This window comes from Malania oleifera, chromosome 4, assembly GCF_029873635.1.
Source record: "Malania oleifera isolate guangnan ecotype guangnan chromosome 4, ASM2987363v1, whole genome shotgun sequence".
Taxonomy (NCBI): Eukaryota; Viridiplantae; Streptophyta; class Magnoliopsida; order Santalales; family Ximeniaceae; genus Malania; species Malania oleifera.
The window spans coordinates 26100050-26244228 of NC_080420.1; the positions used below are offsets into that span (position 1 = coordinate 26100050).

The window sequence follows — 144179 nt, forward strand, 5'->3', positions numbered from 1 at the left end:
AGTAGTACTATGGTATGTATGGTTGTATAAGAATATTTTGCTTCCATTGGCTGTGTGTTATATTAATTGTGGAAGTTGATATTGTGGTATCAGAGTTTTACTGGAATATTTCTAGAATATTAGCACTCTGGGCCCCATTGGATTCGGGGTGCTACACTAGGTTTTGCTATATAAGGCCTTGGACAAAATGAGGTCACTACATATATAAAATAAAAAATAAAAACATAAATTAAGGATACTGGGTATTTTTGCTAAAATTATTAGGATAAGATCAAAACCTTTCATCATTATTTTTACATGCATGTACATAAAAGCCCTTTCCCCTTGTTGTCTTCATCTAGGGGAATATGATATTTTTACTAAGGGCAAATATGGAAGTTATTTAGAACCACGCCCCCCCCCCCCCCCTTTTTAGAAATTGTGGCGAGGCTACTTTTACCCACAACCTTGGCCTACTATTGACTGTCACCCATATTCATTAACTACCCATTTCTCTCCCAAAACCCCCTCAATGACAACTATCAACAATCCCTTGAATTACCACACCTTCACAAGAAGCCTAGATGAGAAAACTCAAAATACTCGACAAAAATTACAAAATGAAATAATTCCAATGACAGAAAAAATGCAACAAGAATAAAATCAACCCTAATCTATTGAACACTTGCCATGGTCGCAAGCATTCATTCGTCGACCATATGGAGAAAACTCCTAATTTCTAGTACCTCCCCTGAAAAAAGAATGAAATTTCTGTATTTCTCGAATTATTTTGTACGGACCAATATACAATATTTATAATACAATCAAAAGATCTAAATATGGAACTAATCTCCTAAACAAATCTCTCTCAATAATATACAATATATGTCCCGCCCCGAACCCGCAAATTGGCCCCAGGTGTGAATTTAAAAACCTAACATGTCTCTGTATCAATTAAAACATACATGATACTATACTGAATGAGGGTCCGACCCCGTGGGGTACACGTATGCCCTATACACATTCACATACATATCCATACACATCAAATATATAGCGGAAATGTTATTTCTAATACATATAACGTACTATACCAAAGTCTATACATGACTAGAGTCTACGCTCCAAAATACAGTACATACCCCGGGTGTCTACAAAACCCAACAATGACAACTTGGTTACAAAAATCAGTACTTACTCAAGTACTCTATGTAGTTAACCAACACCCACGCTCCCAAACACTAGGATGCTAGTTTCGGCTACTCAAAAGACCTGAAAAATATTTGTATATTTGGGGTGAGACACCCTCAATAAGGAAGAAAACATGTTATATCAGTGTGTGGCATACAAGTATTATTTCGACGTAAAACATAACACAATACAGTTCCAATATTTTCACAATCCAGTTCCCGTACATACGATACCAAAAATATGGTTAGTGTCGTCACACTCAAGCACCTGATACCCTGTAATAACCGAAACCTCACAGAAATATCATACTAATACAGTGTCCACTCACACCCATCGGTGACCAGCCGGAACAAACAAGCGATATTTCACACCCTCGGATATATAGCCAGACACTCTCGCCCACAGTATTTAGTCGAGACATGGCGTTTGCCCACGGTAATTAGTTGAGATGTGACAAATTTCACAAAACCTAGAACAATTTTGGAATTCATGTTCCTATACCCATCAGCATACGATAATTAATCGTCACTAGCTATTTCACAAAACTTGGAACATTTTATATACAACAGTTCATTCCACACTTATTTGACTATACAACAATCATATCGTTTTCAATTTGATAAATACAATTTAATACAAATACAAGTATGGTCATCTCATTACTACAGTTTTATACAACATGCGATTTTCCAACAGAAATAGAGATGATACCCAAAACCCCCAATTTTCCTAACAATTGGAACTCGAAAATCTCGCATTTTCACCTAATAGATTTTCTCAAATAAGTAGCCAAAACATACGTACGATTGTAAACTATATGTTTACCGGTCCCGATTTCAAAAATAACTTATATAAATAGAATCCCTTTACCTTTTCCTGAATACCAAAATACGAACTCTACAGCTTCAAAACTACAAATCGAGTTCCCAAATCTAAACATCCAAGAACTATACTTCACTATAATTCTTACTAGTACATATATACCAAAACAAAAATGGAATTGGACCCTTATTTCGATTTTGGGTCAAAACTCGAAAATCCTCAAAATGAATTTTCGATCCACTAAAAACGTAGAGATTCCTCCCCTGATCCACACAGTAACATCAAATCGTTGAATCAAGCGACGAACAACAAAGAATCAAAGAGAGATGGAGAGATTCTGCTGGTTCTAGAGAGAGAGAGAGAGAGAGAGAGAGAGAAGAATTTAGCTTTCTTAGCAACTAAGCAATGAAGGAGGATATTTATAGCTCCTTTGACTTGGCCAACTTTGTCGACGAAATGGCACCTTCGTTGACGAGCTAAAGAAAGGAGTTCATCGACGTCGTAGTGGCTTCGTTGACAAACCTAAGATTCATAATTTTCTAGAATCTCTCGGTATCTCTTTGTCGACAAACCTCTGAATTTTGACGTCGAACAGTACGAGGGCCTTCGTCAACGAGAACAATGGCTTCGTCAACAAAGCCTGCTAAATTTACCTTTTACCCTTTTGTTATTTATTAAATCTGAAAATCTCGGGTCGGGTTCTTACAATATATACTTCCCTAAATTACTCCAAGATATTCGAAGATACTTGGGATTTCTACACTCCTCCTCAAGTTGGATCATAGATATTGATCATATCCAACATGCAAATGAAATCATCAAAGCTCTGGCAGGCTAGCCCTTTAGTAAAGATGTCTGCAGTTTGTTCCTTGGTAGGTACATACGTCATACAGATGGTTCCTTCTTTAACCTTCTCTTTGATAAAATGTCAGTCACTTCTACATGCTTACTCCTGTCATATTGAACTGGATTAAGAGAGATACTAATGGCTGCTTTGTTATCACAATAGAGTTTGATAGGGAATTTCACCAGGATTTGTAATTCTTCTAAGAGTTTTTGTAACCATAGTCCTTCACATATCCCTTGTGCAATTGCCCTGAATTCAACTTCAGCTCTGCTTCGAACCACTACATTCTATTTTTTGCTTCTCGAAGTTACCAAATTTCCCTATACAAAGGTGCAATATCCAGTGGTAGACCTTTTATCTTCCGCTGATCCTAACCAATCTGCATCTATGAAAATTTCTACTTCCTTGCTTTCGCATTTCTTGAAGAAGAGTCCTTTGCCCAGAGAACCCTTGAGGTACCTGAGGATCTTATACACAAAATCTAGTTGAGTCTTTTTCAATGAATGCATGTGTTGACTTACCACACTTACCGCAAATGCAATGTCGGGTCTGGTATGTGATAGGTAAATTAGTTTACCAACCAATCTCTAATACCTCTCCTTTTCAACTGGTATTTCGCAGTCTTCAACCCTCTCTACTACTTCAATCAAGGTTTCACTAGGTTTACATCTAAGCATGCCAGTTTCTGTTAGGAGATCAAGGATATACTTTCACTAAGAGACAATGATACCTTTTTTGATCTAGCAACGTCCATTCCCAAGATATATCGCATTTGTCTCAGGTCTTTAACTTCAAACACAGTAGTTAGAACTTTCTTTAATCTTTCCATCTCCACTGTATCATCACCAGTTAGGATTATATCATCAACATACGCTATCAGAATTATTTTCTTACCACTTTCATTGTAATGACCTACTTAACTTATCAAATAATAAACATATTTAAATATATGATCAACCCAACCCGTGGATAGTGGGGATAGACCAGTCATAAACAGCGGTAACCTAAGCAATAGTAAGTATAAAATTACAACCATCCAACCATAAAACATAATACCAGAGTCTACTTATACCAAAATAACAAACATGTATTTTCAATCTCCCATAACATTCCAAATACAACTAGAATCTCACAACAAAATAATCCTAATCCTAATACAAAATCTTACGCTCCTAGTGGGGTAACTCAACAACTCAACGGCGACCACGACAAGCCGGTTTCTCAGGGTCTCTTGAAAAATTAATTAAATTCAGAGGTGAGACACTTCTCAGTAAGGGAAAATAAACTAAATACAATTGTGTGGCAACATAAACATTTATTGCAATTATATATATATATATATATATATATATATATATATATATACAGTACATTTCATATTTCTGTAAACGTTCATTAAATCATACTGAATAATCATATACTTCCATATTTGCTAATAAATCAGATCATTCACAAAATGTCTGTTATAACTGATAATACTAAAAACATACCCAGGATGAATAGCTAGTTGATATCATGTATTACGCCCCATAATGGGTTGTGCAACCCGAAGGCAGGACTCGATAATAGCTGGCTGACCATTACCAAGTCAAAAAGGTCTGTAAGTACGATGGGCCCACTACACCCTGGTCTGAACCGCCGGATGGACGTCTACAACTCTACACTGAAAGCCACATCGACTATCCATCTCCCACCCCCTCGTGGGGTGGTTAGCATAAGTCTGAACATAGATATATGATCTATATATATATAGCTATGGTACCGAGCTCCTGAAACTGAACTAAACTAACGTCCGGGTTCTGATAACATATAATACATGATATTATGGCATTTTTCATAATTTCATAAATACAGCCTCGCGCCGAGCATTTCGAAAATACGGTCTTGCGCCAAAATCATTTCATATATATGTTCTCGCGCCGAACATTTCATAAATACGGCCTCACGCCAAAATCATTTTTTATATATACGACTTTGCGCCGAACATTTCATACATATCATGCTAAAAATAAATCAATTATCATGTACTTGTCAAAATCATTATAATATACTGTATCTTTTCATAATTCCCGAAAACATGTTTTACTTGTAAAAATTTGTCATATCATTAACGTTCATGCCACACAAAGTTTAGTAAAATCACATTTTCCATACAATAACAGTATTTTCCCAATAACATACCTTTTCTTAATAATATTCAAATATCATGCATATTCCTTGAAAATTACTTTGCTGATAATAATAATAATAATATGTGTTGAAAAATAACTATTTTAGTTTATTCCATTACCTGGAAACTAAAAAGCCCCTATGTATTCCTAGACTCACACCCATAGGATTTCCTAATTAATACCCTGAAAATGAAAACTCTCAGTACTAAACTTCAATATTTTCATGTGAATATCATTTCCTATAATTGCAGTAAGACCAAATTTGGCATAAAAAGTTTTACCTCAACTCAAGGATGAATTTCGACTAGTTTCCACCAACGATCCGCTCCGACAGATTTGGAGAGAACTTCCCCAAGAGCGTCGTGTTGGCCTCAGATCGTCAATCCGGTGAACGACGGAGCCAAAATCAAAGAAAGAGGAGAGAGAAACCGAAGCGAGAGGGAGAGAGAGAGTGTGACTTTTTCCTAAAATTTTGCATTTAAATCCGGGTTTTTGCAATTTATAGGGTCGGATTTGTCGACGAGTCCTGTAGAAAGTTCATTGACAAACCTGCACCTTCATCGACAAATTTCAAACTTTCCCAAAACCCTCTCTCGGTATCTTCTCGTCGACAAAAACCCTCATCAACGAATCCCCTATGTTCGTCGACAAGGACCTGATAAATTTCCTCGGTTATTACTCCCAAAGTGCAATGTTCATTCGTCGATGAAGTTTGCTGCCTCCTTCTATTTCTATTTCTATTTCCCTCCCTCTTTATTATTTAAATACCATTATTATTCGGGTCATTACATTCTCCCCTCCTTATAAAATTTCGTCCTCGAAATTTACTATTTATATAATTCATCATCCCTAATTAGGCAAAATGGTCTACTTATTTTATTACTTACCCTCACTTATGGCGAAAGAATACTGTGGTTACATTTTAAGTCCTGGGAGATTACATATACCAAAAGAAACTTTCCCCCAAAACTAAAATACCACTTACTAAGTAAAATATTACATGTACCAGCAAAAGAAATATTACATATTTACTCACATTTCTTAATCACATATGGACTTCTTGGAACAATTGTGGGTACTTCCATCTGATCTGTTCCTCAAGCTCTCAAGAAGCCTTTTCTATTGCTTGATTCCTCTATAGAACCTTTACCAGAGGAATCTTCTTATTATGTAGTTCGTGTTCCTTTCTATTTAGAATCTGCACTAGTACCTCCTCATAGACTAGCGAATCATTGAGCTCTAACTCACCATAACTGATAATATGAGAAGAATATGGGACATATTTCCTCAACATAGATACGTGGAATACGTCGTGCATCTTGGATAGTGTAGGTGGCAAAGCTAGCCTGTAGGCCACCAACCCCACTTTCTCTAAATCTCAAACGGACCGATAAACCTAGGGCTAAGTTTACCCTTCCTACCAAACCTCATAACTCCTTTTAACGGAGCTATCTTCAAAAATACGTGATCATCCACATCGAACTCCAAATTCCTGCAGCGATTGTCGACATAACTCTTTTGTCAGCTCTGAGCTGCACTGATTTTATCCCTGATAAGCCAAACTTTATCGTACGTCTGTTGTACCAGCTCTGGCCCCACAACTCACCGCTCACCCATCTCATCCCAATACAAAGGATATTGACATATCCTACTGTACAATGCCTCAAACGGTGCCATGCCAATACTAGATTGGTAACTGTTATTATATGCGAACTCTAACAGCGGCATAAACTGAGCCAAACTACCCCCAAAATCTAAAACACATGCTTGGAGCATATCTTCTAGTATCTATATCGTCCTCTTAGTCTGCCCATCTGGCTGAGGATGGAATGTCATGCTAAACAATAGCTGAGATCCTAAAGCTTCCTGCAAGCTTCTCTAGAACTGTGATGTGAAACGCGGGTCTCGATCTGACATTATGGATACTGGCACCCCATGAGAACGAACTATCTCCTGGATGTAAATCTCTACCAATCAGATGAGAGGATAGTTGATCTTGATAGGGAGGAAATGGGTGGTCTTAGTCAATCGGTCTACTATCACCCAAATCGCATTCTGACCATGCGATGTCGACTGCATCCCTGAAACGAAGTCCATAAATATATCATCCCACTTCCACTCTGGGATAAATAACGGCTACAACTAACCCGCTGGCCTCTGGTGCTCAGCTTTTACCTGCTAGCACATCAAACATTGGGCTATATATTCGGCAATCTCTCTTTTCATACCACTCCACCAGTAAAACTCTCATAGATCCCTGTACATTTTCATATTGCCGGGATGAACTATATACAAAGATTTATGAGCCTCCTCCAAAATAGTCCTCCTAATGTCAGCATCAATAAGAACACATAATCTAGAACAGAACCACAAAGCTCCGTCATCTGAAATGCAGAATTCCTCACCCTGACCAGTCTGCACTCTGTTCATCACCTCTACAAATTCTAGGTCTTCTTTCTGGGCGGCTTTAATTCTTTCCTGCAGACTAGGTTGTACCACTAGGCTGGTGATACATACTGGAGGATTATTCTTGACTAATTCAATGTCGAGTCTCTCCAGATCCATCATGATCGGATGCTGGATCTCCATAGCCGTCAACACTGATTCCCCATACTTTCTGCTCAGTGCATCAGCTACCACATTTGCTTTCCCTGGTAGGTAACTGATGGTACAATCAAAATCTTTAATTAACTCTAACCACCTTCTCTGTTTCATATTTAATTCCTTTTGGGTAAAGAAATACTTTAAACTCTTATGGTCGGAGAAAATATCACACTGCTCGCCGTATAGGTAATGCCTCCAAATTTTCAATGTGTGTACCACTGTAGCCAATTCAAGATCATGGGTAGGGTAGTTCTATTCATATTCTTTCAATTATCTGGACGCATATGCCACCACCCTATCATGCTGCATCAATACACAACCAAGTCCCTTCAAGGACGCATCACTATAGATAGTATACCCCTCACCCCCAGACGAGATGATCAGTACTAGCGTTGTGACAAGCCTTTGCTTCAATTTCTGAAAACTCTGCTCACAGCTGTCATTCCATTCAAATCTAGCACTCTTCTTAGTTAGTCGTGTCAGAGGCCTTGATAAAACTGAGGATCCTTCAACGAAACGATGGTAATAATCAGCTAAACCCAAGAAACTCCTAATCTTCTGGACATTCCTCGGTCTAGCCCAATTCACTATCACATCAATCTTACTGGGATCCACAGAAATTCCATCTCCTGAGATAACATGTCCCAAAAACAAAACTTTCTCGAGCCAGAAGTCACATTTACTGAATTTAGCATACAGCTTCTTCTCCCTGAGCATCTGCAAAACCTGTCTCAAATGTATCTCATGCTCCTCATAGCTCCTTGAATAGACCAATACATCATCAATAAAAACAACAACAAACTTGTCTAAAAATGGATGAAAAATCATATTCATCAAATCCATAAATATCGCAGGAGTATTCGTCAGACCAAATGGCATAACAAGGAACTCGTAATGCCCATACCTGGTCCTAAAAGTCATCTTCGATACATCTTCTGCTCTCACCTTTACTTGATGGTAGTCTGATCTAAGGTCAATTTTAGAATATACCTATGTACCCTGGAGCCGATCGAACAAATCATCAATACGGGGTAGAGGATACTTGTTCTTGATGGTCACTTTATTAATCTCTCTATAGTTTATGTACATCCTCATAGACCCGTCCTTCTTCTTCACAAACAGCACTGGAGCTCCCCACAAAGATACACTAGGTTGCATGAAGCCCTTATCAAGCAAATCTTGCAACTGATATTTCAGCTCTGCCAACTCTGCTAGCGCCATTTGATACGGTGCTTTAAAGATCAGCACTGTAGCTGGAAGTAGATCAATAAAAAAATCTACCTTTCGATCAGGTGTCAAACCTGGTAATTCATCTGGGAACACATCTGTAAATTCTTTCACCACAGGCGTATTGAAAAGTTTCAATTCATTTTTTGACATTTCCTTCACAAAAGCCACGAATCCCTGACAGCCACTCTAGAGTAGCCTCCTCGCCTGAACAACTAAGACCATCTGAGGTAAAGATTGCACTCATGACCCTGTAAATTTGAATTCTAGTCTTCCTGGCGGTCTAAAAATTTTTTCTCTTGCATGGCAGTTTATACTAGTAAAATTAGCTGCTAATCAATCCATGCCGAAAATAATATCAAACTCATGCATATCTAATACCACCAAATCAGCAGATAGAATCTTTCCCTGAACATCAACTGAACAACCAAGGAGTACCCTACTACGTCTCACTGCTGACCCGCTTAGTGTAGCTACTAATAATTCAACATTTAATGTCTGTGTTTCTGCCCCACATAATTTAACACATGCCACATATGCAAATGAATGTGTGGCTTCTGAGTCAAAAAATGCAATAACTTTAAATGAAAGCATATTAATCGTACCTGTCACCATGTCACCGACCGCCTCATCATCACCCACCGTCAGAGCAAATACCCTGGCTGGGACCATATTCCTCTACTGACCTCCACGTGGCACCTGATAGCCTCCTCGAGAAGGTCTAGGAGCAGGAGCAACACCAATATGTGTCTGACAATCCCTTATCATATGCCCCAGCTCCCCATTACAATAGCAAACACCTCGCCCAACATAGCACTCACCTGGGTGCCTCTTCTCACAAGTTGGGCAAGCTGGAGATGGCTGTGAGCTCTGGAAACCGCGATTCTCAGTCTCTTGTCTCTGGTCTTTATAATAGCCATCTCTCTTCCATGAACCACGACTGACTCCTTGCTGGGAACTAGAAGGTGCGGATCTCTTCTTCTGTCTCTGCTCCTCAGCCTCTAATCGCTCCCCAATCTCCGCTATAGTGGCCTTATCAACCAACTTGGCAAAATCCTACAATTTCAGAATCGACACCTGCTTATATATTTCCCTCCTTAAACCTCTCTCAAACTGCCGTACCTTCTTTACTTCATCTAGTATAATGTACGAGACGAAGCGAGATAATTCGATGAACCTCGCCACATACTGCTGCACTAACGACTGTCTCAGCTTCAAGTTCAGGAACTCCTCAATCTTCGCTTCCCTGAACGAGGCCGAAAAATACCTGTCGAAAAATGTCTTCTTAAACCGCTTCTATGTCATCTCCACAGGTATAGTCCTCTGCTGCTCTAAAAGTTTCACCACCGACCACCATCTCTCGGCTTCTCCAGTCAGTCTATAGGTAGCAAACAGCACCCTCTACTTCTCATAACACTGTAGCACTGCAAATATTTTCTCTATCTCCTGCACCCAGTTTTCAGCGACTGCAGGATCTGTTCCTCCTGAGAAAGCCGAAGGATTCATCTTTATGAATTTCTTGATCGAACTACCGTGGTCTGCCGACGGACCACCCTGTTCCCTCGAACTCTTGGCAATTTCTGCCATAACATACTATGCCACGCTGCGTAAAATGGTATCCGAATCACTACCCATAGCGCCTGAGGGCCCAGCTCCCTCATTCCCACTAGCGTGGGCACTACAGCCACCAGGGTCCATCTAGAAAAACAAGTAACTTAACTCAAAACCCCTTCACTATACATATTTTCCAACTCCTATAATATATTCTTCTAATTAATTCACCTTTTCTTATCTTAATTCAAGGTTCAATTCTGCAACCTAGATACCCAACCCGGCGATAATTTACGATGACTTTCCTGAAATTGTAACCCCCGAAAAACCACACAAACCACCACGGAAGTCTTGCATCTAGACTACAAAACCAGACCTTAAATCCCCTTATCCTATACTCTGGTATTATTACTGTTGCACTCTAGAGTCTACAGAACCTAGTATCCTAGGCTCTGATACCAAAATGTAATGACCTGCTTAACTTATCAAATAATAAACATATTTAAATATATGATCAACCCAACCTGTGGATAGTGGGGATAGACCAGTCATAAACAGCGGTAACCTAAGCAGTAGTAAGTATAAAATTACAACCATCCAACCATAAAACATAATACCAGAGTCTACTTACACCAAAATAAGATACTTGTATTTTCAATCTCCCATAACATTTCAAATACAACTAGGATCTCACAACAAAATAATCCTGATCCTAGTACAAAATCTTACCCTCCTAGTGGGGTAACTCAACAACTCAACGGCGGCCACGGCCCACCGGTTTCTCAAAGTCTCTTGAAAAATTCATTAAATTCGGGGGTGAGACACTTCTCAGTAAGGAAAAATAAACTAAATATAGCTATGTGACAACATGAACATTTAATGCAATTATATATATATATATATATATATTTACAGTACATTTCATATTTCTATAAACGTTCATCATATCGTACTAAATAATCATATACTTCCATATTTGCTAATAAATCATATCGTTCATAAAACGTCTGTTATAGTTGATAATACTGAAAACATACCCAAGATGAGTAGCTAGCCGATGTCATGTATTACCCCCCATGACGGGTTGTGCAGCCCGAAGGCGGGACCCGACAATGGCTGGCCGACCACTACCGAGTCAAAAATGTCTGTAAGTACGATGGACCCACCACACCCTCGTACGGACTGCCAGGTGGACGTCTACAACTCTACACTGAAAGTCATATTGACTATCCATCTCCCACTCCCTCGTGGGGTGGTTAGCACAAGTATGAACATAGATATCTGATCTATATATATAAGGTTACGGTACCGAGCTCCTGAAAAATGAACTAAACTAACATCCGGGTTCTGATAACATATAATACATGATATTATAGCATTTTTCATAATTTCATAAAAACGGCCTCGTGCCGAAATTATTTCATAAATACGGCCTCGCGCCGAACATTTCGTAAATACGGCCTCGCGTCGAAATCATTTCGTATATATGGCCTCGCGTCAAACATTTCATAAATACAACCTTACGCCGAAATCATTTTACATATATACGGCCTTGCGCCGAACATTTCATACATATCATGCTAAAAATAAATCAATTATCATGTACTTGTCAAAATCATCATAGCTGTATCTTTTCATAATTCTTGAAAACATGCTTTACTCGTAAAAATTTGTCATATCATTACCTTCCATGAAATATAACGTTCATGCCACACAAAGTTAAGTAGTAAAATCACATTTTCCGTACAATAGCAGTATTTTCCCAATAACATACATTTTCTCAATAATATTCAAATATCATGCATATTCCCTGAAAATTACTTTGCTGATAATAATAATAATACGTGTGGAAAAACAACTACTTTAGTTTATTACCTTACCTGGTGACTAAAAAGTCCCTATGTATTCCTGGACTCAAACCTGTAGGATTTCTTGATCAATACCCTAAAAATGAAAACTCCCAGTACTAAACTTCAGTATTTTCATGTGAATATCATTTCGTATAACTACAGTAAGACCAAATTTGAAAAAAAAAAAAACCTTACCTCAACTCAGGGATGAATTTCAACTAACTTCCACCAACGATCCGCTCTTGCAGATTTAGAGAGAACTTCCCCAGGAGCATCGTGGTGGCCTCAAATCGTCAATCCGGCGAACGATGGAGCCGAAATCGAAGAGAGAGGAGAGAGAAATCGAAGGGAGAGAGAGAGAGAGTGTGTGACTTTTTCCTAAAATTTTGCATTTAAATCTGGGTTTTTGCAATTTATAGGGTCGGATTTGTCAACGAGACATGTCACCTCGTCGACGAGTCCTGTAGAAAGTTCGTTGACGAACCTGCACCTTCGTCGACGAATTTCCGACTTCCCTAAAACTCTCTCTTAGTATCTTCTCATCAATGAAACTTGTCTTCATCGACGAGGCCCTCTTGTACCCTCGTCGACGAATCCGCTATGTTCGTCGACGAGGACCTAATAAATTTCCTCGGTTATTACTCCCAAAGTGCAATGTCGCGTTCGTTGACAAAGTCCGCTGCCTCCTTCTGTTTCTATTTCCATTTCTCTCCCTCTTTATTATTTAAATACCATTATTATTCGGGTCATTACATTCATACTGCTGGAACTGATCTGATTGCCCTTGTTGATATCCTTGATTCTTTATTATTTTCGTAAATCTGTCGAACCATGCTCTGGGAGATTGCTTGAGTCGATACAAGGACTTCCTGAGTTTACGTACTTTGTTGTCTTCACCTTTCTTACTGAAACCTTGTGGTATCATCATGTAGACTTCTTCCTCTAACTCGCCATTTAGAAATGCATTCTTAATGTCGAGTTGTTGTAGTGGCCAATCTAAGTTGGCTGCCAAGGACAAGAGGACCCGATCTATATTCAATTTTTCCACTAGTGCAAATGTTTCTGTGTAGTTAATGTCATATGTCTGTGTAAACCCTTTTGCAATGATTCTGGCTTTATATCATTCAAATGTCCCATCAGCTCTAGATTTCACTATAAAAACCCATTTACAACCAATTGGCTTCTTCCCTCTCGACAAATTCATAACATCCCAAGTTCCATTTTTTTCCAGAGCCTACATTTTCCTCCATGAAAGCTTCCCTCCATTTAGGAATCTCTAAGGCTTCCTAGATATTCGTTGGAATTTTTATCCTATCAAGGTTAGAAGAAAAAGAACGATATTCTATAGACAAGCTTTTATAAGACATGTATTTTGACCAGAGATATTGAGTATATGACCTAGTTTGTTTTCTGACTGCAATGGGTAAATTGACGTAATTAGGTACAGGCTTATCAGAAAGGAGCCCATAACCATCTATTACCTGATCGAGATTGGGCGTGGACTCATAATTTCTCGGAGCTATTACCGGTTCCAACTCTCTTGGCGCCTCAGGTACGAGATTCTCCCTATTCTTTGTGTTTGACTTTCTTGAGTAAACAAGTATTTTTGTGTTGTTTTGATTTTCTGTCTCTCCCCTGAGGTTAAGTGATCTTTTAAACAAAATAGACCAGGAAATGATACAATGGTGGACTCAGGAAATGATGTAATGGTAGACTCTGTATGGCACAGATTCATCAACAAAGAAATCAAAGAACTGATCTACACTCCATTTCTCCTCTTGAAGAGAGGGCTTTGGTAAGTAAAGAGTGGTTTCAAAGAATGTAACATCATGGCTAACAAACAATTCTTTTATGACAGGATCATAACATTTGTAGCCTTTCTGAGTAGGAGAGTAACCAATAAAAACTCACTTAATGGCACGAGGTTCCAATTTATCCCGATTGTGAGCATGAACAATGTAGAGACCTAAACTAGGAAAATAAGGAAATTAAATAAGAAAAGGAAAAGGGGGATTTTAGTAAGCTTCGTTGACGAATTTCATGTTCTCGTCGACAAAGGCCCTTATGTGTTTCATCGCTGAAATTCAAAGCATCATCAACGAAGAGATCTAGAATGACCAAAAATATCAGGCTTAGGGTTTGTCGACGAAACCCTTCTTTCGTCGACGAACGGCCTTCTGTAGTTCGTCAACGAAGGCTCCATTTCATCGACGAAGCTGACCGGGTCAAGGGTCTATAAATAGATTTTCAATTTCTTCTTCATTAAGAAATGGAAATATCTCTCTCTTTCTCTCTCCCTATCCAGCACCCAAACTCTCTCTCTCTTCAATCTTTCGCTGATCGTTGCCCATTTCAACAATCGGAAGTTACCACGAGGATCAGGGAGCGCATATCTACAAGTCTAGGGGAGTGGATTCTTGATCTCGGGGAAAAGCTAGGGTTTGGTTTTTGAGTGTCTCGGGTTGTTTTTAAGGAAATAGGTAAGGGGATTATATTATGTCAGCTATATTTATTAGTTCTAACGGAATGAAATGTTAAAATGGTTTTTAAATAAATAGTTATGACTTTTCTTGGGTTTTCAGGCCTAGGGTTTGGTTAACCGACTTAATTTTCGAAACCAACCATTAAAATTTAAGTATGATATTTTAAAAGTATAGTATTGGACTTTATGAACGTTTTCACCAGTTGGAAACTTGTTATTTCAAACCATAGCCCATTTTTGAATCCAACCAAAGACGGTAGGGTTGTTTATCTCCATTTTTTCCATATCTCTATATTTTTAGTAAAGTAACAACTTGGAGATATTCAAACCCCAGTCTTAGCGGCAATATTTACTTTCTCAAGAAGATGAGTTATTTATGATTTACTAAATGGAAAATTGTGTGGCATGAGTATTGTTTTAATTGGCATTAAATGAACAAATTTTGTGTAATACTGAATTGTAATGGCTAGACATCGAGATATGATAAGACGACTATATGTTGATATGAGTTATAAGGCTAAAAGCTAAGTTATGCCGGTTTTTACTGAGTCAGTTTCTTACGGATAATTTATAGAGATACGTACAGATTATGTTGTATACAATTTTATGAAATGAATTATGATTATGGTTTTATACGATGTAAATTGTCATATATAATAGTAGAGCCCTGTTATTATGATCTCATGTTTCGAGCATGGTACCATAGCTATATGTATATAGGGGTGCAACCACACGTCTTGTATAAAGTGTGGATATGGAAAGGCAACTGGTGACCTATGTAAAGTACTCCCTGATGCATAAATTTCGAGGCTCCATCCGATGTAGTAATTCCAGGTGACTCTATTCGGGTAGCATCTCTGGGTATGGTAGGCACCATCGTTCTACTATAGAGATTGACTTAGCTATAGTCGGTCAACTATTTGCTAGGTCTAGCCTCTAGACCGTACAACCCGTCATGGGAGGAGGCATGTCGCACATGTAATATAAAAACTTTTAAAAAGAACATAAATCTTTTAAAACCCAATTCATCCCCCCCCCCCCCCCTCTTGGGAACTATATCCTATTTTCAACCCAAGATCTCGGAGTCGCCCAATTGTGCCTAAAAGGAAACCAGTTAAGAAAATCATTTTAAGCCTTAACCAAAATCCTTGATTTTAATATTAATAGACTTACTAGGGCAACTTCAAAACTCAAGTTAAGACTTTGACTTTAAAATTTTGGAGGACTTACTCCAAACTTAGGACTCAATCTTAAAAAATAAAAAGACTCTATTTAAGATCCAAGACTCAAGTTTAAGAAACTCGGTTCTCATTTTTGAAACTTGACCAAAGGTTTATAAAAATTGAATTTTAGATTAAAAAGGACTCTAACTGAAAATTTTAGAAGAAACTAGTTTTTAAATTAAAAGGAGGAAAATTTTCCTAGAACACCAAGACCCAACTCAAAATATTGGGGACTTTAAAAGGGTAACAAGGACAAATTTTGAAATCTGGAGTTCTAACTGAAAGTAAGTGGACTCAAACTTAAAATTCACGATTCGAGGACTTGATTTTTGAAAAAGGACTCTTATTTAAAACAACCGGGACTCCAATTAGACTTAAAGTCAGTTTTACTACACCTAGTCTTTTCAAGGTTTCCTGGTTAAAATTAGGGTGTTGATAATAGGATTTTGGCATATAACAACATTTTATAGCTGTTTGAAAATTTTGGCAATTATGCACACAAAAATAGTATAACTAGTCATTTAAAAAAAAAAATGACATGATGAACAAGGCTAGACCAGAAATATACACAAACCATTGCAATTCAAGCATTTCATAAGACTCAAAAAAAAATTGAAATTTAAAGCATGCGGCATATGAAAAAAAATAGGTTTGAGCATAAAATCGATCTAAATAGTTCACATGCATTTTATGTATACTCAATGAACCAATTATGCAACAGCCTTAAAAAATTTGATATATATAAACTTCATGACACAAAATTTGTATAACAGCTTTAATAGCACATGTCATAAGTTCATTTGAGCACACAGGCAAGAAATAAGATATATTCTATATACGTTCATTTCTTGCAGTTGAAATATATATATATATATATATATATATTCTCTTATGATTTTCGATAAATACTGGGGGCTATGCCTGGTAAAAAAGAGACTTTAATTCAAAGATCAAGCAAGCAATATTTTTATGGTTTAGCTTTTAAGAGAAGAGCAGGAAATGACCAAAAAAGTACAACCATATGGATCTCAAAGATATCAAAAGCTTTCGAAAAGACAGGGATCATATGGCAAAACCTAAGATACTGTGGCTAATCAAAATATTTTCAATCAAGATATTCAATAAAAACATTATATTTAAATGCACACAAGCGACCGAATGTTTAATGCAGATCTAAGCTAAAAGTTTGGGTGAGCATACAAGATAGAGATTTAAATTTAAAGGCTCCCCCTTTCAATTTGAATGCGTGCTTAGATTCACTTAGCTGCTTATACTAGTACTAATTGTGAAAAATTCATTACAGCAGTATAAGCAAGCATAAAAAAAAGTTATACTAGTTATAGATCAAGCATTTAATCAACCAGTAGGGTATTTTCTATAAAACACGCATGCTTTAGAAAGTTAACACTAAGTCATGCAAAGTGTTCATCCATACCATAAACAATCCATATCAAAGATCGATTTAGTAGGTGTAGGATATTATGTTCATGGTACACCAAAATATCTTAGGACTCTAAAAGTAATAAACAATAATAATATGAGTCCATGTGATGGGTGACTTTTATTCATTTTTCTTAAGAATGGGGCTTAAACTCCCATGTATATTTGCATGCATACATACTTGCATTAAATTCAAGGATGGCGTTCATTTAAAAGCAGAAATTCAAGGATGGTGTTCATTTAAGAGCAGTCATCATCTATTTATCCTTTCAAAGAATTTCAGCATGCAGCAAATAGTCATTCAGCACATAGCATGACATATTGCATGTCAATTTAAAATCACGATAGCCAGTCAAGGCTATATTCAAACATTATGCAATAGGGGTTCAATATAAGGATAACACAACTCAAAATACACAATGAGTGTGTCTAATACGAAAACTCCCCCCAAGTCATGCAACTGTCCTTAGTTTATGTACCATCATCAAGACATAGGACGTTTAATTAAATGGATGATGTTTTACCATTTGGGTCCGTAATGAAAGTACATAATCCAAAGATTTGGACCAAATGGTGTCCATGAACTGGATTTTCCTAGAGTTAGAGAATGTGTATTCGATGAAGGGATCCTAGGAAAATTCAAATAATTTTGATTGTACATGTTTTTCAATTTAGCTCAAAGCATATAGGAATCAACATGTATAGACCTATTAAATTACTTTGCATGCATTTTCTACTAAGGATAAGAATTAATATTCTTTTATTATTCACTCATCCTTTCAAAAATATTTTAGCATGTAGCAAATCATAATTATCTTAGTACATGTTTTTATGATCTTTGATTATGTTTGGAAAATCTAATGAAATTTTGGTAGCACGCCGTTTGTAAATAGGACATTTTCCAAAAATTCATGCACTAAAAACCTAGTTGTTTACAACAAATAATTTAATTTAAGCATGCAACAACCTAAATCAACTACTAGCATGCAATTCACATCACTGCATCAGTCATGCAGGTGGCGTTCCAGTTCAAACATGCAATTTAGTAGTGCAATCAGTGAAAATACATTATTTGTCCATTAAATGAAACTACCATTTAAGCGAAGAATGGACAGTAAGCTTTCAGTACAAAATATTATACAATTCATTTTAATTAAATTATAAAACCATCCTTCAAATAATTTATCATTTATTAATCAATGGATAGTAGCATTTAGCACACTTGCAAATTATTTCAAAAATATAGTTCACCCATTTAATATGATTCAAACTTTAAACAAAGAATGGATGGTGGCATTCAGTACAGATAGCATAGAGGCATAGAATATAACCATAATAAAATGGTGTTTTGAAGATAAGCACATTGCCATAAAAAGTTTATCAGATGAATTTTAATTTTTGCTGCTCCCCCTTAATTTTGCAGCCTATGCATCATTATCTTCTTCATTTTTTATGCCAAACAATTCAACCAAAACTCTAGATTTTCAATTGAATCAATCTTGACTTTGAAATAGGCCTAGTAAGCCTCTTTTGCTGCATGTGAATGGCATGATTCAGTTCTTCAAGCCACTAGAATTTTAGTTTTCAATAAGACATATTTGGCTTTCTTAGATGAAATCTAAAAATTTATTTTGGGGGTAAGATTATGTATGTATTTAAAAATGATTAAACATTTAAGCTCTATTATGAGTTTAGGATTGTGTGGTATATATATATATATATATATATACAATATTAACTCCCTAAACCTCAAATTTGTGTGATGAACAAAAGTATGCTATGTTTAAGATTTTGAAATCAAGCATATGTATATCATTAAGAAATATTTAACAACTAAAAAACATTTTTGTTCATGTGAAGGAGATTCACTTAATCGTGCTATAGCCAATATTTTTCAAACTTTAACCAATCATTATGGTATATATATAAGTTAAGCGAATAGATTGGATATTTTTATGAAAATTTTTATATTGGTTTGCTTCTCTAATAATCTTAGTATAAAAAATAGTGTATACTAAAATTACAAATTTTAAGCACAAAACACTATTTAGATATTTTAAGGAATTATAACCCCATTTACAACAATTTCAAAAGTTGTATGAGTATTAACAAAATTTCTTTGAAATATTTCTCATAAGATGACATGCTAGCATTACGAAATACATCATGATTCATAAAAGATTTCACACAAGATATATCATATGAATCATAGCATGAAATATTTAATCAAGTAGAAGGAGAAAAGATATACCCTTTCAATTTACTCGTTCTTAGTCGTTTAAACTCGGAGTGGCATTCTCCTCTCTCTCGGTCTTTCCATACTTTTCATATTTTCCCAAAAACTTGAGTACTACTATAAAAGTACTAGTATAAACCATAAGCTTTTTAAAAGCATTAGTAACTAAGGCATAATATAACAAATGCATGACACTCAATTGATATGCATTAAATTTATGTCATGCAAAAATCGCTTTCAAATTTTGGGAAACTATGCATTTTGAAAACATTTTCAATGGGATACGAATTCTTTTGCCAAACTCTTTCCAAAACCTCCGATCAATTGATTTTACAAGAATCATTTTCAACGATCAGATGGTAAAATCTCTACGATAAAAGCAATGGAGGATTTGCAAAAGGTTTACCCTCAAAACGGGATACACCAAATATGAGTTGTTGCAATCTTTATGCAAATAGCAGTTAAACTCATTACAATTAGACTCTGATACTAATTGATGTAATTGGTGTATTCCCAAGAGGGGGTGAATTGGCTATTTAAAAACTTCCTAAGTTAAATTCAAATCACAATTAGTATTATACAACCTAGGATCTTCCTAAACAGTCTCAATTCTCTTAATTAATCAAGTATACTAATATTTAAAACCAATAAGGCATTCATAACTTATTAGATATTAGCATACAGATACCACATCATATCCCATTTAAATTTTAAGGTATCTAGGGAAAATGATTTACCAATTAATGTGAACATACACTAGTACAGTATATCTCATTTAATTCAAATGTGTGCATGCATATAATTATAACAATAAATAAACAAGCATACACATATGGAAATTAAAGTGCAGAAAATAAATGAGATAGAGAGAGTGACACACGATATTTGTTATCGAGGTTTGGCCAAATTAGCCTACATCCTCGCCTTTGGCATACCCCCCAAGGATTTCACTATCCCTACTCACTTAAATGGACGGAGCAGAAGTCATTTACAACCTCTCCTTATGGGGCGAATACCCCAGCTACACTTATTGGGCGGAGCCATAACCCAACAACATTTTACGAGCAGTACCAAGACCCAGCTCAATTACCAGAATGAACCTAACTGGCCTCCCTTATGGGGAGAAAACTCCCCAGTTCAATTTATGAGTTGAACCCAATTGATCTCCCTTACGAGGCAGAGACACCTCAGTTCAATTTACGGGCTGAACCCAACCGGTACATTTTTTAACATAATACATGCTTCTAAATACAAGTAGAGATGTACACATGAAACTCAAAAATGCACTCTAGTATGATATCAAATATGCTCAGTAGAATAAGGGTGTTTTCTCTATACAAGTTTTATAATCTTTGAAAACGATATATATGATAAAAATACTTTAAAGATTTGACCCCATTAAAAATTTCCTCCCAAAAAGATTTTTCAATAAAAAAGTAGGAGAACCTAGGGTATTTGCTTTCAATATGATTTTTGCACAAATAGGAATGTATGATCTTTGATTTAAAAAATAAGGAGAAAAGCAATTCAAAGATCTGAACATGATAAATATGTTCTCCAATAAATATTTTGCAATAAAAATTTGTTTGGAGAAGTTAGGACTTAAGCTCAAAAATATTTGTGTAATGAATATTATTTGAGCATTTGAATCTTGCAATAGATGTGCAAGGATTCAAGAGCTTTAAAACAAGTTCTCTCAAAATTATTAATCAAGGAAATAATTAGGAGAAACTCTAACCTTACTCTCAAAAATGGTTTTCAAAAAAAATATTGAACAAGTGAGAGTCAAAGTTTTTTCAATGAAAATAAATGTCCAAGCATAAATGCTCTCATACAAAAAATTTTCAAGGAATGATTATAAGAGAGTAAAAATTTTTTGCCCAAACAGATTTTTGCAAAAGATGTATGGGGGAACTTTGATTAATAAATTTGTCAAAAAAATTTGGGAGAAAAATTTAGCTAATCAAAGTTAGTAATCAAGCTAATGGAAGGGGTATTTATTGACTTCTTGAAAATATGACTATTTGGGAACATGCTTGGTATTTTTAAAATTGTTTAATTAAAAATTAAACGTGATTAGAGTTGGAAACTAACCAAAACCCGAGAGGTTCGATCAACTGGTGCTAGCACCTGTCGGCTGACCACACACAAAAATTTCAAATTTTAAAACAGGTTCGGTCGGCCGAGGAAAGGGCTGGTTGGCAGGCCCGAGCTACTTTCCAAACCTGCATAGGTTTAGTCGGCTGAGACCTAACCCGGTCTGTCGGTTCTTGAGAATTGGTCGGCTGATGTGTTTTTGACCTAAAATGGTCGGTTGGCTGGGGTTTCAAAATGCGGTCAATTTAAAAGGCCAGTCGGCCAGAGATTTTAGTTATAAAATAGGTCGGTCGGGCAGGCTTAGCAAAAAATCGATTTTGCCCTTAAAGCAAGGTCGGTCGACTGAGGCATTTATAATAGGAATGGGCCGGTCGACTGAAGTCAATTAAAAACCAAAATTTTTACCCTATTTTGACCTTAAAACATTTTAAAACCTTTTGTATAATTTTGACATTTAAGAAAAAGGTTTTTCTTTGAAAGATTGGGTCCCCTAAGGTCAGTTTATAGTTTGTCCTAAGCATTAGGTCATATCATGTAGAGATATGCATTATTACAGACCAAATAATAAAAACTAAAATGCATTACAAATTAAATAGTAAATGTCTTCTTCTTTGCTCCTTTGACTTCATGGAATGCACCTGATTGTGATCTTTATATCCTTTATGACTTCCATCTTTAGTCTCCTTATGTGTGTGTTGAATTATATACATGTTCACTAGTTAAGTACATACATAAGATGCTTGTACTTTGTCAACATCAAAATAGGGATTGGATTCAAAAAGTCAATAAATATAAATAAATATTACCAATATAGAAAACATTAACTCCCTAGCCGGAATGAAACATCAATATAATGGTTTCATGTTGTTAAAGTGGTTAGCCCACAAGTAAGAATTGGCTAACTTTGGGGCAGCTATCCACATTTGCTCATTCTGAAAGAATTGGCTAGCTTTATGTATATGTGTGCAGATGTCATCATCAAATCGACTTTTGAAAAGTCGGTTTGTGCACCCTTTTATTTTTTTTATTTTAATTTTATTTTCATCTGCGTTTTACGTGCATATGCATAGGTGGGCGGGCAATATGTTTGCAGCAGCAAACTGACTTTTGGAAAGTTGATTTGTGTCTAACACCTTTTTTTTTTTTGTTTTCAACTGCGTCAATTTCTTGGACTTCATGCGCTGATCGGCAATGCGCCAGTCAACTGTCATATACCTCTATATTTGTGTTTTTTATTTTTTGTTTTTTATATTTCCATAAAAAACTCTCATCCAACCAGCATATATATGCACAATTAAGAACAACTCCAACCCCCAGGGTGTGGTTCAGGTGATAGTGCGGGTTACGGAGGTGCCTTTTACGAGGTCAGGTGTTCAAATCCTCCCGAGTTCGTTTCCGCCCCTGAACTCTTGAATTTATCCTCCTTTTAGAGTTGTGGGGTCAACTTCAAGGGGCGCAAGATTAATCACGTGGACCGTAACACGGGCACATGGATACCCGGTGCGTAATCCCAAAAAAAAAAAAAAAAACAAATCCAGCATTTTATATTTGCTGACATACATTCATATATATACACAGAATATCAAGGAACATGATGTGTGCTATATATATACGAGTACATATCTTGCACTTATGGTTATTTTATTTTATGATTAATGCATTTCTGTATTTTATCTTTTGAGGCACATTGAGAGTGGGTTTTAAAATTTTTGGGTGGAATTTGACTTCATTGATTCCATTGTGTATATAATGTGTAGTTTTATATTTACCATTTCTATCACAATCGTTTTCTTAATAGTTATGAGAGAGAGAGAAGGGCATGGCGTGTTTGGGCCCACCATGGCACCATCCTATCCAACTTCAACCCTCACCTCTCCTTCTTTGGCGCTCCCCTGTCCCCCTTCCATTCCCAAACACGCCAAACCCCAATGTCTACTCATTTCTCTCTCACTGCTCGAGTACTCCACGTACTCTCTCTCTCTCTCTCTCGCGTCCAAACTAAACCCCACCTTGAACCCCATTAAAAACCCACATACCCATACCCAAATGCCCATATGTAACCTTTATTTATTGCCTTCCTCGTCCTCACCTTTCTACCCTCCTCCCTCAAAACCCAAAACCCATCTCTGATCTCTTCTCTCTCTCTCTCTCTCTCTCTCTCATATAATTAACTATCATGATACAAAACATTTCTTCTTCCTGCAACTACCATTTATCCTCCAGCGATCAGAGTGCATGTTTGGTAGAAGCTGATGACCAAGAAGACGAACTTTCCAGAACTCTCCTTTCCCTTGGCCCACCCGGTCAACACTCCTTCTCCAAACACCATCACCATCAGAGTTTCCAAAACCCTATCACTCATGACGAATACCCTAGTACAGTAACCATAGCCCTTCACATTGGCCCAACCATCGCCGGAGCCACCGCCGACGACAGTAATACTATTGTTGATGGACGCTACTGGATACCTTCACCTGACCAAATCCTCGTCGGCCCCACCAAGTTCTCTTGCTCCGTCTGCAGCAAAACATTCAATCGCGTCAACAACATGCAGGTTACTTAAATCTCATTTTGTAAACTACTCCCCCCCCACCCCCCCCCCCCCCCCCAACCCCAAAAAAAAGAGTGAAGCAATGCCGTTTGATCAGTAGAGGTTGCATGACAACGTTTTTCAAACTTCTTGTTCTTTTTTTTTTTTTACTTGAATTTTATTTTCCACCAACGATAAGGAATTTGTTTTGGACTCACTAAGAGGCCTAAAATCAAAGAAATGCATTTCGGATATATTTCTTCAAGTGTTATAGTTATATAAATATATGTGGCTTGTGTAGATGCACATGTGGGGGCATGGATCACAATACAGGAAGGGGCCAGAGTCACTAAGAGGGACAAAGCCAGCATCCTCCATGCTGAGACTCCCGTGTTATTGCTGCGCAGAGGGTTGTAAGAACAACATAGAGCACCCGAGATCAAAGCCACTCAAGGACTTCAGGACGCTTCAGACCCACTACAAGCGAAAGCACGGGGAGAAGGTTTTCGAATGCCGAAAATGCGGCAAGGGTTTTGCGGTGCGAGGGGACTGGAGGACGCACGAGAAGAACTGCGGGAAGCTCTGGTTTTGCATTTGCGGCTCAGATTTTAAGCACAATAGATCGCTCAAGGACCATGTTCGTGCCTTCGGAGAGGGCCACGGTGCCCACACTAGCTGTAATTAAATTTTTAATAGCAATCATTAATATAAGTACGTGCGTGTGTAACCATGCATTATTCAGTTTGTTATTAGGATTAATTAATTACTAGCTAGTCCTTAAATTCTTTTTGAGAGGTTTGGGGTGGGGGTGAAGACAAAGTGTACGTAGAGTGAAAGTTGTGGCTCTATTCTATGCATTAATATTGATGGAAGTGGCTGTTCGATTACTGATTAATGACTTTTTGGTAAAATGGATATAAATATGAGAGAGAGAGAGAGAGAGAGAGAGAGAGAGAGAGAGAGAGAGTTACCAATTGGAAGGAGATCGAGGTGGTCTCAAGTGAATTCAGTCACTGCAGATAACAGCAGACATGCATACATTTGCACAGTGCAGTCTCAGATGCCACTGTTCATGGTTTTGTATATGCTACGGTTGTGGCGGAGACTCTCTCTCTCTCTCTCTCTCTCTCTCGCTCTCATGTGTCATGAGTGTGTGTGTGTGTGTGTGATGTATGAGTACTCCTCGTAATACATGGGCGCTGGGCGGGAAGTGGGAGTCGGTCTCATCATCATCAGCTGACAATTAAAACAAAAGGCTCAGGGCGGTAATTATGTGCATGGCTGGTTTTGATAATGACTTGGAGATTGGAGTATGTATGAGCGGGCACTAAGACATTGATGAAGCACTAGTTGCGTCAGATGGAGGAGCGAGGGAGGCTAAGCTTGAGGAAACTGGACCACTGAGATTTACTGTTTTTGGGGTTTCACCCAGACAGCTCCCTTTTTCCTTTACAGACCAACAACAAACACACTCTCCCAAAGATTTTCAGAATCCCCTGTACACCTAGCTATTTTGGTCCATCCCTCCTTTATATCAACCAATTATATAGCATGTTCATGCATATATAAATATATATATATATATATAGTGCTCCTTTGTATATTCTCAGTTCCCTTCATAATATAGATCTCACTACCTTTAAAAAAAAAAAGAGAGGGGGGGGGAGGGGGGGTGAGGCGGAGCCGTGGAGGGAGGCTCCCTGGGCGGCTCTACCTCCTCCCCTCCAGGAACTGCTACTGTCACTTTTTTTTTTTTGCTAATTAATAAATTTTTTCGGTCTCAAAAATTGTATAATAATACATTTTTTTCTATTATTATTATTATTATTATACAATTTTTGAGACAGAAAAATTTTTATTAATTAGCAAAAATAACTGACAACAGCAGGTCCTGAAGGGCAGGAGGTAGAGCCGCCCAGGGAGCCTCCCGCCATACGAAACGTCTGTTGTATCTTGAGAGAGAATGTTGATGAGTCTTTTATACCACGGAGGGGAAAATTTTACCCTAAGAGAAGTAGTTTAACATCACAATCGATGAGTCTTGCCAGTTTTTATGATCGACATTTTCTTTACCTAAGCACAAACCGACAGAATGGCCAGATAACTTTAAGAAAGTTTAGAACTCTAAGAGTATGCCGATAAAATGTTCATAGTCAGACACGCGGACTAACTACACTAACTAAGATTTGTTTGATATTTACCACCATCATAAACAAGCATGTGATGATATATGGGATTCTATGAAAAAAAAAAAATTAAGGATGTTCAAACACAGTAATTTGTTGTAGATAAATTTCCTATGTATCCAAATGATCGATGATAGAGGACAAGAAAAACTTCAAATTAAGGTTGCAAAGGCTAAGGAGTTGTCTTCCAAGGCCAATCTAATTGAGACAACGCCCAAATAACAAATAGAAAATTTAAATGCAGTAAACGAGTATAAGTAGACCCAAGTTAAAATCCAAAACCAACAGCTTGACATTCAATAAAGAAAAGATATTTTTTGTGTTGGAAGCCAACATACTTTGCTTCCCAATGTAGACACAAAAAGATGAATGACAACCTTGTGAAACTAAATGCAAACCTATTAAAGCTAGTGGATGCTATCTTGTGGTAATAGAAGTGCCTTCACCTCCTACACTCCAATAGAGGAAGGGAAAAAGTCAATGTCCATGGGTGACTCGAGGCCTGCTCCTGTTTTGGGAAAGGGGAAGATTCGTCTCAAACATATACTTGGAAAGGTCTTGCTTCTCTAACACATGCTCTATATATGTCCCTTGAAATTAGAGTGAATCTTATGTCCATATGTTTTCTAGAGGTCAACATGAAAGTCTCTTTTGAATTTGATAAACTTGTGCTTACCAAGAATAATATACTTGTGGTAAGGGATAATGTAACGCCTCGAACCCGTCAAGTGGGGCCCGGGGTGTCATGTGTTCCTTCCACAGATCTTTGATACCATAAGTATCATCTAAGTAGCGGAATATGATTAAACATCCTAACTCAAATAAAATATTAGAGTACTAATTTATACAACCTAAAAAGATGTATCCTCCAATCCATATTACATAACCAGAAAATAAAATAAATAAAATACATTTGAGTTCTACAACCACTCACTCTAAGTTATACTATCACCCCACTCTGGAGCTCGTTAGGCTCGATCATGAGACGGTCCTGAAAAAAGTTGTATAATGAGGTGAGACACTTCTCAGTAAGGATGGAATAAATGATCATCAACATGTGGCCAATAAGTTTAGTGTATACAAAATATAACCATTTATTAATTAACAACAACAACTGTTAATACATTTATAGACTATAGTCACACATACATCATTATTTATAAGTGACAGTTTCCGAGAATTGAGAAGATTACAAGTCCATAATATGTAAAGCCCCTTTGTTCTAATACCTTATGTAACATTACCAATTTAGCTTGGGCGTGGCTACAATTGATACCTATTAAGACATTCGCCTTACTCAACAAGCTCTTGAGCGGAGAGTTTACTTCGCCCCAATCACACATAATGCCACAGTATAAAATACATATAATATTTTGCCAAAAATAACTTTCACATGCAAACTATAACTCACACCTATATAAATACTCTAAACTATAAGCTATTAATACTTTTATAACTATAAGTTGTATACTATAAATACTTTGCAACTATACTCTATGAATTGTAATTTCTGGAATACTCTGTTCTGTTATACTTTGTTAAATATGTTCTGTTTTCATATACTTTACTCTCCTATACTTTGATTAAATCTAAAAATATGAATATAAGAACTCACTCCCGAATGAATAAACGACATGCTTCCCTTCATGACGTACGGGTTGTGCAGCCCGTTGGCTGGACTTAGCCTTGGCCGGCATTCTACCAGGCTAAGTCAACTATACTATATATTTGCTAGTACGAATGGTCATCTCATAGTTGGTCTAGACTCTAGGTGGGAACTCTACACTTCACTGGCCCAATCGACTATTCAATACCAACACTCTCTCTCTTAGAGACGTGTGGTTGCACTAAACTTTTCATTACTGTAGCTGCGGTATCGAGCATTCTATGGTCCATCGGAGTTCTTACTTTACAATTTAATAAAACTACCTGTGGTCTATACGCTTCTATAAACAGTTACTATACAAACATTGTTTTCAACCATTCTAGAAAATAATATAACACCAACACAATTCCAGTATACCGTTATATCAAACTAATTATATAAACTCATAATTTTAATTAAACAATAATACTCTTCCTCATGCCACATGATTTGAGTGTTTCTCATAATTATATAAACTACTAAAAAACTGGTCGTTCTATACTCAATATCTGTTTTATCAAAAACATAGGTTTAATCATCTCTACAATTTATCTAACTCAAAATATGTATTTAAAGGAAAAACGGAGATAACCAACCTTACTCACTTTAATTCTTTACAAAATACGTATAATAAACCAAACCAATAATTTTAACTAGTCAAATCATTCAGAAAATCCACTACAATAATCTAGAAATCAAATACTTTAATTCAATCGGTTAAACTTTGAAATACAATTATTATAAAATTTCTAGACTCATAAACACCAGTTTAATCAACTCATAATAATAATAATAATAATAATAATAATCCAAAATTCAATTTTCATATGTCAAAATATTCAAAAAAACATGTATATAATTCCTTTAATTTCATATTACAATTTAATCGGTTAATTTATACAAATTCCTGACACAATCTATTCCCCTTACCTTAGCCTTGGAGTGGTGCTTAGGAAGCCCAAACCAGAAATCTGTTCCGATTAACTTGCTAAGGATCGAAACCGGGATCTTGTGGTGGTGTTCGTTTTTTTATTCGACTTACGAATGGAGAAAAAATGAAGCGGAAGCTTGAGAGAGAGAGAGAGAGAGAGAGAGAGAGAGAGAGAGAGAGAGAGAGAGAATGAGAGAGGCTCGCAGGTGGTGCTTGTTTAGTTTCAGAACTCAAATTGAATTCTCATCTCTAGAATGTTATGGATGGTTCTAAATTGATCATATCCATCCTATATATATATAACTTCTGTCTTATCGTCTATTTGTTTATATATATATATATATATATATATATATATATATATATATACACACACACACACACAAATAAGTTTTATATCATTATTTATTTTATTTATTTATTATTTTATTTAATAAAATAATAATTAGTTTTATTTTTATTTTTTTAACACTTCCATGCATATAATTTTTAAGGTCGTTACATTCTCCCCTCCTTATAAAAATTTCATCGTCAAAATTTACTAATCAATCACTTAACACAACTATGAGATTTTCCTTTAAATAAATATCTAACTCTAAGATTGGTAGCCCGAGTTTATTGGTAATCCTCGTATTGAAATACTTAAATTTTCCCTTATGAACTTCTCCCACACAATTAACCAGTTTAACACTCAAATCTTCAATTTAAACATTAAACACCCAACTTGACCACAAACTGTCAAATCACAACACATAAATTACCAAAAATCTCCTTCAAAGACTTTTCCTTATAATCAACTAACCTAATCTTCGAGTTCAAATTTCAAGTTCCCATCTCTCTGGTTGAAAACATCACCGTTGATGGATTTACCGTGGTTTTCTGAAACCCACGACTGCTTCAGGAAATCACAGAAGACTATCAAGGGATTTTTGCCTCCAGGCTGCAAAACAAAACTCGGAATTCCTACCAGTATCCTAATCTACCCGTTCTTATCCTCATCACCATTCATACCTATACTCTGGTAATAATCCTCCTAAAATCTGCAGAATTTATTTCCTAAACTCTGATACCATTTGTAACGCCCCGAACCCACCAAGTGGGGCTTAGGGTGTAATGTGTTCCTTCCACAGATCTCTGATACTATAAATATCATCCAAGCAGTGGAAAATAATTAAACATCATCAAATAAAATAACAGAGTACTAATTTATACAACCCAAAAAGATGTATTCTTCTATCCATATTACATAACTAGAAAATAAAATAAACAAAATACATTTGAGTTCTACAACCACTAACTCTATGCTACACTATCACCCCACTCTGGAGATCGTTAGGTTCAATCACAAGACGGTCCTAAAAAATAAGTTGTATGATGGGGTGAGACACTTCTCAGTAAGAATGGAATATATTATCATCAATGTGTAGCCAATAAGTTTAGTGTATACAAAATATAACCATTTATTAATCAACAACAACTGTTAATACATTTATAGACTATAGTCACACATACATCATTATTTATAAGCGAGAGTTCCCGAGAATTATGGAGATTACAAGCCTATAACATGTAACACCCATTTGTTCTGGTACCTTATGTAACATTACCCATTTAGTTTGGGCGTGGCTACAACTGATACCTATCAAGGCACTCACCTTACTCAGCAAGCCCTTGGGCGGAGAGTTTATTTCGCCCCAATCACACATAATGTCACAGTATAAAATACGTATAATACTTTACTAAAAATAACTTTCATATGCAAACTATAACTCACACCTATATAAATACTATAAACTATAAGTTGTTAATACTTTTGCAACTATAAGTTGTATACTGTAAATACTTTGCAACTATACTCTGTGAATTGTAAACTCTGAAATACTCTGTTCTATTATACTCTGTTAAATATGCTCTGTTTTCATATACTCTACTTTATTATAATTTGGTTAAATCTACAAATTTGAATATAAGAACTCACTCCCTAATGAATAAAAGACATGCTTCTCCCAAGACGAGTTATGCGGCCCGTAGGCTAAACTTAGCCTTGGTCAGCCTGCCACCAGGTTAAGTCAACTATACTGTATGTCTACTAGTATGAATGAACATCCCATAGCTGGTCTAGACTTCAGGTGGGAACTCTACACTTCACTGGTCTAATCGACTATTCAATAGTGGTTGTACTAAACTCTTCATTACTGTAGTTGCGGTACCGAACGTTCTATGATCCATTGAGTTCTTAAACCATGCTTTTCAATTTAATAAAACTATCTGTGGTCTATACGTCACTTTAAACAGTTACTATACATGCATTATTTTCAATCATTCTAGAAAATAATATAACACCAACACAATTCCAGTATACCGTTATATCAAACTAATTATATAAACTCATAATTTTAATTAAACAATAATACTCTTCCTCATGTCACAAGATTTGAGTATTTCTCATAATTATACAAACTATTGGAAAATCGATTGTTCTATACTCAATATTTATTTTACCGAAAACATGGGTTTAATCATCTCCACAATTTATCTAAGTCAAAATATGTATTTAAAGGAAAAATGGAGATAACCAATCATACTCACTTTAATTATTTACAAAATATGCATAGTAAACCAAACCAATAATTTTAACCGATCAAATCATTCAGAAAATCCATTACAATAATTCGGAAATCAAATACTTTAATTTAATCGGTTAAACTTTGAAATACAATTATTATAAAATTTTTAGGCTCACAAACGCTAGTTTAATCAACTCATAATAATAATAATAATAATAATAATAATAATAATAATAATAATAATAATAATAATAATAATCCAAAATTCAATTTTCATATGCCAGAATATTCATAAAAACATGTATATAATTCCTATAATCTCATATTACAATTTAATCGGTTAATTTATAAAAATTCCTGACATAATCTATTCCCTTTACCTTAACATTGGAGTGGTGTCTAGGAAGCTCAAACCTAAAATCTGCTCCGATTAACTTGTTAAGGATCGAAACTGAGACCTCGTGGTGGTGTTCGTTTTTTGATTTGGCTTACGAATGGAGAAAAAAATGAAGAGAGAGAGAGAGAGAGAGAGAGAGAGAGAGAGAGAGAGAGAGAGAGATATGAAAATGAGAGAGGCTCGCAGGCGGGGCTTGTTTAGTTTTAGAATTCAAACTGAATTCTGATTTTTGGAATGTTATGGATGGTTCTAAATTGATCCTATTCATCATATATATACACACACACACACAAATAAGTTTATATCATTATTTATTTTATTTTATTTTATTTATTTAATTTAATAAAATAAAAATTAATTTTAATTTTAATTTTTTTTAACACTTCCATGCATATATTTTTTGGGGTCGTTACAGATATTGTAGCCAAGGTCTTGTTGTTTTTAAAGTACATGAAATTGTTAATAATAATGCATCTTCTTCTTCTACTTGATTGATTTTGCTATTTTGTGTCATAATAGCTGACATGTTAGCATATCCTCGCAAAAGAAAATGAACAAAACGGACTTGATTTGTTTTTCTAACTCAACTTGTCATAAGGATGAAATTTATACATAAAAAAATTAACTAAAGAGATATGTAATCAATAAATAGAAAAGTCAAACTTGGGTTTAATCCATAGAATTGTGGGGATCAAGAAATTTTTATAACTAAAGGAGGAAAGGGGTGTTATGCAACCTTTACTTATGAGTACTATATATATGCTAAGATATATCTTCTAAACAATAAAGGCAAAGTTTGCTAAAATGCTCATAAAATATAAGAAGTTCACAATCAACTAAATAGGAAAATTAAAAGACTTAGATACTAGCCCTTTGATAATGAGATTATTGAAAAACATTAGCCCTCTCATTTATACAATCAATTATTAAGGTGTACTAGTTATATCAAGTAAGTTTATCTAGGATGCATACACATGTGTTAGGTTATCATGGCCATTTACATTGGATCGGCTTGTAGAATAGTGAACCTAAGAAGGTTTAGTGGAGCATGATTGTAGGGGATAATAGGACCTTTTTTGTTAAAAATTAAACTTGACGGTGGCAGCAAAATTTGATGGTGGCAGCTCCACCAACCCAGCGCAATTTGTTGAAAATGTTGAGCTGCGGCAACTACCTCCACTAACACCAGCCTACTTGTTTGAATTTAATCCTACCTACCATTCATCCTTTGCTATATATAGATGTGTGCGCGTGTAATGTAACATATGGTGTAGAGAGGGATAGTACCAATGAGAAGAAATTGTATTTGAGAGTTCTCTGTATTTTGTCTCAGAATATTATTGAAATTTAATTGAGTGTTTGGTGTGCAATTGTGCAATTCCTTACTGAGTTCAATAACAATCAGTGATTGAGTGAATCCCCTCTACCTATCAGTGGTATCAGAGCACCTAGGTTCGTTGAAATTTGCCAAACAGAGGCGAACAAAGGAGAATTTGAATTTTTTCTTAGATTTGAAGTTGCTTGAAATCAATTTCTGAGCATACCATCGCGTAGTACGCATCAAGACGAGTCCAAAGGTGAAAACCGCATCTCAAAAGGAGTCCGAGTGACCTCTCATGCGCTCACACGCACTGCCAACCGATTCAATGTCATCTTCATGCGCTTTACACACCGCTGAGACTTTTTACCGGTGACATCACGCGTTGCACGCTCCTTCACGTTTCTTCTTTGCCTAACTAACATATTCCAACCCAGAAACCCAATACACGACCCGGCTCAGCAACCAGCAATTCAAACCCAGACTCGCGAGCACGATCCGAGCCAGCGGACGAACCCGCATCCAAGCCCTGCGGATCATCGCGACACACGGCACGCCTAGAATCTGTCATGTGTCCTAACGGTAATCACTGATGTCGTTAATCTCCGTTAAGTCAAACTGACACAGTCAAATTGGTCCAAAATTGTTTTTTAGTCGGGTCAATGTTATTTAGACTGGTTCTTTGCAACCTAAAATAGGTTCCGAAAGTTTTTTTGACCTTCTAAAAGCACTAGTGGTATCAGATTTGCAAACGGTACTACACAAGCGGTCATTCCAAAACTGACAAAAGAGAAATACAACAATTGGTGCATTTAAATGAGAGCCCTACCAGATGCTCAGGATGTCATGGACATCGTTGAAGATGGGTATAGAGAAGCCCCATTAAAATAAGCCAAAGTATCTATGTCTAATGCTCAAAGAATGATCTTGCAAGCCGATCGAAAGAAAGATTGCAAGGCGAAGTCCATAATCTACCGAGGCCTTGATGAGACCACGTTCGAAATCATCGCCTCCGCCAAGACATCCAAAGAAGTTTGGGACTCTCTCCATCGAACACACAAAGGTGCAGACAAAGTGAAGAAGATTCGTCTTCAAATATTGCGAGGTGATTTTGAATCCTTAAAAATGAAATCTATTGAATCTATTACTGATTACTATACACGAATTATGGTAGTATCAAATAATTGAGAATAAATGGAGAGACTCTCAAATATGAGAGAATTTGTGATAAAATTTTATGATTTTTGGATCCAAAATTTAATTATATAGTTGTGACCATGGAAGAAACAAAAGATCTGGAGACCATATCTATAAAAGAACTTGTGGGCGCACTTCAAGCCCATGAGCAGAAAATCAATAGAAAGAGTGATGATAAAGCACTAAAGCAAGCCCTCCAAATGAAGTTATCCCTCACTACAGATAGATACGACAAAGGGGACGTCACAAGAAAGAAGAGGACAAGGTCGAGGATCTCGTAAAAGAAGTTTTGAAAATTTTGAATCAAGAGAAGGCGGCAGAGGCAGAAGAGATCCCACTAAAGGAGGACGCAATCAACAAAATTATGTCCCACAAGGTAGAGGACAAGGAAGAAGAGGGGGATATAATAACCGCCTGAACGTAGACAAGAGAAACGTTCAGTGCTACAACTTCCACAAGTATGGACACTACAGCAATGAGAGCAAAGGTAATACCTAAAATCACGAAGTAAATGAAAATGCTAACTTTACAGAAAAGAAGAAAGCCGAAGGAGAATCGTTGATGCTGATGGCACACAATTCAACCCACCAAGACCAAAATGTTTGGTATCTTGATTCTGGAGCTAGCAATCACATGACTGGTAGAAAGAAGATGTTTACTGCACTTGATAAGAAAGTTCAGGGAGAGATATCCTTTGGTGATCTCTCTAAAGTCTCAGTTTGAGAAAAAGGAAATGTCCTAATCAAAAGGAAGGATGGAGACCATGCTTTCATCTCTAACGTCTATTATGTGCTAGACATGAAGACCAACATTTTAAGTCTCAGACAGCTTGTGGAGAAAGACTACCGAATTAGACTTAGAGATAAACAGATGGTGATATCAAATGCTCAAGGAAAGCTGGTTACTTGAGTACAAATGGCAAAGAATCGAATATTTATGTTCGCCATTCAACATGATACACTAAGGTGTTTAAGCGCTATCATCAAAGACAAAGACTAGCTATGGCATCTTAGGTACGGACATCTAAACTTTGAAAGTTTGAAACAGTTAGGAAGTAAGAAGATGGTGAAAGGCTTACCCAACATCCACCACCCAAAGGAGATATGTGAGAGTTGCATTCTTAGCAAACAACACAGAAATAGCTTCGGAAAGCAAATTGACTAGAGAGCAACCACGCTTCTCAAGCTAGTACACACAGACATATGTGCTCTATTGAGGTCGTTTTCAAATGGACAGAACCGATACTTCCTCACCTTCACTGACGATTACAGCAGGAAGACTTGGGTCTACTTCCTGAAAAAGAAGTCAGAAGTGTTCGACAATTTCAAAGATTTCAAAGCTCTTGTGGAGAAACTGAGTGGCTATCGCATCAAGTCACTACGATCAGACCAAGGAGGAGAATACAAGGATGAAACTTTCCTGGAATTCCTTAGGCAACAAGGGAGTCAAAAATAGTTCACACCGACCTACACTCCCCATTTGAACAATGTAGCTAAAAGGAAGAACGACACAATCCTTAACATGGCCAGGAGCATGTTAAAGGATAAAAATGGGCCCAAAAATTTTTGGGCTGAAGCAGTGTCATGTTCAGTTTATCTGCTCAATAGGTGTCCTACAGAGAGCCTTGATACAAAGACACCACATGAAACCTAGAGTACTAACAAATCCAGTGTGAGTCATCTTAGAGTGTTTGGCTCCATAGCCTACACCAAGATCCCAAGAGCAAGAAGGACAAAGTTGGAAGGCAAAGGAGAGAAGTGTATCTTTGTTGGATATGGCGACAACACCATGGGATATCGACTCTACAATCCCATCAACAAGAAAATCATTCACAGCCGAGATGTCATTTGTGAAGAAAATGAATCCTGAAAGTGGGACCAGGCTTAATCTTCCAAAGATGTAGAATTGATGCTTAAAGAAGAAGAACCCACACAAAAAAAAAAAAAAAGTGGCCATCGAGTTACAAGTTCTCGAACTGTAGACACCTCCACATAGTTTTCATTCACCACAGAGGAATGGAGCTTCATTACCAATTAAGCGTGAAATCTCAGACATGATGCCTAAAGGAGCCTATAACCAAGCTGATTTGTATGAAACTATAAAACCTATAGAAGAGTATATTACAATATATTGTCTATTGTTGACCAGCGACCCGGTTAGCTTTGAAGAGACTAACAAAGAAGATAAATGGAGAAAATCGATAATTGAGAAGATTTAATCCATCGAGAAGAACAAGACTTAGGAGCTGACTCGAAGGGCCATAAAACTATTGGTGTGAAATGGGTCTATAAGACTAAGAAGAACGCTCAAGGAGAAGTCTAGAGATACAAAGCAAGACTTGTCACCAAGGGCTATAGGCAAAAAGAAGGGATTGATTGTGGAGAAATATTTGCCTCAGTTTCCAGGATTAAAACTATCAGATTACTAATTTCACTCTCTGCACAAAATGGATGGAAGATATACTAGTTAGATATTAAATCAGCATTTATGAACGGTTTTTTAGAAGAAGAGATTTATATCGATCAGCCACCTGGATATGTGAAGAAGGGCAAAGAAGATAAAGTGTACAAGCTGAAAAAAGCACTCCATATCTTGAAACAAGCATCTCGTGTGTGGAACATGAGGATTGATAACTATTTTAAAAGAATGGATTTGAAAAGTGTCTGTATAAGCATGTGCTATACATGAATATGGGGGCAAATGGAAGCATACTGATTGCCTGCCTATATGTTGATGATTTGATCTTCATCGGCAACAATCTAGAGATGTTTGCCGCTTTTAGGAGGAGCATAGTCAAAGAATTTGAAATGACGGATATTGGCCAGATGGCTCATTTCCTTGGCATAGAAGTCATACAAAGAGAGAAGGGAATCTTCATCTCTCAGAGCCACTATGCAAAAGAAATACTGAAGAAATTTTGGATCGACAACTACAACCCTATGACAACTCCGGTTGAAACAAGATTGGAGTTAAGAAAGAATGAGTAAGGAGATGCTAACCCCACATATTTCAAGAGTTTGGCCAGAAGCTTGAGATATTTGACGTGCACCAGACCAAACATACTCTATGGAGCTGGACTTGTCAGCAGGTACATGGATACTCTTAACCAGACCCATCTAAATGTAGCAAAGTGGATACTCCACTATGTCAAGGGTACCATCACTGATGGTATGTTCTAATCATCAAAAGGTGATTGCAAACTTATTGGCCATTCAGATAACGATTAGGGAAGAGATCTTGATGAAAGAAAAAGCATGACTGGATTCACATTCTTCATGGGAGATACAGCGTTTACATGGTCATCAAAGAAGTAACCCATCTTAACGTTGTCATCATGTGAAACTGAGTAAGTTGCTGTCAACTCAGCTGTTTGTCATGGTATATGGATCAGGAATGTACTGAAGTACCTGATATTTCTTCAAGATGACTCCACAGAAGTCTATATCGAAAACCGATCAGCGATTGCACTTGTGAAGAATTTAGTCCTCCATGAAAGAAGCAAGCATATTGATACTCGGTATCATTTTATTAGGGAGCATGTCAAGAAAAAAAAAGTGGAGCTTATATCTTGCAGAACATATGATCAGATTGCTAACATTTTCATGAAGCCACTCAAGCATGATATTTTTGTAAGATTGAAGACAAAACTCGAAATGACAAAATCAGGAAAGTCCAATTTAAAGGGGGATGTTGAAAATTAAACTTGACGGTGGCAGTAAAACTTAACTGTGGCAGCTCTACCAACCCAGCTCAATTTGTTGCAAATGTCAACTTGCGGCAACTACCTCCACCAACACCAACCTACTTGTTTGAATTTAATCCTACCTACCATTTATCCTTTGCTATATATAGATGTGTGTGCGTGTAATGTAACATGTGGTGTAGAGAGGGATAGTACCAGTGAGAAGAAATTTTCTCTGTATTTTGTTTCAGATTATTATTGAAATTCAATTGAATGTTTTGTGTGTAATTGTGCAACTCCTCATTGAGTTCAATCACAATCAGTGATTGAGTGAGTCCCCTTCACCCATCACTTTTCGCTTGGCAAGGGTTTACTGTATAAGTTGAGCTTAAATATGAGCACTAGGCTGCCCAACTCCCTAGGATGTCCAAACTATCACAGGTTGAAGATAGGGAGTCCCAACTCATCACCATGCCTTTAAAATACTTAATTACCAAATACTTCGTCCATCAACATTATTAATATCACCTTTATATAGATATATCATGATATATACCTAATTGGCTAAATTAAAATACTGTATTTTTACCCTTCATAATAAAACAAAAATGAAAGTAAAGACAAAATATTAAACATGTACGAGATCTTAACGCGCCTATCCATAGAAGTTGGAGTTTGAAAGCTTATGACAATTACAAAAATGACTATAAACAAAAGGAAAAGTATAGGGTGCTGCTAGTTAAAAAAAAAAATATTCAATTTTCTAGAAAATTTGGAAAAGCCTTTTTATAAAAACAAACAAAAAAAGAATGTGGGATTTTTTTGTTTAAATAATATATTTTCCAAAGAAAATATTAGAGAGTTAATTTTTTTTAAAATTTCCAAGTTTATACCAAACCCTAGAAAACATTTTCTGTTACTGTTTTCTAAATTTTGTCAAAGTTTATTCCCCACCACCTTCTGCTTTCATTGCGAGTGCCACCCTTGCCTATTGCTATTGCCGGTGTTGCCAATTCTTCCATTATTACCATCACCAATAGCACTTCCACAAACACACTTTTAACGACGACAAGTAACCTATTGCCACTATTTCCATCTTTTGTCCTAGTCCCCACCATCTCAACCACTTAACAACCATTACAATAACTATCCATCCATCCATTTGTGTCATCATTGCTCTTGCCACCTTACAAATGAACCAAGCTAAAACTCATTTATTAAGCTAAGTTATAAGCTCAAACTTAAATTTGTAATGCACGAGATAAAAAGTTGAACTTGAACTAGGTCGTGTTCATCTCACTAAACTTTTAAGGTGTCTAGTTTGACAAGATCACAAGCTTATTGATTTATAATTAGGCTAAGCTTGAAATACCCTTTTCATTGCTATTACCACCTTACAAATGAACCAAGCTAAAACTCATTTATTAAGTTAAGTTAAACAAGCTCAAACTTAAATTTGTAATGCACGAGATAAAAAGTCGAACTTGAACTAGGTCGTATTCATCTCACTAAACTTTTAAGGTGTCTGGTTTGACAAGATCACAAGCTTATTGATTTATAATTAGACTCAACAATATTATTATTTAATAAGTTCATGTCTTAACATATGCTCTCTAAAATTACAAATGAACCAAGCTATTCATAAGCTACTAATGACTTATTCAAACTCATTTATTAAACTAAGTTAAACAAGCTCGAACTTAGATTTGCAATGCACAAGATAAAAAGACGAACTTGAACTAGGTCATGTTCATCTCACTAAACTTTTAAGGTGTCTGGTCTGACAAGATCACAGGCTTATTGATTTAAAATTAGGCTCAACAATATAATTATTTAATAAGTTCATGTCTTAACATATGCTCTCTAAAATTCTATTTTTAATTTGAGAAAATAGTTACAGAGAAAATAAATAGGAATAGGAGGGCATTTTAATTTGATTAGGAGGGTAATTGTGGGCAATATGGGTGTTTTGGGTAGCTTGAAATCCCCTTTTCAATGTTATATATATAATGTTCTCTTAGCGAGCGCTAATCTTTTATTCTATTTATCTTTTATAATTAAACATAAATCAAAAAACTATGCCAAAAATTGCAAATGAACCAATTTGTTTGTTTAATTGCACTAATAAGCAATTTTAAATTAATTTTAAAGCTCATTAATAAATAATGAAAATTTCATAGAGATAATATTTATCTCATTTAGCTTCGTTTTAAGTTCAACTTATTTAATATTCAAACTCGGCTCCAAAGTTAATTTTGAAACTCATTTACACACTAGCAAGCGTAAAACATGTAAAACTCGGATTGCAACCTTAGTCACCATTACCACCACTATGCACCACCATCATCACCACGCAGCCACCACTGCCACCGTCATCTTTTACTCTACAATGCTTCATACCTAAATAAATTTTTTTCAATAAAGGAAATGTTAAAAACGAAACTGAAATAAATTCTTGTCCCTGTAATTGTTGACTTAGTCTCTGGTGGCTAACATTGAAATCCCAAACATGAATAAACCATTATTCATCTGGACCAATACTTGGTTTACATCAAAAGCACCTACATCATCTCTGCGCGTTCTAAATGACTTATCAAAATTTCTCTATTCTTTGGAATCACACCGGGTGAATTTTACCCTCCTTCAATTCCTTCTCAAAAGTTAAACCAACCCAAACCATAACGACTTATTTCAATTTTGACTCTATTACCTGTATTAAACTACGTCAAATTTTACGCTCAGTCAACTTTTTCTTTCTAACTTTTTTTATTTTTTAAAATTTACCTTTTAATGTTGCAATCTATCCATCTTAAATATTCACATTATTTGTACAATTATTTTTTAATTGCCCAACATTTTAATCCATATGACATAACTGGTTATATAGTTGTCTAGAGGTATCCTACAATGGCACCACACACTCAATGCCGTTACTCACATTTACCCAACTTGCTTTAGTTTTCTATCGCATATTCAATTCTTACTCTTCTGGTACAATAGATCCAAGATAAGGAATCAACTGGTTGCATCAAACTTTAGTTAAAATTTCTGCACCTGTTCTAGTAATCAAAATGGTATGCTCGGACTGAGCAGCTAGCCTGCCATCAGCAGTTACCGTTGTCCAGTTATCATCCCATGTTATACAGTCGGTGCTTCCCATTGTAAGAATTGGTTCTGCAAAACAAAGAGGTTATTGCATATGTTTGAAGAATCAAATAGAAAATTTCAAGCTTGTTTTACATTGACTAATAATAATAATAATAACACATTTTATCAAGATTTGTTTGAAACAATATATGAAAGGGGAAAAAAAAGTACATGCAGGTTGATAAGCATTCACCACGCAAGGAAGCAAAAAGCCCAAAACAGTTTTATTGACTCTGGTTTACATAATAAGAATCGTCCTCGGGTGGTGTTTTTTTTTGGTTGGGTTGGGGTTGGATGAAGGTCACTGCAGATAATCACCATGAAGCCAAGTGCGACGTGCTTTGGGTGGGTGCAATTTGGCAGAAACCAAAATACAAACTGAATCAAGAGAAAATAATTATGGCCAAAAGGAAGAAGGCATAATGTTCTATTTAAAATAGCAAGAGCAAAGATGAGGTTCATGAGGACTGAGGATGTTGAGATGCATTAAAGGTGATATTGAAAGAGGATAGGTTTAAGGATTACAAGGGGTACATGTTCAATATATTCATCACAAGCACAAGACACAAAAACTAGTGGCTAATTTTTTCAGAACAGCTTTGGGCATCTTTCATAAAGAACATTAAAGGAGATATTGAAAGAGGATAGGTTTAAGGATTACAAGGTACATGTTCAATATATTCATCGCAAGCACAAGACACAAAAACTAGTGGCTAATTTTTTCAGAACAGCTTTGGGCATCTTTCATAAAGAACAATGGGTTTCACAGCTGTCACGGTAATTCCCACGAGGCTTTGAAACAGTCTCAAGCCCAACCCTAATGAAGGATTTTATCCTATAAAAGTCATCTCAAATAGGATTTTACCTGCTTTGGTCCACTGAGCTCACAATTTTATCCTATAAAAGACATCTCAAATAGTTGGAGGTCAAACCATCCTCATAAGTCCAAATTCTCCTAGCACGTGTCCGACGTGGGACGGTGTCATGCTCTCCCATCTAATCTCTAGCGTCCATGTTAAAAGTGGCTCACACCTCTGTATAGGATTCCTCCACATGGTATTATCCCAAGGGTGACTAATACCAAATGTAACGATCTCATACCCAACTCTGGTGAGATGTTCGTTTTTGGCCTACTGATCTCACAGTTTTGCCATATAAAAGGTGTTTCACATAGTGAGAAGTCAGATCTTGGACATTCCTTTTATGTCCAAGATGTCCCTAATACACGTCCAAAGTCAAATCGTGACATGAAGATTGTTTGTATTCAAGAGCAAAAGTTACAAAATAGCCAACTCTCAACAAAAAAGTAGCAGAACATCGACAGAAACAGTGGAGGAGAAACATCTAGAAAATGTAATTATTTTAGTGTTAAGATGATTGTAAATATTTCCATAAAGCATTCTAGATGTGCATAGTGAGTAGGCATGTTAAATGGGTGGGTATGGATCAAGATGGGTAGCGTCATTTATAACCCATTAACCCATTTATGACCCATTTATATAAAATATTTGATCCATTTAAGACCCATACCCATTTAGATGGAGGTCAACTCATTTACTCATTTAATTTTAAAACATACAAAAATAATGGTTGAATACTTATTGAAGCTTATAGCTATCTTCAAACATTATCGTTGTTACAACTTACCACCATCTTTGAAGGTTATTCGAGATTGAAAAATGTGTACACAATTACATCAATTACGTATATGCATGCATTGATATTAATTGGTTTGCATAACCGAACTGAATCAATTATATATGCTCATAATTGCGTAATTACATACGTATTTGAATCAATGTATCAATAGTTACAAAATTACGTAAAGATTACGAGCTATAGTACTAATTATGTAATAAATTATATAGTTTAATTTCAAATGGTAATTATAGCAAATACTATAATTACGTGTCAATATAATTATAGATATATCTTAACTAATGAATTACGTAATTAAGTATTTAATTGGTTTGCATAACCGAACTCAAACCAATTATGTAAGCTCGTAATTACATAATTACGTACATATGAATTTAAACTGATGTATCCGCATACAAATTTTTGAATTATAATATTGATTTTGTACCAATTATATAATTTAATTTTAAGAGGTAGTTGTAACCAATACTAATGGTTATGTATGTATCTATAAATTACAAATATATCTTAATTAACCAATTATATAATTATGTACATACATACATGTATATTAATTAATTTACATAATGAATACAACCAATTGTGTCCACTCATAATTGTATATTACATAGACTCATAAGTAAAACAAACCCACTATGTACATATAATTATGTAAGCATTTGCATATTCGAACCAAACTATTAACATATTAAAACATTATGTACATAAATATCCAAATTAACGAATTCAATACGCAATGATGAATTTTAATTTCAAATGATGTGTAGCTAATACTATAATTACATATTTATATAATCACAGCGATATCCAAATCAAATTAATTACGTAATTACGTACAGACATGCATATTAGGTTTGGAAAATGAAACCAAATCAATTGCGAACAAACATAATTGCATCATTACATACATATTCAAATGGAATTGTCTATGATAATAAACTTATGTTCATGCATTTCCAAATTATAGTATTAACAATGTATGTTTAATTACATGACTACATAATTATGAACATATTTAAACCGAACGAGGCTTGTATGCATATGAACTCAATTATATACATTTATAATTGTTCATAATTACAAAATTATGTACTTAGATCTTTGAATGACAATACTACTTACGTATTATATAGTTCAATTTCAAATGATAAGTGTAGTCAGCAATCAATATAACTACAAACCGATAAAATTATGACATGTCTAAATTGAACCAATTATATAAACTACGTACATACATGCATATTAATTGGTTTGGAAATTCAAAGTAAATCAAACTACTTATATATACATAGTAATACAATTATATACATATTGTAACCAAGTTGTCCATAATTATAAAAATATGCATATAAATTTTCTAATTATAATATTAATTACATAATTATATAATTTAATTACAAATAATAAGTATTGACAATACTATAATCAAATACTGAAATAATTACGGACATGTATCCAAATACATATTGTAACCAAGTTGTCCATAATTATAAAAATATGCATATAAATTTTCTAATTATAATATTAATTACATAATTATATAACTTAATTACAAATAATAAGTATAGACAATACTATAATCAAATACTGACATAATTACGGACATGTATCCAAACCAATTATGCAATCATGAATATGCATGCACATTAATTAATTTGAAAATCAAATCAAATTATGTACATGGTGATATAAATATTTAAACCGAACAATACATAATTACATTACATACATAAAAATTCAAATTATATATTAGTTATTTACTTGTAGTATGTTTTTAAATGTGATAAATTAAATCGATTAATTAAGCTTGAAAATTTAAATGGGCTGATGGGTTAAGTGGGTACACCCATTTAATTCATTTAATAAATGGGTCACTCATTTAGGACTCATATAATTATATAGGTGTACCCTAATCCTGGGCTGGTTGATGGGTATGGATAGTAATTGTTACTAGTAATTGTGAATTGTATGATCAAATCAATATCAACCATTAGTTAGGAAGGTCTATATAAATAGGGATATAAAAATCTTTTAGTAAGCATGCAAGCAAAGTGAACTAACTATAATATTCTTCTTTCTCACATACTTCTCCTATTTCTTTCATTCATTGCATTGTAAGCTTTTCTTTGTGTAGGTAAAGGCCGACTTAGGATTCTAAATCTTACAAAAGTGTCAGAGTGTTGCACGTAAATTGGTGGAAATTTCCAAGCCCATGACAGCTTGATGATAGTAAATAACTACCATTTGTGATCGATATGTAAGGGTTTTCTATCTATTTTGTAAACCCTCAAATTTGCAAAATAGTGAGAGGTTTTCTGCCTCTGATATAAAATTTTAAGATCAATAAACGATCCCAAGAACTTAAATTCAAAGCCCCCTCAATTTCAAGGAAGAGAGTGATGCACGCACCGATGGTAAATGTCTGACCTTCAACCATGCAACCAGACATGTCATTGCCTGTCAAAATATTAACATTGTACTTAAAATAGATAAGAATGATATACAATGACCAAGGTCTAAAATTTCAATTTTATGATTTTGATTCAAAGAAACATCTAAAACTTATGAATGAAACTAAATATTAAAATAGTTGTGATTAATTTAGAAACAATTTTTTCTTAAAGTATTTAAAAAAAAAAAACAAAATTTGCTCCTTTCCTAGTATCTATTTTAAATTTCCAAAATTTTGGCTTATGTATCTAAAATTTTGGCTGAAGTCCCAGAAATTTAACAAAACTGAAATTGAAACCCCATTTCATCTCAAACCCTAAAATCTGAAATTCTACTGAAATTTCAGTCAAATTACCAAAATTTATGACCATGATAATGGCTCCAAGGTTGCAGAATAAGTGAAGGATGGGGGAAATTTAGTAGTTCAAACATGCAGCTCCTATTGTAATTTGCAAGGAAGTAACAGAGCATGCAACACGTTATTTTCCTGTCATTTGATTATTAACTGCTCATTCACTGAGACTTCAATAATATTCATCCCCTCAACCAAATTAAAGTACCCAATAGTAAGGATTATTTTGATATTTAATCTCAAAAAGTTTACCATCTATTTTTACCATTAACTAATTCTGAATATAAGTATCCAATGTCAAATATAAGAATCCTCAATCAAAACATCAAATGTTACCACTTCAGTAAATAGTAAGCAAAGGTTGGCTCTATAATGGAGGAGTTGGGAGTATTTCTCCTATCACAAAGAATCCCGTCTTCATGACTATAAATGGAATACATTATGCAATATGTAAAATATGAGAAAGTCACTTACTGTGATGAAATATAAGTGGTTCAGAGTGAAATACTGTCCCCACACCATGCCCAACAAAACGCTCCACCACGCCAAGACCATATCTTTCAGCAAGATCACTGAGACAATTAACTAAATAACAGTTACAGAACATGCACAAGTACAACACAATACACCAAGATACATATGAAAAATGAAATTCACCGAACTAAGCATGTACTTAATATTTTTTAAAAGCTCATTGGCATCATAACACTTGAATTTTTTATGGATTTATGAGACCTTTCCCCTTTGTGATATCTCTTGCCCTCTACTCCCTACACTCATTGCTTCAACCTGTCACTATGGTGGTCATAGACCATGAAGGGCATCGCATAAGATCAGTCCTGACTAAAAGAAAGAGTGAGTTTACTTTCATGCTTGAGTGTAACCCAAATAGCAACCAATGGGTGAGCATCTTCATCATTGGTGAGACAGTTCTTGGAGAATATGGTGTCGGTTTTGGAAGATTGGGTCAGAGTTAGTTTAGCATGTAAATTGATAGCATCTCGTATTGACTGGCAATTCAATCAATGATGGGGAAGTTCTTGGAGTTACGGCTGGGATGGGTAAAGGAGTTTTTTATGTTTGTTTTTTTTCCTAGTAGGTCTAAAGGAGATTGGTAGCAAGGATTTAAGCAAGACTTTCATGCAATGGTAAAGGAGGTAACAGCAAGGAACTACAGAAAAATACTCTTTCATGGAGCAAGACTGCCAGCGGGAATCAAAAAGACTTGTAATCAGTGTGGGGGGTGCAATGTAGTTGTGCATCGTTGACCACTAATCTGCATTTGGAAGGAACGACAATCGTTCGGCTGCAGCTAGGATTTCTATGGAGAATAGCCGTATAGAGAAGATGGAGGGGCATGGGATGGGTTGTGAGAAGAATGGGGTGTGAGACTCCAGGAAGAATAGCATGGGCTAGGAGTTGGTTGGGCCAGGTACATATTACACTGCATTTGGGCCAGCTCTTGGGTATTCATAAGTTAAATCCAGCGAAGGTAGATGTGCAGGCTTCAGTTAGCCCACAGCATACAGGCCTGAAACACATGCCATACATTGTTTCCATCAGTACACTGAGGCCCATAATCTGCTTGAGTCACTAACTCCAGGTTTGGGGCCAAAGATGGCTCCTCTAAGTTAAAGGAGAGTTTAGCTCTTTGCAAAGATAGTATGATCAGTGGAGGCCAGACTCCCTGAAACTTACAGATGAATAGAATTTCCAGCAACCCTAATAGGGTTGCTTGGATATTGGGGGAGTGGTTGGCTATATCTTCAATGCAAATGGCTGGTAATGGGTCCATGGGTCTTGGATGTCAGGTCCCAATAAAATCCAGAAGCAGTTCAGACAATTCTGGGAGTTCAGGTGATGTTTCTGATTCCTAAATGGGTGAGAAATTTGTTCATGAGGAAAGATTGGCCAATGAGCATCCTTCAGTTTCTATTGACAAAGGAAGGACTACAAGGATAAATTTGTGGGAGGCATGTTCAGGGCAATCTTGGTGCTGTGAGGGAACAATGTAGTGGTAAGGGAAATTGTTTTGGTCAACTATAGGCAGAAAGATTTACTCTTGCCAGGTAGTGGTGCAGGCAGGAGTTAATGTTCAAGAGGGAGAATATGGATGAAAAGGTAAGGGAAAGGAGAGAAAGAAATGGGGAGATATGTTGGATGATGAAAGTGATGTCACCAGTGGGTTTGTCTGGGATGATGGTTTGCTATTGAATGAGTTTGGGGAACAATATGAGTATGTGTCTGAATCTTCTGCTTTACTTGGGGATTTATTGTATGTGCCACCATATCCAATGAATGGTGCAGAGGGAGTTCCAACTTTAGAGGAAGATGGACCAGGCAAAGAGCAACAATGTACAGATGGGATTTAGCCTATTCGTGTAGGGGAGTTTATGGGAAGGATTTAGAAGCATAACAACTATTGGATAAGATGGGATTATGGCTGCCTGGTGTTGGAGGAAACGAACTTTGTCTGTATGGATGGTAGTACAAGAAAGGTAAACAAAGGCCGGTGAGAATTAAAACTTGCAAGTGTTCTGTGAAATATGATGACACAGGTTTAAAAAGAGGTTTTCTTAATTAGTTTCCGTTAGTTCTTTTTTCTTTGTAATCACTTTATTCATCCTTAATAAAAATTTTAAATAAACCATCACATTAAAAAATGGCTTTATTTATATTAATTATTATATCTCAATGGGAATTTGTAGACATATATATCTTTCCTCACTAAAATTTGGCATAATAAGTCATCAACACATATTTCTTGAAAATATTTTGATATATTTTTTTCCATCCCTGAAAAATAGAATTTTTTTTCTATTGCAACAAATCATGAATTAGAGAAACTATACCTAATCCTCTTTCCTATTTTTTTATAACTAGCACCATGTTTGCAAACAGCAATGCCTCTCTCCAAGCATTCTTCAGTTACCTACCAGAAGAGAAATTAATAAATACAACATAAAAATAATAACAAAACAATGCTTGAGGGATGAAGATGTAATTTGCAAGGATGGAAAAATGTGTTGATGCATAATAATTGCAGGACTCAATTTGTGCATCCAACTACAGTATGAGCACTTTCAATTAATTATAATGATAATGGTGATACTTTTCATGGATATCATTAAATAGAATCAATCTTAGTTTTAACAATTTACCCTCAGGAAGATTTTAACTGCATTGCTAACATTTCCACAAATGAACGTCTTTGATGTGTCTCCATGATAACCCTAATACAAACAAAAGAAAGCACATAATACACAGAAAGAAAACAGCTTTTGAACATAGTGGGAAATATAAATATGAAATATTTACAAAACTGTGGAATATGCATATTTATATATATAGCAGAAAACTGCAATATCACTTCATATATAACATGGTGAGGCCACTGGAATATGTAAATTTGGTAACTAATTGCATACAATTTGATAACAAGCAAAGCAAACAATAATTTTCTTGGATAAGAAAAAAGACAAACTAGCAGGGGAAAAAAACAAGGTGCAAAGAGAAGAGAACAGAATGTCTTCCCAAAAAAACAAAAACAAAAAAAACAAAAAAACAAAAAAAAAAATCACATTAGATTACAATAGAGCTGCCCTCCAATGCCTTTGCAGGTGGAGCAGCAACAATGCCCAAAAAAATCAGAATGAATGGGCCTGAAAAGAGGCCAAAAACACAACTCTATCCCATAACAAATCAAGAGAGATTATGCAATCCCTGAAGGTTCTCAAATTCCTCTATATCAAATGGGGCACACGATAGCAAAAACCGTGCAGCCCCCTAAAAATCTTCCCTTTCCAGTTTTGTCAAAACCCTAAAGTCTCATCTTGCAGGAAATCCCCCACAACCCATGGAGCCACTGAGGCAAGATTCAAGAGCACTACAAAGGTAGTTTGCTGCCCAATAAAGAAGGAAAAGTGTGTTTGTTTCATTGGATGCGTGGCAAATGGAGCACATATCAGGAGTGAGAGCCTTATAGGGTCTTTTGCAATGTAATAGGCCGTGCTTATTAAGCCTAATGAAGGACAATCCAGACAAGAATCCAAATATGAAAGGGAATCCTTGCCTTCCATACGATGTGGCTCCAAGGATAATGATAGGAGGAAGGAGTTCTTAAAAGGAGAAGGGAAATAAATTTAGTAGAAAATAGATCTGAAGAATCCCCCTCCCAAACTCTCTCATCAACCCAGTTTAAAGGAACAAAAGAATCAAGAACATTAAGCAAGGTAGTGATTTCATCAACCTCACTTTCATTGAGATTCCTAAACAAATGGAAATCACAAGAAAGAGAAACCCTGCTCCCAAGAAAAGAAAGAGCTGATAGGTGCATTGTGAAGAGTAGCAATCTTAAAAGCCAAGGCACCATCATCTCCAACAATCTCTCACCAGACCAAGCATCCTCCAGAAGAAAATCCTATTACCAATTTATCATTACCCACACTGAAACGGATCAGACAAAAGAACAAACAAGCAACCAGGATAGGGGATTGCATGAGAAACAATGCCACTTCCTCTAGTGTCCCACCCATTCCAATGAACCTCATATTTACTTTCTATCACCTTGTTCCATAGGGAACTTACTAAGAGGAACCTCCACAACCATTTTCCAATTACAGAGATGTTTTCAGACACCACATTACCAAGGCCCAGACCTCTTCAGATTTGGATTTTTTTTTATAATAAAAAGATTCCATTAAAACAAATAAAAAGGCAGCCAATCCACAACTTTCTACCACCAAAAAGACCTAAATGAAACACTATCTAAGAAAGCCTCTTTCAAACCCTTCCCATCGGAGTTGGTAGAGCATTGCAAATTAGCCAGTTCTCATTGTCCCTTCCCAGCCTTATTTTTACCACCATCCAGACGGACTTCCTTTCCCTCTGAATTGGCCAACCATAAACCCTTTTTGTCTAACAGATGTTGAAAGTGACAGAGACAGGAGAAGTACCGGTTTCATTCTGCTCAATATTATCTTCTCCTTCATCTGCCCCAACATTCGCCAAACCAAGAACTCCCTCTAAATCATATATCCGCATAGACTGCAAGAAAGGTGCACCCATAAAATCCGAAAAATCTTATCCAAGACCTACTTGTTCATGAACCTCATCTTTAAGTAGCCCTCCATCATAATCAAAATCACTATCCAGATCCCCTCCTCACCTAATACATCTCCACATTCTTTTTTAGATCTATTTCACCCCATTTGAATCCTCAATGTACAAATTACCGTTGCTATTTATCAAAATTTAATTGGCCTCACAGTAGCACTGGAATGCCCCTCAACTGAATCAGCCTTTTTTCCCTACTCCCATGTCCCGACAAGTGTAAACCAGCAACTCGTGTATGTTTCATCCCATCCAACTTCACCTTGTCATTGCTGGGACTTGTGCCATCATAGTTCCCAATTTGAACAGGCATATCATTATCTTCTGTATGGGTCACCTGACAACCATCTTCCTTAGAAACCTCCCTTGAGAGCTCATCAACTTTCAATACTTCTCAGCCCATTGGAAAAGGACTCTATGTAGCTCATTCACGATGACCAACCCCGATGGAGAGGAAGTACCGTGATCTTGTTTCTCTTCCACCTGTTCGCTTTGACCAAAACCAAGTCTACTATGTTCAATGGTTTTGACACCAACTGCTGCATGGTCCTTTCTCAAACGGTAGAAAATGGACAGAAACAGAAAACTAGCAACGTAACAAGCATATTTTCATAATCTGTTTCTTCACCATGAATGATACCAAACAGACCCTCCGAAAAATCCATAGCCGACACACCACAGTGAGGCCAAGTACTGAAGTTTGTCCCAAACCAGCACCCAGTTTAATTTTTTCCCCATAAAAAATCCAAGCATTACGCTCCATCCATATTCCCCATAAAGCCGCAAAAATACCAAACTTCCATAATACTGCCCTATCCTCCTTTCTACCAAAGCATGCAAAAGAAATGGCTAACAAGTCTACCACTGGAGAAAAAAAAAAAAAAAAAAAGACATACCCAACTCTCTCCCATAATACCAAGAAGCTTATCCAAATCTTCCAAAATTCAGTGCAAAACAAGCTGAGAAGCTGTCTCGGAGTTTTTGTAACAAAGCAAAAATAAATCAGGAGAGAGAGCCTTCAAAGGTCTCCTTATTTGCAGCAAGCTATTAGTATTTATCTTATTAAGCACAACCAACCAGGTGAAAGCCTTTAATTTTTGGGGGAGCCTTGGCCTTCCAAATAGTATGATAGAGCAAAAATGAAGAGCTGGAAATGGATCAAGAATTCAAAAAAGGATTTGCAAGAAAACAATCCCGGCTGATCTGAAGACCAAGAATGAGCATCCTTCCCAAAGAAAGGTTACACCCATTCAATAAGGATAACAAAGATGATAACTCCACCATCTCCCTATCGTGATCAAGTCTCCTAAAATGGAGAGTCCAGGAACCAACGGGCTGCTCAAATCACCAACAAAGAAAGATATGGTTCTATCTTACTCAGAACTCAAATGAACGAGACGAGGGAAACAAGTGGAAAAGGAAGTGTTTCCCACTCACTTGCAGTATATATAAATAAATCCAGCAATATGGTGACAGCTTATTGGAAAAATGAATGGCTTTGGTCTTACTCTAGACATAATATCAAGCCATTCCATACCTTTCTTAAGTGTGGAGAAAATGAACGCAAATTCATCATTGATGGAAGATGTCCTATGAACATGGTTTCTAGAAAGAGTCACTTGCATGAACTTCATCAAAAACCTCACCCAAAGCTTTATGAGATATCTTGGGTTGATAACTCTACAAGTTTGTGAAAGATGTTTGGTGCCTATTCACATGGGTGACTATTTTGATAATGTTTGGTGCAATATCATACTTATTAATATGGCCATGTACTCCTTGGTTGGGTGTCACTAAAGGATTTGAGAACACATATCTTCCACTATAATGGCAAGAAGATCATTCTGAAACCCACTCTACCAACCAACCAAGGTAAAGAATCTCCCAAAGTAACTCAGCTTGAAGATAATACAAGCAAGGATTGAATGTGTTTGAAGGCATCCAAAGTCTTTCAGACATTCCTACAGTCGAGTTTGTCATTCCCAATGTGTTTATTGACACTCAAGTCTATGACGCTGCCAAAGGATCATGGTTCTTGTATCACTCATACGCTGGCTTTTGAAGAGTGCAAGTTTGCTTCTTACTTCTAATCCTCCAACATTTAAAAATTTGAGGCCAGATTTTTTTTTTTTTTCTGAGGGAGATTTGACGTAGGACAGGAGCAAGACCTTGGGAAAACCCTTGTTGTAGACTCATTCAAAAGGATTCGGTCAAGGATTGTTGGGTTTAGTTAATAGTTTATTATGTGTTTAGTTTAATTGGTTTATTATTACACATATCCAGCAAACAAGAGCAATGACACCACATGAGGACAATGCTCACTCATATCTCCATCACTAGTCTGGTACCAAGTCACCTCCGTCATCGCTAACCACCACAACTGTGCATCATTACTATTTCTGATTGGGGAAATTGAATGATTGCAATTCTCGTGTGAGCAAGACGAACCAGCACCTAAACCGTTAATGCCGATTGACCTCCTTCGGTGATAAAGAACCACCTCTTTTCTCTCTCCTACTAAGGCAACCATCTCCGGCGCCTATCACTTGTCCTCCTTCAATAATCACTTTGTCTTATGAGACTCCTTATCTACGCTTCCTCATCGCCTATGTTTTTCTCTGAGTTCGCAATCATGTTATTAGTATCAGAAAGATTGGAGCCCTAGTGTCTCTCTAACCTTGATGTTCTACTACTTGCTGCTGTTCAATTAGTGTTGTTTGGTCGTGTTACTCTTCATAAAGAACATTGTGAGCATGATTGCGGCTTCGTCAACTACTTGCTGCTGTCAACTTAGCCTACAATTCTTTGACTTGCTAAAGGAAGACCTAGCACCTCACTAATTTTCATTCGTCAATTGATACTCAATGTCTTCTTGCTTCATAACCTGTGGGTAAGGGGGGAGGGACTGAAACATGTAGAAATTTTACCATGACAATTGAGAGAAAAAAAATTTAATGCAAACCGCCTCATTCTTACAGAATTCAAACTTTCCGAATTTGCAGGGAGATTCTTCTCATTTATCTTGTTGAAGAGGAGTTTTTATGGATTCTAAGATCTTTAGGGGTGATTTGTTCAGGTCCTCAAGGGGCAGCAGCTGGGCTTTTGGGTGGATGCTTTTTTTTAGAAGACAAGGAAGCAGGATTCGAATAGGTTTGAGAAGGAATGAGAACGGCAGGCAAGCCATCCATATCTCAAAAGGGAGTTAGAATGAAGGATGGCATAAGTTTCAAGAAGCCTTGATGAAGTTGTATATCAACCTTCAACAAAACCATGAGTTGTGCAGATTGTGGCTCCACGAACATTATTCATCATGAGCAAAAGCTACGGAAGTCAAATGCTTTTTAATGGATCTTGGAAAACCACTCATTCACCGAAGTTGTCAGAGATTTCCCAGTAAAGGAAAGGAGAAATTTTGAGAGGATCCTTGGCCAAGATTATAAGCCCTCAGATAATGAGCTCCCACGATTTGGAAGCAGCTCCTTTACTAACATTGGTAATGGCGATCAAAAACTTGGGCCTGTCCATAATGAGCTGAGAAGGGCTGTTAGTAAATGGGTTGAGAAGGGTAGAAATATAGTGGTCTCAGATTCTATCCAAGAGGTGGATCCTAGGCCCTCTTGCACTAAGGAAAGGGGTCTAAATGATTCAGGTCCCTTTTCTAGTGGCTAGGTGGGTACGTCAACAGATTGGAATTGGTGGGAAATTTAGTAAGGAAGGTCGGGCAAAGTTCTCAAGAAAAAATTAAGGGAGAGGATTCAAAGGTGCAATGCTCAAGAGGTTAGAAGGTGATAGAGAAGAATTTGAGGAATGCTTCGTACGCTACTGACTCACGGCCATCTCTCAATTTAACCGGTGGGGAATTAGGAAGGAAGACAGAGATTTTTGATAGTAGAGGGGAGAAAGTTTTTGTATCAAACTTGGGGGAGGGAAATGAGAAACAATCAAATGAGACGATGGGCAAAGAGTTGAAGATAATTTGACTAGCAGTGGTAAAGAGGAGGTCTCTAATATGGAAGATGACTAGAAGCAGCTTTTGCAATTCTGAGAAGGATTTGTTGGTGGGTCAGTTAAGAGCTGATTTAGATTTCTGTGAAGAAGATATCTTGGCACAACTTACGGAGGGATTTTCAGAAGGTGAGAGAGAGGAAGCCTTAAGGAAGTACAATGATCACACACAAATTTTGCAGCAGTATGAGGAAGAGCATGCTTAATTGTTTTCTAACATTGTGCAAGGGTTTACAAATGATATTAAACACAACTTAAACCAGACAAAAGAATTGATTGATAAAGGGTCTTTGTCCCTTGTCCTTGAGCCTAATTCTGATATAGAGGCCTTTGTTGATATTCCTTTTGTTAGTGGAGGGGGGCAATAATGAAGAGGCAATTATTCCCATGGTTGATTCGAATTCATCCAAATTTAGAAAAGGTATTCTTCCCCTTCCTATTCGATCCATTTTTCCCCTTTGGCACTTTTTTATGCCACACGAAGGCTTCTACTAGCAGAAGCGCTTCTAGTGTTGGCCTAGGGGGTACTAATAGAGACTTTCTAGATCCAAATAAACCCCTTGAGGACCTAGGTCTAAAATTAGTTAGTCTAGTTGGGGCCAAGATAAAATCATCGTTCAGTCCTAGAACATATAAGTGGAAAAAGAAGAAGGTTCAAAAAGAATTAAAGAACCTAATTTCTTCTATCAATTATACGGAAGGGAAGGGAGTTAGGAAGGAAGCGAAACGAGTGAAATTATGAAAATTGTCGATTGGAATGTTAGAGGCCTATGGGACTTTATAAAGAGGGGGTTAATCAAAGAGGTCTTACTTAGATATTCTCCTAATATTGTTTTGGTTCAAAATACTAAGCTCAAGAGTGTTTATGAGGATTGTTAGAGGGATATGGGACAGACGAAATAAGGATTGGACTTTTGTACCTTCTCATGGGTCAACAAGTGGTATTTTGGTGTTGTGGGACATTCACTTTATTGCCAATGTATATAGTATAGTACGATTTTTCTCTATTTCTATCTTGGTAGGTAGAAGGTAAAGGCAAGGGCCAATGGTGGGTCTGATCAATGTATGATCCCTCTAGACCAACCTTTAGGAGTTCTTTCTGGGATGAGCTTTATTATGTGTTTGGATCTTACACTCCTAAATGGATAGTGAAAGGTGATTTTAATGTTGTGAGGTTTCCTCCAAAGAGGAAAGGGGTGATAGGGTTACTACTAATATGCAAAGTTTTGATTCACTTATTAAGGATTGTGCTTTGAGAGATCTTCCTCTAGATAATGCTAATTTTAGTGGTCGATGGGAGGTGCTAGAGCAATGGCAAGAAGGCTTGACAAATTCCTGTTTTGCATGAAAGTGGGAGGATGAGTTCCCTAACCTCTCTCAATATATATTACCTAGGCCTACTTCTGACCACTTTCCTATCATGTTTGAATCAAGGAAGGTTTCTTGGGTCCCACTCCTCTCAGGTTTGAAAATATGTGGTTGGATCATTATTTCTTCCAAACCTTCGCCAGGAATTCTTGGAATGATACCAAGTGTCACGGTCCGACTATTTTCACACCGTTGTGAAAGGGCCTTGCAACGCTAGCTAAAGCACTTTTGTTTAACTAGCCAGCCTATCGTTTACCAACATTCATCCACGAAACACTTTCATTAGCATTCAATCAAATGGCTGTGAAAATAGTAAGCATTCATGAAAGCAGTGGCAAGCAAGCAGTAAACATTGAATCTACGCAATTCATTAACAACACCTCCGTTGACAATGTGTGTTTAGCGAGGAGAGGGGGTGGGAAGGTTTTAGATTCATGAAAATATTGAAGTTAAAGGTTAAGTTGAAAGAATGGAATAGGGGGGTGTTTGGAGAATTAAGGTTTAGAAAGGCTAGTATTTAGGCGACGCTAAGTTAGATACAAAGGAAGAAGATGGTATTCTCTTGGAGAGGAAGAGATGAAAAGGGTATCTTTGAAGAATGTATTGGAGGAGGTAATTCTAAAGGAAATGAGAAGCTTGAGGCAGAAGATGAAGTTTAAATGGATTAGAGATGGTGATTGTAATTCTAGGTTCTTTCAGAGGATAGCTAATGGGAAAATGAGGAAGAATTTGATCAAGGAGTTGGACATAAACAGGGGGGATACTATCTCTGAACAAAGTCAAATTGCTTCTGAGATCACTAAGTTTCATTCTAATTTGTATTCCACGGAGGATGATAGTAGACCAATGGCTAGAGGTTTAGATTGGGACCCTTTGTATGGTGATCAGGTAGCATAGTTGGAGAGACCTTTTCAAGAAGAGGAAGTAAGGATCATGGTTTTTGGTATGAAGAGGGATAAAGCTCCAGGGATTGATGGGTTTAATATGCCTTTCTTCCAAGATTGTTGGGAAAAGGTTAAGGATGACTTGCTTAAGGTTTTTAATGAATTTTATGGGAATGCGATTTTAGGAAAGAGTATAAATTCCACTTTCACAACTTTCGTGCCAAAAAAGAATAAATCCACCAAGATGTCGGATTATAGACCCATTAGCTTAATTTCTAGTGTCTATAAAATCATCACTAAAGTTTTAGCTAACAGGTTGAGCGTGGGGCTTGATAGGTCTATCTCTAAAGCTCAGAGTGCATTTGTGGGGGTAGGCAAATTTTGGATGCCATTTTGCTTGCCAATGAGGTTGTTAAGGAAATTCGACAAAGGACGAAGAAGGAACTCATTTTTAAGTTGGATTTTACGAAAGCTTATAATAAAGTGAATTGGAATTTCCTAGATAAGATTTTTGATTTGGTGAGGGATGGCGGCATTGGATTAGAGGTTGCTTGGATGATGTGAGCTACTTAGCTTTAGTGAATCATGAGTCTAAATCTTGGTTAACGCTACAACAAGAGGGATTAGGCAAGGTGACCCTCTTTCCCCGTTTTTGTTTGTTTTAGTGGCTAATATTTTGAGTAGGATGGTGGATAGGATTGTGGAAAGAGGTTTAGTTAAATATTTGGAAGTGGGGAGGGAGAGGATCAGTGTCTCACACCTTCAATTTGCTAATGATACTATCTTCTTTTTAGAGGATCGTAAACCCTCCTTTTTGAATATTTTGGGTCTCCTCCATGTTTGCGAGAAAGTTTCTAGGCTTAAGATTAATATAGGGAAGAGTGGTATCATGGCTATCAATATTCCTGACAAGACTGTTAGGGAGTAGTTTTTCAAGGTGGGTTTTAGTGTTTTGGATTGGTCGCCGTCTTATCTAGGGGTTCCTTTGGGGGCTAACCCTAGATCTATTAGTTTTTGGGATCCTATTGTGGAAAGGTTTTCTAAGAGACTATATGGGTGGAAAGGTGCTCTTTAATTAAGCTCATCTAGGCTTGTCTCTCTAGTATCCCTTTAAACTTTCTTTCAATTTTTAAGATTCTAGTGGGGATTGCTAGCAAAATTAAGAAGATAATAAGGGATTTATTAAGGCTAGGGGTAGGGGGCTTTAGGGATCATTTGGAAAGTTGGGTAGTGGTGGGCAAGTCTAAATGGGAGGGTGGTTTGGGTCTAGGAAACTTGGTGCTTAGAAACACAGCTCTTCTGCCGAAATGATTTTGGTTGTTTCTGCTAGAGAATTCTCCCATGTGGCATAAAGTTGTTAAAAGTATGTTGGATTAGACAAGAATCACAGGATTCTAATTTCAGATTTAGATGTTCTTCAAAGAGTTCATGGAAAACTCTCTTTAAAATTTATCCCCATTTCATTCCCTATCTTAGATTCCTAGTGGGAAGGTGTAGTAATATCCGCTTTTGGAAAGATCCTTAGTTAGGAAATGTAGTTTTGTCTACCTCTTTTCCTCGCCTCATCACTCAACTCAGGGCAAGATTGTCCCATTTCATCTTTTGTTGTTGATCAGGTGGTCATTTACCTACTTGGGATTTTCATTTTTATTAATCATTGAACGATAGGGAGTTGGTAGAGCTATCCTCCTTGCTAGACCTGTTGAATAACTGTCGATTTTCTTTGGAGGAGGATAGTCAATGTTGGTCTTTTGGATCCTTCGTGGGTTTATTCTTGCAAATATTTTTGTGATTTTCTAACTAGATCTAATTCATCTTTTCCTCTCTATAGATCCATTTGGAAGGCCAAAGTCCCCTCTAGAATCCAGGCTTTTATTTGGTCATTGAGCCTGATAGAATTAATACCAATAACTTGCAACAATTTAGACGACTTTTGAAGGTTCTCTATTCAAACATCTGTGTTTCAAGGTCTTAAATTTTGATTTTAACTCAAATTTCAAAAGCTCCAAAAGTACAGAATTTCTATTTCAATGTCAATTTCGATTTGAAAAAATAATGGAAATCATTAGTAGAACATGAAATTCTTTTATGAAGCTTTAGAAATGATTAATAGACATAATAATGTAAGTTTTAGGACTAATATATTACAAGTAAATACATCTATGTTGTATATAAGGTGGAGAAATTGTAATAATATATATGCATCAAACATATTTGTAAGATAATGTACATTAAACATATTTAGTGAATTAGTTAATACAAATGAAATTCATAAATCATAAAAATGAATGGTTAAATAAAATGTTGTTGTAAGTTTATTTTTTCATATAATTTCAAAAAGCACTGGTAATAATCATTTGTTTCAATAAAAATAAATTAAAAGAGAAATTTCATTTCACTCATAAATCCCTCTCATTTGAATTCCTAGGAAATTTCATTATATAGTTCAAATTTTGACAAGTTTCGCTAAAATTTTGGGATTTCGATAAATTTCGGATGATTTGTTGAGATTTCGACGGGAATCAACTGCCATTTCAATTTCGAGGGTGACGAAAATCGAAAATTTTGATGGAAATTTCAACAATTTCATTGAAATTTAAGACCATGCTGTGTTTTTTGTTTTAATTGTTTAAAATCTGCATGGCATCTTTTTATACATTGGGATTATAATTGGAGGTTATGGAATAAGCTATATATATATATATATATATTATAAAAGAAGGGATATTAGATAGATAAAGAGAAATTACAGCAAAAGAGGACAAGAAGTCCACCCCATATAAATAAAATAAAATAAAAGGAAATGAAATTTTAAAAAATAAAAATAAAAATTAATAATTAAACAAGGAACCCCCTCTTCAATCCTTTTCCTTCATAATTCACCAAACACTTCAAGTTAGCTAACTCCCCTATGACCCTTTTTAGCTCTATTTTTACACCCATCAAAATGCACTTCATTTCCCCCAGGATTACAAAACTTTAAATCCAATTTATTCATGAGATCTTGAACTTCTAAATCCTTCCTTAAAAGCTCCTCCATGGTGTTGGTAAAATACCATCCTTGTGCTGCATCTCATTAACCAAATTATCAATTTCAAATATAGAGGCCCCTTCCAATCCTTCCAAAGGGGATGGAATCAGAAACACATCCACATTGTTCCCTAATTTCATCCAACAATAAGTTATTTGCTTTTTCAGGTGAATGTTGGGTGAGTTCAGAGGCAGTGGAGGACTTTTTGGCAGCTTCTTTTGTTGGTTTTGGCAGGAAAAAGGAAAGGCCAGCGCTCTGGAAATTTGCTTTCTTTGCAGTATTTTGGGGGTTGTGGATAGAGCGTAATGCACATGTTTTTTTAAGGGGAGAAGTCATCACATTTTCCAGTTTGGGAAAAGATACATTATTTGGCTTCTCTTTGGTATTTGTGGGGCGGGAAATTTTAAGGGGGTGAATTTTTCTGATTTTCAGCACAATTAGCACTGTGTTTTGGATTGTTAGTTTGCGCTGGTTTTATTTGTTCTTTTTAGTTTTCTGGTTATTTCTATCTTTTTTGTCTGGATTTTCCAGACTTTGCTAAGGAGATGTCTTATTCTCCTAGTTGTACATTCTTAATCTATAAATGATATTCTTCCTTTGCAATTAAAAAAAAAAAAAGTTTATTATTTGGGGGCTTCTTGTAATATTTAACTATTATAAGGGTATGTTTGTAATTTCATGTTGTTTTAGGGGTATATGTGTAATTCATGTATTAGAGGACTTCTTATAGCGTGTGAAAGCCATGTAGAGGTTAGGTTGTTGAACTTGAAACAGAAGTGAACATGAGTTTCCCCTTGTATCTCCTTCTCTCCTCTCTTCCCACTTCTTCTCTTCTCCTCTCCTTCATTCTCCCACGGCTGCAGATCTTTGAAGCTGCCCCTGCATTACAGACTACAAATTTTGACTGCATTAGACCCCCTATTACAGAAAACAGAGATGAGGAGAGCCGGCAGCTCATGAGAAATGTGTAAATGTCACTGACAAAGAAACAGACCTTCAAAACCTCAAAATGTAACATGGGTCCAACAGACTGAGCATAAACAAATAAAAAATTCACCAAATTGTCTCCCTAGACAGACATTGAGATGTTTATTAGATGTCTATGATCGAGTGAAGAAGAAGATGGCTGCCAAGGGGTTATACAACAAGAATAAAGGGAAGGAGATAATGCGCAGGGACAGTCAAAGCAAGTTGTACTCTGATTGCGAAGATGAAAAGGCTGGTTCATTCTCCTTGTACGATCTTCAGGAAGAAGAGCTACTAATCAAGCACATGCAGAAGAAGAGAAATGGAGACGGTAATAATGCTGTGAATCTCTTGGGCAGTGGGATAACAGTGTATTCTACAGCATTCTGAAACTGATCAAATAATCTCAACTGATTAATCTTACTCATGCAGGCCTATTCACATTCTCCATTAGACAAAGACCACTTAAACAGCTTCTCCAGCATATTTTTATAAGAGGGATAGCTCACGTTGACTGTAGGCATTAGATTATTTTTTAATTTAATCTAATTTTGGGATTATTTGGTTATTTAATTTCAGGGCTTCTTATTTGCCTATAAATATAGACCTCGTGAGGACTAAGATATTGGATAAATAATTAAGATCTTTGCTTTAATCTCTCAAAAGTCCAACATCAGACGGTCCACAAGCTTGATTATCCAAAACATTCTATTCTGTTGAACCCAAGCCCAATTATTTACATTATTACATATTTCTTCTGGCGCACATAAACAAGTAAAAGCAAGGCAAAAACCAAGTCACACTGATTCAGGACCCACAAAAGCAGCCATAAAACACTTTTAAAGTAAATGCAAATTGCGCGTGGTAGCCTAGGCCACTGGATGTTACATTCATGCATACATAGTTGCTATAAAACAGACTATTAGCACTCAAGTCAGACTACCATTGACCCAGACGAGAAAAAAGTACAACTACCTCAGAATGTGCCTACGAATGAACTACATACACAAAACATAACAATAAAGTCAACCAATAGTAAAGGTTTCACATATATTTGTGAATGTGCACAAATGTGAAACTAAAATTTAATTAAAAAAAAACGAAATGATAATTGTTTCGAGACATACGTTTAAGTAAACCGTCACATCAATGTTTATTATGTCACCATCCTGCACATCAGATAAGTGTTAGTGATGATATATTATGCCATTGCAAGAAGCAGCGAGCAATATAGTACATCAAACCTGTAGCTGGCGAGAATCAGGTATTCCATGGCACATGCACTCATTAACTGATGTGCATATACTCTTTGGAAATCCCCCATAACCGAGAGGTGAGGGATAAGCACCAGCCTCAATAATCATCTGGTGTGCTGCCTTGTCAATTTCCTTGGTCGTTACCGATGGCTGACGAGAGAGAAAAAAAGCAACCAAACAAAAAATAAACATGTAATGGTACAAGGTTCAAAATATCATAAGGAGTGGTTAACACAAATTTAAAAATTAAAAGCAAAATCACAAATCAACAAGTTCATTATTAAAAAAGGAAACAAAGTTTCATAAACTGTGAGAACTGCAACATAGAAAAAGAAAAATCAATTTGCTTTAATCAATATTGAAGAGATTCTGGCCCTTTATGAACAAGTGAAATGGGACAAATAATAGAACCCTGATCGTGTGATGACATGCAATCTGAGGGAAACAGAAGAATCTGTGGCTGTGCACTGGTGCATTTCAGCCTATACAGAGCCTACTAAACCCAGAATGCACACCATGTCACCATCTCACAATCAAGATAACCAGGCCATGTGGCTGTGCACTGGTGCATTTCAGCCCATACAGAGCCTACTAAACCCAGAATGCACACCATGTCACCATCTCACAATCAAGAAAACCAGGCCATGTATAGAATACTTCAGGGGCCACCTAAACTTTATTTTTTTTATCAGTAAATGCACTGCATTTTCATTAAACAACATCTGAATAAAGCCATCAGAATTTTATTTTAAAAAAAAATTAAAAGAGAGCAAGAGAGAGAACAAAGAAAACCTCTGATAAAAATCCATACAAGAAACTCATGGAAAGGAGGATATCAACAAAATATACAATGTCATATCTATTGGAACTAAAATTTCTTCCAGCCAGCTCTCCTCAATAACTTGGAAGGATAACCCCAGCTCCTTTTCCTTCCCACAAAATCTGAAATATAGCAAGAGGAATTGAGACTCAAATCTCCTCCTTAGCTTTCCTCACCAAAAAAGCCCTTGCCAAGCAAGTATCTGTTTCATGGACTTGGGTCTTGCCCAATATATTCCAATCACCACAAGGGCAAAATACCAAAGCCCTCTAGCAGAAGGACAATGAAGGAGGATATGGTTAACCAACTCCCCATCATTCTTGCATAAACATTGGTTTCACATAGATCTTTCATTCGCTTTGAAAGTGGTCCAACATCAATATGTGTTCCCAGTTGAAGAAAGCAACTTAGTAACAGCTTTGGTTATCCAAACCACTTTCTGAGGGAAGCTCTCATCTGCCAGCTCATTGTTACCTACGCAAGCTTATAGTATAGAAGGACTCTTGACCAAGAATGTCCAGTATTTAATCAAACTACATTTGGCCTCATCTGTCTCACCGCCATCCATATTTATGTTAAAGAGCTTTTGAAAAGTAAATTAACATATACTCATCCCATCCCATGGACATCTCCTAAGAAGATTGTATTCCAAAGATGTATACCCTCTGTCACATAAGCAGCGTAGTTTCCTTGGCTTCCAGGTTGTGTAAGAAAGGGTGTGTTTCAAGGGCAGCGTTCCCACACCATATATCATATAAAAGAGGGGGAAAAAAATCATGTTCCCGACCTAGAGGAAACAAAATGAAAAAAAAAAGTCCCCCCATTCTATGCAGACCAAACCATCCCTTGCAAGGTTAGTTTTGATCAAAGTTAAATCTTCCAATGTCCCTAAAACTCTCTTACATGGACTTTCATGGGTGTAAGTTGCATTTGTACATCCAACTTATCATCTCATCTGCAATATGAATATTTTCCAATACTAGTGCTCATACCCATGTTAACATTAACACAGCACCTAATAAACCTAGAATACGCCAGCTCCAGCTCTACGAGTGAAGATAACATGCCTTGTGCATCATAACATAATATGGGTAGGTCCCAACTAATCAGGGTTTGTCATAAGGGCCCTAAACCTCTATTACATGGACTTGGTAATGGGGACTCAGATGCAAATGCAAGCACGAAATTTTATGAGGGGAGAATGTATGGATGGTGTTCAATACAAATAGTAAATTTCGAGCACGAAATTTTATGAGGGGAGAATGTAGAGACCAGGAAAATTATAACAATTAAATAATAAAAGAAATGAGAGAAAATGAAATTTTAAAGTGGGTCACAGTGGGGTCTCGTCGATGAACAGGCTTCTTCGCATCGTCAATGTGAACACGTGTCTCATCAACGAGAAGTTAACGAGAGGCTGTTTCCAGGGCCTGAATTTCTTCAACGAGGTATAAGCATTCGTCGACGAAACTCCTTCTTTGACTCATCGATGAGGTGGCGTGGCTCATCGACGAGGCCATGTGGACAAGCACTCTATAAAAGACCAAAAACACATTTTTTGCGAGACAATCACATACAGAACGTTTTCTCTCTCTAAAATCCATTCCCCTCTACCTTCTCTCTAGAATTCCGGCCTTGTTTCACACCGGTTCGATGATCTGAAGTCACCACGCTACTCCTGAGAAGATTCTCTTCAAGTCTACTGAAGTAGATTGTTGGTTAGGTCAACTTGGGCACCATCCCAAAACCAGGGTAAGTTGATTATTTGGGCATTTTCAGTATTACCAAACTTATCTGAGTTTAGATTCTGTGTTGTATGGGAATATACTGGTGTTTTGTGGAGTAAAACTGAGGTATTGTGTTTTCAGGATTAGGGTGTTTATGGGACCCTGCGAATATGGGTTGACCTTAGCGAGTATATTTCGAGAAACTCTGGTAAATTATAGTTTAGAAATGATGAATATATGGAGTTGGGGAATTGTGAATATTATAGTTATTACAGTAAATTCAATGGTTTGATTGGGAATTATATGGGTGTTATTTCAGAGAATTGGAAATTATGAACGCCGCATGCATGAAATTATGAGCAGTATTTAGAGTTAGATAGCCAGATAAGGGGAATACATGTTATGCCAGCCTTATTAGACATTTTATCAGTATGATACAATATTTGATTAGACCATGAAAATTATACAGTTTTACAAAACATATGTATAGAGTTTACTGAATTGTGTGGCTTGAGAAATATTGGAATATTATAAAATATGTTATATAGTTTTACAGAAGCATGATCATATAGCCTATAGAATTATGGAATACAGCATATATAGTTTTATATACAGAATTATACAAAAATACAGCTTATATGATTATGCAGTATTTTATAGAGTCATGCTTATACAATATTTTAAAGAATTATGATTTCGTAGTAAATCTTAGAGCATGATTGTACAGTATTTTTACAGAGTTACTATACAGTGTTTTTATTTACCATGATTATACAAAAATATATAGAACCATGATTATACAGAATTTTATAGAATCATGTTATACAAAATATAGAGCCATGACATACAGATATATAGTTATTATAGCGTCATGGCTATACAATCTATATATAGAATCATGGTTATACAGAAATACAAAATCATGGTAAAACAATTAGATTTATATAAAAATATTATTATACAATATCAAACCCCGATGGAATACAGCAATTTACAGAGCACGGTATCATTGCGTTACAGTATAGACAGTGCAACCATACGTCTCAAATAGAGTATGGTACAGCCGATTGTGCCCTTGTGTAGAGTTGTTAGCTCCCTGGCGTCCAGACCAAGTGAAGCGGGCCTTTCGTGCTATAGGCATCCAGATATCCATACAGTTAGGCTAGCACTGAAGCCAACCAATGTTTAGCCTCGCTTTCGGGCCGCACAACTCAGTCATGAGGGGGTAAGTCATGACATATAGCCACCCAGGGGGAAATTTACAGATATACAGTTATGTATAGTACACACAGAAAGCAGAGACTACGTATTATAGATAGAAGTACTTTTGAATAGAAAACTCAAAAATTTCCATATTCTATATGATATAAGCATGTGTTACTATACAAATGTTTTCTTGATATAAATATCATATACAACATTAATTAAATGATATGTTTCCAACTAACTCATATGCCACACATTGGTGATAAAATGTTTCTCCTTACTGAGAGGTGTCTCACCCCAAAATTATTAAACATTTCAAGAAATCCAGAAGCGAGCAGGGTCGGCTCAGAGGTAGAAGTGGTGTTAAGTCGGCATAGCTTTTGAGTTGAGTTTTGGGCTGGTCTATGGAGCCCACAATGTCTTTAGGGACTTTTTGGGAAGTGTTATGTATATATATGTGTGTATGTGTACAGCTAAGTATATAGTACTCTGGTATTGTACTTTGGTATATGTTGGATGTGTATGTACTTCTGCTACTTAGGAGTTATATGAAATGCACAGAATACCACGGTCCCACTTCGGGCCATGATGACGTCGATTATGTTCATGTAAGGTTTCAGAGCCCATTTATTAATATAGACAAGGAAGAAAAAAAAAATGGATGGAAATTTCAAGTCGTTACACAAATATCTGGATTTATAGACTTGAAAGGCCTTCTCACCCGCAACAAATCATTGGTATTAAGTCTACTAAGGAGCTACAATCAACATAAAAGCCCTGATTTTTAGAGGAGCATTAGCCTTCCAAATCATGAGAAAATAAGACCGAGTTTGGAATTTTTCAACAAATGGGAAAGAAAGGATTTTGTGGCGAAAGAGCCAAAAGGACCCCAAACCAATTCCTCATGTCACCCTACATTTGAAGCAAAAAGGATTCCAACACGCTCAAAAAAATAGTTAAATCATCAACCTCTCTCTCATTTAGATTCCTAAAAAGATGAAAATCTCATGAGAGAAAACCCCCTCTCTCTCAACACCTTAAAATCATTTCCTCAAAACCTGTACTTTTTAGGAATTTGGATAGGCTTCCTATAACTGTTTTTTGAAACACTAAACCAAGTGCAAATTTTTTATATTCTTTATATCCCGCATTTCTGCAAAACCTTAACCAATCAGGCCCTATGTGATGACAATAACCAAATCAGTAAAAAAGAAAGCATAAATACCTTTCAATCACTTTATTTCTACAACATTCCTACTTTTAACTCCACCAAACCTCCATCCCAAATATTTTAGCAACATTAATCCTTTTTTTACCACATGCATCATTTTCAAATTTTCAATGATGTGAGCACTTTAGCAAATAGCAACCAAAAAAAAAGTAAAAACAAGCAAGTAAAATTTTCAAGGATTCTTGTGTTTTCTGTTTCAAAAACAATAGACTTTAGAAGATGGTTTTAACAATCATTTATCAAAGGGACCACATATCTAATTGATAGCATACAAGCATCAATTTTGACTAGCAATTAACATACACATTACATCACAATTCACAAGCAATTCACCAAAAGAAATTGCAGTAATTCCTCACCCTAACTAATGTTCCTGCATAGTTTAGGACACGGGTAGCAAGTTCACATGCAGCCCTCATGCGAGCAATGCCTTCAGAATCATGGATTTGAAGTTCACTTGAAATTTCTGGCACCGAAGTTGAACTTAGATAAGGAGGCTTTGGGATGTGATCAGGAACGGGAAGACGCGGTGATACCTTTCCACGCCTTAATGGCGGTCTTCTCTTAACTTTTGTAATGGGTCGAGCTTCACGTTCTCTAGATTTGAACAAAAAATAATCAAGAATGAAACAAACCACGTACTAATTAAATATCATTGCAACCTCCAAAAAACAATGAAACAAACTGTTGAAAAAAGAAAAACAGCGGCAAGCAAGAGACCACATAAACTTCAACTTATAGGGCTTGTAGGAGTGATTTGATTTGACCTCTGGGCTTCTCCAAAGCCCATTACAGGACTAGGAAATAAATTAAAACTAGAAAATTTCCAACATTCAAATTTGAACCACAATAGATTCGCAAAAATTAATATGTTAAAAAGAGGGGCGGGGGAGAACTAACAAAATCTATGCAAATACACAGCCTAAAAAATGTAGGCAATCCTCCACCAATATGTCAATATAGAGAACAAATTAAATAATTTAATTACTTCAAAACATCCAAAACGCCAACTCAGGTCCAAGATTATGTTCAGAATAGGAAGTGCTAATCAAAACCCCACGAAAAGGTGAGCACGCCAATATGACAGAACCGGACTGCAAGGACACAGCAATAAAAATTACAGAATAATGCAATACGCCACATTTATACAATCATTATCAGTTTCATCCAACAGAAGGAGAAACACAATTGTCATTCATACAATAAATGCCATAACCAAAAGATTGCATACAATTAAGGGTCTCTGGTGCCCTATCAAAGTAATGTTCCACCAGTAATGTACCTCATAATTCGAAACGCCTCCTCTAAGCCCGCTAGTCTCCTTGAAACAACAACCAGTTGCTTCTGATGCTGCGATTTTTTCCCTTAATTAGACACAACCAAAAGTAAAATCAATCATACAAAACAAACAATTAAATAAAATCCGCAAACACACCACCTGTCGCCAAGAAATAGGGGGAGGAAAGGTAAACAAGTTTATAATCTTTATATTTTCTGCTGTCTCAATTTCCAGGAAATGAGGGAGTAAAATCAATTAAACCAAATTGTTACATTAAGCTAAGTGGATTTCCTCAGGTTCCAGATGATTAATTGAAAGAATGAAATTATATTTCTCTTCGTTTTCCCTGCGTTTTTCCCGGCAACTAAACAAATGGATATGGCTCGCAGAGAAAGGAACAGAAATGAGAAGATAGAGATAGCGAGCAGTGACGAACCAGAGAAAGTAGAGGAGGAGAAAGCAAGCGGCGTCCCCATGAAAGTAGCGGAGAATGACGATGACAAGGCTTCCCCACGTAGCGAAGAAGAGAGTTTCAGAGCGGTCGCGTGAGAAAGAGTAGGAAAAGAAGCCATTGCTGTGAGAAAGAGCGAAGAGGGATTGGGAGAAGATAAAAGGGGAAAAGCTCTGCCTGTTGGATAGTTTGAAAATATTGCTGCACGCGGCTGGGCTGGGCTGGGCTGGGCCGGGATTGGAACCAGAGTTGTTGGGCTTAATGGGCCAATATGCGAAGCACAGAAAACGGAGCCGAATACTTTTTTATTTTTAGGATCCCTTTATTACTCGGAAAATTAAACTACTTTATAAATCGCGTGGGAAAATATCCAGTAGTCCCGTGATAAAAATTAAAATTTCAAAATTTTACCCATCAACTTCATTAATTCAAAATAAAAATTTCTTTTATATCCCAAAAGTTAAACGAAAACAACCATTTGATTGTGTTCAACCTCTTTATCGTCATCTTCTGCTCTTCTTCATTTTGATCTTCCAAGCCTCCTCATTCTCTCATGGTACCATTTTAATCCCCTCAATTTTTCTATCTTATTATACAAATCAAGCAATCAAAGGGAAAGAGCCCGAGTGATGCTCAAAATTCTTGTTGACATCTTCGTGAAAAAGGGCAAATAATTTGACAAATTTGACATCCTCACCTTCGCCCGCAAGAATCATTTTCTACTACGCCATAATTTCACATGTTCCATCTGCATGCCCTTGCACAAAAGGCAATATTGGACCCAATGCAAACTCAATCAATGACGCCTTCCTAAAAGGTCTCTACCAATAATCCAATCATAAATTTGGGCAAATTAGTATTAAATTTTGTCACAGCAAGGCAAGTTTCATGAATAGAAGTGTTAACAGCCAACTGAAGACGTCTTCAAGAACTATTAATTTTGGCCCCCACAAGCATGGCGCGGTGAAAAGGCATCAACACGTAAGAAGGAGTATCGGGGGTTCAATTCCAGGTAGATACACTCACAAAACCAACAGTACCTATGGATAGTAAAAGTTTACTCTGTGAGCCAGCGGAGACCATGGATGGTGAGAGTTCGCTCTGTGAGTCAACAAGAACCATGGATGGTGAGAGTTCTCTATGAGCCAGCGGAAACCATGAATGGTAATAGAGATGTGTCCCAGAGGTCAGGTTGGCCGAACGTCTAACTGATGCACAGAAGTCATGTTCGCATCCGTACTTTACCCTGATCAGCGAGACCTATGGGTGAAGGACATTCATCTGTAGGTTTGGTGCCACACCAGGGGGTCTGAAGGGCTCACTAGTGGTTGGAGTTCCTATGTAATCGGAAAAAAACAAAAACAAAAAAGAAAGAACTATTAATTTTGCATGAATTCTCATAAAAGACCAAAATTTGGTAATACTTTAGGTAATAAATTTTAAAATACGAAAATTATCCTTAATTATTCAACCTTTCAAAATAAAAAATGTCACCAGTGTCCCAAAATGTAGAAAGAAACAATCATTCTAATTGTTTCACCCGATTGATATCTTTCGTGACTCTTCATGTTGAGTTATAAACACCATTTTCAGTTGTGTCAAGACCATTCAGTTACAATCGTTGGTTATATTAAACATTTCTAAGAGTTGAATCTTCAACCATGGAATGTAAAACATCTCCAACGATAAATGAATTCCTATAAAAGTATAAATTAATTCCTTTAAATTGAAGATCCACTGCAAGCAAAAATTTTTCATCTTTATAATACAAGCATACCAAGTAAGTTCAATGTGCAACACTTGTAAGTTATGTTTGTATTCATGTAATTTCCAATTTTAAATTTATCTCCCAAACTCAAATTAATGTTTTGGGAATAAATTGTTTATTCTTTTTTTGATTTTTGATTCCTCTTATTTCTCTATGTCTTTCTTGAGTATTTGAAAAAAAAAATTGATCTTGTGTGTCTCCTTATAAATGATATTAATTTACAATTTCTTATTCACAATTAAATATTTGTAACACAATTAATTGGCTTTAACTAAGTTAATTTGAATTAAAAAATTTTAACCTAAAAGTCTTTGTATGTTCGCGAAGACTGCAGTGACGCATATATGGTGTTTGATGATACGCTTGTGAGAGCTTATTAAACTCCAACTTATGTGACAACTCTAATTCATGCATTTTCAAGGACTCTTTTTTATTAGATTTTGTGGAAGAGGGTCTATAGAGTTGCAAGACAATAGGAATGCTCCCCAAACTCCTTTTAATTCCTTCCAACAATAACCAATGCACTCATGTTCTTCCTCTGGGTCTCCTATTCAAATAATTTCTTTTCAATATAACTTATGTTTTACCTTATTATGTATCAATTATGATTTTCTGTAAGATAAATATTCTAATTTGTTTTCGCCAATAATTTTCTTGAAATTGTCTCATCATTAAAGCCAATAGGCAGTAAGTCCCCGTCAAAATTTTACTAATTAACTTTATAGGCAATAGCAATGGTAGAGCAAGCTCAGTTTGCTTTGTTCATTAAGATCATTGTGATGGAAGATAGAAAAGTAATATTTAATTAATATGATCATAGTTTTTACGTATTTTTTATTGTTTTTATTTGCTATTTTAGTGTTTTTAAGATTATTTTTATTTGCTGCCCTGAAATTCTTTGTTGTTGGTTTTTTTTTTTTTTTAATGAATAAAGGCTTGAATTTTCTCATTGATTTTTTTTCTTTACTATTTTGATGTTCCTTTTTTATACATTATAGTACTATATTTCTTTTGGCTACTGTCAATATTTCTCTTTTAAAAAAAATTTATATTCATTTGTAATACAAGTGTCATCCTTTGGATAATAATCTGTGGTTCAGCTACATCTAATGCTAATTAACTTGGGGAAAGATACATGTAATTTTGTCAAATTAGTTTATCTTCTTGCTTTTATACTTAAGTTTTGAAGATTAAAAATGTGTCTCAATAGAATATATGTGTGTATATGGTGGGGACTGCAGAGTTTTAATTATATTTAGAGCGTGGAACATCAAACATTCTTGTAAAATACAAAAATGCATATGACATGAGTTTTGTGGTATTTAATTTTCATATATAATAATTATTGTGTGAGACCCAACGTACGAATAAACCTACTCAGTTTTGGTAGATGTGTATATTAATATAATAGAAAGGTTGCTAGCTCCTTGATTTTTTTTTTTTTTCACTTTATATGGATATTTTCCTAATAGAACAACAAATTTAGAATGTCTTTTTGATACACTTTTAGATTTATGATTAGATGAAATATCATAAAGAATATTGTTTTATGATTATTACAAGTTTATCTTTTTTTTTAGAAATAAGTTCCATTTGTAAGTCAAATTAAATATATTTTTTTGCTTTTCAAATTGAAATGAGATGAGTCATAATTAATCCAATGGCAAGTCAAGATGAAAAAAAATATGATTTTGATAACTTTTACAACTCTTTGTTTCTTTGGAGTCTAGAAAATAATTAATATAAGAGAAAAATAGAATCTTAGCATATTTTCAAACAAGATAGGTTTCAAGCATACATGTAGGGATATCTTGTATTATAGTGACAGGCTAAGAAAGCAATATCTCATTGAGCAATAATAAAAAAAGAAAAAAAATTGAGGATGTGAGGTTTTGTGCTGTGATTTTAGCTATACAACATTATATCTTTGAATTGTTGACAAAAACCTATATGTTAATTCACCAATCATCAGGTGTACTTGGAATTTTCTATTATCATCTCAGATTGTATAGACATATCAAATGAGGAACATGTTGATATTCCTAATTATAAAGGATTTAGTTTGATAAAATTCACGCACTCATCCAATCTAATGCAATTTTCTACTTTTAATTTGTTAATTTGTTAATTTCATTTATAATATATTTTTCAAATTTTCTAAGAAATCCTTATGCAATATTTACAAATTTCAGTAAGGATCATTTTAAAGCTAATCTTTGGATAATGTGCAATGTAAAAAATTATTTTCAATCAAATTCCATGGCTTTAAGTTTTTATCCTCTTTTTCAAATATTAATAATTTGCTATGTTGATTTTAGTTATTGTGCTCTAACACTTTGTCTAAAATTGGATGTTTTAGTGCGATTGTATAAAAGTAATAGTACGAGGAGGGCTGCACATTGAGCTTGGATCGAAGATGGGAAAACCTTGTAGAGACTAATGCTTTTGTGAGGCCATCGGCTAATTGGTTCTTGCTTGATATAAAGCGTACTTCCAATGATTTCTGCTGAACTCTTTCATGAATGAAGTGATAGTCGATTTCCACATGTTTTGTATGTGCATGGAACACTGGGTTTGTTGTGAGATAAGTCGCCCTTATGTTGTCACACTAGAGAATGGGGTGCTGGGAAAGGAGAATATCAAGCTTACATAGTAGAGATTGGAGCTAGATAGATACAACTGTGTCATGGGCAATTGCTTGGTACTTAGCTTCAGTGCTTAAGCGAGCCACAGTCGATTGCTTTTTAGAGCTCCATGAGATTAAATTGTCACTAAACAATAAGCAAAAACCAGAGGTTGATTTTCGATCGTCAAGGCAGCTAGCCCAGTTGGCATCGAAATAAATTGAGAGCTATGTAGACATGTTAGGCTGAATAAGAATCCAAAATTAAAGGAAAACTTGAGGTGATGTAGTATCGTTTTCACTGTTGTCCAATGTTCATCAATGGGTTTGTGCATGAATTGGCACACTTTATTTACAACGAAGGAGATATCGGGTCGTGTCAAAGATAGGTATTGCAAGGCTGCAACTATGCTTTGGTAGGTAAAGATATTAGAGTATGGAGCACCCGAAAACAATGATAGCTTTTGGGAAGAAGACATGGGTGAAGATATAGGGTTGGCATCGAGCATTTTCGTGTAGCTGAGTAGATTATATATGTACTGACTTTGAGATAAGAATAGCCCCTCTTTCACACCCAGGTCTTTGACAGCGAAGTCACTGGCGAGAGTAGAGATCAGTTTAGATATAGCTTGTGAGGTGGAGCCGATGATGATTATATCATCAATGTATACTAGCACAAAAAGAGTAACTGAAGCTTGCCTAAATGTGAAGAGAGAAGTATCGGAGCTTGAGTTGACAAAGTCAAGTGATTGAAGGTGCTCATGCAAGCAGTGGTACCAGGCCCGTGGGGCTTGTTTCAAGTCGTAGAGTGCTTTGTGCAGTCGACATACATGATTTAGAAAATTGGGGTGAACATATCCAAGAGGTTTATGCATATATATATACCTCCTCCGATAGATTCCCATGAAGAAATGTGTTTTGTATGTCAATTTGATGGATTGGCCAGCATTTGGAGATTGCAATGCTTAGAAGAAGCCGAATGGTTGTGGGCTTGACCACTAGACTAAAGTGTCATCGAAGTCAATTCCGAGCTATTGGTGGTAGCCCTTGGAAACCAACCATGCTTTACGTCATTCGAGGGTGTTGTTGGCTTTGTGTTTGGATTTGAAAATCCACTTGGAGCTGACGATGTTCATGTTTGGTTTTGATGGCACTAGAGACCAGGTGCCATTCTTCATAAAAGCTATGAATTCCTTATCCATTGCATTGCGCCACCGTGCTTTACGACATTTGAGAGTGTCATTAGCTTTGTGTTTGGACTTGAAAATCCACTTGGAGTTGACAATGTTCATGTTCGGTTTTGATGGCACTTGAGACCAGGTGCCATTCTTCATAAAAGCTGTGAAATCCTTATCCATTGCATTACGCCACTCACTGTATTTGCTTGCTTTTGTATAATTCATAGGGGAGTCAGGAAAACCACCTGCAACAAAGAAAGACATCAAAAGTGGGTAGCGGACTGTTCCATCAATGAAGGTCTTTGGCTTCACAATGTGGTTCTGGGACTATGTGGTCATTTGGTGGGAATGTAGTACCGGAGGTTTTGTAGTAGTAGCAAGATCTAATGACGGTTGGGTGGTGGAAGTGGTTAAGGGAAGAGCAGGGGAAGGTGTTGATGAACCAGAAGCAAGGGAGTCATTTGAGGTGGGAGATGACATGTGATTGGAAGGATTGGAGTGGGACGACGTCATTGCATTAAGATGTGAGGCAATAGGGGGGCATGTCATTGGCATAAGGAGATTACTTATGAGAGGATGAGTAGGTGTCATTGATGTTAAGAGGAAATGATAGAGCAACAGTTGGGCTATACGTGGGTTGGGTGGTAGTGGGCTTATGTGATGTGTTGGCAAATGGGAAGATGGTCTCATCGAATATAACATGTCGAGATATGAATATTTTGCCACTTGAAATTTCCAGGCACTTGTATCCACGATGCATACTGCTTAGACCAATGAAAACACATCACTTTGAGCTGAAATCAAGTATATGCTGATTAAAGGGATGGAGGTATGGAAAACAAGCACACCCGAAAATTTTAAGTAGTGAAAAATCGGGGGCATGTTTATAGAGTTTTTCAAATGGTGAAAACCAAGTGGAGTTGTGGGGAGACAATTTATAAGATACTTTGTCATTAAAAAGGCATGATCCCAATAGGTATGAGGAACACTACCGTGAGATAGAAGAGAGAGTCTCATTTTAATGATGTGACGGTGTTTCCTCTCAACGGACCCATTTTGTTATGATGTGTGAGGACAAGTTATGGTGTCGAATGCCAATTTTGTCAAAGTATTGGTGGGGTGAGCAGCATTCTCCTCCCCAATCCGTTTGTACTACTTTTATTTTTCTTTCAAATTGGCGTTCAACAAGTTTTTGGAAGGAACGAAATATTTGAATCACATCTGATTTGTCGGGTATGCGAAAGAGCCATGTGAATTTACTAAAATGATCAAAAAATGAGACATAATATTTATTTCCATTGGTTGACATAATAGGGGATGGACTCCAAACATCAGAGAAAATTAATTCAAGAGGAGAATGGAAATAGACTTTGAATCAAAAAATTGGAAGATGATGACTCTTTCTTTGTTGACAAGTGGAACACACACCTGCTATTTTATTTGATGAGAGTGGTAAAGAAAACTCAGAGACGAGTTTTCAAACGGTTTGATAAGATGGATGACCCATCCAACAATGCTAGACATCAAGAGGAGCGCGTTGAGAGAGGAACGATTGGTGAGATGTTGTTGGTGTAGTTGATGGTGGGAAAGAGTAGAGGCCGTATTTAGTTTTTATGCACATTAGAATTCTCCCCATGGTTCAGTCCTTCACCAAAAAGAAAGATGGGTGAAACTCAATATAGAAATTATTTTCACTCGTAAATTGACTCACAGATATCAAATTCTTTTTAATCTATGGTACATGTAATAATTGAGATAAAGTGAAGAGTGAGTCAGAGTTGATATAGTGGCAGTGCCACTATTCTTTATAGGCAAACCTGCCCCATCGCCGACATGGATTTGATCACCTCCATGGTATGGCTCTGAGTGTAAGTTGAGGTTCTGTAAATCATTTATGAGATGATTTATGGAGCCTGTATCAGGGTACCAGTTTGTGTCTGGAGCTATCATGGTTGGAGGGGTACCTTGGTATGCATGATCGAAGCGATAGTAACATTGTATGGCAGTGTGACTAGTTTTGCCACACACTTGGCAAGATGGTCTTGGGTTGGGTGGGTTACTCTGATGTGAATTTCCTCACCCATGTCAACCACAACCCCTGCTTTTGGAGTTAGGATTGTTGTAGGATTGTTGAGGCTGTGATGAACGTTGGTTTTGTTGGGATTTTCCACCATGATTGTGTTGATCATTCCGGGTTGCCACATTCACCGAACCTACTGTGGTGTCAAGAGCAGATTGTTGTTGCTATAAGTGTAACTCAAAGGTGAGGAGATGGTTAAACATCTCTTTGGAAGTCATTTTGTTGACTTGAGTTGAAATGGAAGTCATAATGGAATCAAATGATGTGTCAAGGCCTCCAAGAAGGTAGGCAATGAACTCATGACTTTGTAGGGGCTGTCCAATGGTAGCAAGGGTGTCGGAGTATGACTTCTTTTTTTGGAATTAGCCAAAGATGGACAAATTTCCTTTCTTGGTGAGAGCTAAGAATTGGGGAGTTTGAATTGCTCAAGCCGAAGAGATGGAGGAGAACATTTTCTCAAGGGAAACCCATACTTCTTTAGAAGTTGAGAGACCTACCATCTGAACCAAAATGCCTCGGATAGAGAGGATACCAAGGTACTGAGAACAACCTGGTCTTGGTCATACCACGAGTTGAATTTTGGGTTAGGAATTTCTATGGGGGCAGAGGTGGAGGTGGCTGTATAAAGGTTGGGTATGGTTGGTGGTGGGGCAGATACTATTCCATCAACATATCCAAACAAACGATGGCCACACAAGTAAGGGATGATTTGTGTTTTCCAAAGGAGATAGTTGTCTTTGTTGAGCTTGATTGTAACAAGACTATGGATGCTTACAGGGTTAGTAGGAATATTGGGTGAGGCCATGGGATCGAACTTGAGGAAAAAAAAAAAAAAAACAAAGGTCGGGGTATAACTCTAATACCATAAAACAATACTTATATTAACTTTGGTGTATTCCCAAGGGGGGGGGGGTGAATTGGAATTTTAAAACTTATTCCTAGGTTAAACCAGATGATAGCAGAATATTACAACCTAGGGTTAATCTATGCAATCCCAAATGCATAGATTAATATAATATGCAGAAATTTAAACCATACGCATCATTCACAATAAAACATACACGTGTAATAAATAAATTGCAGAAATGTAAAGAACATGCATGATATGTTATCGAGGTTTGGCTAACTGTGCCTACGTCCCTGCCTCTAGCTCGCAAGGCTGAGGATTCCACTAATGCTCACTTAACAGGTGGAGCGGAACCTAATACAACCAGGTCAATTAGTACAGGGCTAACATCAACCTTTACAAACTCTCCTTGCGGGGTAGAGAAGGCCCTAGGTCAAATTCACAGGGCTGACCCCAACCTGATCCTTCCGGGCTAAATCAAACCCCCTTAGGCCATGCCTAGAAATACAATAGTAATTTTTCTCAATCAAGTTGATACAGTGATTGTGCTTTCATGTAAAGCAGATATGTACCCAAATACGCGCAATATAATCAATGCACCTCAATGATGTATGAACTATAAGCTTGGTGCTCTACGTGTGCAATCAACACTCATAATAATGATTTTATCTAATCAAGCACAAAAGTGTATATCAAACAAGCTATTCTTTGAAAACCAGATAAACTATATCTCAATCTCGGATTAGGGCTTCAAAGATGTTAGCACTAATATTCAAACAAACTCAAAAATATTTTCTTCAATGTAGCAAGCACAATAGTTGTTTGAAAACAAGTTTTGAAAATGATTTTTGCACACAAAAGTATAGGCTTAGGTTACTTGCAATGACAATGCAAGAACCACAACCTTCCAAGTCTTCCCACTCAAGATTTATCAAGTTAAATCAGTGGAAGAACTTGATGCTTCTACACTTAATAAAATCAAACAAACAATATAATCTAATGAGAGTATGAGCAGGCTAGATTGGACACAAGAACTTTAGGAATACTCACAACACTTGAAAGATCTAAGAAAATGAAGTGTATGGGTGTTTTTGAGTAGTATAGGCTAAAATAGGGTTTTGGCTTTTAAGAGAGTTTTTCCCTAATCAAATTTTCTAATCCTTACTAATTATGACAAATGAATGGGTATATATAGGCAAGGAGGATTTTTTGACCGTTTGGGGACACAATGGGTATAATTCAAATTGTTTCAAAAGTCATTAAGAAAATTAATCCAGTTTACCCATTTAAAAATTCGATAAAAAATATTTTAACCCGCGAGGTTCGATCGCTAGGCTAGAGGTTCGGGTGCCCTAATAGACTCAGTCAAAAATTCAGTTTTTAGTGGTTCGGGTTTCCGAAGAGTGAGTCGGTCGGCCGAACAAAAGTCAGTAGCATTTGTTCGTTAGTTCGGGTGCCCGACTCATAGTTCGGCTAACTAAACTGACATGTTAGGTCGCCTAAGCCCACTTTGAACGTGTCATTCGGTCGCTTGAGTAGTTGAAAAGTGCCATAACATAGGTTTGGGTGCCTGAGGATGATACGCTCAAAATGAGTTCAGGTAGTTTGGTCGCCCAAGCCATTTTACACGGTATAGGTTCAGTCGCCCGAACCCTCTCAACTTTTCCCATTAAGTTCATTTTAGCTTTAATTTGATTCCCCTGATTATGATAAGTGATGTAGGGGACTTTGTGCACTAAGTGTTGGGACCTAGGGTCTTTCTAAGGCCTTTATTAAATGCGCCAAAACACCTGGCGTTGGTCGACATCCCTAAGGTCTCTAAGGTCTTAAGCTTTATAGTTCCTATATGCATGCAATGTAGATTATTACATACCTTTTTGAAATGAAATTATTACAAACCCAATAACATTACAACAAATAATAAATGTGTCGGGGTCGTCACTTCTCTTCAGGTTGCCCCATGCCATTATATGAACTTGTAAATGAGAATCTGCACACAAACTTGGCAACCATTAAATATCAAAGTATTTGTCATAATCAAAACAGGGTATGACCCATAGGGTCAACAATCTCCCCCTTTTTGATGATGACAAATACTTGCCTACTTCTCCCCCTTTTGGAAACAACAAAAAGGGCCTAAATAAAAATTTAAGTGTATATAGGAAAATAAGTGATAATTATCATTCATATACAAGATATGGCGTTTAAGAAAATTTTAAGAAAATTCAACAGTATGCCGTTTAAAAATAGAGCATTTTCCCAAAAAACCTGTATAAAAATGACCTGATTGAGTTTTAAATTTACAATATATCTACCACTACTCAAACTGTTCAGTATGATCCAAACATAAAATAGAAGTATAACTTTCAGTCATTCAAGAAATATAATAGCCATATAATGCGAAATGAATGACAAAGATAACTTCAGCCATTAAGCACACAAATAATAGAACTGGTCATTTAAATGATTTAAATGACATGAAAACAAGGCTAGACCATAAATATACACAAACCACTGCAATTGAAACATATCATAAGACCCGTGGAAGATTTAAGTTAAAAGCACACGATATATGATACCAAAAAGAAGGTTTGAGCATCAAAATAGTCTAACTAGTTCGCATGCATTTTCATATGAAATTACCAAATCAGTTATGCAATTTTAAAATCATATATGTATATAATGATAATAAGGCAAGAGGGAAAAAAAAATTTAGTTTTGAAATTAGTTCTTGCCATGAAGTATTACAATGAATATATATATATATATATATATATATATACACACAAATATATATCCCCTTTATGATGTTAGCTTAAAGTATTGGGGGTTGCTTACCAAAAACAAATTTAAAGATCATGTAAGCAAGCAACATTTTTTTGGTTTGTTAATTAAGCACATAAACTAAAATATAACCAGAAAACTACAACCATGATGATCCTAATGATTTAACAATCGCATGTAAGATCATATGACAAAACAGATGATTGTGGCAATAATAAACATCATGCTTTAAATTAAGATTTTCAATAATATCATTTCATTTAAACATATGCCACAATACAACTTAAAACACATCTAAACTTAAAAAAAATGTTGGTGAGCATAACATGATAGACATTTTAATTTTAGATGCTCCCTCTATCAATTTGAGTACGTGCTTAGATTCTTTAACTACTTATACTATCCAAAGATTAATTTCATTTCACTCAGTAGTATAAGCCATCAATCCAATTCTTTTAAAAAACAACTATACAGAGTATTTGTCAATTACATTTGTCACTTGATTAGTATAGTTGTCCCTATAGATCATAGATGCATCAAAGAGTATATATTGAGACATGAAATAATGTTCATGACCCAAGGACATTTCATATCAAATCATAAGTCTTTAAGCACTGGATATAATGTTTAGGGTATTCTCAAGAGCCTCGATATTTCAGTGGATGAAAGTGATGCATATAAGTCATTTATGCGCTTCTTATAGGGATGAATTTTAGCCTTTCTAAATCTTTGATGATTATGTTAGGATGAATTTTAATTATTCAATTGATTTTCACTCATCCTGTAAAAAAGATTTTAACACTAATTTTTTCATAATCATCTTTAACACAAGGTTTTGGTTTGAGAAAATTCCTATCGCAATTTCGACAGCAAGCCGTCTGTAGATCAAACATTTCTCAAATTTTCATGCACCAAAACCTAATAGATTCAAGCAATCAATTCAAAATAATTTAGTTTAAGCATGTGAAAACCTATATCCGCTACCAGCATGCAATACACAACATATTGCATCAGCCATGCAGTTGGAGTTCCATACAAGCATGCAAGTAAATAAGTTTCTGCAACAACCTTGCAGATGGCGTTCCATGCAATCTCGTATTATCAAATAGTATATTCAATAACAGTTCACAATACTAGATAATCATAAATCACTATCCATCAATACATAACATGAACAACGAATAACATTGGATAGTCATGAGTTTAGTGTTGTGTTGCTTTTCATAAAGGCATATTTCCATATACTAATAAGAGCATTCAAAAGAGTCATGAAATTTTGAAAAGAAGTGCTCCCCCTAAGTTATGTACTCAACTCATTTAATGCCTTCTTTCATTTTCTAATTTCTTTAGCCAAGAGTTATAAGATTTTCAATGGATTTAGACCTGACATGAATGCTTTAGGCTTATTGGACCAAACAGTCACAATGTATATTCGTTTAAGTGTGATAAGCCTATTTTTTCTTATTATCTTCAAAATGTGAGAGGCATGAGTTTGAATGACTTTTAAATTTAACTCATCATGCATAGGTTTCTTTCAAATTTCAATTCATAATCTAGATTTGAAACCTAGTGCAAATAATTTTAGTCATTCAACATCATTCAGATAAGGTGAAGCTCTAAATGATTTGATTTAATGTTTGAGAGCTTATGAAGTGAATTAAAAATAAATACTCTTAAAGTTAAATTATCATTTAGTTCAAAAGAGTATTTAGAACGAGTGGACAATATTCAAAATGTTTTCAAGGAAGTGAATATGTCCTAACAAACTAGCCAAGGAGCACTCGATATATATATTAGTCATTTATGATCAATAGTGCTATAAGCCTAGAATGATGACTGCTATTTGTTTAATGCTTTTAAATTCACGGATGAGTTTAAGATTAAATGATATATAGTGATATATGAATTCCCTAAACCACAAGCTTGTGCAATGGACAATGAATGCTTAACTTAGGATATCTACATTTAAGCGAGAGTTAAGCAATTTGAATTGTTTATCAAGAAAAAGTGTTTTGTCCATTTTGAAAGTGGATTTTAATCTTAATATAACAAAATACTATATAGAGAATGCAAATACTAAGTTTTGGAATTTTAAGCATAGACCACTTCCTAGCCTTTTAATCTTCGCTACCCCCTAAATCTAGTCCTAGGGTCTAAGGAGAAAAATAGCTAATTTGATAATTTTAAATTAGATGCATTTTTCCTTAGGTCCTATGGGGTTTGCTTTGCTGATTATCTATTTCATTTCCTTTTCTAAGCCTCTAACACTTCTAAGTAAGCAATTAAACCATATGTGCCACATAGTTTTGTCAAATAAGCAAGTATTGAATATATATAAAAGATTGTGCTTATTTATTCTATTTTTCTTCAGTGAGACTAGACCATTGGATTTAAAGGATGAACCCATCTTGAAAATGTTTTTCTTTTTAACTCTTAAGGGTTTATTATGATTATTCTTTTCATTCTTAATTTCGAGTGAAACTTTAGAATAATCATCCATTTCTTCTTCTAAGCAGATAATTTTCAATATCTTCTTAATTTTTCTCTTTTCTAAGATGACGTAATAATCTTTCATTTTTATTAATTGCTTTGCCATGCTTTTTTTTTTCATTTTTCAAAATGGATTTCTGCTTAGATAACTTTGCTAAAAATTTATTCATTTTCAATAAAGATTTATCTAGCTTTTAGTACGAAGGCTTGCTTTGATTTATCAATTCAACATATGATTCATCATAAGATATGTCATAGTCATTATATGAATCATTGCATGCAATTTCGACAATATTATCATAGGGAATATTAGATGATTCATCATATGACACCGCATAGCATTTAGCATAAGAATCATCACATGCGTCATCAACAAAATTATCATGGTATTTAATAGATGATTCAGCATTTGATATATCACAACAGTTAATGTAAGAATCATTAATTGAATTTGAGTTAGAATCATATACCTCTTCTTCTACTAATGTCATTTCCCTATCATTTACCACTCCCTGATTATTTGAACATGACACCTCTAGAGTGATGGTCTCCTTTTCCTAGGTCTCTCCATATTTTTTTTCTAGTTCAACACAAATCTCCCTCGCATTTGTACATGCCATAATTTCAAAAAAAATATTAGAGTCTAAAGCACAATATAGCATGTCAATGACATGTGAATTTGCATGCATAAAATTAATATCATTTTAGCATACAAATTCCATTTACAATCACCTGCCAGACCTTCCAATTCATTGATTTTATAAAAACCCTCATTCTAATTTTCCACATGGTGTAATCGACACCACAAAATATAGGAGGACTAAAAGGTGACTGTCCCTCACCGAATGGGGATACACCAACTTGAGTCATCTCAATCTTTTAGCAAAAACGTTTAAGTCAATACTACGAGGCTCTGATACCAATTGTTAACTTTGGTGTATTCCCGAGAGGGGGGGGGTGAATTGGAATTTTAAAACTTATTCCTAGGTTAAACCAGATGTTAGCAGCATATTACAACCTAGGGTCAATCTATGCAATCCCAAATGCACAAATTAATATAATATGCTGAAATTTAAACCATACGCATCATTCACAATAAAACATACAAGTGTAGTAAATAAATTACAGAAATGTAAAGAACACGCATGATATGTTATCGGGGTTCGGCCAACTGTGCCTACCCGCCTCTAATTCGCAAGCCTGAGGATCCCACTAATGCTCACTTAACGGGTGGAGTGACACCTAATATGACCAGGTCAATTAGCACAGGGCTGACCTCAACCTTTACAAACTCTCCTTGCGAGGCGGAGAAAGCCCTAGGTCAAATTCACAAGGCTGACCCCAAGTTGATCCTTTCGGGCTAGATCAAACCCCCTCAAGCCACGCTTGGAAATACAACAGTAATTTTTCTCAAATCAAGTTGGTACAACGATTATGCTTTTATGTAAAGCAGATATGTACCCAAATACGCGCATATAATCCATGCACCTTAATGATGTACGAACTATAAGCTCGGTGCTCTACGTGTGCAATCAACACTCAAAATAATGACTTTATCTAATCAAGCACAAGAGTGTATGTCAAACAAGTTATTCTTTGAAAACCAGACAAACTATATCTCAATCTCAGATTAGGGCTTCAAAGATGTTAGCACTAATATTCAAACAAGCTCAAAAATATTTTCTTCAATGTAGTAAGCACAATAGTTGTTTGAAAACAAGTTTTGAAAATGATTTTGAACACATAAGTATAGGCTTAGGTTATTTGCAATGATAATGCAAGAACCACAACCTACCAAGTCTTCCCACTCAAGATTTATCAAGTTAAATTAGTGGAAGAACTTGATGCTTCTACTCTCAATAAAATCAAACAAACAATATAATCTAATGAGAGTATGAGCTAGCTAGATTGGACACAAGAACTTTAGAAATACTCACAACACTTGAAAGATCTAAGAAAATGAAGTGTATGGGTGTTTTTGAGTAGTATAGGCTAAAATAGGGTTTTGGATTTTGAGAGAGTTTTGCCCTAATCAAATTTGCTAATCCTTGCTAATTATGACAAATGAATGAGTATATATAGGCAAAGAGGATTTTTCGATCGTTTGGGGACACAATGGGTATAATTCAAATTGTTTCAAAAGTCACTAAGAAAATTAACCCAGTTTACCTCGTTTAAAAATTCGATAAAAAATATTTTAACCCACGAGGTTCGGTCACCTGGCCAGAGGTTCAGGTGCCTGAATAGACTCAGTCAAAAATCTATTTTTTAGTTGTTCGGGTGCTCGAAGAGTGAGTTGGTCGGCTGAACAAAAGTCAGTAGCATTGTTCGTTAGTTCAGGTGCTCGACTCATAGTTCGGTTAACCGAATTGACCTGTTCGATCTCCTGATCCCAATTTGAATGTGTCGTTCGGTCACCCAAGTAGTTGAAAAGTGCCCTAACACAGGTTCGGGTGCCCGAGGATGATACGCTTAAAACGAGTTTGGGTGCTCAAACACAAAGTCAACATATTAACTAGTTTAGTTGCCTGAGCCGTTTTACATGGCATAGGTTCGGTCGTCTGAACCCTCTCAACTTTTCCTATTAAGTTCATTTTAGCCTTAATTTGATTCTCGTGATTATGATAAGTGATGGAGGAGACTTTGTGCACTATGTGTTGGGACACAAGTTTTTTCTAAAGCCTTTTTTAAACGCGCCAAAAAACCTGGCATCGGTCGACATCCCTAAGGTCTCTAAGGTCTTGAGCTTTATAGTGCCTACATGTATGCAATGCAGATTATTACAAACATTTTTGAAATGAAATTATTACGGACCCAATAACATTACAATAAATATTAATGTGCCAGGTTCTTCACTTCTCTTTAGGTTGCCGCATGCTATTATATGAACTTATCAATGAGAACCTGCACACAAACTTGACAACTATTAAATACCAAATTTGTCATAATCAAAACAGGATATGACTCATAGGGTCAACAGCTCACAAGATGGAAACTTTTGTGCAATTGCTATCGAGAGGAATTGTATACATAAAACAACTTACAGATGTAATAAAAATTACAAAACTTGTGTCCTAGAGTAATTACAGGAATTGGCAAAATTATAGGAAAGACTATAATTGCAATCTTTATATAAATGGAAAGAAGTGAATGAATACAATTCCTCAAATCATGGAATGGAATCAAGCTTGCTGTCATTTGTTGACTTAATCTTGCTGTCATTTGTTTTGGAAAGTGTTTCCTTAATAAGTCACATCTTAGTAATTTTGTTTTGGGTGTTTGATGACTACACAAAATTATTTTCAAAGTAAATAAGATATAATTAGTTTTAAAGTAATGAGAAAATAAGTAGCTTAATAGATAATAAACACACACACACACACACACTCAACATGAATTAATCTAGACTAATAGCTTTGATAAGAGGTATTGGTTTCTATTAAATTTGTTCTTTAATTAATTTTATATCCTTAAAAGGAATAACAATTGTTGGTTAAAATTTCTTTGTCATTGCAAGCTAAGTCATATGTTGGCAATTTCAAATGGAAAGGGTTATACAGGTTTAAGGATTGATCCATTGTGCAAGAAGGATAATTGATTATTTAGGAAATTTTCTAAATTTATGTAACTTCATTTAATAGAATTACAATTGTATTCATTTCAATGCTCCTTGCAAATAATTGTCATGAATTAGCTTGAACTTTATGTCATAATATTTTTTTTTTCAATTAATTTTGTGACAAAAGAACCTTTTTTTTTTCTTTGCAGTGATGTTGTTGTTGGCAATAAAACATTGTGAAAGCTCAAAAAATATGTTTTTACATTGAATTGCAGTCATTGATTTAAATATGAAATTGAATATACGGTTTGAATTATGGACTAATTTTTTCTCTCTCTCTCTCTAACAAAAAATTCTTCATAATGCATGAAATTTGCTTCATGTGCATAGCATGTGTATCTAACTAGTGTATGGAAAAGGAAACAAACACAAATAGAAATTTATTTTCCACAATATTTTCTCTCTATATCAAATATTGTTAAAAGTAAATTTCATTCAAATATAATTAAAAATTTTAAAAATCAAATATTAATAGTAAATTTTAATCAAATTTTAGTATACTTTTTATTTTATTTTATTTTTTACTTTTCTCGAAAACCAAACATAAAAAAATAGATTCTTTTGTTTTGTTTTGTTTTTTTTTTTTTTCTCTTCCCTCATATTTTTCAAGACTCAAACAAGGCCTTAAGGTTGGGTTTGGTTCATACAATGTTTATTCCTAAGAATAGAGTAATTATAATAAAGGACTTTGATTAGAGCAGACGAGAATACATTATTATCATATTACAAATAAAGATACAAAAAAGTTTATGACTCCAGAATAAGGTATAGATAAGGAAAAACTACTTTTCAAATTTCATTATAGGAATATATGTCCATATGTTGTTTTATGTTATTTCACACAAACTTTTCTTTAATAGGCTTCTTTTCAATTATTACATCTCAACACAATTTTTATTATATTTTCATTATATCCTAACATATTCTTAAAATAGGGACTGCACAAATCAAACCTAAGTTTAGTTTCAAAATAACATACCAAAATGAAGGGCAAAGCACTAGAGTAACGACATATCCAACTACTATAGAAGGAAAAGAAAAAAATATATTTCATTCTCATAATAAATTAAAGTTCATATGCAACAATGAATATTTACTAAAATATTTTTGAAAATTTTTAATGTCATTGTAGGCCTCGAGAAAAATTAGGTCTTGCCCACTTGTAGAAAATAATTTTACTTTTAATTGTTAATTTTCCAATACAAAAGTAACATTTTGTTTCCTATTTTTCAAATTGGTGTGAAAATTTGAAAAAAAAAATATATATTTTTATTGTCTTCCAACTTTCCTATATAAAACTTGAAAAATTAAAACCATGTTTTTGATAATTTGGAAAATCTAATTTTTTTTTTAAAGAAGAAGAAGACTACACTATTTTTTTTTTTAAATTTTTATAGTCAAACATAGGGTCAAGCAGTTGGAACAACACTACAATATTTGTAATGTTTGGTGCAACCTCAGTAGCCTATAAAAATTTAGAAGACAAACTAACCTCTGATCACTAGAGCAATGAAGGTAATGGAAGTCAATAAAATGGATCCATAACCTCAAGAAAAAGAATTGACTCTTAGGATTGGGCATAGAGTTTTCACTCCTAAAAATCATCAATTGTCAATGGACTATGTGAGCTACTCCCATCATTTTGTCAGTACAAAAAAAAACTAGTTTTTAGGGATAAAAATATTAGTAACGATTTCAATTTCGTCACTAAAAGTGCCAAATTAGTAATGATTTTTAAAAACCGACACTACTAGTGTAGGTATTAGTGACGGTTTCCAAACCGTCGCTAATAAAACACTTTTAGTGACGAATATCAAACCGTCGCTAATACTTTTGCGTGGAAACTATCTCGGGAAAATATTAGCGACATTTTTTGGGGTATTAGTGATGAATTTAAAGGGTCACTAAACACAATTATTAGTGATAGTTGCTTAATAGTCACTAATAGTGTTATAGTAGTCACGGTTCCATAAGCCGCTACAAATAATCCATGTTGACTATAAAAAAGTCAACAATATTAGTAACGATTCTTAAAAACCATCACTAATAATGTATTATTAGTAATAATTCTTCCAAAACCTTCACTAATAGTCTTATATTAGTAACGGTTTATAAAACTGTCACTAATAATAGGTTTGTTGACTGAGAAAAGTCAACAACATTAGTGACGATTTACTAGAACCGTTACTAATATCTATTATTAGCGATGAATTTGCTAAACCGTTAGTAATAATGTTTTTATTTAAAAAATATAAATTTTTTTATTTAACTATATTTGTGACAGTTTAGAGAAATTGTCACTAATAGTCTGTTATTAGTGACTGTCTATGAGAACCGTCATTAATATGCTAATATTAGTAACGGTTTGTGAGACCGGTGACTAATAAATCGTTTGTTGACCGGGAAAAGTCCACTATAGTAGTGACGGTTTGTGAGAACCGCTACGAATAGCCTACTATTAGCGACGACTTTATTAAATCGTCACTAATAGTCTTGTGGTAGTTGTTAGCCTTAGTGGCTAAGGTTCTTCATTCAAACTTGTCTTGATGATAACAACCCATTAGTGATTCTTGGGTTAGCTAATATTTTTCCTCAAGTTCAGTTCAGATAAATAGGTGCACACTAAAGCTAGCATAAGGACCAGACAAACCTTGACGAAGCAATAAGCAAAAGCATGCACAAGGAATACTCAAGGCACAACCAACCAAAGACGTTATCATATTATGTATGCATAATGGATTGTGTGTGAGGTAGGACATTCCTATAACTCTTGCGGCATGATATTGGTAAGAATACTTAGCAAGAGTTGAGCAAGTGCATATGTATGCTAGTTCATATGATATCTTTAACAAACTTAATAAGCTTTTAATCAGATTTTTATAAGATATCCCATACTTAAACTAACTTTTATAAGGACTAGTTTTTAACAAATTTAGGGTTTCAATATCTCATAAACTTGGTCCCTATTTTGTTTAAATAATTATTAAGCACCCAAACAAATATGGAATAAATCAAGTGCTTAGATGGTTTTCTAGAACAAGGTCTGAACTATAGAAAACCGTTGATGGTTTGGTTCATTATGTGGTCATTCTACAAAAAATCGTCGATGGTTTGGAAAAGCTAAAGAAAACCGTCGACAGTTTTTGGCGGAGGTAGACTACATTAAATGAGTTTAAAATGGATAGTTCTTGTTTTGTATTGCCTCAATAAATTCCCAATGGCTAGTACGTCCCCTTTGGCTATAAATACAACCCTTTAGTAGTCATTTCAAAAATATTGATTGAAGCATTTAGTTGTTGAGATAATTAGTAAAGCATTTATTCTAGCCTTTACTTGCTCAAGCTCTCTTTCTGTTTATTCTTAGTTATATATCAATTGTTGAAAGAGAGTAGTGTGAGGTTTCGTTTGTATCATCAGCTCAAGAAGGAGCACCATCTTGTAATCTCTACATTCTTTGTTGAGTGTGATTCTTAAAGGTTCTTGGTGAGCTTTCGTAAAGGTGATTCTTGGTGAACATTGTGATTGTAAGCTCTTGGTGAGCAACTGGGTTTTGTACCCATGTTGTAAAGGCTTCTCCATCTTGAAGGGGATTGCTTAGTGGATTTTGGAATCCTTGAGTTGGACTCAAGGCGTGGACGTAGGTTTGGTGTCGAATCACGTTAACATCGCCGTGTTAAGCTTCTCTTTCCCTTGCCTTTCTTACTTTACTTGCTTTTGTTTATTTTCTTTCAAATGTATTGAGGTATATCACTCTTACTTCTTGCCAAAGATAATTTTGTGTTTGTAGAAAAAATTAATTATCCGCGAAGAACATTTATTCACTCCCCTAGATGCACATTCGGGCTGACAAGTGGTATCAGAGCGAGTCGCTAGAACTGTGGAGTAATATACAGAGTGCAAAGATCAAATAGCAAACATGTTTGTCCAAGGACAATCTGTTGACCGTCCACCAAAGTTCTGCGAAATAAACTATTTGGCATGGAAAGGTCGAACGACAATCTTCATCCAAGCATACAACTACAAAATGTGGAATGTAATCATCGAAGGAGATTACGTTTTCAAAGATGACAAAGGTAAGATCATATCAATTGGGAAACTCTCAGATGCCAACTCAAAGCTGGCAACACTTAACTTCAAAACAAAAAACTTTCATTGTTCTCTGAATGATGAAGAATACAACTGAATCTAAGGATGCAACACTGCAAAGGAAATGTGGGAAACTCCAGGTAACATATGAAGGAACATCTCAGGTTAAAAAATAAAAAAATTATATATTGGTTAAATTATATGACGTATTTAAAATGGAAAAAGGTGAGTCGATTACTTCCATGTTTACATGTTTTACATGTATAACAAATGGATTGAAAGCACTTGGTAGGGAATATTTTATGGCAGATAATGTGCAGAAGTTCTTCGTTCATTACTGCAATTGTGGCACGCAAAATCTACGGAAATTGAAGAAGCAAAGGACCTATCTAAGGTCACTCTTGATGAGCTCATTGGGTCTCTCATGACTTATGAAATCAAGAAGAAGAATGCTGCAGCCGAAGTAGAAAAGCCAAAAAAGACAATGGACATGGCTCTAAAGACAACAAGCTAGAAGGAAATTATGGAAGAAGAAGAAGAGTGCGACAATGATGATGAAGTAGCTCTCCTCGCAAGAAGATTTAGAAATTTCTTGCTAAACAAACGGGTTGGTAAGCAAAAGGAAAAAGGAGAATCAAGCATAAGATATTATAACTGCAAGAAGACCGAACAAGGAATGGCTGATTGCCCTCACTTCAAAAATAAAGGCAACAACTAACAATGAGACAAGAAGAAATACAAATCTATGAAGTCAACCAGATGCGACGAGCTGGACGAAACTTCAACTGATGAAGAAAACGAAGAAGAAGTTTCAAACTTCTATTTTATGGCTGATGAGCAACGTGAGGTAAATTCCGATGACGAATACTTTCCCTCATATGAAGAAATAGAAGAAAATTGTAGGAAACATTATATTAAGTTGATTGTTGTTAAAAAGAAAAAAAGGATTTTAGAAGAAACTTATTCAAATTGTAAACAAAAGATAATATGTTCTTGTGATACTTTAAGAGATGAAAAGCTGCTCTCGAAGTTTAAAAAGAAAATCTTGTCAAGAACTCTAAAAATGACAAGGAGATTTTTCAAAAAGAAGTCGGAAATTTGAAAAACCAAATTGCTGAAATTCTTTAAGAAAATTCCAACTTGAAAAGGAAAATTGAAGATCAAAATAACATTATTAACAAATTTACAAATGGAAAAGAAAATTTTGATAAGTTACTTGGAATCCAAAGATTTGGAATTTTCAAAAAAGGATTAGGTTATGGTTTGTCGTCATCTAAATCAATCGTCTTTGCAAACCTTTGTGCTAAGAGAAGCTCTCTGTCAAGAAAAAAACCAGCACCCAAACCAAACCCTTTACATGCTAACAAAGTTTTATTGTATTGTGAAAGAAAGGGTCATGTATGCTTTACTTGCCCTTTTAAAGGAAATAGAGGAAAAGGAAGGAAGTATGAATGGGTAATTAAGAATACTAACCCCCTAGGACCCAAGGCAATATGGGTACCAAAACAAATTACTAAGTGCTGTGTGCAGATATACTTAAAGAAAAATTCTACAAGGAACAAATGGTTCCTCGATAGCGGTTGCTCAAGACACATGATGGGAGACACCGACAAATTTATCTCACTCACCTACAAGAAGGAAGGGTTAGTGACATTTGGAGACAACGCCAAGGGTAGAGTCATCGGCAAAGGTAAAATAGGTAATTCTTCTTTGTCTATTGAAAATGTTGCTTTTGTAGATACACTTAAGCATAACCTATTAAGTGTTAATCAGCTGTGTGATAAGGGGCTAAATGTTATATTTCAATCTACCCAATGCTTGATAAATGATTTGAATGGAAATACTATACTAGTAGGTAAGCATGAATCTAACATATACACAATTGAGTTTGATGATATTAAAACTTGTGATGTTAGATGTTTGGCTGCAACAAATGAACATAGTTGGTTATGATATAGGAGGCTAGGTCATACTAGCATGGACTTATTGCATAGGTTATCTTCTAAAGAACTAGTGAATGACTTACCAAAAGACAATTATGTCAAAGACAAAATATGTGATACATGTCAATATGGAAAACAATCTAAATGATCTTTCAAAGCCAAGAAAATGATATCCACAACAAGACCATTAGAATTGATACATCCTGATTTATTTGGACCAAATGATATCGTAAGCATAAGTGGAAAATTGTATGCTTTTGTGATAGTTGATTATTTCTCTAGAGTTTTGTGAGTAATCTTTCTTGCAAACAAAAGTGATACTTGCAATGCCTTCATTCACTTTTGTGGAAAAATTCAAAATGAAAAAGGATTGCCAATTGTTTACATTAGGAGTGATAGGAGAAAAGAATTTAGGAACAAAGAATTAGAAGACTTTTGTAATGAAAATGGCTATTCACACAACTTCTCCACACCTAAAACTCCACAACAAAATGGAGTAATTGAAAGAAAGAACCGAATACTCCAAGAAATGGCTAGGCCGATGCTTAATGAACATAAAATTCTAAAATATTTTTGGGCTGAAGCCGTTAGTACAACTTGTTATGTTAGTAATCATGTCATTATCAGATCCAAAATAGGCAAACAAATATGGAAGGGTAGAGAACCAGACATCTCACACTTTAAGGTCTTTGGATGCAAATGATTTATATTAAACGATAGAGACCACTTAGAAAAATTTGACTCAAAATCCGATGAAGGAATTTTTCTAGGGTATGCAATGAACAACAAAGCTTATAGTGTTTAATAAAAGAACCCAAATTGTTCAAGAGTCAACGCATATTGTTTTTTATGAAACTAACCCATATGCCCCCAAAATAGTAGTTGACTTGGATGATCAAGTGACTACCATAAGAGTTGAAAGAGAACTTGAGCAACTTAAGACAAATGATGGACAAAATGAAAATTCCCAAGAAATAAAAAATGATCATCAATAGTCATCACCTCATGAAGAGTCAATGAAACCTAAAGAAGAAAATCAAGAACTACCTAGAGCTTGGAAATTTGTCAAAAACCACCCAACTGATGTCATCATAGGTAATCCATCCCAACAAGTTAGTACTAGATCTCACTTGAGAAGTGGTAATCATATAGCCTTCATGTCCTAATTAGAGCCTAAGAACTTTGAGGAGGCTGAAAATGATGAAAATTGGATAATTTCCATGCAAGAAGAACTTGACCAATTCAGGAGAAACAAAGTATGGGAATTGGTTCTTAAACACAAGAACACGACAATAATAGGCACAAAATGGGTGTTCAGGAATAAGAAAGATGAAGATGGTAACATTGTAAGAAACAAAGCTAGATTGGTTGCACAAGGGCATAACCAACAAGAAGGAATTGACTATGATGAAACTTATGCCCCTAAAGCAAGACTCGAAGCCATTAGGATGCTACTTGCCTTTGCTTGCTATAAAAACTTCAAGTTATTTCAAATGGACGTAAAGAGTGCCTTTATAAATAAATACATTTATGAGGAAGTCTATGTTAAACAACCACCCCCCCTAGTTTTGAGAGCATTGCACACCCTGAATATGTATTTAAACTCTAAAAAGCCCTATATGGACTTAAGCAAGTACCGAGAGCTTGGTATGAACATTTAAGTAAGTTTCTCTTGGAAGATGACTTCACAAGAGGACAATTTGATACTACCTTGATCTTGAAACATAAGGAAAATAATATGCTAGTCATACAGATTTACGTAGATGATATTATTTTTGGTGCCACCAATGAAAATATGTGTAAAGAGTTTGCCCAAACTATGTAGGAAACATCTGAGATGAGTATGATGGGCGGATTAACCTTTTTCCTTGGTTTGCAAATTAAACAATTGAAAAATGGTATATTCATTAATCAAGCCAAATACTTCAAAGACATGCTTAAGAAATTTGGAATTGAAATAGGAAAACCAAAGCAACCTCTATGAGCATAATAGTCAAGAATGTTGACCAAAAATTGTATAGAGGGATGATTGTTAGCTTACTATATCTCACTTTTAGCAAGCCATACATTATGTTCAGTGTTTTCTTGTGTGCTAGATTCCAATCATGTCCCAAAGAGTCACATCTTAATGCCATTAAGAGAATATTTAGGTACCTAGCAGGAACACATGACTTAGGGCTCTTTTACCCTAAGAATGCTCCATTTGATCTCACCTGCTATTCAGATGCTAACTATAGGGGGTGCAAAACTGATAGGAAGAGTACGAGTGGAATGTGTCACTTCCTTGGACACTCTCTTGTTTCATAGTTTTGTACGAAACAAACCTCCATTGCACTCTTAACCACCAAGGTTGATACATTGCAGTCGGTAGTTGTTGCGCCCAAGCACTATATATGAAGCAATAAGTTGAGGACTTTAAAATTTTGATAAAGGGTACACCAATCCATTGTGACAGAACCAGTAACGACTCGAATAATAATGGGATATAAATAATAAAGAGGAAGGGAAATGGAGACAGTAACAGAAGGAGGAAGTCGACTTCATCGACGAAATTGCACTTTGAAAGGAATAACTGAGGGGAATCATTAAGGCTTCATCGACGAATACAGGGAATTCGTCGACAAAGGTTTAAGAGAATTCATCAACGAATACAAGGGATTCGTCGACGAATATAGGGGATTCGTTGACGAAGAAAAATCGAGAGAGGTTTGAGCTGACCAAATTTCGTTGACAAGGACTGAATTTCGTTGACGAAATTATTGAAGGATTTGTCGACGAATGACATGGCTTGTTGATAAATCCAGTTCTATAAATACTAAAAATCTAAATTTTTGTTACTTCATAACTAAGCAACTCATTCTCTTTCTCTCTCCCCCCTTTGGTTTCTCTATCTTTTTTGTTGATTTCGGGCCAGATCTTTGCCGAATTGACAATTCGAAGTCACCACGACGATCCTGGGGAAGTTCTCTCCAAATCTGTCGGAGTGGATCATTGGTGAACGTAAGGTGGAAATCATCCCAAATCCAGGGTAAGGCTTTCTACTCAATATTTGGATTTTTGACAGTTGAGGAAAGTGTTATACGCTTAGAAATATTAAACTTTCGTTTTAGGAAATATTGTTTCCAGGGTGTTCAGTTGAGAACACCGCGGGTGCGGGGCAGATTTTCTTAGGGGCTTTTCAGGAATTAGGTAAGGGGATAAATTAAGCTAGTTCTTTTTAAGAAAATGTATATATATATATATATATATATATATATATATATAACATTTGATTTCTGGAAAGTAAATGTGTTTATATATGATTTATATTTGGGAAAAATACTGTTAAAATGATGGTATGTTGAATATGTGAAAAAACTATTAGTGTGGCATAAGTATAAAATGTTATGAAATACTATTTTATGGAAATGTGATTATGATATGGATTTTTATAATGGAAAACTGGTGTACGGGCCGAGCTATGTGTATGATTTGCCAGTGTATGGGCTGAGTTATGGATATATTTTGCTAGCGTACAGGCCATGCTATGGATGTGATTTTTCAGCGTACGAGCTGAGCTATGGATGTGATTTGCCAGTGTATGGGCTGTGCTATGATTTGTCGGCATACGGGCTGAGCTATGATAAAATATGTAATACCGGCATACAGGCCGATGATTTTCATGATATACGTATATATGCAAAATGACATGAATGGTTTGATAATTGATGATATGAAATATCCATGTATCACAGTTTCAGTAATATTATATGGTATCATAACCTGGTTGGCTTGGTTTAGGCTAGCACTTGCACGGTACTGTTGCTATGTGTCCATGGTCTTCGTGATCATGATATCTATGTTAACGCCACTGTACGGAGTGGTATAAGATTGGATGGTCGATGTGGTTTTTAAGAAGAGTGTGATCGCCCCTAGTGTATGGACCAGGTTAGGCAAACCCATCAGACTTATAGAATGTACTTTTGACTTAGCAGTGGTCGGCTAACCATGGTCAGGTCCCGCTTTCGGGCCACACAACGCAGTCATGTGGGAGTAATACATGACAATAGCCAGCTAACCTACCAGGAATGTTTTATGTTATTGCTTTTATTACATGAGATGAGATATGTTTATGAAAATGCAGTATGTTCTGCCATGTTTTTATGATATATATATGTTTTCCCAGATTTGATAAACAGTTACTGAATATGTTATGTATAGTGTATGTAGAACACGGAATACTCATGTTGCCACACACTGTTATTAGTTTATTTCCCTTACTGAGAGGTGTCTCACCCCTAAATTTCATAATATTTTCAAGAGCCCCTAATAGGAGAGCGGGAAAAGCCCCACTGATCTAGAGCTGTTGCCCTTTCTGAAGGGTGAGTTTTTGTAAGGACAGTTAGATTTTGTGGAAATTGTCCCTAAATCTTATTCTTGGGATGTATATATGGAAATACAGTGGATATAGTGACTCTGGTATTTATAGTAATGTGATGGATGTTTCCGTATTTATTATATTGTAATTGTATGTTTCCTGCTGCTTAGGCTTCCGTTTTGTGTTCTGATGTATCTCTGGTACTCACGGGTCCAGGTGGATTATGATCTACTGAGCTGGAATATGTGATATTGATCTTATTAAAAAAAAATATGGAAAATAAGTAGGTCGTCACAGAACTAGTACCTTCAACATATATAAAAACCCGTGCTTGCACTTTAGGACTAAGCATATTGAAAATCTGGCACCATTTCATTCGAGATCACGTTCAAAAAGGCAATGTTGAATTAGTATATGTGAATACTAAAAAACCAATTAGCCGATATCTTAATGAAACCCCTTAATGAAGAAAGATTTTGCAAAATTATGTGTGAACTAGGAATGTGTACTCCTCAAGACATCTCTTAAAATAGTAAAGATGTTTGAGCATTTAGTAAGAAGGGAAGATGGTTTGGTACATGACCAAATCGTCGATGATTTCAGGGCACCCTAAAAAACCGTCAATGGTTTTCTAAAACCCAGAAAAATTGTCAACTGTTTTTGACGGGCCGAGGATTCTTAGTCATAAAATCCTAAATTTTTAACCCTCGCCCTTTTGTGTTATGCTTTGTCCTCCCGAAAACCCTCTTCGAACCCTCTCCTCTCCTCTCCTCTCCTTTACTTGTGGTTGATCACCATTCCCTATGGCTCTCAAGTCTGCTCACGGCGAGGCAAGCTCATCAAGGAAGAAGGCCAAGGTAGTTGCTCGCAAACCCTTACTCTATCCACCTCCTAGTAGCTCATCTTCCTCCAAATATGAGAACTCTAATTCCTTACCTCAAGCTTTAGAATAGTGGAGAAAGTGCTCTGAGGAATGGCAAGAATGATTTATATCCTGGGAAGCCAGCCATCAATATTGCTTTGACCTCTCCCAACGAAACATTGTGAGTAGTAAAGTTGTTCCAAGTGTTTTCCTCCAAAGAAATTTTCCAGCATTCCTTGATAAATTTAGAGGAATTGGTTGGGATCTGTTGATGACACTTAAAGAACCTGTATACCCCAAACTAGTAAAAGAGTTTTATGTGAACTTTGTGCCCTACACTTCGAAGGAACCTGCCCACTCTGAGGTTAGGGGTGAGGATATCTCTTCAGATGCAGACACACTTCATGAAATTCTTGAGTGTGACAACTATGACACTACCAGTCTCCCAAGCAAAGGCTGGCAAATGCATAGTGAATGGTATGACAATCTATGGTGCCTTCATAAGTGACTTCAAGCTTGTACCATATTTCCTTAGCTAATTTGCAAGCCATTACTTTATTAAATTCATTGACATCTAAAGCACAATATAGAGCATTCATAGCACTAGAATTTACTTGCAGTAGCTTATAGTTTAAGTCTTTCATATCAATTTTCTCCTTAGGGACTTGTTTCCCATCAACTATCTTAGTGGGAATTTGGTCACCTTCCATGACAACCTCCGAGGCTTTCCAATCCATGGTTTGAAGGTATACTTGCATTCTCTTTTTCCAAAATGTATAGTTGTGTCCACAAAAGATTAGAGGCCTAGTTGAAGATTGTCCCCCTCCAAAGGGAGCTACGCCTAAGTTAGCCATTTAGATATTTTTATAGCTATTAATTAAGATTTGTTATAACCCTGCTCTGATACCAATTGAAAAGCAAGGTGTAGTCCCAAAGGGGGGGGGGTGAATTGGTTTTTAAAACTTTCTTTAAATTCCCTTTAAGAATTCTTAACTTCTTTTAAGTCTTTTTAATGAATTCTTAACTTGTTGATTTTTCAAACTTTTAGCAAAAGCTTATTTCTTAATTCAATCTTCAATCATACAATCATTCAACCATCCAAGTAATCATTCAACCAAACCAATCAATCACAATTTTAAAGTAAACAAAAAAACTAAAATTAATACATGCAACACTTTCGTAATATAAGAACTTAATATGGTTTGTTTGTTTTTATAAGCCTTGTATATATGAAATTTGTATTTGCTGATATAAAGCCCTATATTGATGGATTTGCTTCTTCAATAAAATGTGTAATATAACATTCAATCAACACAATATCCACACTCTTCCCAATATTCAGGATTCAAATAAACTCTCATTTTATTTATCTTTAGGATGTTAGTCAAGTAACGTACCCCCGTATGGTTTCCGCAAGATATGGTGTAACCAACGTACTCCCTTTCGATTTCCACAACCCAAATCAAAATTGTACTTTAAGTTTACTTGATTTCCAAATATATGTAGTATGTATGATTTAGATATTTAAAACATCCACGCAGTTGTATATGAACTGAAAATAAAGAGTAAAGGGAAAGAGAGAGTGAAACCAGGATTTTTACGAGGTTCGGCTTATACCCAACCTACGTCCTCACCTTTGGCAAACCACCAAAGGATTCACTAAACCTATTCCTTTAATGGGCGGAACAAACCTTTGCAACACTCATTGGTTAAGGCTAGAGCCTGCCTTCTCCAAATGATGTCCCCTCATTCGATCACTCCTTTAGGCTAGAGCCTGCCTCTCTAAGCAATATCCCCTTGCTTAGCCAACGATCCAAACAATCCTTGGAACGTCAAAGAACTACAAGAAATAATATATAATCAATATCCTTCTTATATGAGGATTAGCAGTAGGAATTCAAAGGATGAAATATCAACACTTCAGAATATCTCAGCAAAAGAGATTTGCAATGAGTGAGCAAGAGAGTTTTGTAAGAACAAGAGTGCTTTCAGCTTCTTAATCATATTTTTCAATTCTTGGATGATTTTTCATTTGGAAAACCATGTATTTATAGGCAATCAGACTTGTTTCCATGTTGCTAAAGTTTCCTTGGAGTGTTTCCCAAGATTTTAAATAGTTTGGAGCCCAAGCAACGGATATTTAAAAATTAAAACTTTTAAAATTTCTGCCCGTTAACAGTGTTCAGATGACTGAAGTCTCGGGTTCAGTCATCTGAGGTGGTTTTGCCTCTTTAGAATACCTTCAGCAAAATCTTCAGATGACTGAACTTAATCTTCAGTCAATTGAAGATATTCTTCAGATGATCGAGGTTGAGGGTTAGACGACCGAAGTGTCCAGTTCAGTCTGCCATGAACAGTGTTCAGTTAGTTGATAGTTTCAACCCCGCTTCAGTATTTTAGTCATAAATTTTTATATACAACTTAAAATTAGGTGTTTTTGGTGTCAAAAGAAAGATAAGAGAAAATTCTAAAACTTTCTTGTTGAAAAAATTTTGAAATAAAGAGTTTTTGATAGAGAAAAATGCACCTCAATGAAGATGTATAAAAACTAACAGCAATTGGGAAATCCTCTTTTTGGTGCTTTCCATTCCAGAAATGATTCTATCCTTTTTGAAATAATTTTTGGCCTTATAAAAATATTTTCCAAGTATGTTAAAAGGTTTTTAGGTCTAAGAGGTTAACTTAAAAGCTTCATAATATTTCAAACGATATTTAAACATTAAAGTACTTACATAAAGACTTCTAAGACTTTTCACTTCTTGAGTCTTCATGCTTTGTCTTTCTTTAAACTCTTTCTCTTTGCTTTTATTTTACTCTTTTGACTTCTAACTTTTCTTTGGCTTATCATCCATGTCCTCATTTTCTTCAAACTTTAAAATATCATCTTTAGATCCATGCTTTGATTCTTTTAAGCTTCATTTGATCCTTGTGAGCACTTTGACCTTACTTTCTCATATATGAGCCCTGAAATAACATTACTCACACAAATATGTTAAGTTCCACTTCTTTTTTTAGCATCAAAACAACATAACAAGATTTTAAGCCTTGTAAGGCCAATAGGACGCGATATAGTGACACTGGTTGATATTTTCACCATGTACCATGTGTGGAATGGCCGTGGGATCAATTTGCCATCTCTCCTCATGCATCTTATGGAAGATAATCTATGCAAAAGGATTGTCTATCTACCTTATGGATGCCTCATTTCAGCTATCTTTCACCATTTTGATGTACAAACCACCAATACTAAACACAACTATCCCAAATCAGAAGATATATATTTAGAATCCACCTTGCGCCGAATGCAACTAGTCCAGGACGAACATACTTTAGTATAAGTCAAATGCCATCAGCCACAAGCACCCATTGATGAGGAACAGGAAGCAATGGTAGAAGAAGTTGTAGCAAATAGGTGCCTAATGCCTTCATGGACATACTTGCGGATCCTGAGCCGACGAATGTGACCATTATGCAGCGACTTGATAGGATGGAGTTGGATACTCGTGCTAGGTTTGACTTCATGGACTCCACTCTAGCAGCCATTCTTGACCGACTTAACCACAACCCCTAAACACATATCATGTCTTCTTAATGATGGCAAAGGGGGAGAAGGTGGTAACAAATGGTGGCATGTATTTTTTTCGGTAATGGCATGTATTTTTTTGGTAAGAAAGGATGAAATTTGCTGCACTCAATGATATACATTTATATGCTTCTTTTTGCACTGAAATGCACTACTTACCTCATTAAGTTGACTTGCTGAAACATATGGCTATGGTAAACATTGGATAAAGATCTTTTGATGATGATTGTACTCATCTTGCTTGAGTATTGAAAATACTAGCTGTTGTTGGAAATATTAAACTTATTTGCACTATATTGATTTGCTTGGAATACTAAAATGCTTGTATTGGACTTACTGATATGTTGAGTATACAGAACTGCTTAAATCAATTAGGTTTTTATGTGAAATGCTTTATTTATTGATGGCATACTGCCGAAATTTCATTTGATTCATTCAAAATAAACTATGATATGATGATCATATAGTGCATACATTAAGGGGGAGGAATTATTACATTAATTCTTCAAACATGTATGCATATTTTGAGGGGGAGCAATTTTTTTCTTATCAAAAGAACACCAATGGTTTGCCATCATCAAAAAGGGGTAGAATGTTAGCCTTAATGGCTAAGGTTCTTCATTCAAACTTGTTTTGATGATAAAAACCCATTTGTGATTCTTGGGTTAGCTAATACTTTTCCTCAAGTTCAGTTTAGATAAATAGGTGGATACTAAAGCAAGCATAAGGACCAGATGAACCTTGATGAAGCAATAAGCAAAAGCATACACAAGGAATACTCAAGGCACAACCAATCGAAGACCTTATGATGTTATGTATGTATAATAGGTTGTGTGTGAGGTAGGACATTTGTGTAACTCTTGTGGCATGATATTGGTAGGAATACTTAGCAAGAGTTGAGCAAGTGCATTTGCATGTTAATTCATAGGATATCTTTAACAAACTTAATAAGCCTTTAATTAGAATTTTACAAGATATCCTATACTTAAACTAACTTTTTTAAGGACTAGTTTTTAACAAATTTAGGGTTTCAATATCTCATAAACTTGGTCCCTATTTTGTTTATATAATTGTTAAGCACCCAAACGAATATGGAACAAATCAGGTGCTTAAATGGTTTTTTTTGGAACTAGGCTTGACCTATAGAATACCATTGACGGTTTGGGAAGAGCCTAGAAAACTGTCGACGGTTTGGTTCATTACTTGGCCGTTCTATAGGAAACTGTTGATGGTTTGGAAAAGTTGAAGAAAATTGTCGATGGTTTCTGGTGGTGGCAGGCTGCATTAAATGAGTTTAAAACAGATAGTTCTTGTTTTTTCTTACCTTTACAAATGCTCAACGGCTACCAAATTACTAGTACGTCCCCTTTGGCTATAAATACAACCCTTTAGCATTCATTTCAAAAATATTGCTTGAAGCATTTAGTTGTTGAGATAATTAGTAAAGCATTCATTCTAGCACTTACTTGCTTAAGCTCTCTTGTTGTTTATTCTTAGTTATATATCAGTTTCTAAAAGAGAGTAGTGTGAAATTTTGCGACGATCTGAAAATCTATACCATTTTTTTTAAATTAAACTTTACTATATACTGAAACTTATTTTACTTTGATACCTTTGGATTATCTACTATAACATCTCGGACCCCAAATGAGCACTGAAGAAACTTTGTTCATTTTGTACACCTGCGTAGTGGAAAACATAAAATTGTACATCCATATTTACAATACCAGAATTCAATAATTCCCCAAAATATACATACACAAAAACATATCTCCCAGTAACATCCACCAAAGCCCTAAAAAACTACCCAAAAACACATCTCCTTGAAACACTTACCCCATAACCTGGGCAATGCAACAATCCTTCTATCGGCGAGCCTGATCTGCTTGTCTAGTTGGATCACCTGAAAAATGTTAAATCATTGGGATGAGGCAATGCTTAGTAAGAAGAAATATGCTATTACTAGTGTGTGGCTACTGAGTTCCATAAATACTATACTAATAAATATCTGAAACTGTAAAAGCTGTTAAAATAAATACGGTACAACTTGCATCTATTATAGTTTAAAATACAACTATAATATCTATTATAGTTTAAAATACAACTGTAATATCTAAGTTTTCTACTTTTTCATACTTCTAGTATCATAATATATCTGCTGATATTCTGTAAATCTGTATACATATGCATAACTGTAATATTTACCTTGAAAAACTGTATGTCATGATTTAACCCCTTATGACAGGGTTGTGCGGCCTGTAGGCAGGACTTAACTCTTGTTGGCCTACTAGGATAAGTCAACTGTAACTCTACCAATCCTCAACCTGACCATCTGCGATCCCTCCAAGGCACGGTAGTGGTATCTACCTCGTCAAATTGGCCACCTCAACCCAGTCTGCTGGGGAGCTTGCAATCTCTCCAAGCATAGTTGATGGAATCCTCCACACACTATCTAAGATATGTGGTTGCACTCTGATCTATAATAGCAACGGTACTGTGCTCTATTGATATCTGAACTGATTCATTAGGGTCTGATATTGTATAATACTATTTTCTGTATATACATCTTAATGTTTCATCATGATTCCAAAATAACCATAACACTGTAAACTATTCTAAAAATACTATAATATTTGAACTGTAATAGCTGTAATAATTGATCTGTAATATTTGAACCGTATAAACTATAATATCATAGTGTTATGATTTTAAAATTTTGGGAATCATGGTAATCTATAAATGATATTAAATATCTGTCTGTATATACACTGTAATTCATAATTCTATAAAATCTGATAATACATATTTTTGCATAAATACTGGAAATCATAGTAATCTGAAAACTATAGGATTTCAGTACTGATCTGATAATGTCTTATGCCACACAACTAAATAAATAAATATTCCATATTCTAAAAATTTTATCTTCTAATATACAAATAATTTGTGTATTGGATAATAATATGGAAAAACATATAATTTTACTGATAAACATTCCAAAATTCCTATCATAGCATATTTCCCTTACCTATTTGATTAGGAGGCTTGTCTCCAATTCAACCCTCACGCCCTCGGCATACCAACCTAAAAATCCTGTAATTACATATATAAAAATTCCCCAGTAAAACACTAAATTTCCTAAAAAATCATCATACTCACATTTCCTGAATCTGCCTATTCATAATTTCCTAAACCATAATTTACCTGGGTTTCTGGAAAAATAACTGCTGAGGTCCTCAACCCATGCCTGGGGTCCTAAAAACACCCTATTCCTGAAATCATAACACCCTAATTTACTCCACAAAATACTAGTATATTCTCATACAACACAAACTCTAGGCTTAGATAAACCTGGTAATACTAGAAATACCAAAATAATCTACTTACCCTGAAATTGGGATGGTGCCCAAACTTCTCAAAGCAACATTTTGCTCTGGTTAGGTTGTAGAGAATCTCCCCAGGATCACTGTGGTAGCTTCTGATCGTCAAACTGGGGAGAAACAGAGCTGAAAATCTAGAGAGAAGGAGAGAGCACTGAATTCTAGTGAGAGAATGGGGAAGAAGACGAATTTTTCACTAAAAAGTGAATTTTTGGCTATATATAGATAGCTGGCCACGTGGCCTCATCGACGAGTCATGTTGCCTCGTCGACGAGACCAAGAAGAAGGTTCATCGATGAACACATAACCCTCATCGATGAATCTCAGGCCTTGAAATCAACCCTCTCGGTAAGTTCTCGTTGATGAGACACGTGTCCCCGTCGACGTGCCCAAGAAGACTTCTCGTCGACGAATGCTCTGCACTCATTGATGAGACCCTGCTGAGTCCCCCCTTTGAAATTTCCTTTTCTCTCCTTCCTTTTATTATTTAATTGCAATAATTCTCTGGGTCTCTATAGGTTTCATTTGTATCATTAGCTCAAGAAGGAGCACCATCTTGTAATCTCTACATTCTTTGTTGAGTGTGATTCTTGAAGGTTCTTGGTGAGCTTTCGTAAAGGTGATTCTTGATGAACACCGTGGTTGTAAGCTTTTGGTAAGCAGTTGGGTTTTGTACCTATGTTGTAAAGGCTTCTATGCCTTGAAGGGGATTCCTTAGTAGATTTTGGAATCCTTGATTTGGACTCAAGGCGTGGACGTAGGCTTGGTGTCAAACCACGTTAACATTGCCGTGTTAAGCTTCTCTTTCCCTTGTCTTTCTTACTTTACTTGCTTTTGTTTATTTACTTTCAAATATATTGAGGTATATCTATTTTGCTTCTTGCCAAAGATAATTTTGTGTTTGTAGAAAAAAATTAATTATCCATGAAGAATGTCTATTCACCCCCCTCTAGATGCACACCTGGGTAGACAGTAGTAATGGTCCGTCACTAATAATTAAAACAAATAGTTTAGCTTATAGATAATCCAAACCTAAATGTAAGGCCTTCCCACATAGATAGAGATGGCCAAGGAAGTACCTCGCCGTGCCAGACAGACATGCCAACCCTGTTAGTACTGTTGTAGGTCACCTAAGTGGCCAAGATGTATACAAAAAAAAAAAATCATTGCTACCCAAAATCATGTACATTTTGAATGAACAATTTAAGATACAGACGATACATGATTCAAACTAGGATGTGGTCAGGTATCCAAACAGATTCAAAAATATATTTGGGTGTCATCCCCCAAAATCATTCTACTTTCCAAAGCAGTGCCCTAAGACCAAAGCTGCTGGCTAGTAAGGCAAGCAAATACACACTCAGTCAGTACTAGGGGAGGTAAAGCTTTGACATCCTACAATTATCAATTTAAACCAAAGAAAACAATTGTAAATGATGCTCGATCAAGCTCCCAGAAGCATCTCATTTTTAGCTTCTTGAATGAATCAACACCTGAAGATCTTTTCTTACTTTTCCTTGATAATAGGAGCAATCTCTTTCAAATATGAAAGGAAAGATTTATATGTCTAGCCATGGACTAGGATTGTTCTTAACATAGTGGATGAAAAAAATGGAGGAGTTGTCATTGATAGTGAATATTGGTTGAAAAGATTCTCTAAATTTAAACCTTTTTAAGTTTATACCTTTTAGAATGATCATCTACATACCAGAGAAAGGTGTGGTGAAGTTATGCAATGATTAGACTAATTTTTAAAATGCAATAGAGTTTGAGAGATCTTTTGAAGCTATTTCAAATGTCTATGCGTGGGTGGGTTGCTCATGAAGATTCTTTTAATTCACCAGGGCCAGTTTCTTAAAAAGCTATATTCGTAGTAGTGGATAGATAAGAACAGTTGCTGATATTGTCCAATAAAAGTGACTTACCACCACAAATGAGAATCTGAATGAGTTGAAGATATAATACAATAAGAAGAGCGTACCCTAGGTTTAATGGGACCAGAGCCCTTACACATCATATTTTATAGCTTTTCCCCCAAGGAAGTCCCACTTTCATCATGATCTACGAAAGATTTTTCCAATTTCTTTAAGACATACTTTGTAGTATTATGCTATAAGGCTTCACGGAAGCATTACTCATTTTTAGCTTCTTCAATGAATCAGGTCCTAAAGATCTTTTATCACTTTTTCGAATAGAAGCAACTTCGATCTTTAAAATCTGAAGGAAAGAACTATATGTCTGGCCATGGAGTGTGATTGTTTTTAACATACAGTGGACAAAAAAAATGGAAGAACTATCATTGATAGTGAGTATTGGTTGAAAAGATTCTCTAAATTTCAACATTTTCAAGTTCATACCTTTTGGAATGACCGTGTATAGATCAGGGAAGGTGTGGTCTATATATTGTACATGTATATATTATGAGTGTATAATATTATAATATATAATTTAAACCTTTTTGAGGGAGATATATAAGAGCAAGTTGCGCTCACATGTGGGGTGACACTGCAAATGGGAACAACAAATTGTAGCTCTTGCTTACAAAATATAGAAGAAAGTACCTATAATTATCTATACATGTTAGTCTGTCGTGCTGCCAGCTATATATACATGTACCTTGCATTAATTTCCTTGTTATTTTTTTTTCCTTTTTTTTTCCTCAAACAAAAAATTTAATCTAAATTAAGGTTAAATAAATGTTCCAAGTTATAACTTTTAAAAATCATCTTAAAATTTATTTATATTATATTTATATATTACACATAGTATTTTAGTAATTTTAATAGTCTATTTTTAGTGATGGTTTAGAAAAACTATCACAAATAGTTTGTTTTTAGTGACATTTTAGAAAAACCATCACTAATATTACTTTTATATAAAAAAATAAAAATAATTTATTTACATATTAGTGACGACTTTAGGGAATAAGTGACAATTTTAAAACTGTCACTAATACTCTAACCCTGTAAAAACTCTAAGATCCGCACTGATCTTATTTCCCTCCTCCCCCCTTTTCCCTCCTCTCTCCTCCCTCCTTTTCCTTCCCTCCCTCCTTTTTCCTCCTCTTGAATTTCTTTCCCTATGCGTCCCATTGCCGTTGCTACCACTGCCATTGTTGCTCGTGGGTGCTCCTCCCGCCGCCGTTGTCGCCACCGCTCACCTGAGGTCGTCCCATTGCCGTTGCCTCCGCCGCTTTCCTGACTTGGATGTTCCAAATTGCCGAAGCTCTTCAGGTTCTTCTTCTTCTTTTTCTTCTTCTTCGTCTTGGTCTTCTACAAATCATGAGGGTTCGGCGTGTGTGTGTGTGTGTGTGTGTCCGTGTGTATGTGTGTGTGTGACTGTGTGTGTGTGACTGTGTGTAGGTGTGTGACTGGGTGTGAGTGTGTGTGTGTGTATGGGTGTGTGACTGGGTGTGAGTGAGTGTGTGTGTGTGTGTGCTTGTATGTGTGTGCATGTATGTGACTGTCTGTGGGTGGGTGTGTGTGCCTGTATATGTGCGTGTGTCTAAATGTGTGTGTGTGTGTGAGAGAGAGAGTTCAAGGTTGAACTGAGTTCAAAGGCTTGCGTATGGATTTGATTAATATTTGATTTGATGGGCTTAAGGTTCAATTAAGCTCAATCTATGTAATTGAGGTTCAATTTGTCAAATTGAAATTCAATTTGGCCTTAATTAAAAAATGAGAGGTCAATTGTGATTTAGTTTTTAAGGTTCAGTTGGGTTTTAATTTGACAATTGCAGCTCAATTAATCCTTACTTGGGGAATTTGAATTTTTTTGCGATCAATTTTGAAAGTTCTTGATTTTAAGTTTGAATATTATATGAACTAAATGCACTTTTGTGTTTGCATGAATTTTTGCGATTGAATTTGATGAGTTCATGTATGTTTTTCAAATGAAAGACCAGGGAAGATTGAAGTTTGAAGTTTTTTTTTTTTTTTTGTTAATAATGTATTTTTCTAGGATTTGTTTTATTGCAATTTACTTTCAGTTTATTTTGTGATGTGAATGAATATAGGTCTTAAGCTATAGTAGGAAAGTTAGTAATTCAAAGGTGAAGATGTAATGCATGCCCATTTGAATACGAAAAGACCTTAAGGTAAGAGCACATCAAATTCACTTGTTCATTTAGAGGCACCAGAGGCAAAAATAAGAAATTGATATGAGTAATCATGAAAGCAAACCCCTTAAGACCTAAGGAGGAATGGATTCCTATTGGAATTACATAATTGCTTAATCCTTCCTAAGTTCTTAGGATTAGGGGTAGTGATGACTAAAAGGCTTAGGAAGTAGTTTGTCTTTAAAATGACAAATCTTGGTATATGCATTCACTACACACCTTTATGTTACTAAGAACTTCATAAAATCAAGCCATTACAAAAATTGAAGTAATACATATCCATTTTAATGCATATATATATATATATATATATATATATATATATATATATATCACAATGATTGGTTAAAATATGAAAATATTGGCTATAGCATGCTAACTTTGAATTGATAAGGAATGAGCTAATCTCTATTTGAATGGGATGTTAGTCTCCACATTTTTCATATCATTCCTTCGACTGATTCAAAGTAAACCTAAAGAGATATTCATTATGACTTTCTGGTCTTATATGTTGAGATTAGCACTACAACCTACTATCCATACTGTATTAAGTAATTATATCTCTTTGATCGATAGTTTATATTTTAACATGAACTATATCAGATTATACTGAATCGCTTAAATATTTTGGATTGCATATTTGAATGGAATGCCAATTGCATGGCTGATGCAGTATTATGAAATGCATGCTGATAGGTGATAATAGAAGTGCATGCTAATTGAACTAAATGCCACCTGCATGGCAGATGCAATGACTTGTGTATTGCTTGCTGATAGATATTTTTAGGTTGTTGCATGCTTAATGTGAATTACTTGCAGTAAATAACCAGGTTTTTGGAGCATGTCTTTATGGAAAAATGTTCTATTTACAGATGGCATGCTGCCGAAATTTCGTTAGAATTTTCCCAAAATAATCAAAAGTCCATAAACCATGCACTAAAATGTGTATACTATACTGCATGCTAAAATATTTTTGAAAGTGATGTTTATATTTCAACCATTCTTGAATTGTCTAATGTGGATAGATTTCATGGAGTTCATTGATTACGGGTCAAAACTGCTTAATTGGGCATCTTAACCCGGGCTTTTCGGTTTATATTTTTAATTAAATGTCCAAAATTGTCCAATATTTTAATAAAATGCCAAAATCATCATTCTTGAACTTTATTGCACTATTTATGAAGTTTTGGTAATTTTTTTTTGTCGCAGGAAAATTCCCGGGAATCAAAACCGACACCTGTTCGTATTTTGTACATAACTTTTCCGTCCGAGCTCCGATTGATACAATTCAAATTTCTGGAGAAAGAGGAAAGGATTATCTACAACTTTTATGTTTTGAGTTTTATGAGATATAGGCTCCAAAAGAGCAGAATTTACGACGAACAGAGAACAAATAAAATGAGAAAAAAATATATATGAATGGGTATTTGATGTGACCCGGCCATGCATGGCCGGGTCGGGTTGGGTAATCCGGGTCATAGGGTTTTTCCCCATCCCCTTTAAATATTCTCTTCCTCTCCTTCTTAGAAGAAAAGGCAGCCCGTGGGGGCTCTCTCACGCTCCTTCTTCTTCTTCTTCCTCTTCATCCTCCTCATCTTCTTCATCTTATTTTTCTCTTACTTAGTTTTTTTTCTTGTCTTTCTTTCCCGCTGGCCTCTCTATCCTGCTCCTCTGTTCTTCCTCACACCAGCCCCTACACCAACTTCCACCCGCAGCCCCTGCTGCACAGCTTTGGCCTCCTCTCCAGCAGAGCACAGCAGCTTTGCAAACTCCACGGATCCCCTCTGCAACTCCTCATTCATCTAACAATTTAGCATAAGAAACTTATTATATGAACCTATAAGAGTTGTTTTACATATAGGGTCTTTGTGTAAGGATCCCATATCGGGTGTGTAGTACAAAGTTCTAAGGATCCCATTATGGGAATTTTTGGAGAATCCAAATCACATTATAACATCTTCAACGTGAAGGTATCTACAAATGCATTATAATTGTTGATTGTACATTGTTCGCCTTTTTTCTCTAATTCTATATCAGATTATATTGGATTTGGAGTAATTGCTTTCATTAGAACTTATATTTCCCTTGTCAGTTAGCTTTCATTGTTTTGTTCATTTTCTACAGGCCGTGGGCGATAACTGAAAAGATACCAAGGCATGGATTGTTTAAACCATTAATTTGGAATCTGAAAGAGAAGTCCCTGACAAGTTCTTTCATTTTTATTTTTATTATTTTTTTAGGAAATATCATCAACTATAAAAGTAAGATTTTGTGCTAGTGTTGGAGCTCTGTTGTGGAATTGCATAATTGATTTTATGATCCTAATCTTGCAGTAGGAATTACAGAGAACAAATGCTATAATTGGCGAAGAATTAAAGCTCCGTCAGTTAGGAACTGCAAAATACATGATAGCTATGCTGCTAAGGGATTTATTCGTGGAGTTTGTAGATCATCAAAAGCAATTGCACAAGAGGCTTGCACTAGAAGAGAGAAAAATCCTGGACCTTTCTGCCCCATAAGTTCTTGTGGATGTGTTATTTATAAGGACCTAAAAAATAGTAAATAATGAAATAAAAAAGAAAGAGGGAATTTGGTTTGGCATAGGCCAAACCATCGACAAGTCTGTATGGTTAGAGAAAGCCATCAATGGTTTTGAGTTACCGCAGCGAGGTAAGGGTAAAACTGTAAAAAAAGGTTTCGTTAAAACCAAACCATCAATGGTTTCGGGAAAACCATTGACGGTTTTGCTATGGGTGAGAAACCTATAAATGGGACTCAAGTTATTTTTTTAGGTTCATTTCATTCCTCTCCCTCCCTCCCTCCCTCCCTCTCTCTCTCTCTCTCTCTCTCTCTCTCTCTCTCTCTCTCTCTAGTTGTGGTATCCTCTCTCTCACTCTCGCTTTGATTTTTTGCCTGGTTTAAACCCGAATTGAAGGATAAACGACATTTTGGGATCTCGGTGACAATTCTCCGCAATTTAACCATAGCGAATTAGCTGTTTAGGTTTTCCAAGCACCACTCTAAAACTAGGGTAAGGAATACATTTTTCAAGTTTAATTAGTTATTAGAAGAGTATGGGCTTAAGAGTATTAAAATGGTAAATATTCTGGGGTTGAATTGATTGAGTTAGGGTATATGGATACAGGGTTTGTGCGAGCACTGCAAGCACATTTTTGAGATCCCTATAGGCACATTTTCAGGAAACTAGTAAGGGGAATAGATTATGTCAGGCGTTTTGAAAAACTTGATTGATTAAATTATAATATGTGATTTTGGAGTAATATATATGTGTTTTCCTGAGTATACAGATTTATGAAAATGGGAACTTTGGAAATGATATATGTATGTTTGAGAGATTGGGTTATTGAGTTTGAGTAAAACCCTAGAGATGGTTATATAAGTATTTTTAGCAGAATATTATTATAGTATAAGTTATCGCTCAATCTCTGTGGCATGAGTTTGAAAGTCGCGTATAATTAGGTTTGCCAGTTTTTATGGTAAAAATATATAGACAGAGATAAGATTTTATACAGTATTACATCGTCCTATAAAGGACTATAGTACAAATTTTATACAGTATTACAGTGTCCTAAAAAGGACTATAGTACAGATTTTATACAATATTACAATGTCCTATAATGGATTACAGTACAGATTTTATATAGTATTACAACGTCCTATAAAGGACTACAGTATAGATTTTAGTGTCTTATAAAGGACTATAGTACAAATTTTATACAGAGTTACAACGTTCTATATAGAACTATAGTACAACATTTGATACTAAATTACAAAATGATAGCATTCTATATAGAACTACAGTATGATAGTATTTTATACAGAATTATAGTATTTTAGTGATTTTATAAAGATTTATAGTATGACACTTTATACTGAGTTGTGAATGAAATCATGATATTATATTGTTTTAGAAATCGCATTGTATGGTTTAAGAACCCTGATGGACCATAGCTAAGCACAGTATCGTTGCTTCATAGATACCAGTGTAGCCACACTTCTTACATAGAGTGTTGGTGGTATATAGTCGATTGTGCCATTAAAGTGTAGAGTTACCCCTTGGAGTCTAGACTAGTTGGGTAGGCACATCATATTCATAGTTACAGATACAAACACAGATACATATACAATTGACTTAGATTGGTTAGGCCAACCATGGTTAGGTCCCGCATTCGAGCGGCACAACCCGGATCATGCGGGGTTAATTTATGACTTTGTTGTTTATCCATCTAGGGCAGTTCTTCTATGCATATGTGCATATTTACTTATACAGAGTTATTATCTTATATAGAGTATGATGATAAAGGAAAGTATGTATTTTGAAATATATTTGTATATATGTGTTTACAGTTTTATATGATTTCATAGTGAAAGAAAAGGTAGATAATGGTTGTATATTTGGAATGCTAAAACTCATATTGCCACGCAATAATAATAATCTATCACTTCTTAGTGAGAGGTGTCTCACCCTAGAATTCAAACATTTCAAGAAATCTAGAAAGACGAGCGGAGTGAGCTCCGTGGTAGAGGAGGAGTTGGTACATTCCTAGTTTAAGGGTAAGTGGTTGTGTTGGGAGATATGTTTTGTATAATCCCTATGATGTTTTATGAATTTTTTGGACGTACATGTATATTTATGGAGATAGTAGAACTTTGGTATTGTATATAAGGTTAAGGTATATTATGTTTTCCGTTGCATATATAGTATGTATTTATGAACAGGTATCCCCGGTACTCACTTTGGATCCGGGATGACATTGTGGATGTCATTATTGGTATCAGAGTAATTTTATATTTTTAGTAATATAGAAAAAAAAGAAGCAGAATTTTTGGGTCGTCATAGATGTGGTATTAGAGCCTAGGTTACTACGTTCTGTAGACTTTAGTGCACAGTAGAAAGTAATACCAAAGCATAAGAATGAATCTTGATGAGGGCAGGAAATAGGTAGATCGGGATATCAATAAGTCATTATTGGAGGTTAAGATGAGAATTTGGGGTTTTGTCTCACAGCTTGGAGGTAGGAATTTTGTGACGGTCTCTATAACTTTCCTCAAATGATGATTTTAGGAAAGCAATGGTAAACTATCATCAGTTTTTGTTTTTGAATGGTAAGACTGAACCTCAAATTGGGAGTAAAGACATTAAGTTGGTTGGTTGTAGGAGGATAACTGGTGGTTTTTAGTTAGATTAATGTATTTTTTTTTATGAAGTTAGGATTCTCAGACTATATTTTGTTCTATTTTCATGATGGATCTTGGGAATGACAAAACGAATGTTGGTGGCGGCAATGATCCAGGACCTTCCAATATCGGCGGCAGTGATTTTGATGCAGTATTGTGTGGTGTCGTCTAGCAAGTAATTATAGAGATTGCAAGAAATTCAGGGGAATAGGGCTACCCACCAGCTCACTAAGGTTGGGCAATCGAGCAGGTCATTCGTATGAATCCCTCGTCATTCTCAGGAGGAGCCGACCCATTCGTGGCAGAGAACTAGGTCCAAGAGATTGAGGTGACGTTGGCAGTTCTTCCTTGCATCGAGGAGCAGAAAGTATCGTTCACTACTTTTAAGATAATAAGGGAGGCTAAACACTATTGGAGGTCAATGAGATGCTGAAGGAGCAAAGGCCGGTGCCTATAGCTTTGACCTGGAGCCACTTCAAGGAGATATTCTTCGAACGGTACTTCCTGACTACTACTAGAAATGCTAAAGCAGTAGAATTTCTGAATTTGACTCAGGGGCACCTGACGGTCTAGCAATAAGCAGCCAGAATTGTTGAGCTGTCTCCATTTTCCCCATACATGGTGCCAGATGAGGAGAAGAAGGAGAGGAGTTTTGAGGAGGACTTGAGACAGAGTATCTGTGAGCAAGTGGTGGCATTCCGGGTATAGACCTTCTCAGAGTTAGTAGATAAAGTCATAGTGATTGAGACTAGCCTATAGAGAGGTGTTGGGATGCAAAGTCAGAGGAAGAGGCACATACCTCCTGAATTCCAAGAACATACCAGTCAGGGTTAGCAGAGGAGATATGATGGGGGCTAGTGGCAAGTAGTGGGACGCCAAGCCACTCAGGGTGATCTAGCACCCCCTATTTGTACTAGGTGTAATTGGAGGCATTGAGGGGAGTGCCGAATTGGGTTGAATGCTTGCTATCAGTGTGGTTGGCCTGGCCATATTGCAATAGACTGTTGTGTACCACTAGCTAATGCACCCGCTTATAATCATTATTGGGAAAACAACCAAGCACCCTGAGGCAACCAGCAGAGGAACGCTGCCTCGGCGTGGGTCTATGCACTGACACCAGGAGACGCAGAGGTTGCTGACGATGTGGTAATAGGTATCATTTCTATATTTTTAAATAAAGTTATTATTTTTTTTGATTTAGGGACCACACGTTCTTTTATATCTCTGGGGTACATCAAGTCATGTGGGATAGAAACTCATATGCTAGACACCGAATTATCAGTAGCCACATCGACAGGATCACTAGTGATATGTAGAAGGGTGCTCAAAGACTGTCTAGTGGATATTCATGGAAAAATGCTACCAGCCAATCTAGTGGTATTTGACATGCATGGGTTTGACATGATTTTGGGAATGGATTGGCTAGCTACCAACTATGCCAGTATCGATTGTTATAAGAAAAAGGTAGTATTCAAATCTCCAAGGGACCAGGAGTATAGATTTTTGGGGTCGTGTGTGCATTCCTCACCACAGTTATTATCAACTATTTAGGCGAGGAGGCTGCTTTTGGAAGGATGCCAGGGGTACTTAGCTTGCGTGAAGGAAGCACCTGAGGGAGGATTAAAGTTTGAAGATATACCAGTTTTGAGAGAATTCTCTTATGTGTTTCCATAGGATTTACCTGGGTTGCCTCCCGACCATGAGATTGAATTTGCTATTGATCTACTCTCACGGACGGCACCGATTTCTAAAGTCCCCTATAGAATGGCTCCAGCAGAGTTGAGAGAGTTAAAGAACAATTGTAGGAATTATTGGATAAGGGGTTTATCACACCCAGTGTATCACCCTGGGGAGCACTAGTTCTATTTTTAAAGAAGAAAGATGGGACGATGAGGATGTGTATCGACTACAGGGAGATCAATAAAGTGACAGCTAAGAATAAGTATCCTCTTCCTCTTATTGATGATTTGTTCGATCAAATTTAGCGAACACTGGTTTACTCAAAGATTAGTCTTTGATCCGGGTACCATCAAGTGAAAGTTAAGGCAGAGAATGTTTCAAAGACAACGTTCCGAATTCGGAATAGCCATTATGAGTTTTTGTTTATGTCATTCGGACTGACGAATGCTCCTGTTGCATTTATGGACTTGATGAATAGGGTTTTCCATGAATACATGGACCGGTTTGTAGCGGTTTTCAATGATGATATTCTGGTCTATTGAAAGAGCCTCGAGGAGCACAAAGATCATTTGAGGATAGTTCTTCAGGTACTAAGAGAAAAAAGGTTGTATGCCAAATTTAAGTAATGTGAATTCTGGCTGAAGGAAGTTATATTCCTTAGATATGTGATCTCTGAGGATGGTATTTATATAGATCCAAGCAAGATAAAAGTGATAGTGAATTGGTAGAGACTGAGGAATGTTCAAAAGATCAGGAGTTTCTTAAGCCTAGCAGAATACTACTGGTGATTTGTGGAGGGTTTTTCTAGACTATTGGGTCCTCTGACACGGTTAACAAGGAAAAATGTGAAGTTCAAGTGGACCAATGATTGTGAGCAAAGTTTCCAAGAATTGAAGTAGTGACTCATCACTACACCAGTTTTTTCTATTCCATTAGGAGATGGTGGATTTATGATATATAGTGACGCGTCATAGAAAGGACTCAGGTGTGTCTTGATACAGTAGGGGAAAGTCATTGCATACATTTCTTGACAACTTAAGGAGCATGAGAAGAACTACCTGATGCATGATTTGGAGTTGGCGGCATTGGTGCATGCATTGAAAATCTGGAGGTATTATCTGTATGGTGGGAAATGTGAAATATTTATAGATCATAAAAGTTTGAAATATTTCTTCATGAAGAAGGAGTTAAATATGAGGCACAGGAGATGGCTAGAATTGATAAAGGATTACGACTACACCATTAGTATTGAAATAACACCGTGTGAAGCATTTTATGGTCGGAGGTGCCGAACTCCACTATATTGGGATGAAGTGGGTGATAGATAGATTTTGGGGCTCGAGATTGTACAACATATTTTAAAGAAAATCAGACTCATTAGAGACAGAATCAAAACAACTCAGAGTCAACAGAAAAGTTATGCAGATACTCGCTGGTGAGAATTGAAATTTGGTGTAGGAGATAACGTATTTTTGAAAGTTGCACCAATGCAAGGAGTGTTGATAATTGGAAAGAAGGGTAAGCTAAGCTCTAGGTATATTGGGCTGTTTAAGATACTAGAAAGAATCGGTCTAGTTGCCTATAGGTTGGCATTACCCCTAGCATTATCCAAGATCCATAACGTATTTCATGTGTCTATGTTGAAGAAATATGTCCCAAATTCATCACATATAATAAGTTATGAGGCACTAGAGATTCAAGATACTCTATTTTATGATGAAGTGCCCGTTCAGATCTTAGATCATAAAGAATAGGAATTACACACTAAGAAAATCCCACTAGTAAAAGTACTCTAGTGTAATCTTGCAGTCAAGGAAGTCTCATGGGAACTAGAGGAGGAAATGCGCCAGAGGTACCCACACTTGTTCAGTGGGAATTAGAGTTAGATAGATAACATAATAGTTTAGGTAAGAATTCAGTGGTATGTACGTATGCTTTATGTAAGTTCAAGTGTATTTAATCGTAGATTTTCATGTAATAGTTTTGCATTTTGAATGGTTTTGGGAAATTTTTTATTTTATTTATTGTAATCTCCCAGAGCCATTTATGTAACCACGATATTTCTCTGCCATAAGTGAGGGTAATTAATAAAATTTCAGTATTTTTCTTCAAATGTTGATACAAGTGATAGATAACAAATTTCGAAGATGAAATTTTTATAAGGAGGAGAGGATGTAGAGACGCGAAAAATAGCAAATAATGAAATAATAAAGAAAAGAGGGAATTTGGTTTCACACAGGCCAAACAGTCGTTGGTTTTGTAAGCTCAGAGAAAACCGTCAACAATTTTGAGTTACTGCGGCCAAGTAAGGGTAAAGTTGTAAGAAAAAGGTTTAGTTGAAACCAAACAACTGATGGTTTCAGGAAAACTGTCAACGGTTTTGCTGTGGGTAAGAAACCTATAAATGGGACTCAAGTCATTTTTTTTTGGTTTATTTCATTCCTCCCTCTCTCTCTCTCTCTCTCTCTCTCTCTCTCTCTCTCTCTCTCTCTCTCTCTCTCTCTCTCTCTCTCTCTCTTTGATTTTTCGCCTGGTTAAACCCGAATCAAAGGATAAACAAAATTTTAGGATCCTGGTGACGATTCTCCGCAATTTAACTGGAGCGGTTTAGCTGTTTAGGCTTTCCAGGAACCACTCCAAAACTAGGCTAAGGAATATGTTTTTCAAGTTTAATTAGTTATTGGAAGAGTATGGGCTTAGGAGTATTAAAATGGTAAATATTCTGGGGTTGAGCTGATTGAGTTAGGGTATATGGATATAGGGTTTGTGCGAGCGCCACAGGCACATTTTTGGGATTCTTACACGCACATTTCCAGGAAACAAGTATAGGGAATAGATTATGTTAGGCATTTTTAGAAATTTGACTAGTTAAATTATAATATGTGATTCTTTAGTAATATATATGTGTTTTCCTAAGTATACAAATTTAAGAAAATGGGAACTTTGGAAATGATTTATGTATGTTTGAGAAATTGGGTTATTGAGTTTGAGTAAAACCCTAGTGATGGTTATACCAATATTTTCACCAGAATATTATTATAGTATAAGTTCTCACTTAATTTATGTGGCATGAGTTTGAAAGTTATATATAATTAGATTTGTTAGTTTCTATTGTAAAAATATATAGACAGAGGTAAGATATTATACCGTATTACAGCGTCCTATAAAGGATTGTAGTACAAATTTTATACAATATCACATCATCTTATAAAGGACCACAGTAAAGATTTTATACAATATTACAACGTCTTATAAAGGACTACAATACGAATTTTATATAGTATTACATCATCCTATAAAGGATTATAGTACAAATTTTATACAGTATTATAGCGTCCTATAAAGGACTATAGTATAGATTTTATATAGAGTTACAGTGTTCTATATAGAACTACAATACAACATTTGATACAGAATTACAAAATGATAGCATTCTATATAGAACTACAGTATGATAGTATTTTATATAAAATTATAGTATTTTAGTGATTTTATACAGATTTATAGTATGACAATTTATATTAAGTAGTGAGTGAAATCATGATATTATATTGTTTTAGAAATCGCATTATATGGTTTAAGAGCTTTGATGGACCATAGCAAAGCACAGTAACGTAGCTTCACAGACACCAGTGCAGCCACACTTCTCAAATAGAGTGTTGGTGGAATACAGTCGATTGTGCCATTGAAGTGTGGAGTTACCCCCTGGAGTCTGGACTAGTTGGGTAGGCAAATCGTACTCATTGTTACAGATACAAAAATAGATACAGATATGGATAGAGATACAGATACAGTTGACTTAGTTTGGTTAGGTCAACCATGGTTACATCCCACCTTCGGGCCGCACAACTCGGATCATGCAGGGTTAATTCATGACATTATTGTTTATCCATTCAGGGCAATTCTTCTATGCATATATACATATTTACTTATACAGAGTATGATGAGAAAGGAAAGTATGTATTTTGAAATATATTTGTATATACGTGTTTACAGTTTTACATGATTTCATAGTGAAAGAAAAGGTAAATAATGGTTGTATATTTGGAACACTAAAACTCATATTGCCACACACTGATAATAATCTATTCCTTTTTACTGAGAGGTGTCTAACCCAAAATTCAAACATTTCAAGAAATCTAGAAAGATGAGCGGAGCGTGCTCTGCGATAGAGGAGTAGTTGGTACAGTCCTGGTTTAAGGGTAAGTGGTTGTGTTGGGAGATATGTTTTGCATAATCCCTATGATATTTTATGGATTTTATGGACGTACATGTATATTTATGTAGATTGTAGAACTCTGATATTTTATATGAGGTTCAGGTATATTATGTTTTCCGTTGCATAGATAGTATGTATTCATGAACAGGTATCCTTGGTACCTATTTTGGATCTGGGATGGCGTTGTGGATATTATTATTGGTATCAGAGTAATTTTATATTTTTAGCAGTATGGAAAAAAAAAGTAGCAAAATTTTCAGGTCGTGACATTATCTATACCTATATTATGGTAATGTTCAATGTCATTATTTTTGTTTATACTTTTGTAAAATTGGTACATGCATTTTTTGTTCATAACACACACAATGATCTTCCTAGCAAATATTGCTATGAAATACAGTCCAAGTTTAAACACCTTCAGAACTTGTTAATTCTCCACACTTGGGTCTATCTAACTAGATACTATATAATTGTCTATATATTTAAGAAGTTTAATATTCCTATACATGTTATAAAGCTTTGTGTCTCATTTTTTGCAAAACTCCTCCCTAAGAGCTTTTTCCCTACTTAGAAGTAAAGTTAGAATACAAACTTAGTATACTTACTTCATTTTTAGCACTCAAGTATCCTTTTCAAACATACGAAGTCCAAACTAAGTGTGGTCAGTCCTGACATGTTCATCACATTGACCTAAATGTTCCGAATTTGACGGTGCCCAACAACTTCGCTCCAATTGAAAATTATACGCTTAGAGGCAAACTTAGTAAACTTAGTTCATTTTAAGCACCTAAGTGTCCAATTCGGGCATACAACGTCCAAATTGTCTGGGTTCAGTCCCGACACCACCGTCACATTGACCTGGGCATGCCGGAGCCAGCAGTACCTAAAAACTCCTCCTTAGGAGCTTTTTCGCCACTTAGAAGTTAAGGTAGAATACAAACTTAGTGTACTTACTTCATTTTTTAGCACTCATGTGTCCATTTAAAGCATACAAGGTCAAAACCAAGTGTGGTCAATCCTGACACATCCATCACATTGACCTGAACGTGCTGGATCTGACGATGCCCAACAACTCCTTCCCGATTGAAAATTATACGCTTAGAGGCAAATTTAATAAACTTAGTTCATTTTAAGCACCCAAGTGTCCAATTTAAGCATAAAACGTCCAAATTGACTAGGGTCAGTCCTGACACATCCGTCACATTGACCTGGACGTGTTGGAGCTGATGGTGCCTAAAAACTTCTACCCGGGAGCTTTTTTCCCCACTTAGAAGCAAAGTTAGAATACAAACTTAGTATACTTACTTCATTTTTAGCACTCACGTGTCCATTTGAAGCATACGAGGTGTTGACTTTTTGGAGTCTGATCCTTGGTTTTGATAATGACAAATCGCATGTTACTAATGTGTGTACCTAAGTACTTGAACCAGTTAATCATTCAGAACACACATATGAAAGTGATGTGATTTCCAGAAAGACCTTAAAGAGCGCATTCTCCTAGCATAGTCCTTGGGAATCTGAAGAACAAAAGAAAGAAGAAAAGGATTTTCATTATATTGCTTTTTGTTTTTATGTTGGTCTATAATATAATTGCATGATATGCATGACAGATTGCATAAGCTCAAAAAGACCATAGAATGACTATAGGAATCCTACAAGTAATTAGGTTAATAACTCAAATTAATTGGGATTTAACTTGGATCTTTATTTGGGCCAAATTTGGGTTGTGGACAAATTCAGTCGACTGAACCTTGGCAATGTAAAATGCCTCAGTTGATTGAACTGGGTGGAAGTCAACATTTTTACTTAACTCAATTGGCTGTATTCTTTTTGAACGTATCTTCCACAGTCAACTGAACTCACATGTGTCTAACCCCCAACAACTTAGTCGACCGAACTTCCAGTTCATTTGTGATTGAGTCGACCGAACCATAAGAATAACAGACCAAATTTGAAATATAATCGACCAAACATTCAGTTGGGTTTGGAAATCACCCTGTTTCAGTCAACCGAACCTTCAGTTCATAATCTTCATGGTCGATCGAACTTGGAAATTGGGTCGACCGAACTTAAAATATAGTTGACTAAAAACTCTTTGGTTGAACATTTTTAACTTTAGTAAAACAAGGTTAATTTTATCTAACCTTCATTAATTTTTTCTAAAAAGACTCCTATGTCCCTCAATGGTTATAATTTTGAGTATGCCTACTGCTTCATTTGGAAAGATTAAGGATGGATTAGCAAATATCATTAGCCAAAAATTCTATGAATTTCCAAATCCTAATTATCTCATATACAAGCCAAATATCCTATTCTTACTAATCCTTCTTACTAAAATCCTTTGGTAAGAATATCTTAGAGATTGTTCATATTAGCTTACACTCTCAAATTGCTTGATTGATATTTGATTTTATTGAGAGTAAGCCTGAGTGTTCCCTAGTGATTTAATTCATAAGTCTTCTTTGGGAATAACTCTCAAGGACTTGTGAGTCATGCATTTGTGTTGCAAGATTCTTAAGCTTATTTTTTTGTGCTTTTGTAAAATACTTTTTAAACAAGCTTGATTTCATATATCTCCTATACTTTATACTTGATATTTGTTATAGTGATATTTGAGTGTGCACTTGAGAGCTTTGAGGTTATTGCTTGTGATTGATATACATAATTTTAACTCAAAGATATATTCACACCACTCTCACACATAAATTGTTATTGTTGCATATAACTGAGACTTGGCATTTAGACTTCACTAAGCTTATATATTCATATCATATGGAAGTGCAATTTGTACTTGTATTGAGTATACTGTTGTACATCATCTGCTTAGTTTAGAAGCACCTCTGTTTGTTCACAAATTTGATACTACTGGTTGTATTCCCGATGGGTTGTTGGAAGAGGAGGACTAGTGTAATAACCCAAGAAATTTTTCTAGGCCTCGTCAACAAACACAAGGGTTTCTTCGATGAGGGTTCTTTAGGATCTCGTCGATGAAGACCCATCACGTAGTCCGAAATTCGTCGACGAGGGTGTAGGTTCGTCGATGAACTTTCTACATGACTCGTCGACGAAGTGACGTGACTCGTCAAAGAATTCGGCTCTATAAATAGCTAAAACTCAGATTTTTGGAAGATTTTGGCGCAAGAAAACCTCTCTCTTTCTCTCTCTCTCTCTCTCTCTCTCTCTCTCTCTCTCTCTCTCTCTCTAAAACACACCACTCTTCTTCTTTCTTTGATCTAGGCTCCATTTCTCTCCAGATTGAAGATCTGAAGCCACCACGATGCTCATGGGGAAGTTCTCTGCAAGTCTGCCGAAACAGATCGTCAGTGGAAGTGGTTTGAAATTCATCCCGAATTCAGGGTAAGGTGTTTTATTTAGAATATGCTTTCCCTACAGTTATAAGAAATGTTGTATGCAGGAAAATATTGATGTTTTGTTTTGGGGGATGTCGTTTTCAGGGTGTTGAGTGGAGAACCCTACGGGTGTAGGGGCAGAGTACAATAGGGGCTTTTTAGAAACTAGGTAAGGGAAATATGCTATGCTAGGAATTTTACAATATTACAGAGATTTTATATATACCAGTTTATTATCCAGATTTTATAGAATAAGAGTTTTCAATGCTTGTGTGGCCTGAGTAAATATTTCTTTGATATAGAACTTATATAGATTTTTACAGCATATCATACTATACAGTATTTACAGATAAAGATTGATGTATATCACAGTATATTTTAGAACAATTTGTTGATTAAGGTGTAATCCCAAGAGGGGGGGGGGGGTGAATTGGGTATTTTAAAAAATCCTTTGAAACTTATTTACCAATCAATCCCTATTTCTATGTTTAACTAATTAATGGTTGGAATTTGATGTTGATTTGAATTACTAAATCAATGAAATCCTTTTTACCCAATGAAGTGCGTGTAAAGTTATTCAACATACACAAGCAAGCAGGAAATTAAAATACAATGCAAAAAATAAAAAGGATAAGGGAAGAGAGAATGCAACCGCGATTTTACGAGGTTCAGCTAACCCGGCCTATGTCCTCGCCTTGAGCAACCCACTCAAAGATTCCACTATAATCCCTACTACTTAAATTGGGACGAAACTTCCCTTACAATCTACTACTTACAAGAGGTTCAACTCCCTCTTAATCCGATGCTTACAAGAGGTACAACTTCCTCCTTATCCGCTGCTTACAAGAGGTACAACTTCCTCCTCACACCCGGTTCACAACCCGAACCGTGTTTACAATTTAGGCTCAAATCTGCAAACACTCAATGTTGCTTCTAACAAAAGCTAGTGAGTATAATTCAAAGTCTTAGTACATAATCATATGATAAAACTTGAAGCTCATGAATGTATGAAAACGATACAATCGTTTTATGTATGATATGCTTCAATACACAATTTTTCTCTTTAACCAAAACTCCCAAGTAATGGTATATTTAAAATGCTTTGGAGTATATTAGGGTTCTAGTTCACTTTGTAAAGATGCACAAATGTCTAATGTGAACTTGTTAAAAGCTTTATCTTGAATGTTTTATCGATCTATATCAAAAAGCTTTTTATCAAATATTTAATCACAACCCTATCTTTGTAATATGTAAATATATACGATATGTAATTCGAAGATCAAAATACTGAGTATAAGGTTTTCCAAACAAAATATCCTTCAATAAGATAAATATTTATGAATACCAAGGATATATATTCAAGTGTTTTAATATATCTAAAATATGAATTTTTAAATTAATACACACTTGAATCAAACCATTCAGCCAATCTCACAACCTTAATCAAGTAATGATCTTGTTTAAAAAATAAATATGTATATGTATATGCACATCCAAGATCAACCTTTAATACTTAATCAAAAATAGATTTTTCAATAATAAGCTCTATGAACACTATATGTATATATGTATATATACTCTAGAATCAAAAACCAATCAACCAAAAGCTAAACAACTTTCTCAAGTAATGATCTTTTCAAAAACAATTTTTATTTGTATGTGCACACTCAAGATCAAACTTTTCTAATGATGTTCAATAACAAGTAATGAGCTGAGAAGTTCTTGAAAATAATAACTTGAATGATCAAACCTCAATACCAAGTTGACAATCAAGATGTCTAAGAAAGATCCCTTTGAGATTCTAAATTGATTTGCCCAAGCTCGATGAGTAGAAGTTTAAGTGTAGACAATCGTATAGCAATAGGAGCAAGTTTTCAATGTTCTTTCAACATGATGTGTTCTTCTCTTTCTTGAGTGTCTTTCTCTTTTCTAGGGTTTAGATATTCATAATATATAGTATATTACCCTTAGAATTGATCTTAGCTGTTGGATCAATAAGATACCTCGCATGTCTTTTTAATAAAGAACTGATTTTTAGGCTTTCCCGCGAGTTCAGACAACCGAACTCGACTTCAGGCTCTTGAAGTGTCAACTTCAGGCTCCTGAAGTTCCAAGGTTAGGAGACCGAGGTACCTCTGCCAGGTTGTATCTTTCCCATTTAATTCTTCAGGCTACCGAACTTAATTTTCAGGCTATTGAAGAAATTCTCCAGGCTACTGAAGTGAAGTTTAGGCTACCGAAGTCCAACTTTTTTATTTCCTTTTTCTAATTTTAGAAAATGCTTTGCTCTTTTTCTTGGGCCTTTTATAAAGCATATTTTCCATGATTTCAAAAACATTTCTAATTCCATGAAGGTTCCCTAATGATATACATGAAATGCATGAATCCTAACAATCATTCTAAGTTATGAGCCTCAAATTAAATCATATGAAAATGTAAGTACATGAGTTCTAAATACCCATTCCCAAGATGTTCTTGAACTTGCCGCTTGCATCTTGATTCTTGTACTCTTTGAGTTCCATGGATCTTGCCAAGATGTGTAAGCTTTACTTGAAGGCTTCCATGACTCATTATCTTTCTGTGCATGCTTAATATAGGTTCCTGTTCACAAACTCAATGCACAGATCAAATACTAAGTGATTTGTCATTATCAAAATAGGATTGGACTTGTAAAGTCAACACAGTTTATTATAGATATTGATCCGGATCAGTATACATATACAGAAGTTTATTTAGATTAGTATATTATAGTTTATTCGGAATCAATATGTTACTGTTGTTATATAGATGAGTTTATACAGTATTTACAATATGTCATGTTTTCCTAAATGCCATAACACTCAGAGTATATAGACAGATTATACAGATAGAGTATATAGACAGATTATATAGACAGACTATACAGTATAGTATCAAGATGCTACAGTTATTCAGATATTACAGTATTTACAGTACATAATTATAGTTTTATGGTTATTTTGGAAACATGATGAAAACAGTAAAACGTATATATGTATATATATATAATATCAGATCCCTGTGAAAAGATTACAGACAGATATAGATATAGAATACAGAGCATGGTACCATTGCTAATACAGATAGAGTGTAACCACATATCTTAGATAGTGTGTGAGTACCATCAAACTGTGCTTGGAGAGGATGCAGCTCCCCAGTTCGCTAGGTTGAAGGGGCCAGTTTGACGAGGTAGTAGCCAGTCCTGCGCCTAGGAGTGGATGCACTTTGACCGGGCTAAGGTAGAGTAGAGTATAGTGACTTACTTGGAGGGCCGACCGGGTTAAGTCCCGCCTACAGGCCGCACAACCCTGTCATGAGGGGTCAAATCGTGACATACAGAGTTCCAGGGATAGAACACAGTAATTGTTGACTCCATGAGTCCAATTCGGTTTTTGATAATAACAAATCACTTGGTATTTGATCTGTGCATTGAATTTGTGTACAGGAACTATATTAAGCATGCACGGAAAGATAACGAGTCATGGGAGTCACAAAGTAAAGCTAACAAATCTTGGCAAGATCCATGGAACTCAAAGAGTACGAGAATCAAGATGCAAGCAGCAAAGTTCAAGAACATCTTGGGAATGAGTATTTAGAACTTATGTACTTACATTTTTGTATGATTTTATTTGAAGCTCAACATAACTTAGTAGAATTTTAAACTAGAAAAGAAAAATTGAGAAAAAGGGGACTTCGGTAGCCTGAACTCAACCTCAGTTGCCTGAAGATTAAGTTTGGTAGCCTGAAGAATTAATGGGAAACACAACAAGTTGGCCGAGGCTCTTCGGTCGCCTAACCTTGGGACCTCAGGCACCTGAACCCACTTCAGGAGCCTGAACTTCCCTCTTTAGGTGCTTGACCCTGCATTCCAACTTGACTTTTCAAAGGCTTAAGGAACTTTGGTCGCCTGGGCCTTCGACCTCATGCGCCTGAATTTGCGGGAAACTTAAAATTGTAATTTTTATTAAATGAATCCGCGAGCTATTCCTTTGATCCAATGGTTGAGATTAATCCAAGGGGTAAGATACTATATATACTGAATATCTAAACCATAGAACTAAGATAAGACACACAACAAGAGAAGAACACATCTTATTGCAAGATTGTAGAGAAACTTGAGCTGATTGTCTGCACTTCATTCTACTTTCATCTTCTTTGGGCAAATCTATTTCGAAAATCAAAGGGCATTCATTCATTCATTCAACTGTACTTCAATCTAGTATTGAGGTTTGATCATTCAAGTTATTATTCTTAAGAACTTCTCATCTCATTACGTGTTCTTGATTTTCATTAGAAAAGTTTTGATCTTGAGTGTGCACATACGTATAAAAATTGGTTTTTGAAAAGATCATTACTTGAGAAAGTTTGTTAGCTTGGTTGATTGGTTTTTGATTCAAGAGTATATAAATATACATATATATTATTCATAGAGCTTATCATTGAAAAACCTATTTTGATAAAAATGTTGATCTTGAAAGTATTTATACATATACATAGTTATTCTAAACAAGATCATTACTTGATTTAGGTTGTGTGATTGATTGAAAGGTTTGATTCAAGTATACATTCAGTTATAGGATTCATATTTTATATATATATATATATATATATATATTAAAACACTTGAGAATATATCCTTGGTATTAAAAAATATCTATCTTATTGAGGGATACTTTGTTTGGAAAACCTTATACTTGGTATTTTAATCTTTGAATTACATATCGTATATTTATTTACATATTACCAAGATCGGGTTGTGATTAAATATTTTGAAAGAAATCTTTTTGATATATATTGATAAAACATTCAAGATAAAGTTTTTTAACAAGTTCACAATAGACATATTTGTGCATCTTTACAAAGTGAACTTGAACCCCAATATACTCCAAAGAATTTTAAGTATATCTTTACTTAGGAGTTTTTGGTTAAAGAGGGTTTTTGTGTTGAAGCATATCATACATAAAACAATTGTATCGTTTTCATACATTCACGAGCTTCAAGTTTAATCATATGTTAATGTGTTAGGAATTTGATTTGTACTCACATGCTTTTGTTAGAAGCATTTTTGAGTGTTATTTTTCAGATTCTATTGTATACACGGTTCGGTGTGTGAACCGGTGTGTGAGGAGAGAACTGTATCTCTTGTAAGTAGCGGAGAAGGAGAGAGCTGTATCTCTAGTAAGCAGCGGAGAAGGAGGGAGCTGTGCCTCTTGTAAGTAGCGGATTGTAAGGGAAGCTCTGTCCCAATTTAAGGAGCAGGGATTTAGTGAATCCTTGAGTGGTTGCTCAAGGCGAGGATGTAGGCCAAGTCGGCTGAACCTCGTAAAACCGTGTTTGTCCTCTCTCTTCCCTTTACTCTTTATTTTCAAGGCTGCATTTAAATTGTGTATATTGCATGTATAGGTTGGATAGCTTTACAAATAAGTAATTGAGTAACAAGAATTCATTGGTAAATATGTAAGAAGGGTTTAAGCAGTAAATAAGTGTCAAAGAATTTTTTAAATACCCAATTCACCCCCCCTCTTGGGATTACACCTGATTCAACATTTAGTATTAGAGCGGGTTTACATAGATTTGATAGTTAATTTGTAAAACGATCACATGACACACATTGGTGTAACTCCATTCGGCGAGGGACACTCATCCACCAGACCACCCATTTTCTGTGGTGTAAATTACACCTATTGGAAATGTAAGATGAGCATATATCTACTAAACATAGATTGGAAGGTTTGGAAAATAGTGACTAAGGGAAATCACATTCCCATGAAAGTAATTGATATGTTTAATGTACCTAAAATTGAAGATGAATATACTGAAGAGGATTGGAAGTCAGTACAAATCAATGCCACTGCCATGAACTTACTTTTCTGTACATTAGATGTCAATGAATTTAATGACATGTAACTCTGCTAAAGAAATTTGGGAAAAATTTGAAGTTACATATGAAGGCACTAAGGAAGTTAAGGATAGTAGAATAGACAAGCTCATTAGTGAATATGAAGCATTTAAAATGACTACGGATGAATCCATACAATCCATGTGCACTAGATTCACACACATCATTAACTCTTTAAATGCTCTTGGAAAAACTTACCTTACTTATGAGTTGATCAGGAAAATACTTAGGGGATTACCTCCAGTGTGGGAAGCAAAAGCTACGACAATAGTAGAAGGGAGAAATCTCAAGGAGATGTCGGTGGACGAACTCATTGGATCACTCATCACCTATGAGCAAAGCAAAGCAAAGAAGGTCACTGCACTTAAGGCATCATCAAGCTATTCAAGTGAAGGAAGCGATTCCGAAATGGATGATGACATGACCTTGCTAACAAAGAAGTTCGGGAAGTTCTTAAAGAAGAACAAGAAGTTCAACAGAAAATTCCGGAACTCTAAATCGGAAAGAGGAGAGCAAAGCGTGAAGAAAAAGGAGGATCCACCCACATGCTACAACTGCCGAGAAATTGGACACATCAAGCCTGAGTGCCCCAAGTTCTTGAAAGCCTCAAAGAAAAAGAAGAAGGCTTTGAAAGTTGGCTGGGATACACATAGCACTAGCGGTTCAAAATCTGAATCCAGTGACGACGAGATGGCCAATCTGTGTCTAATGGCACATGATGACCTTGTGGTACAATCATCTTTTTCATCATCTTCATATTATTCTAGGAATCTGAAAATGAAAATGATATGATTTCATGTGATGAACTGAAACAAGAATACCTGTACACTATTAAAATGCTTGAGAAGAAAACAAAGAAAATTTATGAGTTGAGAAGCAAAGTCAAAGAACTTTCAAATCTAGTTAAACACCAAAATGAATCTCATGCATCTTTCATAAAAGATAAAGATTTAAAAATTGAGGAGTTAGAAAAGGATTTGAAAGATAAATCTGAAATTATTTATAAATTTACTAAAGGACAAAAAAATTTTGAAAAGCTCTTGGGATCTCAAAGAAATTCCCTAGAAAAGGAAGGGCACGGTTTTAATGGTAAGGAAAATATAAAGAAAATACATCTTTACATGGGTTGTTTTACAAAAGAATCAAAGTCATATGTTCCAACTAAGAATCATTATAGAAATACTACATGCTTTAAATGTAGAGGGTTGGGTCACATATAATTCGACTATCCTTTCAAAAATAAAGATGTAAAAATAAAGAAAGTATGGAAGGTCAAAGGTCAATCTAGCACTAACCCTCCTAGACCCAAGACAATCTGGGTACCAAAGCTAGTTGTTTAATTGTGTTTTGCAGATATGCTTAAGATCAACATCCTCAAAAGATAGATGGTATATGGACAATGGATGCTCTCACCACATGACCGGGGATAAATCAAAATTCACATCCATCATACCTAAGGATGAAGGGTTTGCTACTTTTGGAGATAATGCTAAGGGAAGGATCATAGGTGTCGGTAAAGTCGGTAATGATTCCTCACTCATTATAGATGATGTTTTATTAGTTGAAGGTTTGAAGCACAATTTACTGAGTATAAGTCAACTATGTTATAAAGGCTACAAAGTATCATTTGAACATGACAAGTGCATAGTGGAACACAAAACTGATCATAAGATACTGTTCATTGCAAAGCATCATGAAAACATATATGCCACAAGCTTTGATAACTTAACTTCACAGAGTGTGACATGCTTATCTACTATGAATGAAATAAGCTGGATTTGGCATAGGAGACTAGGACACGCAAACACGGATTTAATCTCAAAACTAGTTAAGAAAGAATTAGTTAAGGGACTGCCTAAGACTAAATTTGTGAAAGATAAAATCTGTGATGCATGCCAACTTGGAAAACAAGCAAGAACAAGTTTTAAGAAGAAGAAAGAGATCTCCACTACTAGGCCACTCCAAATGCTACACTTAGACTTATTTAGACCAAACCCAATTCAAAGTTTAGGAGGAAAATCATACGATTTTGTCATAGTTAATGATTTTTTCAAGATACACACGGGTACTATTCTTAGGTCACAAAGATGAAGCATGTGAACAATTTATAAACCTGTGCAAGAAAGTCAAAAATGAAAAGGGATATACAATTACTAAAATTTGAAGTGACAGGGGTAGAGAATTTAAAAATAAAGGCATGGAAGACTATTGTAATTCATTAGGAATTGTCCATAATTTTTCAGCTCCTAGAACACCACAACAGAATGGTGTAGTTGAAAGGAAGAATAGGTCTATACAAGAAATGGCCAGAACTCTGCTTAACGAACATAAATTACCTAAATACTTCTGGGCCGAGGTAGTGAATACCTTTTGCTATGTGCTAAATAGAGTTCTGATTAGACCATCACTTAATAAGACTCCTTATGAATTATAGAATGACCATAGATCAAACATATCATATTTTCATGTCTTTGGCTGTAAGTGTTTTATGCTCAGACACAATGAGCATTTAGGAAAATCCTATTTAAAATCTGATGAAGGTATCTTCCTATGGTATGCTTTAGATAGTAAAGCCTATAGAGTATATAACAAACGAACATTGACGGTCAGAGAATCTATTAATGTAGTGTTCGATGAGTCAAATCCCTTCTCCAAAAGAACTGATGAAGATGAAATTGAATTAAACAAGGAATTTGAAGAACTATCAATTGAGAATGATTCAAAAAAGAAAAATGAACTTAAAGAACCATCAATTGAAATTGATCAAACTACAAATGAGTTTAATGAACCACCTAGAGAATGGAAATACATAAAGAATCATCTTATAGATCAAATAATAGGTGAACCATTATGTGGAGTAGCCACTCGCTCATCTCTTAGGAACATGGTTAGTCATTTTGCATTTCTATCTCAAGAAGAACCTAAGAATGTAAGTGAAGCTATAGAGGATGAATCTTGGGTGCTGTCCATGCAAGAAGAATTAAATCAATTTGAGAGAAACAAAGTATGGACATTAGTTCCCAAACTTGAGGATAAGTCAATCATAGGGACCAAATGGATATATAAGAATAAGAAAGATGAACATGGAGTAGTTGTGAGAAATAAGGCTAGATTAGTAGCTCAGGGATATAATCAAGAAGAAGGTATAGATTTTGAAGAAACATGTGCCCCTGTAGCTAGGATGGAAGCCATATGAATGCTTTTAGCATATGTAACTTTTAAGGATTTCAAGCTATATCAAATGGATGTCAAAAACGCATTTTTAAATGGCTACATAAATGAAGAAGTGTATGTAAAACAACCCCTAGGCTTTGAAAACCATAAGAATCCAGATCACGTGTATAGACTGACGAAAATCTTGTACGGTTTAAAGCAAGCTCCTAGAGCTTACTATGAAAGGTTAAGCGGTTTTCTATTAGAAAATGGATTTATAAGAGGAAAGATAGATACAACCCTGTTCATAAAGTCTAAGAAAGATAATATTCTCCTAATGCAAGTATATGTCGATGACATCATATTTGGCCCAATAAATAAAGAATTGTGTAATGAATTTGCCAATACCATGCAAAATGAATTTGAGATGAGCATATTGGGTGAACTAAATTTCTTCCTAGGACTTCAGATCAAATAAGAAAATCATGGAATATTCATAAATTAATCAAAGTATATTAGAGACTTACTCAAAAAGTTTAATATGGAAGCCGGAAAAATACTAGGTACACCTATGAGCACTTCATTGAAATTAGACAAAGATGAACAAGGTATACCAGTAGATGTCAAGTTATATCATGGAATGATAGGTAGCTTGCTATTCCTGACTGCCAGTAGACCAAGTATAATGTTTAGCGTATGTTTGTGTGCAAGATTTCAGTCTGCACCAAAAGAGTCTCATTTGCTAGCTGTTAAATGGATACTTAGATATCTGATAGGAACTGTGGACATTGGGTTATGGTATCCTAAGTACACATCCTTTGAGATTCTTAGTTATTCAGATGCTGATTTTGCGGGTAGCAAAGTGGATAAGAAGAGCACTAGTTGTACTTGTCATTTCTTAGGACACTCCTTGGTCCCTTGGTTTTCAAAGAAACAAAATTCAGTTGTTCTTTCCACAGCTGAGGCTGAATACATAGTGGCAGCTAGTTGTTGTGCTCAAACGCTTTACATGAAGTAACAACTGAAGGATTTTGGATTAAGTTATGAAACAATCCCTATAAGATGCAATAATACGAGTGCAATAAATATCTCAAAGAATCCCATATTACATTCACGAACTAAGCACGCAGAAATACGACATCACTTTCTTTGTGATCATGTACAAAAAGGGGATGTAACACTAGAGTTTGTATGCACAGATGAACAATGGACAGACATATTCACGAAACCACTTGCGGAGGATAGGTTTATCCAAACTAGGCGTGAATTAGATCTCATGCATAGTCAAGAGATTGCTTAGAATCATGTTAGATGATATAATTCAGGGGGAGCAACATCACTTATGATATAATCACTTGGTATGGCATTAATCAACAATTGGACACATTCAAAACCTTAAAATCTCTAAGGGGAGAAGAACATAAGGGTATGTCTACTCATGTTTTATTTGTTTACACCTTTTTGTTGATGTCAAAAAGGGGAGAAAATTTTGGAAGCAAAAATAATATAAAATGGAAGCAAAGATTGTTGGTAAAACTAATTGCAAGAGGGAGATATGCAAAGGGGAAAAATAGATGTTTGATGTCATGGTTGAAAATATTTATTATGAGCATATTTCATATTTCATTTGGATTAGGCTAAACACTTTGTGTATGAACTTGAGCATATTGTCATTCATTGATTATTTGATACATTAATTGAGGGGGAGCCTTGTTAGGTGTAACCCATTATATATTTTTGCTCATGCATTTGTCATCATAAAAAAGGGGGAGATTGTTGACTCTATAAGTCCAATCCGATTTTTGATAATGACAAATCACTTGGTATTTGATCTGTGCATTGAGTTTGTGAACAAGAACTATATTAAGCATGCACGGAATGATAACGAGTCATGGAAGTCACAAAGTAAAGCTAACAAATCTTGGCAAGATCGATGGAACTCAAAGAGTACGAGAATCAAGATGCAAGCGGCAAAGTTCAAGAACATCTTGGGAATGGGTATTTAGAACTCATGTACTTACATTTTCGTATGATTTAATTTAAGGCTCAACATAACTTAGAATGATTTTAGGATTCACGCATTTCATGTACATCATTAGGGAAATTTGATGGATTTAGAAATGCTTTTTAAATCATGGAAAATATGTTTTATAAAATACCTAAGAAAAGGAGCAAAGAAGAATTTTAAACTAGAAAAGAAAAATTGAGAAAAAGGGGACTTCGGTAGCTTGAACTCAACCTCATTCGCCTGAAGAATTTCTTCAGGAGCCTAAAAATTAAGTTCGGTAATCTGAACAATTAATAGGAAACACAACAAGTTGGCCGAGGCTCTTCAGTCACCTGACCTTGGGACCTTAAGCCCCTAAACCTACTTCAGGAGCCTGAACTTCCCTCTTTAGGCGCCTGACCTTGCATTCTAATTTGATTTTTCAAAGGCTTAAGGAACTTCGGTCGCCTGGGCCTTCGACCTCACGCGCCTGAACTTGCAGGAAACTTAAAATTGTGATTTTTATTAAATGAACCCGAGAGCTATTTCTTTGATCCAATGATTGAGATTAATCCTAAGGGTAAGATACTATATATATTGAATATCTAAACCCTAGAACTAAGCTAAGACACACAACAAGAGAAGAACACATCTTATTGCAAGATTGTAGAGAAACTTGAGTTGATTGTTTGCACTTCATTCTACTTTCATCTTCTTTGGGCAAATCTATTCCGAAAATCAAAGGGCATTCATTCATTCAACTGTACTTCAATCTAGTATTGAGGTTTGATCATTCTAGTTATTATTCTTAAGAACTTCTCATCTCATTACGTGTTCATGATTATCATTAGAAAAGTTTTGATCTTGAGTGTGCACATACGTGTAAAAATTGGTTTTTGAAAAGATCATTATGTGGGAAAGTTTGTTAGCTTGGTTGATTGGTTTTTGATTCAAGGGTATATAAATATACATATATATTTTTCATAGAACTTATTATTGAAAAACCTATTTTGATTAAATGGTTGATCTTGAAAGTGCCTATATATATACATAGTTATTCTAAACAAGATCATTACTTAATTTAGGTTGTGTGATTGATTGAAAGGTTTGATTCAAGTGTGCATTCAGTTATAGGATTCATATTTTATATATATTAAAACACTTGAGAATATATCCTTGGTATTAAAAAATATCTATCTTATTGAGGGATACTTTGTTTGGAAAACCTTATACTCAGTATCTTAATCTTTGAATTACATATCATATATTTATTTACATATTACCAAGATCGGTTGTGATTAAATATTTTGAAAGAAAGCTTTTTGATATATATTGATAAAACATTCAAGATAAAGTTTTTTAACAAGTTCACACTAGACATATTTGTGCATCTTTACAAAGTGAACTTGAATCCTAATATACTCCAAAGCATTTTAAGTATATCTTTACTTAGGAGTTTTTGGTTTGAAGAGAGTTTGTGTGTTGAAACATATCATACATAAAATGATTGTGTTGTTTTCATACATTCATGAGCTTCAAGTTTAATCATATGTTAATGTGTTAGGAATTTGATTTGTACTCCCACGCTTTTGTTAGAAGCATTTTTTGAGTGTTATTTTTCAGATTCTATTATATACATGGTTAGTGTCTGAACCGGTGTGTGAAGAGAGAGTTATATCTCTAGTAAGCAGTAGAGAAGGAGGGAGCAGTGCCTCTTGTAAGTAGCGGATTGTAAGGGAAGCTTTGTCCCAATTTAAGGAGCAGGGATTTAGTGAATCCTTGAGTGGTTGCTCAAGGCGAGGTCGTAGGTCAAGTCGGTTGAATCTCATAAAACTGTGTTTGTCCTCTCTCTTCCTTTTACTCTTCATTTTCAGCACTGCATTTAAATTGTGTATATTGCATGTATAGGTTGGATAGCCTTACACATAAGTAATTGAGTGACAAGAATTCATTGGTAAATATATAAGAAGGGTTTAAGTAGTAAATAAGTGTCAAAGAATTTTTTAAATACCCAATTCACCCCCGTCATGGGATTGCACTTGATTCAACAGTTATGTATATGTATATAGTTTTATAGTATTTGATAAATATAGTATGATATTAGCAATATAAAAAGTTGAAAACTCAGATGATACAGTTATGTTTTAAACTGCAAAAAATGTATGATATGCTTTACAAATTTATTCTTTATTACAGCTCAGATGTTATTTAAAGTATATGTAACTTAGTTGCCACACACTAGTAATAGCATATTTCCACTTACTAAGCGTCGACTCACCCTATTATTTTAACATTTTTCAGGTGAGCTAGTTAGGAGAGCAGATCAGGCTCGCGGATAGAGATTTCTTGGTTACCCAAGTTACAGGGTAAGATGGTGTAGAGTTTTGTATTTTTGAGATAGATTTTATAGGGGGAGAGATGTATTTTATGATTATGTGATGGAAATATTGAGTTCTGGTATTGTATGGTATATGTGGTTGTGTGATTTATGTTTCAGCTGCATAGGTATGATATTGTATATTGTAATACCCCAGCGCCCTTGAGGCCTGAGTTTCCACAGCAGAGATATCAGATATATATATATATATATATATATATATATATATATATTAAAAAAATGATATAAATTTTGAGGTCGTTACATTTTGGTATCAGAGCCTAGGTCGCTAGGTTTTGTAGACCCTAGAGTGCAGTGGGGAAACAATACCAGAATATAGGAAAAAGAATTTGAGGTTTTTTTCTGTGATTTGGATACAGGATTTCATGGTGGTTTCTATATTTTCCCTGGGGTGACGATTTTATGAAAGCCATAGTAAACTATCAATGAGTCATGTGTTTGGATTGCAGGATTGGATTTTGGGGTTAGGATCAAGAGGGATGGTTAGTAGTGGATCTAAAGTTTTAGTTAAATGGAATATGTTGGGTTTGTATGGGAAATAGGATTTTGAAATGGTGTTCTATATATTTGCAGGATAGACCCAGGAGGCAGTAGCGCTGACGCCAGTGGTGATGATGGAGCGGGTCGTTTTGGCGTAGGAGGTGGAGATTCAGATGCTGTGCTATGTAGTGTGGCTCATCAAGTTATGGCTGAGATAGAGCAAAGCTCTAGAGAGCAGGGGGTCCATCTCTAGTTTAGGGATATACCATAGAGAAATTTATGAAGATGAATCCCCTAGCCTTTTCTGGAGCGACTGACCCTGCAGTTGCTGAGAACTGGGTGCAGAAGGTAGAGAAGATATTGAAAGCACTTCACTTCACTGACGAGCAGAGAGTCTTACATGCTACATATAGACTAGCAGGGGAGGCTGAGAGATGGTGGGTAGCCACCATATTATTGGAGGAGTAGAGGGCGATTCTAATGCCGATGACCAAAGCCCATTTCAGGGATATATTCTTTGATAGATACTATCCTGCCTTAGTCAGAGAGGCTCGAGTACAGGAGTTTTTGAGTTTGTCCCAGGGGTCGATGACAGTCTGGCAGTACACGGTGAGATTTATCAAGCTTTCGTGTTTCTGCCCATATATTGTCCCTAATGAAGCGAAGAAGGCCAAAATGTTTGAGAGAAATCTGAGACGAGATATTTTCAGGCAAGTGGTAGTATTGAGGATCCAGGATTTTGCAGAGTTGGTTGATAGGGCTATTGTAGCATAGGAGAGTCTACCGATGGAGTCTGAAGTATAGAGTCAGAAGAAGAGGGCTGCACCCTCAAGTTTTCAGGCGGGTCCCAGCCGAGGCTTTTGGAGAGGAGGTAGATCTGGCAGAGGCTAGAGACAAATGGTAGAGTACGGTAGATTTCAGGGTGGACAACTTCCTGCTATTTGTCTTAGATGTGTATGGTTATTCATATGTATCACGATATAACATTGGCAGGGCTGAGGAGTTCGTTATATTGCCTAGGTATAAATTATGATATAACGTTGATAGGTTTGAGGAGTTTGTTATATCGTCATTTATATAAATGGGGTAAAACATTGGCAGGACTAATGAATTTGTTTTACTAATATACTATGAATAGGCCATTGGGAAATGAAGAAGCGAAGGGTAGGCGGTTGTGATGAATTTGTGTAGTATCTTGTGTGGATGTGAAACTTGTGCAGTATCTTGTGTGGATGTGACTGAAATGTGTGATTGTTGTTTAATGTGTGGGTATATGTATATGAAGTTAAACACATGAATATTTAGGGTGAAGTAAAAATCTCCACTCGAGGGCTTACTCAGTAAGGTGAGTGCCCTGATAAGTATCAGTTGTAGTCTCACCCAAATTAAAAAGGCAAAGTTACAAACGGTATCAGAGCAAAGGGGCGTTACATGTATGGGCGTGTAATCTCCCCAATCCTCGGGAACTTTCGATTTAAATATTGGATATGTATGTGTGAGTATAGTATATAAGTGTATTAGTAGTTGTTGTTGTTGATTAACAAACCAATATATCTTGTGTACACTAAAACTCATCTGCCACACACTGTTTTAATTTATTCCATCCTTATTGAGAAGTATCTCACCCCAGCGAATTATTAACTTTTCAGGTTGAAATTAGGATAGCTTCCCAAGAGGGGGGGGGGGTGAATTGTGTTTGAAATTAGGAATAGCTTCCCGAGAGGGGGGGGGGGGGGTGAATTGGATTCTAAAAATTTCTTTTAATTCCTTTTGGGATACCTTAAACTTCCTTTATTTCTTTTAACCAATTCTTGACTTGTTTGTTTAATTCTTTAATCAATCGAGAACTTAGTTCTTTTATCCAATCAATAACACAATTAAACAACCAATCAATTAAACAATATCTTCAAGCCAAACAATTAATTTATTTGCCAAGTGCAAGTTAAACAACAAACAACCAAACCAAGATATAAAGTATTCAACACTTTAGTAATATAACAACTCAAGATGTGGTTTATTTATATTTGCCAAATTTGAACCAAGCCCTGTAGTGAATGAGAATTTATGCTTGCTGATGTAAAGCCCTATATAGATGAATCAAATCACTCTTTCCAAATATTTAAAACTTAAATAAACTCTTGGTAAATTTATCTTTCGGATGTTAACCAAATAACGTACTCCCATAAGGTTTCTGCAAGATATGGTGTATCCAATGTACACCCTTTCGGTTTCCGAAACCCAAATCAAAATTAAACCTTAAGTTTGTTTGATTTCCAAATATATGTAGTTAATATGATTTTCAAATTTAAACCATCTACGCAATTTAAATATGCACTGAAAATAAAGAATAGGGAAAGAGAGAGTGAGACGGAGATTTTTACGAGGTTCGGCTTATACCCAGCCTAAGTCCTCGCCTTTGGCAAACCACCAAAAGATTCACTAAACCTGTTCCATTGACAGATGGAACAAAACCTGATTACGAGCGATACCCCACGCTTAAACACTCCTTCACTAGGCTAGAGCCCGCCTCTCCAAACGATGTCCCCTCGTTTAGTCACTCCTTTAGGTTAGAGCCCGCCTCTCTAAGCAATGTCCCCTTGCTTAGCCAACGATCCAAACAATCCTTGGAATGTCAATGAACTACAAGGAACACAAGATAAAATCTGCGTACAAGTATACTCTCTCAAAGAGCAAGTTAGTACAATTTCAGCACTATATACTTGAATGTAAAATATCAATAGGAAATAGAATGAAGTTCAAGTGTATAATTCACCAATATCCTTCTTATATGATGATTAACAGTAGGAATTCAGAGGAGAAAGAATTAGCACTTAAGAATATCTCAGCAAAAGAATTTTTCAATGAGTGAGCAAGAGAACTTTGGAAGAACAAGAGTGCTTTTAGCTTCTCAAAAAAGATTTTTCAATTCTTGGATGTATTTTGATTTGAAAAACCATGCATTTATAGGCTTTCAAACTTGTTTCCATGTTGCAAAAGTTTCCATTAAGTGTTTCCCAAAATTTTAGAAAGTTTAGAGCTCAAACGGCTATATTTTAAAATATTAGAATTTAAAAAATTTGCCCGTTGAACAGTGTTCAGACGTCTGAAGTCGCGAGTTCAGATGTCTGAACAGCTACTACCTTCTTTATATTCTTTCTAGAAAATCTTCAGACGTTTGAACTTAATCTTCAAACGTTTGAGGTCGTTTGTTTAGTCATCTGAAGTCCGTCCCGTGAACAGTGTTTAGATGTCTGACAGCAGTGACCCCGCTTCAGTGTTTTGGACATAACGTTTTATGTATAACACCAAATTAGGTGTTCTTGGTGTAAAAAGAAAGCTAAGAGAAAATCATTCAACTTTCATGTTGAAAAAAATTTTAAACTAATGAGATTTTGATAGAGAAAATTCACCTCAATGTGGCTGTATAAAAACTGACAGCATTTGGGAAAACTCTTTTTGGTGCTTTTCATTCCAAAAATGATTCTAACCTTTTTAAAATAATTTTTAACCTTATAAAAATATTTTCCATATATTTTAAAAGGTATTTAGGTCCAAGAAGTTAACCTAAGAGTTTCAAAATATTTCAAACGATATTTTATACATTAAAGTACTTATATGAAAACTTCTAAAACTTTTCTCATTTTAGGTTCTTGAGTCTTCATGTTTTGTCATTGGATTGAGTCCATCTTTTCTTCAAGCTTCCATATTCTTTGAGCTTTCTCACTTTGCCTTTGTTTAGCTTTTTTGACTTTAATATTCCTTGGCTTTCAACGACTCATTTATGTCCTCATAATCTTCAAGGTTTAATATATCATCTTTAAATCCATGCTTTGACTTATTTAAGCTTCATTTGATCCTTGTCAGCACTTTGACCTTGATTTCTCATATATGAGCCCTGAAATATCATTACTCACACAAATACATTAAATTTCACTTGTTTGTTAGCATCAAAACAAAATAAAAAGATTTTAAGCCTTGTAAGGCCAACAGGGTTTTTAAAATTATTTTCTTTTTAATATTTTGTTTTATATCAATAATCACAACAAGCAATAACAAACTCAAGACAACCACAACCAATCAACAAAATAATCAACATCTTAATCTTTATATCAATAGCCCTGTATCAAAGTGTAAGGCACACTGAATTTATATAAGCCCTGTGTTATTTCACAATCACACTTCTTCTTAGTGTTTAGTTATAAACAAACTTCCAGGTTAATAAGTTTAGGATGATCAACCAACATAGTCTTTTTCGGTTTCCGCAATCAATGCTGATCAAGCCAAAATGAATTATCTTCTAGTCTATTTAACAACCATACACTCAGAATTTAACAATTTAAAGCATACACGCAGGTTGTAAGTTTTGCTAAAAAATAAAGAGTAAGGAAGAAAAGAGAGACACAAGGTTTTACCAGGTTCAGCTTATACTCAGCCTATATCCTCACCTTTGGAAAACCACCAAAGGATTCACTAGTTTAGTTCTATTGACAGGTGGAGCAATACCGATTACAACCACTCCTTCCTTTAGGCTAGAGTTTGCCTCTCCAAATGATATTCCCTCGTTCGGTCCAATGATTCTACAACCTTGAATCGTCTATAAACAAGAAACAAGATAGAGAAAAGTTTGTGTACAAAAGACATTCTTACAGCATAGTAGATTAGTACAAGATTCAGCACAAGTATACTTTAAAGTAAATCAAATACAAAAAGATTGAAACTCAAACTGAATTTAGATCACCAAATATCTTCCAAGTATTGAAAGATTTGGACTTTGAAAGCTCTACTTCGGAATTTGTATCAGCAGTAAATCAGTAGTTGAAGTAGGATAAACACAAGAGAGTTTGAGAGCTTTTAGGGAATTTGGATTGCTGGAAAATTTCTTGGTGTCAAAATCTTTGAAATTTGTGGCTATTTATAGATGTTTAAAAGTAATTCCTTGCCCCTCAAGTTTACTTGGAGTAATCCCCAAGTTTTTCAAAAGAGTAATGCCCAAGAAATCCATTTAAAAAATCTTCCCGTCGGATATTTTAAAAATCTGTTCGAGTGGTAGTCGCCTGCCATGACTTGGCAGTCGAAGAAATTCAAAACTCAGAATACTGGCAGTCGCTTGGCTTGACCACCCAGGCGCTTGGCTATGCTTAGGCAGTCACTTGGCACCCTACTTCCTTTTTTAAAAAATCTTTTCTTATTTAGGCAGTCGCTTACCACAAGGAGGCAGTCTCCTACCACAAGGAGGCAGTCGCCTGGCCCATCAGTTTTCACAAAAAAAATTTCTTCTTTTGAACACTTATTCACTTTGATTTTAAAACATTCTTTAGAGTTTTTCTAACATCACATTTCTAAGTTTTTTTTTTTTTTTTATAAGAGCTTCAATTTAGTTTATATTTGAAGTTTACTTGAAGTACTTACATTCAACCATTCTTAAAACTATATTCTTTTGATCTTCAATTGACTCTTTGTTCTTCTATCATCTTTGAGCTTCTGATCATCCTTCTTTCTTGATCTTTTTGAATAGTACTTTCATCATAAGCTTTATCGTCCTTTTGAGCTTTGAACTCTCTCTAAGCTTTGCCTTCTTCCTGAAAAGCTTTCACTTGAAACAAACCATATTAAACATATCATGATTTGTTATCATCAAAATAAGAATTGTAAGCCTTGTTAGGCCAACACAGGTCCTTCAGGTGTTTGAGCTTAGCTAGCTTCAGGGCAGGGTTTAGTTCTTGGTAAATATGAGTAGTTGTAAGATATAAAGTATGTAAAGGTTATGTTTAAATTCCTGGTTATGTAATATAAAGTGAATGGATACACTTTTTGGATTGTATAGAATAGAACTCTGGTATTTTAATGGAGAATGTTTAATTATTTCCATTGCGTGAATGGTATTTTTGGTATCAGAGATAGGTGAATGGAACACATAACACCCCAAGCCCCGCTTGGCAGGTTTTGGGCGTTACAGTTTGCGACTGTCAAAACACTACGACGATGCCAGACACTATAGTCTGGTCAGATGTGCACAACTTTTGACTTTTCCTTTATTTCTTATTATCTAAACATAATTAATTTGTATATTTTAATTTGAATTTGTACTTGTATGTATTTAAATTTTAATAATTTATGAATGTTTTAGTAATTCTGGTTTTATTTTATGTATGCTAAAATGTAATTATAGGTTTTTACAGGAATTTAAAAAAAAAAAAAAATTTCAAAGTATTAGTGATGGTTTGCAAAACCATTACTAATAATGGGAAGATGAAATATTAGTGATGGTTTAGAAACCGTCACTAAAAGACCAAAACCGTCTCTATCAAATCAATATTATGGGGGCCAAAATCGTCACTAAAGGCCAAATATTAGTGACGGTTTTAATAATCGTCACTAAAATAGTACCATTAGTGATGGTTTATTGATCGTCACTAATATAGTCATATTAGTGATGCTTATTAAATCCGTCACTAATACTTGCGCTTTAGTGACGAATTTGAGTTGACTTTAGTGACGAATTTGAGTTGACGATATGTATAATTTATAGTGAAGGTCGTAGCTTATTAGTGACGGTTTGTATATTTCGTCACTAATAAGTATTAGTATCCACAAATATGGTGACAAAGTTAGGACTGTCATTAATATTGATAAAATCGTAACCAATATACTACAAGAAAACTGGTTATTAGTGACGGTTTTAAACCATCACAAATAATAAAAAAATCATTACTAATACTATTAGTCACGGTTATATCAGTATTAGTGACGGTTACAACTTTGTTATTATATCTCTGGATACTAATAATTATTAGTGACGAACAATTCAAACCGTTACTAATAGTGCAATATTAGTGACCGATGCCTTCCGTCACTAATATCGTAAGACCGCCACTATATATCATACATATTCTCTGCTCAAATTCGTCACTAAAGCCGAAGTATTAGTGACGGTGATTAAATTGTCACTAATGTGAAGCTT

General features: G+C 35.5%; 2 protein-coding genes across 3 annotated transcripts; one reads left to right on the forward strand and one right to left on the reverse strand.

Moving 5' to 3' along the window:
• Positions 1-23896: 23896 nt before the first annotated feature.
• Positions 23897-24935, forward strand: LOC131153735 (zinc finger protein WIP6). The gene is made up of 2 exons (XM_058106181.1): positions 23897-24274; positions 24552-24935. The coding sequence occupies exons 1-2, from the start codon at positions 23897-23899 to the stop codon at positions 24933-24935; spliced, it is 762 nt and encodes a 253-aa protein (XP_057962164.1).
• Positions 24936-41112: 16177 nt separating this feature from the next.
• LOC131153565 (methionine aminopeptidase 1B, chloroplastic) lies at positions 41113-69284 on the reverse strand. Of its 2 annotated transcripts, XM_058105953.1 has the most exons (10): positions 69104-69284; positions 68671-68752; positions 67748-67985; positions 62393-62554; positions 62276-62317; positions 48944-49015; positions 48635-48714; positions 46257-46354; positions 45389-45436; positions 41113-41347 (listed from the first exon to the last, which is right to left on the reverse strand). In XM_058105953.1, exons 1-10 carry the CDS (start codon positions 69237-69239, stop codon positions 41202-41204), a joined length of 1104 nt encoding a protein of 367 aa, XP_057961936.1. In that variant the 5' UTR covers positions 69240-69284; the 3' UTR covers positions 41113-41201. The 2 variants fall into 2 exon arrangements, with proteins under 2 accessions (XP_057961936.1, XP_057961937.1); XM_058105954.1 differs by lacking the exon at positions 45389-45436 and having other exon boundaries at positions 69104-69275.
• Between the last annotated feature and the right edge of the window lie 74895 nt (positions 69285-144179).

Bases quoted from the DNA above. Each gene is read 5' to 3' on its own strand.
- LOC131153735 (XM_058106181.1), top strand. From the start codon at position 23,897: ATGATACAAAACATTTCTTCTTCCTGCAACTACCATTTATCCTCCAGC. The intron at 24,275-24,551 runs GTTACTTAAATC...TGGCTTGTGTAG, and splicing joins ATCGCGTCAACAACATGCAG to ATGCACATGTGGGGGCATGG.
- LOC131153565 (XM_058105953.1), bottom strand. From the start codon at position 69,239: ATGGCTTCTTTTCCTACTCTTTCTCACGCGACCGCTCTGAAACTCTCT. The intron at 45,437-46,256 runs GTAAGTGACTTT...ATATTTTGACAG, and splicing joins ACCACTTATATTTCATCACA to GCAATGACATGTCTGGTTGC. The intron at 41,348-45,388 runs GTGCGTGCATCA...TTTGTTTTGCAG, and splicing joins AGGTCAGACATTTACCATCG to AACCAATTCTTACAATGGGA.